Source organism: Lotus japonicus, chromosome 1 (genome assembly GCF_012489685.1).
Source record: "Lotus japonicus ecotype B-129 chromosome 1, LjGifu_v1.2".
Taxonomy (NCBI): Eukaryota; Viridiplantae; Streptophyta; class Magnoliopsida; order Fabales; family Fabaceae; genus Lotus; species Lotus japonicus.
Window position 1 is genome coordinate 26,553,597 of NC_080041.1, and position 135,619 is coordinate 26,689,215.

At 36.0% G+C, this 135,619-nt stretch overlaps 11 protein-coding genes, 2 long non-coding RNA genes and 1 pseudogene across 31 annotated transcripts; 8 read left to right on the forward strand and 6 right to left on the reverse strand.

Annotated features, from left to right (window-relative positions):
- Nucleotides 1-6,118: 6,118 nt before the first annotated feature.
- LOC130734295 (putative F-box protein At4g21240) lies at nucleotides 6,119-7,592 on the reverse strand. The gene has a single exon (XM_057586644.1). The coding sequence runs from the start codon at nucleotides 7,546-7,548 to the stop codon at nucleotides 6,310-6,312; it is 1,239 nt and encodes a 412-aa protein (XP_057442627.1). The 5' UTR covers nucleotides 7,549-7,592; the 3' UTR covers nucleotides 6,119-6,309.
- A 2,280-nt stretch (nucleotides 7,593-9,872) lies between these two features.
- Nucleotides 9,873-10,482, forward strand: LOC130731262 (uncharacterized). Its single transcript, XM_057583494.1, has 2 exons — nucleotides 9,873-10,112; nucleotides 10,168-10,482. The coding sequence occupies exons 1-2, from the start codon at nucleotides 9,873-9,875 to the stop codon at nucleotides 10,480-10,482; spliced, it is 555 nt and encodes a 184-aa protein (XP_057439477.1).
- A 66-nt stretch (nucleotides 10,483-10,548) lies between these two features.
- Nucleotides 10,549-10,830, forward strand: LOC130731268 (uncharacterized mitochondrial protein AtMg00310-like). The gene has a single exon (XM_057583503.1). The coding sequence runs from the start codon at nucleotides 10,549-10,551 to the stop codon at nucleotides 10,828-10,830; it is 282 nt and encodes a 93-aa protein (XP_057439486.1).
- An 11,304-nt stretch (nucleotides 10,831-22,134) lies between these two features.
- Nucleotides 22,135-31,632, reverse strand: LOC130731277 (amino acid transporter AVT1I-like; annotated as a pseudogene).
- A 133-nt stretch (nucleotides 31,633-31,765) lies between these two features.
- On the reverse strand, nucleotides 31,766-33,088 carry LOC130731282 (uclacyanin 1-like). Its single transcript, XM_057583518.1, has 2 exons — nucleotides 32,902-33,088; nucleotides 31,766-32,124 (listed from the first exon to the last, which is right to left on the reverse strand). Exons 1-2 carry the CDS (start codon nucleotides 33,086-33,088, stop codon nucleotides 31,766-31,768), a joined length of 546 nt encoding a protein of 181 aa, XP_057439501.1.
- Nucleotides 33,089-37,000: 3,912 nt separating this feature from the next.
- LOC130731289 (F-box/kelch-repeat protein At1g24800-like) lies at nucleotides 37,001-38,187 on the forward strand. Its single transcript, XM_057583529.1, has 2 exons — nucleotides 37,001-37,312; nucleotides 37,369-38,187. The coding sequence occupies exons 1-2, from the start codon at nucleotides 37,001-37,003 to the stop codon at nucleotides 37,948-37,950; spliced, it is 894 nt and encodes a 297-aa protein (XP_057439512.1). The 3' UTR covers nucleotides 37,951-38,187.
- Nucleotides 38,188-45,758: 7,571 nt separating this feature from the next.
- On the forward strand, nucleotides 45,759-46,940 carry LOC130731297 (F-box/kelch-repeat protein At3g23880-like). The gene has a single exon (XM_057583542.1). The coding sequence runs from the start codon at nucleotides 45,759-45,761 to the stop codon at nucleotides 46,938-46,940; it is 1,182 nt and encodes a 393-aa protein (XP_057439525.1).
- An 11,749-nt stretch (nucleotides 46,941-58,689) lies between these two features.
- Nucleotides 58,690-66,067, forward strand: LOC130734297 (F-box/kelch-repeat protein At3g23880-like). 11 transcript variants are annotated; one of them, XR_009017882.1, is made up of 5 exons: nucleotides 58,690-60,033; nucleotides 61,913-61,969; nucleotides 63,823-65,097; nucleotides 65,184-65,216; nucleotides 65,592-66,067. XR_009017882.1 is itself a non-coding variant. In XM_057586645.1 (3 exons), exons 1-2 carry the CDS (start codon nucleotides 58,827-58,829, stop codon nucleotides 61,963-61,965), a joined length of 1,260 nt encoding a protein of 419 aa, XP_057442628.1. In that variant the 5' UTR covers nucleotides 58,690-58,826; the 3' UTR covers nucleotides 61,966-61,969; nucleotides 63,823-66,067. The 11 variants fall into 11 exon arrangements, 2 of the variants coding, with proteins under 2 accessions (XP_057442628.1, XP_057442629.1); XR_009017886.1 differs by having other exon boundaries at nucleotides 63,823-65,036; nucleotides 65,163-65,216; XR_009017887.1 differs by having other exon boundaries at nucleotides 63,823-63,945; nucleotides 65,002-65,097; nucleotides 65,184-66,066.
- Nucleotides 66,068-90,934: 24,867 nt separating this feature from the next.
- Nucleotides 90,935-92,747, reverse strand: LOC130731747 (uncharacterized). Its single transcript, XR_009016805.1, has 5 exons — nucleotides 92,604-92,747; nucleotides 92,197-92,507; nucleotides 92,020-92,108; nucleotides 91,809-91,918; nucleotides 90,935-91,648 (listed from the first exon to the last, which is right to left on the reverse strand). It is a non-coding gene; the product is annotated as an uncharacterized LOC130731747 (long non-coding RNA).
- Nucleotides 92,748-94,459: 1,712 nt separating this feature from the next.
- LOC130731748 (uncharacterized) lies at nucleotides 94,460-95,436 on the reverse strand. Its single transcript, XR_009016806.1, has 3 exons — nucleotides 95,309-95,436; nucleotides 95,065-95,146; nucleotides 94,460-94,790 (listed from the first exon to the last, which is right to left on the reverse strand). It is a non-coding gene; the product is annotated as an uncharacterized LOC130731748 (long non-coding RNA).
- Nucleotides 95,437-101,661: 6,225 nt separating this feature from the next.
- On the forward strand, nucleotides 101,662-105,703 carry LOC130734298 (uncharacterized). Its single transcript, XM_057586647.1, has 4 exons — nucleotides 101,662-103,004; nucleotides 103,084-103,506; nucleotides 103,599-104,276; nucleotides 104,354-105,703. Exons 1-4 carry the CDS (start codon nucleotides 102,281-102,283, stop codon nucleotides 105,136-105,138), a joined length of 2,610 nt encoding a protein of 869 aa, XP_057442630.1. The 5' UTR covers nucleotides 101,662-102,280; the 3' UTR covers nucleotides 105,139-105,703.
- Nucleotides 105,704-108,106: 2,403 nt separating this feature from the next.
- Nucleotides 108,107-113,647, reverse strand: LOC130734299 (O-fucosyltransferase 10-like). Its single transcript, XM_057586648.1, is given in 11 exon segments — nucleotides 108,107-108,600; nucleotides 108,603-108,787; nucleotides 108,971-109,161; nucleotides 110,070-110,237; nucleotides 110,567-110,734; nucleotides 110,870-111,074; nucleotides 111,337-111,534; nucleotides 111,750-111,838; nucleotides 111,946-112,013; nucleotides 112,548-112,632; nucleotides 112,950-113,647. Coding segments are annotated over 11 exon segments (2,181 nt in total). The 5' UTR covers nucleotides 113,376-113,647; the 3' UTR covers nucleotides 108,107-108,202.
- A 2,992-nt stretch (nucleotides 113,648-116,639) lies between these two features.
- On the forward strand, nucleotides 116,640-118,454 carry LOC130731323 (uncharacterized). The gene is made up of 5 exons (XM_057583588.1): nucleotides 116,640-116,939; nucleotides 117,022-117,245; nucleotides 117,371-117,691; nucleotides 117,786-118,074; nucleotides 118,197-118,454. Exons 1-5 carry the CDS (start codon nucleotides 116,640-116,642, stop codon nucleotides 118,452-118,454), a joined length of 1,392 nt encoding a protein of 463 aa, XP_057439571.1.
- A 5,719-nt stretch (nucleotides 118,455-124,173) lies between these two features.
- Nucleotides 124,174-129,231, forward strand: LOC130734300 (uncharacterized). 9 transcript variants are annotated; one of them, XM_057586649.1, is made up of 6 exons: nucleotides 124,176-124,515; nucleotides 124,650-124,753; nucleotides 125,055-125,282; nucleotides 125,417-125,447; nucleotides 126,321-126,349; nucleotides 128,825-129,231. In XM_057586649.1, exons 2-6 carry the CDS (start codon nucleotides 124,704-124,706, stop codon nucleotides 128,952-128,954), a joined length of 468 nt encoding a protein of 155 aa, XP_057442632.1. In that variant the 5' UTR covers nucleotides 124,176-124,515; nucleotides 124,650-124,703; the 3' UTR covers nucleotides 128,955-129,231. The 9 variants fall into 9 exon arrangements, 3 of the variants coding, with proteins under 3 accessions (XP_057442633.1, XP_057442632.1, XP_057442634.1); XR_009017894.1 differs by having other exon boundaries at nucleotides 124,182-124,515; nucleotides 125,417-125,853; XR_009017892.1 differs by having other exon boundaries at nucleotides 124,184-124,515; nucleotides 125,417-126,185.
- The last annotated feature ends 6,388 nt before the right edge of the window (nucleotides 129,232-135,619 follow it).

Below are 135,619 nucleotides of genomic sequence, written 5' to 3' on the forward strand. Positions count from 1 at the left end.
TATTCCAATCCATGGCATCAGGTGCTTATAAACATTTAGAAATCAAATGTAAGAGTTAAAGATTTGAAATTAGGGTCACATCTCAAGTACATTGAAGGACGGAGGACAACAACACAGTAAAAAAAAGATGAGTCATAGCAAAAATTTCTCTTCCGTTTGCTACTTGCTGGTCGATGCATAGCCCAAGCAGTCTCGGAGGTGAGGGTGGGGGTTGCATACCTTCCACACGGGTATGTTGGGATGCCATTGTTGTAAATGTTTTTCCTGTCGCTGAGTTCAAAGCATATGAGTATAACTCAGTGTCAGTAGTAAAAACATTTACAACAATGACATCTCATAATATCCTTGTGAAAGGTATGAAAGTTCTCCAACAGTCACATACAACAAACTAAAACCAAGAAATGCTAAGCTTATTATGTAGCTAAATGAAGATATCTACAATCATTATACCACAAACTAAGGAAATCCAAACAGAATATAATACACATCAGCTTGTATTTCTCTATTTTACTATTTTAATTAACATTACAGAACAAAAGGTATTATAACCTCAAATCATGCCATATATTTTGAAACAACAGTGTACTTTATACAATTTTTTTTTCTCTTGAGCAACAATGCACCATATGCAATTTTTGTTCGATACAACAAGGTACTTAATGCAATTTTAGCATCCCTTGAACCTAAATGACATAATTGTGATTCAACAACCTTATTCAATTTCCTTTATCATTGATCTAGGCCTCTCCTTGCTTGCACAATCCTCTTTACCCTATAAATATTGGGATCACGCCTTTACTACTTCTGTCTATCTTATGAATAGACTCTCCTCTACATCCATTGAGTCTAAGATTCCTTACACTGTTCTTTTTCACAAAATACCAGATTTCAAGTTCTTAAAGGTGTTTGACCTTTCTTGCTTTCGTTATCTAAGACCTTATAACAAACACAAGCTGTCTTTTAGAACTCAGGAGTGCTTATTTTTAGGTGACTCACCTGCTCATAAAGGCTACAAGTGACTTACACCTCAAAGAAAGTTAATACTACTTAATAGTGTCAACTGTCAAAGGATGTTGTTTTTAACGAGTCCTCCTTCCCTTATCCTACTTTTTTTTTCTTCACCTCTTCCTCCTCACCTCTCATACCCATCCCTGCCCATATTCCTTTAATAACTCCTTCTGAAGTTGGATCACCACAGGTCACTAATTCACATAGCTCTTTTCATTCTCCTTCTGCTACTGTTTCTGCAGGATATTTCCCTTCTGTTGCTGAACCCTCATTTGCTCCTTTTGTTACACATTCTGTTTCTGTTCCACCTCCTACTTCTTCATCCCTACCTACTTATGTCCACCCCATGGCTACAAGGTCTAAGGCAGGCATAGTCAAGCCTAGGGTTCAACCCACTCTTCTTCTTGCTTATGTGGAACCATCTAGTGTTAAACAGACCCTTTCTTCTGCTGAATGGAAGCAGCCTATGACTGAAGAGTATGAGGCTCTACTAAGAAACCAGACCTGGAGTTTAGTCCTATTCCCCCCTAATAGGAAAGTGGGTATTTTGGGTCAAAGAAAATGCAGATGGTAGCATTAATAAGCTGAAAGCCAGGCTGGTTGCTAAGGGCTTACATTAACAGCCTGATTTTAACTATACAGAAACATTTTCACCTGTTATCAAGCCTGTCACTATTCGTATTATTCTTGCCCTAGCTTTGACTTTTGGAAGGCCTTTGCAGCAGATTGATGTCAACAATGCCTTCTTCAATGTCTTGTTGGAAGAGGAGGTGTATATGGTGCAACCTCCGGGGTTTGAGCACCATGATAAATCATTGGTTTGCAGGCTTAACAAAGCCTTGTATGGTTTAAAACAGGCCCTAAGGCCCTGGTTTGATAGACTGAAAACTGTGTTACTGCAGAATTGTTTTGTTGGGAGTAAATGTGATACCTCTCTTTTTATCTACTCTCATTCCTCAGTCATTTTATATCTTCTTGTTTATGTTGACGAAAGTATCATCGCAAGGAACTCTCACCCACTCATATACAACTGTTTATGATTCAGTTGAATGATGCCTTTTCCTTGAACAACTTGGTCAGCTTGATTAGTTTCTTGGTATTTATGTCAAGCATCTTTCTAATGGTTCTCTAATGCCTTCTTCAGAGCAAGTATATCCGAGATTTGTTGCACATGGCAAATATGGTTGACTGCAAGCCTATTTCCTCTCCTATTGTGACATTAGCAAGGCTTACCAAGACTGCTGGGTCTCCTTTTTTCTGATCCATCTCTATACAGATCCATTGTTGGTGCTCTCCAGTACCTTACCATTACCAGACCTCAACATAGTTTTTCAGTTAATAAGGTCTGCCAGTTTATGAGTGCTCCTCTCGACATCTGGGCTGCTGTAAAACGAATCTTGAGATATCTCAAGGGTACTCTTCTACATGGGCTTCTTCTACAGCCTGCAACAACTCCTTCTATCTCTGTTAGAGGCCTCTGTGATTCTGATTGGGCCACAGACCCTGATGACAGAAGATCAGCTGGTGGAGCTTGTGTCTATTTTGGGCCCAATATCATCACCTGGTGGTCCAAAAAGTAGATTGTAGTAGCTCGCAGCAGCGCAGAAGCAGAATATATAGAAGCTTAGTAAAAGTTACAGCTGATCTCTTGTGGATTCAATCCTTACTTCAAGAATTACATGTTTCATTTTCAACCCCAGTTTTGTATTGTGATAATCATGGGGCAGTTTTGCTTGCACATAATCCAGTGCTCCATTCAAGAACAAAACACGAGGAAATTGACCTATTGTTTGTCAGAAAAAAAAGTACTGGCCAAACAGCTTGCTGTGCAGCATATTCCAGCAGAGTTCCAGATTGCAGATGCTTTAACAAAGCCTTTGAGTCCCTTCAGATTTCAGGAACTATGAAACAAGCTCACTGTGTGTCCTTAGTAAGGCTGAGCAAGGACTCCTTATACACCCGGATGAGCTTGAGGGGGGAATATAGGAATATATGGAGTGAGCAGGAGTATGGTGTATCATACAACCTGCTACACTAGATAGTATCCCTCTGTACAGCTGTTATTCAGTTCTTAACAGCTGTCAGACCTAGTTAGAATCTGTTACAGTTGTTATAGTTAGTTCAGGGAACAGTAAGCATTAAGCTTTCTATATGAAGTTCACCTGTTCTCAGTTTTAATACCCAGAAATGATTACACAATAGTACAATACAGTTGAATATTTTCTGGTTCTCTCTCTCTCTCTCTCTCTCTCTCTCTCTCTCTCTCTCTCTCTCTCTCTCTCTCTATCATGGTTTTCTACACTTTCTAACCAAAAATGAAAAATAAGATGGTGTAATTCACAAAAAGATAAAAGATCATTTTTACAATTGACAACTGACATAGAAAACAGTACGCATATGGAAAGAGAGTAATGCATCAAAATAAAATTGATAAATCAAAGAATCATATTACCAAATGATTTCTTTCTCAATATTTGATGGTATATAAGATATGGGCAATTGAATCGCTAACTTGTATACAAATGACTTCTTAACATTCAATATGGTAATAAATCTTAATAACCATCATCACAAGTCTAATGAAAATATGGATATCCCATATTTTGTACCGCATATATTACCATCAAAATACAACAGCCAGCAATTGCACTCAAAATTTTACATTGGGATAAGAAAGCTTGTTTTCTATAAGTTTCTCAAATGGGCAGCCCAACCGACAAAGAACAAATCAACTCATGCCCAATTAATCATGTGCACTAGGCTTACTGTTTATGAGGTAGAATTAGTTATATATATGATACCAGGGAATATCAGAAAAATTGTCAAGGCTCACAGTGAGAGATTTATATATGCTTCAGGGTTGTCAATAGCGGGATATAGCAGCGCTATAGCGGCGGAGCGTGGCGGATCAGGGGTTGGCCGCGACGCTGGAGGCTGTCGCGGAGCGAAAACCGCGTAGCGGCGGTAGCGGCCGCGATCGCGGCCAAAATCGCGTCTTGAACGGCGCAACAGCGGCCCGAGGAAGAAAGAGGGACAAAAACCCTAATGTTCAGGCTTGAAAACCCTAAAATACCCTCACATTTAAACATTAGGTTAAACATTTTAAGGGCATTTTGGGGTTTTCCGTTCTTTTAATGAAACGCAGCGTTTCATGTGTAGATAAGAACCCTACTGTTCAATGCGAAAACCCCAAAATGCCCCCCGATTTAAACATTATTTCTTACTTTTAAAGGGTATTATGGGACTTTCACATTTTTAATTGGAACGCTGCGTTTTGAACCTTCTTCAACCTCTGCCTCTGCGTTCTCCTCTGTTTTCATCTCTGTTTTTCACGATGAAAACTGAGATCTGCTCCTCCATTCTTCCTCCTTCCTCCTCCTCCTTCTTCCTCCTCCTCCTTCAGCGTAGCGGCCATAGCGCTACATGCTATAGCGCTATTGCGGATTTTGGCACCATCTTCTATACTAACAAACTAATCTTTCAACCCCCCCCCCCCTCCACATCAGCACCCAATTACAATTTTCCGCACACACACCTTCTGATTCTCACTCAAAGAAGCACTCCATTTGCTGATTAGATTAATCCTAAAAAGACCAGCCCTTGACACTTCATGACACATATCCTAGTAAATTCACACCACCATGTAGCTAGGAGAAACACACTTTGTCTTTCCTTCTCCCTAGTGACATTCCTCTCAGATACATCACCTGATTGCCATCAAGTGCTAAGTCATTGCACATTTTATAACGAAAAAACCCAGTCATAATATTTCAATCAGCAAATCTTATTCCACTCCCTTATGACTGAATTGCTCCATACCCTATTAAACTAATCGTAGCTGGTACCGATATATGACAGCACCTCATCTCCTCAGCTGCCATCTCATGCTATCAGCAAGTTTTTCTTTATTCTTTAAATGGCAGGATTGGCACCTTTTCTACTTGCTTTCTCTTTATGTATTTGTATGAGTCTATCAGATATTGATAGATTGATAAAGGTTATTTTAACATCTTGAAGAGAGACCAATTCAATCAGCTCCTTAGTTAAATTTTCAAAATCCAAACTTAGCTTCAAATTTTAAGTCACATGAGTAACATGACAACAAGCATTAAATTTTCAATTTTATTGAATTATACAGTATCTAATTATCTATTAAGAGAAGACATGTTAATCAATACTTTGCAGCATGCCATGTGACTCCAGCTTTGGACTAGCTAATATAGCCGAATAACTCCTGATGACAGGGACACCACACTACCTCATACAAAAATTACACCTGTGTATACAGAACCTTAATTCGAGGACATGCATCAAACGTAACCATAAATCGTTGACACATAAAACAAAGAAACTCTATTTTGTAAATTGAAGAATAAGAATGAAAACCACATGGAGAATGCAAAAGCTTAGTTCAGCATGGTAATTGCGGCAATTAACAACATAGAAAACAGATAACTTGCCTTTCAAGTATTGTAAGATTTTACAGATTTGGTTCACAATCTATCAAGAAAAGCTCCTTATAATGGAAGTTAAAATGCAACAGTTATTACTTATTAGTAGTGTCCTTCCAACATGAATTGGAATATAATAGTATGCCAGTATACTATAATTTCATATCCAGTGAGGAAGGCAAGAAAAAGTAAAACATTGGGGGCATATCAAGAACAGAGGGTCTAAGATATGGGTTAACGGAAATTTACCACCAAAATAAAAAACTATATATACTTTTCAAGAACATAACATAGAACGTGTAGCTCATGTACTTTTCAAAAATTGGGAACAAGATGTTAGCATGTAAGAAACTAGATACTATACACATTATCCACAATATATACTGCAAAAGGAGAATGAATCATCTGCTAAGGCAAATACGAAAGTAGTAGAAAAAGAGAGATTTTATAACCTTCACTAATCGCCCAATCTTTGCACAGCGACTGCATCACCATTCAACAAATGCTCTATCGTCGCCTTCAGCTTCTTAAATTACAAAACAAAAGGCCAAAAAATTGAACTCCACCTACCTAACTATATGTAAGAGATGCAAAGTGAAGGAGATTATGCATTTTTACAATTGACAACTGAAATAGAAAACAGTATGCAACAAATGGTAAGAGAGTAATGCATCAAAATAAAATTGATACATCAAGAATCATATGACGAAATGGCTTCTTTCTCATATATTTGATATATATGGGCAATTGAAGAGCCAATTTGTACACAAATGACTTCTTAACATTCAATGTGGTAATAAATCTTAATAGCCATCATCATAAATCTAATGAGTAAAGCTTTAAGCTTATACTAATAACCTGTTCTCCCAATGGGAAGAATGCTTTCCTTATAAATTACCATCTGATCATAATCTAACAGCCCTGTAGCAGCAATCTCCTTCTTGAGCATCTGGGTACTTAAATCAAACAAGGCTAGTTCACCCTTTTCTCTTCTGGAGAATATCATTTCACCCGTCTTCCCTACTGCAATAGGAAGCCCAACGTCATGCAAGGGTCCAAGTCCAACAATGAAAAGTTTAGTCCATGATTCCTTCACACCTTGTTCACCCAAAATGGATATGTGAAAAGTTGTTGTTTCTTCATGCATTGATATCAACGCAATGGACTCATTTAACACCGCCAAGTATGTCTGCACCCTTGTATCAGCCAGATCTAACGGTAAGGGCGTTGTGTAGAATATCTCATTGCTAAAGTTGAATGACACCAAATGTGTATCAAAACCATAGTCATATATCCGACCGTAACTCAACCAATTACACACTCCATTCATGTAAGTGTCACCACCCTTGTCGGGACCGCCTCCAGTAATAGGCATATCAGCATCAAGTTTCCTCCAAGAGTTGCTTCTTAGGCTATATATCTCCCAGAAGGGTTGTGGTATTCGACTTGGTAAGTGGTCTGAGATCATTGGCTCATCTTGCAGATCATCATCTTCATCATCGTCATCATCATTATCATCTTCAACTCCCGAATGATATTCATCTTGCCCATAATCATAATCTGGATAAAAAGTTATATGCCGAAGGACCTTAAAGTCATCAGTAATAGGATCATAACCAAATCCATGAGGTTTAATATAAGCCTCCCAATAAGGTAGAGACTCTCTAGGGCTGGGAGGAGTAACTCTGAATTCTTCAGTAGCTGGGTTCCACAATACATACTTATAATCTGGTGCTTCATGGAGACAAAGAATGCCATGAATACCCGAACCCAAAACACTAAGGAATCTGCCATGTTCTTGATATGGAAGCCAATCTGATTTGACTGTTTTCTCAAAATTGTCACCAGAAAGCAAAAACAATGAACCGTGACAATGGGTGCCATCTGATGGCTGCTGCTGTAAGACAAGGAGAGATGTATCATCGTAATAAGATTGATGTTTGGATAAGAAATTGCTGCGAAACATGCTCATGAAATAAGGGATTTCATGTAAATCAACCCATGATTTGTGAACCAGTGTGAATCGCTTGAGAGATTTCAGAGGCAGTTTCGACAGAATCGTGAAGGCGACATCATCAGGAATCGCCATTGTTGAAGGGGCCAGAGCTTTAACTTCTCTCGATTGAGCGGAAGCAGGGGAAACCCTCACCTTTTAAACCCTTTTTCTTTTCAATTTCTAAACTTTTTATATTTCAATTAATTAAAACTCTTTTTTATCGTCAAAATTAAAATTAATTAAAACTCTTTTAAATTTCTTATCTTTTCCGATGTACCAAAAATTGCTGATTGGCTTGCTAAACAAGGAGCTTTGTCGCATTCGCCGGGGATGAAGCTTCCAAGTCATCACAAACATCATTATTTTCATTCAACATTTTCACCATTGAGTTCTGATTTTAGGATTTGGGGGTTAAGGATTTTTTGTTTTAGGTTTATTTAGATTGGGAATCACTGAGTCAGCAAAAAAAGAATCACGTGACACTCACATGATCTGCCAAGTAGGATTAAAATGTTAGGATTTTAATGGAGGGATCAATATTGCTAACGGAGATAATAGTTTGGGACTCCATCTGCTATTTTCATTCGTTTAGGACTAAAAATGCACATTTTCAATTCATGTAGGACCAAATGTGCAATTAAGCCTTTTTTTACAAAAAATGGTAGAATGAAGAGAAATCACCTCTAAACTACCGGGCATGGCGCCAATGACATATTTGGGAGGTCAGCAGAGGCTCATTCCTAGAGAAAGCCCGGGAGTGAGATTTTACTAATCCCAGGGGGAGTCAAGCCCTCGACCTTTGGGGATCAGAGAGCTAAACCCGAACCTGAAACCAGCCAAAATAATTTCAACCTAAAGGAAATGAAGGAATAATATGTTAACTTATAAGATTTCTCAAAATAAAATTTCACCTCATTTTTATCCAAAATTAACACTACACCTCAAGGATTAAAATGTTAGGATTTTAACGGAGGGATCAATATTGCTAACGGAGATAATAGTTTGGGACTTCATCTGCTATTTTCATTCGTTTAGGACCAAAAATGCACATTTTCAATTCATGTAGGACCAAATGTGCAATTAAGCCTTTTTTTACAAAAAATGGTAGAATGAAGAGAAACCACCTCTAAACTACCGGGCATGGCGCCAATGACATATTTGGGAGGTCAGTAGAGGCTTATTCCTAGAGAAAGCCCGGGAGTGAGATTTTACTAATCCCAGGGGGAGTCAAGCCCTCGACCTTTGGGGATCAGAGAGCTAAACCCGAACCTGAAACCAGCCAAAATAATTTCAACCTAAAGGAAATGAAGGAATAATATGTTAACTTATAAGATTTCTCAAAATAAAATTTCACCTCATTTTTATCCAAAATTAACACTACACCTCAAGGATTAAAATGTTAGGATTTTAACGGAGGGATCAATATTGCTAACGGAGATAATAGTTTGGGACTTCATCTGCTATTTTCATTCGTTTAGGACCAAAAATGCACATTTTCAATTCATGTAGGACCAAATGTGCAATTAAGCCTTTTTTTACAAAAAATGGTAGAATGAAGAGAAACCACCTCTAAACTACCGGGCATGGCGCCAATGACATATTTGGGAGGTCAGCAGAGGCTTATTCCTAGAGAAAGCCCGGGAGTGAGATTTTACTAATCCCAGGGGGAGTCAAACCCTCGACCTTTGGGGATCGGAGAGCTAAACCCGAACCTGAAACCAGCCAAAATAATTTCAACCTAAAGGAAATGAAGGAATAATATGTTAACTTATAAGATTTCTCAAAATAAAATTTCACCTCATTTTTATCCAAAATTAACACTACACCTCACTTCATCTGACAAGTTAATCTCATTTAAAAATATGCAAGCAGGTAATTTTCTTCAACTAAAATGATTTAATTTATATATCTAACAGTACTAAACCAAAATATTGCTTGTAAATTACAGTATCAAACTTAGTCAATTTACATATTTATTTTATGTTTTCAAAAACAAATTTGACTTATATGATACAAGAACAGTTAAATGATTCTTTCACACTATTGCATCATATATATTTTTTGAAAGTAAGATAGATGTGAAGTTAATAGAACAGAACGAGACAAAACAGAGTGGAACGAGACAGAATAGAGTGGACTAAGATAATAATGTTCTGTGTGTTGTATTTAATAATTTTAAGTCATTATAATAGAACTATAACTTTAATTACATATATAACTCTTATAGGCTAATTAAGACTGTGCTTTTGTGCCAGGGAGGTTGATAACATATAATGCTTTGATAGCTTTTAATTATTTCCATTCTATGAGGAAGCAGATGTCTGGTAAATTAAGTTAGGTATGTTGGGTTGAAATTGGATATGGCAAAGGCGTATAATAGGATTGAATGGGGTTTCTTGCGAACGATGCTTACGTCCATGGGATTCCCTCAAAGGATGACTGATTTGATATTGAGTTGTGTTTCTACAGCAACATTTTATGTTCTCCTGAATGGGAGACCAAGGCATCCTTTTTCATCCTCTAGAGGCTTACATCAAGGTGATCCATTATCGCCATATCTGTTTATTCTTTGGGCAGAGGTCTTTTCTGGTCTTCATTTGAAGGCACAGGAAGATCATATTCTTCATGGGGTTCGGTTGGCGGTTCAGGCACCGGAGGTGAGTCATCTTTTCTTTGTTGATGATAGTATTCTTTTTTTTCCGGGCAACTAAGGAGGAGGTGGATGTTGTGAATCATGTGTTGACAGTGTACCAACAAGCTTCAGGGCAACTTGTGAATTTGGATAAGTCTGAAATCTCTTATAGCCGAAATGTTTCAGAAGATAGAAAACATGTCATTCAGGATAGATTGCAGGTTAAGGTAGTGGAGATTCAATCCAAATGTCTTGGCTTACCTACTTATGTTGGTAGATCAAAGACACAAGTATTCAACTTTGTCCAGGAAAGAGTTTGGAAGAAACTCAAAGGGTGGAAGGAGAAATCACTCTCCATGGAGGGACGTGAGGTCTTAATTAAATCAGTTGCCTAATCTATTCCCACCTATATTATGAGTTGCTTTTCACTGCCGGTAGGATTGTGCCATCATATAGAGAGAATGATTAGCCGGTTCTGGTGGGGTAGCAAGCAAGGGGAGAGGAAGATTCTCTGGATAAATTGGAATGCTCTTTGTCAACCTAAGTATGATGGGGGTATGGGGTTTAGAGGCTTCAAAGCTTGGAGACTTTCTACTTGTACAGATTCACTGGTATACAAGTGCCTCAAGGCACGTTATTTTCCAAGGACTGATTTCATGGATGCTTTTGTTGGTGGCTTGTCAAGTTATACATGGCGCAGTATTCAACAGTCAGCATGGATACTTAAGAAAGGAACTTATTAGAGAGTAGGGAATCGCATATCAATCCGAATCTGGGAGGAAAATTGGCTTCCCAATCAACAAGGACACAAGATCTGGTCTCCAAAGCCAAGCAATTCTGATTATTCTCTTGTTTTTTATCTAATTGACATGACTGAAGGGGCATGGCGGATTGATCTTGTGAACCAGATTTTCCTCCCCTTTGAAGTGTCACAGATTGCTCTTATTCCCCTTGATTCCTTACAGAAGGATGATTCATTGTTTTGGTCCGCAAATGCTAATGGTTTTTTCACAGTACCATCGGCGTATCACTGTATTCGCACATGGGAATGACAAGGCCTGAAATCGACATCAGAAGAGCGAAGGGATCTGGTTTGGAAGAGGCTTTGGGGATTGCAGATTGTTCCTCGCTATGCGCATTTCCTTTGGAAAGTTTTGCAGGGTATTGTTCCAGTGAGACAAAGATTGTGGAATAAAGGTGTATCTTGCCCTGTTTTCTGTCCTAGGTGTGACAATGTGGCAGAATCTACTGAGCATGCTATTTGTGACTGCCTATGGGTTAGGAGGGTATGATTTGTCTTCCCCTCTTGGGTTTTCTTGGTCAGGTCCTGTGGAACAAAGTTTAAGTGATTGGTGCTCTTCATTGATCATGTTGAAGGTGTGAAAAACGACTATAAGGGGGGGGGGGGGTTGAATAGAGTTTTGAATATAAAAACTTTCCCCTTAAGATTTAAAGTAAATCTTTTCGGTTTATCTCAGATAGATGGTGCTGCGGATAAAGATTGAGAGAAGAGAGAAGTACACAAGTATTTTATCCCGGTTCACTTGATAAATCCCTCAAGCTAATCCAGTCCACCCGTTAAGGCGATTTCTTCCTTCTTAGAATGAAGGCAATCCACTATTCAGAGTTTGTTACAACTGCACTAGCAACCTGCTCAGTGACTAACAATACAATGAGCTAGTAAACACTAAGATTCACTCTCTTAGTCTTCTCAAGGATACTGACCTAACTGGTCCCTTAAGGAATCACTACTAAGATACACAGATCCAAGTCTTCTTAAGGATACTGACCTACCCGGTCCCTTAAGGAAAAACATACAACTGTTTGAGGTTGGTGTTTACAAAGGTTTGCTTCTGAATAAGCTAAGTGTAAAATAAATAAGAACAGATGAAGAAAGTGGAGGCTTGAATCTTTTCTTGTATTGCAGCTCTTGGTTTCTCTCCTCAGTCTTTCTTCTCTTCTTCAGCCTTAAATAGTCCAAGGTGCAAAGGATATTTTCGCTGAGAAAATATGACAGTTGGAGGGTATTTCTGGAACTTCCAGGACCTGCTGTGGCTGAACCTTGGTAGGTAGGCTTGTCAGAATAGTACACTGCTCTTGTACTTCTTGAAAGTGACATTTGCCTTTAACCATTGACTTCTGATCTGACGACGCTTCATGTTGGAACTTGTGAAGCTTGGTGATCAGAGTCAGAGGGAAGCTTGGATCCTCTGACCTTCGTAACTTCTGCTTCTGGACCTCAGAGTAGAAAGTACTTGGTCTTCAGAGCCAGCTTACTCTTGGACTTCAGAGTCTTCACTTCTCAGCTTCTGGACCTTCAGAGCTTCTGGACCTTCAGAGCCTCTGGTCCTTCAGAGCTTCTGTACCTTCAGAGCTTCTGGACCTTCAGAGCCTCTGGACCTTCAGAGCCTTTGGTCCTTCAGAGCTTCTGATCCTTAGATCTTCTAATCTTCAGATCTTCTGATCCTCAGAACTTCTGATCCTCAGATCTTCTGATCTTCTGATCCTCAGATCTTTTGATGAATATATTTTCTGGTATCATAATCAGAACCTGTTTGTCAAAGCACTCAAGACAAACGTTAGAGTACCATAATTGTTCATCCACAAATAAATACTTGTTATCATCAAAACATAGAGTTGTACCACATGACCAAATCTTGATCTTACAATCTCCCCCTTTTTGATGATGACAAAACCATGTATTTTGATGAACAACTCTTAACAAATAAACTGAATACACTCAGAGTATAAGGTATCAGAGTTAAAGCTTATCCTGATGTGTATAGTTTATCTAGATCCTTCTAAATCCAAGACTCGAGCTTGATTCTGAGCTAAGCTCCCCCTGAATCTAATACTTAATATCAGCCACGTTAGAAGTATCTAGATTTTGAGCTATATTGAAGTATGTGATCAGAGTTAATTGAGTCATAAGATGTATCATAGCATTGAAAGAGATGACATCAATCAGAATGTATCGTCAGAGCATGGAAATTGATCACATAAGGGAGTTGTCAAGATACTATTAGTTCTCCCCCTTTTTGTCATAAGCAAAAAGAATGAAGGTGGAAAAAAAATTAGTAAGAGCATAAGACGAAATACTCCCCCTCAGAAGGAATACCAAAGGATACTTGGCTTCTGATTAGTATATCTTCTTATGAGAGCAGAAGTGTCAAAATCCAGAGGTTCTGGTGACATCTCCATTCTGGACAAAATTCCATCTTCAGATACTTCAGAATGAGAAGCTATGAACCTACTCTTCTTCTGATGACGTAAGTCAGAAGTTGTAGTAGCATCTTCTGATGTTGTTGCTTCTGATTTGCCAAGTTTTGAGTCTTTGTTTCTTTCTGAAACGGTCATGCTCATGCAAGCTTTTTCTGCTAGCTTTGACTTGTCAGAGTCAAGCTTATCATTAATTCTAACATGAATAGCATTCATAATATCAACAGAGGGGTTCTTATCAAAAACCAATGATTCCTTGACCAAATCTTACTCTATTGATGCCTCCAAGATCAACTTCACCTTCAGGTTCAAGTTTTAGATCTTGGGACATATGTCTTTCTCCTGTCATGTGTTGCCTGCATCCACTGTCCAGGTTCCATGGTTGGAGTTTCGATGGACCTATTGAAGATATCTGCAACATATATAATCTTATCCCTAGGTACCCACTTTCTGGGTCCTTTCTTGTTAGTTAGCCCAGAAGTTCTGACAACTTTGGGTCTTTCAGCAGAATAATATAAAGGAATTTGAGCATGATATTTTGACATAGAGAAAGTTCATTTCTTAAGAGATGATGGAGCAACTTCAGAAGGTTTAGAATAGCCAATGTCATACATTTCATTTCTGCTTACGTCATAGATCATTGAAGCCATTAAGCTTCTATCTACGCTCTTAGCTAGGAATCTTTGAAAAGACTTTTCATATTTAGATTCATTCTTAATATCAGAGGCATCACAAGCAACAACTTCTTCTAATTTAGCAATTTGATTTTTGAGCACAGAGTTAGAGTTAACTAAAGCATGATTACTCACATTTAATTCAGAAATCTTTTTCTCATGTTCAACAGAAGTTTCAGAGGCAGCAGATAAATTCTTTTTCAACCTTTTATGCTTAGTCAAGAGAGAGTTATATTTATCCATAATATCAGACAAGGCAGCTTTAAGTTCAGAAGTTGAGAAAGAAGCAAATACCTCATTTTCATCGTCAGAGTCTGGATCTTCCTCTGATGCAGGTTCAGAGTTAGTTGCATCTTTTGACTCTGCTTCCTTGTCCTTGACAATAGCCATGAGTCCTTCAACAACTTCTCCATCAGAGTCAACATCCTCTGACTCTGATTCATCAAAAGACACCATGAGACCTTTCTTAGCTTTGAAATGCTTCTTTAGCTTCTTGTCCTTTTTCAGCTTTGGACAATCACTCTTGTAGTGCCCTGGTTCTTTGCATTCAAAACATGTGACTTCCTTTGATGAAGACTTCTTCTGACCAGATGAGGATTCATGCTTTCCTTTAGCCTTTCCAGAGCCTCTGTACTTGCTCTGCCTGTGCTTCCAGATGCGGTTGAGCTTTCTGGAGATCAATGTTAGCTCATCTTCATCAGAATCTTCAGAGATTTCTTCAGATTCTTCTGCTTCAGCTTGGAGAGCTTTTGCCTTTTCAGATTTGGATTTCAAGGCTATAGACTTCTTCTTCTAATCCTGATGTTCAGCACGCTTCAGTTCATGACACTTCAGTATGCTTATGAGTTCTTCCAAACTCATCTGCTCAACATCTCTTGTGAGCTCCAAGGAAGTTATCAAAGACATCCAGCTTTCAGAAAGACCTCTAAGGATCCTCATGACATGATCCGCAGTGGTGTAGCTTTTGTTGAGGGGTCTTATTCCAGCAATGAGCAACTGAAATCTGGAAAACATATCCTCAATGGACTCATTGGGTTCCATTTGGAAGGATTCATACTTCCTGATCAAAGACAACGCCTTTGATTCTTTCACCTTCTTGTTTCCTTCATAGGTCATCTTCAAGGAGTCAAGGATACACTTAGCAGAATCACGATCAGTAATTTTCTCATATTCTTCATATGAAATGGCACTTTGCAAAATAGCTCTTGATCTGTGATGATCTCTGAACTCCTTCCTTTGATCTTCACTCATCTTCTCCCTTGGGATCTTTACACCATGTTCATCATTAGGAGGGGTGTAGCCATCAACAACAAAATCCCAGAGATCAGGATCAAAGCCAAGAAAGAAGCTTTCGATTATGTCTATCCAGTAATCAAATCTCTAACCATCAAAGATGGGTGGTCTTGCACTGTATTGATATTTGCTTGTAGTAGTGGTGGAATCCATGAGTTTTTCACACTAGCCCGGATCTACTGAACACTGTTAAGTGTGGTAATCAGAACTTGCGCTCTGATACCAATTGATGGTGTGAAAAACGACTAGAAGGGGGGGTTGAATAGAGTTTTGAATATAAAAACTTTCCCCTTAAGATTTAAAGTAAATCTTTTCGGTTTATCTGAGATAGATGGTTGATAAGTGCCAATTTTACCTAGTTTTGATGAGCAATTTAGACACTTCTCTTTGAAAATTCATGAGAAATCTTGATCAAATCCTACTTTTTTTATTAGAACTTATTGATAGGTAAACATTAGGCTAAAATGTGCTTAAGTTTGTTTTAGTCTCAACTTGTATTGTAGGATTGAAGATTCAAGGAAGAGGGCATGTTTTGGCAAGAAAAATGGACTTTGAAGATGTACAAGGCGCCCAGCGGGTTGCAGAGGCCGCCCAGCGCCCATGGCGGTTCCAGAAACCTTCCTTTTAAGTAAAGGGCCGCTCCGCGGCCAAAAAGGGGTGCTCAGCGCTCTGGCACTTGACAGCACATTATAAAAAGGTCATTTTCAGATTTTGACGGATATATCTTGATCAGAACTTCGACCCAACTCAAAAAAACATTAGATAAACAAAGGGGAAGGCTTAGGAGGCTAGAGAAGAAGCTCCGGAGGTCGGATTCGGCGGCGAGACATCGCGACGGTTTCGTTTATTCTCATTCTTCTTCTCTATTTGTAAAGCTATCCATGAAAATGGATAGCTAATCTCTCTTTTGTTGGGATTTGATGTAGTTGTATGATACTTATGCTCTCTATGTGATTCTCCTCATCTCAATATAAAGCATGTTTCTAGTTGTTGATTTAGTGGCTTTCTCTTGATCTTCATGCTTTATCTTAGATTGATCACCTATGGTATTTTGTTTGATTCGAGTTGTGAGCGGAAGCTACAACGTTTGAGTCCGAACTAGAGTCAATCACCTAATAATCCTAATTGCTAGACATAGAGTTAGGTTTGTTAGTCACAAAACACCCAAACTTCATGATAACTTTCTTTCTTAATCATGTGAGACATCTATGTTTAGGATTAGAGAGTTATTGATATCCACTCATGCGAGACATCGATGACGTAGGTTTGAATTGGTGCAGATGAATCATATGCTTGAACATGTTATGTATTTGAATCACTAGAATGTAAAAAGGTCAAACAATGAAGTCTAATCCCAACAATTCCTCATAACTGTTGTTTCTCCGTTAGTTTATTTGCTTTTCATTTAGTTTCATGTATAACCAATCAATCTCTTATGAACCCATCATTTAAGTTTGTCAACTATTGAACGACATAGTGTTACACCTCTCTGTGCATACGACAAAACCCTTTACTATACTACAATTGAGTCTTGAGAGATTCAAAGGTAGAATGGTAATAAATCTTTCATCAATGGTGCTGCGGATAAAGATTGAGAGAAGAGAGATGCACACAAGTATTTTATCCTGGTTCACTTGATAAATCTCTCAAGCTAATCCAGTCCACCCGTTAAGGTGATTTCTTCCTTCTTAGAATGAAGGCAATCCACTATTCAGAGTTTGTTACAGCTGCACTAGCAACCTGCTCAGTGACTGACAATACAATGAACTAGTAAACACTAAGATTCACTCTCATAGTCTTCTCAAGGATACTGACCTAACTGGTCCCTTAAGGAATCACCACTAAGATACACAGATCCAAGTCTTCTTAAGAATACTGACCTACCCGGTCCCTTAAGGAAAAACAAACAACTGTTTGAGGTTGGTGTTTACAAAGGTTTGCTTCTGAATAAGCTAAGTGTAAACTAAATAAGAACAGATGAAGAAAGTGGAGGCTTAAATCTTTTCTTGTATTGCAGCTCTTGGTTTCTCTCCTCAGTCATTCTTCTCTTCTTCAGCCTTAAATAGTCCAAGGTGCAAAGGATATTTCCGTTGAGAAAATATGACCGTTGGAGGGCATTTCTGGAACTTCCAGAACCTGTTGTGACTGAACCTTGGTAGGTAGGCTTGTTAGAATAGCACATTGCTCTTGTACTTCTCGAAAGTGACATTTGCCTTTAACCATTGACTTCTGATCTAACGACGCTTCATGTTGGAACTTGTGAAGCTTGGTGATCAGAGTCAGAGGGAAGCTTGGATCCTCTGACCTTCGTAACTTCTGCTTCTGGACCTCAGAGTAGAAAGTACTTGGTCTTCCGAGCCAGCTTACTCTTGGACTTCAGAGTCTTCACTTCTCAGCTTTTGGACCTTCAGAGCTTCTGGACCTTCAGAGCCTCTGGACCTTCAGAGCCGCTGAGCCTTCAGAGCTTCTGATCCTCAGATCTTCAGATCTTTTGATCCTCCGAACTTCTGATCCTCAGATCTTCTGATCTTCAGAACTTCTGATCCTCAGATCTTCTGATGAATATATCTTCTGGTATCAGAATCAGAACCTATTTGTCAAAGCACTCAAGAAAAACGTTAGAGTACCATAATTGTTCATCCACAAATAAATACTTGTTTTCATCAAAACATAGAGTTGTACCACACATGTCTGCGCCTTCGGAGGTAACACGGCTTTTTGCTACAATTTGCTACCATGTATGGAAGGCAAGGAACACTCTATACTTTGAAGGAAGGGAGAGCTTAGTGTTTATAGTAGTCAATCAAACTGTAGGCACTTTGCAATCATATCAGGAATTCCGGGTTCAATAGGGTCAAGGAGTGCAGGTCAATGCAACAAGCTCTAGGCAGCGTTGGCGTGTACCAGAAGTTGGGAGCTTGAAGATTAATGTTGATGCCTCTCGGTCAGGTACGCTTTGGGGATTGGGTATTGTTGTAAGGAATCATTTTAGGAATGTTTTGGTTGCTGCTTCAAAGGTGTTGCACGCTGGTTATGGTCCAGAATATGCAGAAGCGTGTGCAATTAAATGGGGAATGCAGTTTGCTTTGGATCGAGGCTTCTCGGATGTGTGTGTTGAATCTGATTACAAGGGTGTTGTAGATGCAGTGGTACAGCGAAGGCCTCATGGATCCTATCTTTCTGCAAGATATTGCTGCATTCCAATGTCAATTTGCCCAAGTTTCCTTAGTTCATGTAGGTAGAGATGCTAATTGTGTTGCACATGAGTTATCTCATTTTGCTCTTGGGCATGCAGATAAGATTTGGGTTAGGATTACCCCACCTTGTATTTAACAAAATGTACTTTTGGACATTATGTCCCTTCCTAATTAATATAATGATTTGTTTACTATAAAAAAAAAGTTGATTTATGTATGACTATACAGCCTATACTAAAATAAAGTTTTTTTTTTACAATATTGAGTTTTTGAAAATCTGAAACAAACATAAAAAATATTATTAATTGAAGAAAGTGATTTTTTGAAAAATAAGTTGAAAAGAAATGCACTCTACAGTAGTTTTTCAAATAATATGCTTTCAACTTTTTATAAAATAATGATTTATTGAAAAACTGAAAAAAAAACACAAAAATAAATATAAAAGTAATTTTTCTAAAAAATGTTTTAACAAACGCACTCTAAAGTAGCTTTTCCAAATAATATGCTTTCAACTTTTTTTAAATTTTTTGAAAAAGTTAAACAAACATAAAACTGACTTTTAAATGAAAAAGTGATTTTTCTAAAAATAAGGTAAAACAAACGCACTCAAATTGGCTATTTTGTCATTGCTTAAAAAAGTAACTTTACTTTTGAACAAATAATTGATTTTAAAGTTATTTTTTTGAAAAGCATAAATTTATTTAAGTTTGTCAATAAATAAGTGATTTTCACTTTAAGAAGTGATTTTATATTGTATGGATATAAAAGATTTCAAATATAAGTTAGGAGTATTTTGGACTATGTAAATTTTTTAAGAAGGTGTTCTGTTCCGTTCCATCTTTTTTCCACGGAACCAAAGGGTCCCGATTCAAGAGCTTTTTCTCCTATTTTGTTCCATCCTAAAAACACAACAAACACATAACATAACTCATATGTCATGTTATGTTCCCTTCCCACCTGTCTACTAAACGCTATCTAAGAATGTTGACCAAAAAACCTATACAATTGTACATAATATTCAAATCCACTCTCAAAGAAAACTAAACCAAGCTTTCGGAGGAAGCTTGTAAAAGAAGAAGATGAAAATGTATTGAATCTTATTGAGAATGAATATTCAGATTATAGAGTGTTTATGCTTAAGCTCTATTTATAGATCGAGTAAACTCTTAACTAATAGTAATTATAACTACCCTAACAAACTTTGACAGTCGGAACAGCTGGAACTAACTAACTACTAATTATTACAAATGAGTCCTTGAACTCTTGCTTCTATTCTATACTAGCCCTTGGTCTCTAGTATTTTCACACCCTCCCACAAGCTGGAGGTCGAAAGATATCCACCATAGCAAGTTTGGCTACAAACCCTTGAAAGACCCGTGGCTGTAGTGCCTTGGTAAAAACATCTCCCACTTGTAGTGCTGTAGGTATAGGTAGTAACTTGAGAACTCCTGCTTGCCATTTCTCACGAACCACATGACAATCAATGTCTAGATGCTTTGTTCTCTCATGAAAAACAGGATTGACAGCAATATGAAGAGCACTTTGGTCATCACAAAATAGGACTGGTTTTTTAGTACAAGTGACTCTGAGATCCTGCAGAAGATATAACAACCATTGAAGCTCACAGGTAGTATAAGCTAGTGCCATGTACTCTGCTTCACTAGAAGATCGAGATACAGTAGTTTGTTTCTTTGCTTTCCAAGAAAATAAAGACCTTCCAATGTAGAAACAGTAGCTGAGATAGACCTCCTTGTATCTGAACATCCTGCCCAATCAGCATCTGAATAGCCTTGGATGCTAATGGAAGAATTTCTAGGAAATAATAATCCCAATCCTGGTGAAGCTTTCAAATATCTAAGAACCCTCTGTGCAGCTTTGAAATGTCCGTCCATAGGATTGCTCATGGATTGACTAAGCTATTGTGTGGCATGAGAAATATCAGGCCTGGTAGTAGTGAGATACAATAGCCTTCCCACTAGTCTTCTATAAGCAGCTGGATCTTCATATGGCTTCCCTTGATCTAGAGATAATCTAATAGAAGGTTCAAGTGGAGTAGTAACTGACTTACTACCTAAATTTCCTATTTCTTGAAGTAAATCAAGACAATACTTTCTCTGACAAAGAGAAATCCCTGAAGTAGAATGGGCAACTTCAAGGCCAAGGAAATATTTCAGCACCCCTAGATCCTTGATTCCAAATGCCTGATGAAGAGAGTCCTTGACTGATTGAAATTCAGCCATGGTATTACCAAACAGAATCACATCATCCACAGATACCAGCAAGCCTGTGAAATTTGTGTCTTGGAACTTAACAAAAAGAGAATGATCTGATGCAGTTTGAGTAAAACCAAGACATTGCAGATGAGAAGACAACTTTCATACCATTTTCTGTTTGCTTGTTTAAGTCCATAAAGGGACTTTAACAATTTACAGACTTGGTTTGGTTTCTCTCAGTGAACTCCAACATGTATATTCATGTCTTTTGGTTTCTCTTTAGGGTTAGTACTCTAATTCTAAATTCAATTATTTTCCTATTTATATAATTTATAATAATATTAATTAATAAATATAAAAATATTAATTTTAGTAATATAATATTTTTTATTTATCAATTACTACTTGTTATTTTTTTTGAAAATGAAAAGTAGTATTATTATTAATGAGTCAAGCATGAGTAAAAGGTTCTCATGGCAACTACAAAGTACAAAAGACTGCACCTCCCCAAAAATTAAACAGCTCCCAAAAGACTTCCCCGCAAAAACAGCTTTAAACGTAATCTTAAGAATGAGTCTCATTAAAACCTTACTAAGAAAAACTCATTGGGAAAAAACCTAGCAAGAAAAAAGAGTATAACATCCTTAAGATAGCCAGTTTTGCATCCCTGATACAATATCACAGTCATGAGCCCAAGACAACATAAAATTCGCCCCTCAAAAAATGCAGTTGGAATAACAGCAGCAACAACAAAAGCACATCAGCAACAAAAACAACAGAAAATAACAACAACAGCAAACGGCTAAACGCAAATTCCAACCGCAGCAGCAAAACAGCAACATCAAAACGATAGCAGCAGCAAATTAATTAACAGCAGCATCAGCAAAACACAAAAACAGCAACAACAACTAACAACACACCCCAATATAACAGCTGCAGCATCAATTCCCTTCCTGCCTGCATAAAAAGAATAAACGCACACCCAAGTAGCAGCACCACCACACCCGGCACTCAAATCTGAGAATGTCCATCATAAATCCACACAGGTTCCAAAAGAAAACAACCTTCCTTTGTCAATGCATTCGCTTCCACATTCCCTTCCCTTAAGATATGTCTCACCCCACTACAAGACACTACCGGCATCAAGTAATCAATCATGTTCAGCTCATTTGTCAGCTTCCACGGTCTTGTTTTTAGACCCTTTACCCAACCAACAGCAATGAGGGAATCACTTTCTATTTCAACACTAAGCACCACAAATTGTTGACCGATTAAAAGAGCATATAAAATAGCCAACACATCTGTCTCGTCCGCGCGCTGAACCACAACCTTCCTAGAAAAATATCCCAACAACTGCACTATTTTTTTTTGAAAAATAATGGAGGCCAAAAAAATATGGAATACAAATTTAATTGTTGTGATTAAAATATAATGGGCCACTACAGTGCCTTTTACAAATGGTGGATCATTTCAAGTAGTGACGTATATGTCCCAGATATTCCCATTGCTATAGCTGCCAATATTATCACCACTATGGTGAACATCTCACACCCAAAATTTCTGTATATACCTAGAATCTTTAAGTAGCATAAGCATGGAAGCATAATAGAAGCTGTGACACTTAAAATTGCTCCAACTAGGGACATGAGGTACCCAAAGAAAGGAATTACAAGAGCAATAATGACAGTGCTGATTACTAGCATAATGCTTATTAAGATGTTGGTTACTCTATTCTTGTATTTTCTTGGAAGCAAATCCTTCAAAGCATTGGTGATTGGTGCTGTCATCAAAGTATACTTGGTTATGGGATTGACCAAGGTAGTATATATTGCTATTTTTGAGCTTATTTTATTCAGTGGCAGGTTTAATGTTACCTGTGATTCAACCTTAGAACCAAACATTAGATAGCCAATTATACCCGTAGATGCACAACCAGCTGTGGTGAACAAAAAGCATACAAGTAGAACATTAGAGAATTGGTGTTTCTTTCTCATGGAATTGTACAGGGTGGGAAAGACAGGGTGTGCACAATAGCAAAAGGAATACAAGCTAACAGCTGTAGGGATTCCATTCCAACTAACGAGAGTTCCCTTTTCATGAAAACCAACTCCTATCCATCAAATGTTGCAGTCCATTATATTGACAAGATAATGATAGCAGAAGCTAAAACTCCACTTGCAGATACATATGACATTAGACTCAAGTTATCTAACCACATTGTAGGCAAGATAACCAAAGCAGCTACCACCACAAAGAATTGCTTTCCACCAATTGCTAAACCAGCCACTTGAATCTCCATAATGGGAAATAAATTGCTCAAGTTATCCCCTTCTAAATTAAGAACCCTATTGAAACTAAGTAGAGCTCTGTGTACATGGATGTTGATACTACAAGTCTTCCTATCTTTCTAAATGCAAGCTCACCTATATCTGGATATGTTTTGATATTTGAATTCTTATCCATACATCTTTGCATCAACAACCCTGCGTAAAAGGCTACAACAGCAATAGCAAACAGAAGAGCCAAACTCAACCACCCTCCAGATGCTAGAGCATATGGAACCGACAATATCCCAAGTCCCAACACCTGATATTGCATCGAGTCCATTAAGACAGGATTCGAAGAAAGATAAAGTGTTTTTAGTTAGAGAATGAGAGGCTATAAGTTTCTCCTCATCTATGGCCTATATACCTTAACTCATGGAGCTTCCACTCAGATAGTAATGGCCCACCCAGACCCAATGATGAATTGTTCTGAATTTTTCAGATATTGGAACAAAATCTCACTCACAGTATATAGACTATAGAGGATGCTAAAACTTGATTTTTCTTAGAGAAAACAGATAGCTCGCAAAATCTCAAAGGTTGGTTTTTTGGTACTAGCTAAGGAGTAACAACTGCACTATTACTTAGTTAATATTATTTAGTTACTCATAAATTTATTTAAAAATGAACTAATTTATAAATGGTGAAAATATTGAATTTACTCATATAATTAAAATATTTAAATTATTATTATCACTTGAACTACTTAGTTAACAATATTTTTTTATTTATATTATAATAAAAATAAATAAAATTATTACTCCCTCCGTTCCTTTTTAAGTGTCACTTTAGAAGAAATTTTTTGTTCCTATTTAACTGTCGTTTTGATGTTTTAAGGTCCATTTTGTCAATTATACCCTTACTAGTAAGTAGAAATTAAATTCTCATTACATCAATTGAAAGTCTTGTCTAGTAGGTGGAAATTAAATTCTAATGAAAGTATCCAAAAGAGCTTTCAAAGTTACATAGAAAAATGTGTTAACATTAAAAATTGGAGGGAGGTTATAAATTTTTATTGCTACTAGGAGGGAATAATGATAAATAGTTTAATGATACGAGAGAGGGTGAAACAAAAAATTAATTATCCACTATTTTGGTTGAAAAACTTTATAACTTCATGAATAGGATGCGAGATGGTAGAATGGGAAAAAAGCTCCAATAACTCACTATCTTGGTTGGAAAGCTTTTTGCTAGAATGACACTTAAAGAAGAACGAAGGGAGTATTCACTAACAGTGAAACAGACTACCCTTATAAATATTGATTTATTAGTAGTAAATATAGACTAATTTTATATTATCAGTTGCTATTATTTAAAATTATTTCTCTACTTATATAATAATTTATTATTTAAATATAAAGTACTTTTGAAATAATAATAATTTTACTTTGAATTAAAATAAAATGGGCTCCTTTGAGAAAAAAAACTAAAATAAGCTAATTAATAAAAATTTGTTAAGAAACCAGTAAAAGGGGGAGAGGAGAAGAGAGGATCAAGAGAATAATAGTGCGAATCAAGAGTCAGAGAGAATACCATGAATGAGGATAGGTTGTTTGATGCAACCTCCTCTATATTTATAGCATTAGTCAATGGGCCAAGTATAGAATACATGGGCTTGGTCCAATGGTCATCCTATGCATAACACTCCCCCTGGATGATCATCTCTTAAGAATGTGTCTCGTTAAAACCTTAATAGAAAAAACTCAATGGGATTAAAATCTAGTGAAGGAAAAAGAGTACATCATTCTATAGTTCGTCTTGGTACGTTGCCTCATTAAAAACCTACTAGGAAAACCCCAAAATGAAAGAAAAAAACATGGTTAAGGAAAAAAGAGTAGAATGCATTTTAATTGAGATCTTTCAACCGACAAACTTTAATGTTTCGCACAAGCTTTTCAAATGTTGTTGTGGGAAGAGCCTTCATAAATAAGTCTGTCAAATTATCACTTGAACGAATTTATTGGATGTCTATGTCACCATTATTTTGTAGATAATGAGTGAAGAAGAGAGGAGCAAGAGAATAATAGTGTGAATCAAGAGCCAGAGAGAATATTGTGAATGTCTATAGGTTGCTTGATGCAACCTCCTCTATATTTATAGCATTAGTCAATGGGCCAAGTATAGAGGACATGGGCTTGGTCCAATGGTCATCCTATTAATAACAAAATTAATTAAATTTTAGTTCTTTTAAAACATAGGCTCATTTTTAAAAATATAAAAATAAATATAATAGAATATTCACTTTTTATAAAAAAATTAATTTAGAAAATTAATTTTCAAAAAATATTATGTATTTTTTATTGAAAGAAAAATTTGATATATTTTTGTTGTTTATTTCATATCCTGTCATTATCCTATCCACTCATGATAGAATAAAAGTCTATCGTACTCTTATCATATCCTGTCTATCCAACTCTATTCTTTCCTAACCACAAAATAGACCCTAAATGTTCACCTTACCTTAATCTTCCACAAAGTTTTTTTTTTTATCTTCCAAAAAGCGTAGCATATGGTATATACTAAATGTGTCGAAGCCAAATTGCGAGATACATTTAACTCCATTCACAATATGCCAAAATAATCCTTCTTCAATAACCCAACTTCATATTTAGCAATACTCCTCCATGTAAAACTTGGTTTAAACCAGATTCTCGAAGTGAGTTTAAAATGGCGTTGAAAATAACAAGCATTCAACACTTTAGCTAAAAGAGAATTAGCTTTAGAAAATCTGATTATAAATTTAAAGTTACTAGCTTTTTTACCCCGTGCGTTGCACGGCGAATATTGATCTCATTATTTAAGCACGATTAATGAATTATGCTTAATAGCTCTTTTGGTCCCTCACTTATCACAATTTTTCACTTTTGGTCCCTTTAGGAAAAAATTAGCAAAATTAGTCCCTCATATTTACACACTTTTGCAGTTTTCGTCTAAATAGGGATCATTTTTGCAAACAAATAAGCAATGTGGAGGACCAAAAGTGCTAATTTTTTTATTGGGGACCAAAAGTGCAAAACTGTGATAAGTGAGGGACCAAAAAAGCTATTAAGCCTTGAATTAAGATATGAAAAATTGAAAAATGAGCATTCAACCAAACAAAATCACAATGAGTATTACACAACTTGCAAAATTTGACAAAAACTTTATATACATTTAATCCTAAATATTTTTAAAATTATAAAAAATATACTTAAATTAGGTTAAAAATTGTTCCCAAGAGTTAGCAATAGTGGTAAAAGCTAGGAGCCATAAGGGAAGGATGGGAATGAAGAGTTAGCAAAAATTATTAATTTTTACATGAATTATTTCTTGTGTAGAATGTTTTTCCTCGTCGAACTTTTTTACCATGTAATCTAATCATAAGTATATAGTACTCATTTAAGAAAAATGTTTTAAAATTTGACTGAAAATTTGGCCTCAACTACTATTATTTAGTACTCATTTTAAATTTCAAACTCAAATCTCAATTTTTTTAACAATTTTTAAAAAAGGAAATTCATTAACTTAAATTGAATATTGACTCATTAATCAATGAGATCATTCTATAAATTATATTTATTTCTTAAAAAATTAAAAGAAACATAATTAATTATTATGAATGAATTTACAAATGATTTAGGGTGGAAAGAAAAGCGTATTCTGTGTCTGAGCAAAATAATTTAAAATCCGAATGAAAAATTGGATCAAATTTCTTTTATTTAGTACCCATTTTAAATTTCAAACTCAAATCGCAAAATTATTTTTTACAATTTTAAAAATAATAAATTAATTAAATAAAATTAAATATTCGCTCCTTAATATATGAGATCATTCCATTATTTACCTTTTTCCTAAAAAAGGTAAAAGAAACCCCAATAATTATTATGAAAGGAAAAATGAAAATCTACTCATTAAAACGGAACTGACTCTTTTTTTCATCATTCCACTCCGAAATTTCATTTTGCCCAATTAGAATGTTTTTTTTTATAAATTGATTATTCATTTCCTTTTTACTTAAAACCGGATTTGCCTTATTTATACTCATAACTAACTAAATCTGATTTTGCTTAAGAAAGTTGATTATGTACTGCACTCATTAAATTCAATATTTATTTTCTTTTTTCATTAAAACTAAAGGATTAAGCGTTTAAATTTTTTTTAATATCACACCATAAATTTTGACGCAAGTACTATTATTCACAACCAATTTTCAATTTCAAATTTCAAACTCAAATTTCAATATTAAATTGAATATCCACACCATAATCTATGGAATTATTCTAAATTTTATATTTATTACATAAAAAAGTTAAAGAAACTCCATTAATTATTATTAAAGGAGAAATCAAATTTATTCACTAAAACAGAATTGACATTTTTTAATTTATTTTACCTTGAAATTAAATGTATCCCAATCAAAATGATTTTTTTAAAATTGATTATTCATTTCCTTTTCATTAAATAAACGGATTTCTCTTATTTATATTGATCACAAACTAAATCTGATTTTGCATAAGAAAGTTAATGTCTACCCATTATATTTATTATTGATTTGCTTATTTTGTTAAAAAAAAGTATCAAGTGTTTTAAAATCTGACTGAAAATTAGGCTCCAATTACTATTATTTAGTACTCAATTAAAATTTCAAACTCAAACCTCAATTTTTGTTTACATTTAATAAAAAAAGAACTCCATTAACTTAAATATAATATTATGACCTAAAAAATTCTATATGACCTAAAAAATATAATATTCACACCATAATCTAAACGCAAAACAATAAATAACTCAAAGTGCACAAATAAATAAATAAATTACAACATAAAACAACAATCTTTGCTAAGTTGGAAGAAGATGCATCAGTCTTTAATCTAGAAGTAGTTGTCATGAACGGATCTGAACTATCCTGAAATAAGAGTAAAAATTGAAATTCACAATACATAACTATCTATAGTGATAGCATGTGCATATATAATAGTATTTAATTTTATTTTAACTTACATCACTTAATACTAATTAAGTAATTATGTAAGCCGCAACTGTTCAACTCTGTCATCATCAACCAAAATCTGTGAACACCAAAAGAAAAAGAGTATAACCAAATTGTAACATGCTAAACATTAAATCAAGCAGCAAGGTCAGTAGATGAAGATTCATGCCTAAAATATAAAGATGTATATGTTTCCTGAGTTATATGTTTCAATATGCTTTGCTCAAAATAAATGTGAATCAAAAAATTCATAAGGCTTACCTCTCCTTCCTCGTATCTCTTCTTTGGTTTTTAATTGTAGAACAAAACTCAACCAAGCCACTCTGGAAAAACAAACAAAAAAATTCAGCAAAATCTAACAGAAAGTAGGAAGAGGGCAAAAACCTCACTTGTTGTATTCACTCTTGAAGAATCTTTCATATAAGCTCACCATCCCCAATTCCAATTCGCAATAAAAGTCCCATGGTGATGAGGCCTATGAAATTACAGAAGGAAAAGTAAAAAAGCATCACTCCAATCAAAGTCATTTCAATAAATCACACACGTTGCAGATCATTTCATAATGTTCATAGAAATGTAACTATACCCTTATGATATGGCAAGAAACTGGTTGAATCAGAAGCAATACCTGAACTTTTTTTGCTTTTTCAACATTTGCTTCTCAATTTCCCAGTCATCACAACAATAGTTATTTCAAAGCTCTTAGATGATGGTTAAATAATGGAATGATAGAGGAGAAGAATTACATAAGAGAGTTTATATAGATGAAAACAATTAGGGTTTATGTTGTTTGCACGTGAAAAAAGGAAGGAGAATATTGTTCCAAAAAGAATATTCAAAATTTGAATTTATAGGTTGTCAAAATTTTAAAATTTGAATCTTGATTTCAAAAACGTACTTTTTGAAAGGTTAGCAAAATCAGTTTTAATCACATAAAAAAAAGCAAAATACGTATAACAAAAGTGAGAAAGTTTTTGTTTTTAAGCCTCATGTATGAATAAGAATATTAAACATCTATTAATGTGATTTTGAATGATTATTCCATAGGTAGTCAATGATGGGTGATGACTTTTGTTACAGCATTAATGGAGAGTTTAAAAAAAATTAAACAACAATTAATAGTATTTTGAATGACTATTCCATAAGTAGTTAATGATGGGTGATGACTTTTGATTCAGCATAAATGGACAGTTAAAAAAAATTAATCAACAATTAATGAGATTTTTTATGATTATTCAATAGATTGTCAATGATGGGTCACAAAACCAAAATTAAGGAGAAATTGTCTCACCATAAATTTGTCAGAATGATTTAGAGCTTGACACTTGTCAGCTAATGAAGGAGGGTGAATAAGAGTGAACCTGGGAGTGCCAACTCATCTAAGTGGGTCTCACAGAGTTCTTCTTTTCTATAGTATATAGATAACCTTCTAGCTATAAGATAGATGTTGCGTTTTTGGCTCATGTTGCTGAAGTCATCCTGCTAGATTCTCGAGCTGCTTTTTCTGCTGAGTCGGTTTCCAGTTACGTGTTTTGGTATGACTGGGTATCACATTCATTCATCATACCCGACTCTGTGCGTGCGCAACATTGTGGAGTGGAAATTATCAGTTAAGGTAGCTAACATACAGTTCTGCTTTTTGTTGTGTTTCACTAACATCCAAATTGTGGTCTTTTCGAGATGTCATGCGCTAGATGGAGGACTGACTCACAGAGGCACTGGGTGATGACGCACCTCCGGTTGGGGGTCATTGCCAGGAGAACATGCAGAAGACCTTGGACTATGTCAGGAAACGGAGCACCTCTATATTCGTGTACCGTAGGAGGCTTAGAGAAGACATATCCACTTTCACAGGACCTAGTTCATGATTGCATTTCTGCATATCTATTTTCAGTTATCGTATTTATAGGTTTATGTAGTGACTTTGTGACTTTGTGTTGATTTGCCAGACATTTGGTAACTTTGGTGACTTTGTGTTGGTTTGGTATACATATGGTTGTGTTGATGATATAGGATTTGGTTTTTAGTCTCGCATTGCATTTTTTGTGTTTTTCTTTGTTTCTGGGTCTTTTTTTTTTGAAAATTCAAATATATTAATATATATAATAATAGAGAGGTTAAGCTCGAGAATAGGACAAAGAGGAATACAAAAACAAAAGTCATCAATCATCCACAAGAATACACAATCACTTAACCATCCCTGAAAATGACAATACGTGAAACAATACGTTTTCTTTTTTGGAATTTAAATTCTCGGAAACCATATTATTAGATTTCAAGAATTATATCCACAAAATATTCCGGGATTTAAATCTTAAAAGCTTTATTGGATACTTTTCGGTTTTAAATTCTCAAAATGTTGCTCGCAATGGCTTCTGCAAATACAAATCCCAAAACTGCACTTATACTAAGGTTACTTTAGACAATTAATACTCCCTCCGTTCCTAATTATAAGACCTAATACAAAAAATTGTGCTTATTAAGAAAACATTAAATGTGTCTAATTAGTGTATTGGTTTTTTAAAAATGTATACCTTCCTCCATATTTATCCTTTGTCATTTTCTCTCACTAATTAATGGTAGGTGGTAATTAAAACTTTGGAATTGAAAACCCACAATTAATGTGAGGGGTATATATGGAAGAGTATAATACTTTTTGATCCTTTGTCATTTTGTTAAAGGTCTTATATTTAGGAACATGGAAAATTTAAAACTAGGTCTTATAATTAGGAACGGAGGGAGTACATTAAAGTGGATTGTTAAATTGGTTGGGTAGTGTGCCAAATTTAACACCCCTAAATCAATATCTGTTTTTTTTTTTTTTACGTTTCAGATCAAAAATTGTTTCTTTTACAACAATTTTTTTTGATAGTGTATAAATATTTACACAGATGATGGATTCAAATAAATTAAATAAAATAATGCTTCTAAAATATAATTGAATATTTGTGAAACATCTTTATATATTTGTGCATAGAAATCAAAATTTACCACATTAATTAAAACATAATACTACCTCCATTTCTATTGAACTGTTCAGAGGGATAAGAAATAAACATATTAAGCAGTGAATTTAAATTTGTTAATTTTCAGAAAAGTATTATTTGTTTTTCCTATTTTACCTTCTAGAATGTTTTTATCTTTTTATCTTTTTTCATTTATTGCTCCTACAAGGTACTGATAGGAAAAATATCATTTAATGGTCTCTTAAAATGCAAAGTGGACATATATATATATATATATATATATATGAACATATTTTTTTCTTCAAGTTGACAGTTAATATGGAACGAAAGTAGTACATAGGTATTTTTTTTAACCACTTATATCCTCTTTGAGATAATCATGCTCGACTCATGTTTGGTAAAAGCCAAAGATTTTCATAACAATGCGTTTTCTAAAAATTGAATTTTTAATTTTAAAGGTTCAAACAATCACTTTTAACAACTACTACTGATACTCATTGAATTGACACACAAGTATTGATCGAGCAAGAATAATTTGTTTAAAGATCACACAATTAATCAAATCATTGTAATTTGACACATAATTATTCAACAAAAATACTCTTGAATAAACTAAAGAACTAAATGCACAATTTTTTTTAATTAAAAAACTAGCAATAACTTTGATAATAAGGAATTATAATCATACATAATACTCACACTAAGTAGGTATGATATTTCTAAGAATTAAACAAGTAATTCCACAAACAAATTTAGAAAGTATATATCAGACATAATTAATAATGGACAAACTAAACACCCATAGTCATATTTAAACGAAAAATTACAAAAAGGAGAAGTAAATAGAGCTGAAAGTGAGGATGAGGGTAATCAGTGACACCCACAACCCATGGGACTTGTCACTGACACAATTTCGGAGACAACCCAATTCTTCGCCTTCCCCCGGGATAAAATCAAAAGTATCATATGGAGAATACTCATCCTTGGGGAAATCAACAAAGACAGAGAGCTTGAGGCCTTGTTGGCAATGATACGCACATATGAAGTAGCGAGCTCCTGGTCCAGTGAGGGGGATCACAGTGTCTCCATTGTTGTATACGGCTATGGCATTTGTAGTCGTACACGTGTCATACTCTTTTTGGTTTACTTCCACAACATTATGATCCACCGTATATGAGAACACTGCATGTCAGTTTTTTTTTTACAAGAGGAAAACATTGCATGTCAGTTTCATGATTTAATTTTTTTCCAAGTTTAAACTAAACTTAAAATTATTGTGCAATCAAACATGTAATTTATATGTTTCAAAAAAAAAAACATGCAATTTGTGTTGGGGACATATGGGTTGGAGATGGAAAGGTTCAGGAACAATCTATTGTGGGTGTAATTTATGTTTTTAATGTACTGAAAAACATGCCATTTGTCCCCACGAAACTTCAAAAACAGTTTTAAGTATTTTTTAATTTGTGCTGAATGTGAAAAATAAAGCTTTTTCATTTTCTTTTAACCAAGTAAAGATCAATTGAAACTGAAACTAATTATTACTCTTCTAGTTGGTTAATTTGCACATACAAGATTTAAGAGATAATTGTGCATGCTCTGTTTTGGGAAAAATTATTTTTCTACCATGGCTGGACTAAGATAAGTGATGGAGGGGAATTAATGTCACACAACCAATTATCCAAAATGTTAAGTTATTAGATAAGAGTCACATGAATAATTTTATATTAAGCGTGGGCATACGTCCACTTACCATGTGCTTAAATTTAAACTTATTTTATTAGAAAAATTAGGGGCGACAATAATCAAACTTAGACCATTTAATTAGTCATATAGAATCTAATAACATGTCAAATAATCTATTATCCCAATAGCTTAAACAATTGGGTAAAAATCACATTAGTGATTTTATATTATGATTATTTCTAACAATTAAGAGATAATGTTACAGGAAGTTACCAAGATCATCTTTCACAGTGAAGGAGGTTGTAGAAGCCACCCAATCCTGGATATTTGAACCGAGATTCCACCCAGAAGCTCCACCGACGGTGAGGTTAGCACCATAGATGCACGGAAATAGAACCGAAGTACTGTATACCATTACCATGATAGCTTTGACAGCCCACACTGGCTTCAGTCTCTCCATTTTCCTTCTAAATAAACAAATACAAAACTTTAAGCTAACCAACTAAATCTTGAAAGAACTTAAAATAGCCTCAAATAAAATGGAATGAGAAGTGAATGAAAACTATTGAAATATAAAGCTTAATCATGTTGAACAAAAAAACAAATGATCAAGAATGTAGAAAGTTAATACGTATTTTGATTTTTTCAAGAGGGTGAAAATAGGAATGTGAATTACCTGCCTATAGAGAAAAAATAGCAACCCTGCAAAACTCTAAAAGTGAATTTGGAATGCACCTCAAGAAGATGGGGGACTAGTGGCACTGCTAGTGAAGTGATTGACTAGAGACAATGAATGGTTCACACTTATATTCTTTCAGTTCTCCCAACTTTCGTGTTCTATCCATCTCACACCTTTTGTACTGAAAAGTACCATTTTAGTTAAGATTTTTTGTCTTAATTTCTTGTTTCTATTCTTTTCTAAATTTTATGTTTTACTTATTTGGATAAAATCAAATGCCATATATGTTACATTCTTTTAAGAATTTTGGGTATATATATATATATATAGGATGTATCATGTGAGAAAGGTGTTCTTATGTGAGCAGGGGCGGACCCACGTTGAGCTCAGGGGGTTCAGTTGAACCCCCTGAAAAAAAAAAATTCCTACATACCCCCCTATAGTAATTTTTTTTGAACCCCCTGAAATTAAAAAATTGCACCTAGATCCCAGCAGCCTCACTCTCTCTCACGCACTCATTCAGCCATTCTCACTCTCAGACCTCAGTCTCTCTCTACTCACGAACGATTCTTCTCCTTCTCAGCTTCTCTTGACCACCACCTCCACCGATCCAGCCGACGCACCACCTCCGGTCCTCCACCGATCCAGCCGACGCACTCACGCACCACAATCCTTCTCTCAGTTCTCTGCTCAGTGCTCACTACCTCTCTCTCTCTCACGAGTGACGAGTCACGACTGGTTCTTCTTCTTCCTCACTCAAGCACCACGCGGCCACGCCACCACAGCACCGCCGGCGGCCGGCGCACGCCACCACCCACTCTCTCTCTCTCTGTTGAAGCTTGAAGCCTTGAAGGTTGGTTGGAATTGAAAACCCCCAAATTGAAAAACCCCAAATTGAAAACCCTAACTTCTATTATTTTGATTTGCTTTCCCTTTTGCTGAGTTTGAAAGTAGTGTATGTTGTCAATTGTTGAATTTGCTGAAATCAATTTGTCAATTGTTGGCTGGAATGTTGAATTTGTCAAAAGGAGCACTACCAGTACCAGGTCCAGGAGCTTTAGGATGTTGAATGTTGAATTGTTGGCTGGGATATTGGGATGATTGTTGGCTGGAATGTTGAATTTGTTTTTTTTTTTGCAGGCTCAACAAACTTGTAGATTTTACACAAACCAAACCAAAACGTTTGTCTGTTCGTCAAGAATTGATTATTAAAACAAAGTCTGAATCTTATGTCCTCTATACAACCTTATGTAAAAACCTTCCCACTTACAGATCCTATATAACGCACTTCTATTCTTTTTGGCTTCAATAAAATCTGAGAGCAAGGCATAACAAGACATCCTAGATTTCAATCTCTTCCTCTGTGTTTGCCAACCTCTATGTTTCAGATAGATGCCAGGCAGCAATTAAGGGGTTTTCTGCTCTCTTTGAAGCTGAGCCTCTAGGCAGCAATTAAGGACTTCCAACATGGAATGTTGAATTTGTCAATTGTTGAATGTTGAATTGTTGGCTGGGATATTGGGATGATTAGATGATATATTCATAATTTGATATTGTATTTTACATACACTAGTTTGCTTAAAATGGGAGTAATTGCTTAAAATGGGAGTAATTGGTTTGAGAGTAATTGGTTTGATTTACATGAGAGTAATTGGTTTGATTTAAATGGTTTGATTTAGTAATTGGTTTGAGATTGGAATTTGAATGGAAATGTTTTCAAATTGCTCAAGTTTGTCATGAATGAATCTAATTTAAGTCTACTCTATCTTGTGAAGGTCATGTATAAATTTTTAATAAAGAGAGCAAGGTCATCAAGTGAGCAATGTGGATCAAGCTCATCACAACAACAAGTTCCTCCTATTGAAGTAAATCTAAATGAGTTGCCATCGGATCCTGAGTTGCCATCTGACCCCGGGGTCCTGGATCCGCCACTGTATGTGAGAACATGAGAATAAATCATGACCGTTAGATCTAATCATGAACGGTCCAGATTAAAACATTAAGAAAGTAACATGACTTTTTTAAGTGATCATGTGAGCATTAAATTGTTTTAATCTGGACCGTTCATGACATGATCTAACGGTCATGATTTATTCTCATTTATCATATATATATATGGCATATCAGGTGAGAGGGGTGTGTTATTGTGAGAGATGAGAACATTTAATATAAGCTTTAGATATTCATTAACAAATGTAACTTAAAAGAATCCACGTCACCCCCACTAACTTTTTTTTGGTCTTGACCAAGGTATCTCCACAGCCGATAGCCGTGAGAATAATCCCTCACCCCACGGTCAGCGCACTAAGCGGTAGGGGGAGCGGTAGGGGGCTGGCCAAGGAGTTTTTTTCTATTCGCAAGAGTTGTGATTCGAACCCCCAACCACTTGCTTAAAGGATGAAGTGTTGGACCATTACACTAACCCACTTGGTTGTCACCCCCACTAACTGATTTCATAAATAAAGAAATATGTGAATGTTTTAAAGAAATCTATTTCCTTTACTTTCCTCTTTAACAAATAATTTAATTCTCACACCCTCCCCTCTCTTTCCACGTCACCCCCACTAACTGATTTTCTTGTTTTAAAATTCATTTGAGATAAAAACCTAAGGAAGAAAAAAGAGTATTAAAAATTGGGAGACTTATACTCAACCATAAAAGCTAGCTCAAGAGTTAAGGTTTGCACTACCCTTATAAAGACTATATATGCTCTATCTCTAGCCAATGTGAGACTTCTAACACACCCCCTCACGTCCAAGACTGAGCAACCTGGAACGTGGGATCAACAACAACGGGTGCCCCAAATATGGGAGGTCTCCACAACAAACAACAAATGGATCTAGGATATGCTCTGATACCATATTAGAAATTAGAAGGACTCAAAAGTCCAAACCCTATAAATGCCCATATACAAGATGTCCAAACAAACCCCATTACACCCACAAAACAAAACTCCAACAAACCACAACATAATGTCTTAAAAAGGCCAGAATACAAGCCATTAACACAAGCAACAGAAACACAAACACCTCCCTGCAAGCCATCCTCCCAGTAACCAAAACGCATAGGCGGCATAGCCTCTATATATCCATATATCAGCAAACCCCCTCATTAAATATATAAATTAAATCATTTTAGTTGAAGAAAATTATCTGGTAGCATATTTTTAATGAGATTAACTTGTTAGGTGAACTGAGGTGTAGTGTAAATTTTGGATAAAAATGAGGTGAAAATTTATTTTGAGAAATCCTATAAGTTAACACATTATTCCTTCATTTCTTTTAGCTTGAAATTATTTTGGCCGATTTCAAGTTCGGGTTTAACTCTTAGATCCCCAAAGGTCGAGGGTTCGACTTCCCCTAAGATCGGTAAAATTTCACTCCCGGCACTCCTTCTAGGAGTGAACCTCTGCTAGCATTCCAAACATGTCATGACGCCCTACCCGGTAATCTGAAGGTGCTTTCTCATCATTCTACCGATAACAAATTTAAAAGAGTTTTAATTAATTGAAATATAAAAGTTTAGAAATTGAAAAGAAAAGGGGTTTAAAAGGTGAGGTTTTTCTTCCCCCTGCTTCCGCTACTTTTGTCTGCACCAAAATAACGAGCCCTCACCGTTGCAAACTCAATCGTTCTTCTCCCCCCGAATTCTTCTTCTCAATCGAAAGAAGTTAAAGCTCTGACCCCTTCAACAATGGCGATTCCTGATGATGTTGCCTTCACTATTCTGTCAAAACTGCCTCTGAAATCTCTCAAGCGATTCACGCTGGTTCACAAATCATGGGCTGATTTACTCGAAATCCCTTATTTCATGAGCATGTTCCGCAGCAATTTCTTATCCAAACATCAATCTTATTACGATGATACATCTCTTCTTCTCTTACAGCAGCAGCCATCTGTCACGGTTCATTGTATTTGCTTTCTGGTGACAATTTTGAGAAAACAGTCAAATCAGATTGGCTTCCATATCAAGAACATAGCAGATTCCTTAGGGTTTCGGGTTCAGGTATTCATGGCATTCTCTGTCTCCATGAAGCACCAGATTATAAGTACACATAATTATTCTTTGTCTGGGAGATATATAGCCTAAGAAGCAACTCTTGGAGGAAACTTGATCCTGATATTCTTATTACTGGAGATGGTCCCTGCTCGGGTCATGAGATTTACATGAACGGAGTGTGTCATTGGTTTGGTTATAGTCAGTCAGATAGCTGTGCTTTGGAGGATACACATTTGGTGTCATTCAACTTTAGCAATGAGATATTCTATACAACGCCCTTACCATTAGATGATAGAAGGGTGCAGAATGACTTGGCGGTGTTAAATGAGTCTATTGCGGTGATATCTAATCATGATGAAACAGCAACTTTACACATATCGATATTGGGTGAAATCGGTATGAAGGAATCATGGACTAAACTTTTCACTGTTGGACTTGGACCTTTGCATGGCTTTGAGTTTATTATTGGAGTAGGGAAGATGGGCGATATATTCTTCAGAAATGAAAATGGTGAACTAGTAGCCTTGTTTGATTTAAGTACCCAGATGCTCAAGGAGATTGCTGCTACAGAGCTGGTAACATATTTTGATCAGATGATAATCTATAAGGAAAGCATTCTTCCGATTGGAAGAGCAGGTCATTGATTGTTTTTCTAGTCTAAGCTTAAAGCTTTACTCATTAGATTAATGATGATGGATATTAAGATTTATTACCATATTTAAGGGTTAGAAGTCACTTGTGTACAAGTTGGCTCTTCAATTGCCCATATCTTATACTTTCAAATGTATGAGAAAGAAACCATTTGGTAATATGATTCTTGATTTATCAATTTTATTATGATGGATTAGTCTCTTTCCATTTGCGTACTGTTTCTATTGAGTAGAATATCCCTGTTTGAACTTCATTACATTCTGCTTGAAATATTTATGCTACTACATTTTCTCTTTATGTTCCAAATCAATTTTCTGGGAATGTCAAGCTATCTGATTGCACTTCATGAGTTTTATGATTTTGCTGCAAAATTTAGCTGCCAATATAATATGGCTAAACCAGTTGAGGCAGGGGTTTGGGAAGTGTAGACTGCTGAATAGTTAAATAGGGGAATCAGTGATGTAATTTGATTCATCCTCTTAGTTGAATAATAGAACTAAGTTTGGTTGTAAGGGGAAACCCTTGGATGAATCCCTCCCTAAATATATGTATATTATATATCAGTTTGCTTTTCTTTTTCTGCTTTCTGTATATGGGAGAAACTAAAAGAATGTTTCTGTTATTGTGTACTTGTGTTAGTAAAGCCATAGTTTGTAAGATCAAGTTTTGATCATGTAGTACAACTCTATGTTTTGATGATTACAAGTTAACGTTTTAGTATGAACAATTATGGTACTCTAACGTGTTTTCTGAGTGTGTTCATGACAGACTCTGACCTTGATATAATCTCACATAAATCAGAAGCACTTTGCTTAAAGAGTGACCCTAGCAACGCTTTCGCAATCTCTATGTTCAAACAGAACAGTAGAAAAGCTTCAGAAGATCTGAAGATAGTCAAGCTCTGATGTGGACTCAACTCACTTGAAGTTCTGAAGATCCAGACGTTCTGATAACCCAGACACTCTGAAGGTCAGAAGCTCTGATGGTTTAGAAGACTCTGAAGATCCAGAAGCTGAAAAGTGTAGTCTCTGAAGTCCAGAAGCAAACTGGCTCTGAAGACCAAGACTTCTCCTCTGAGTTCAGAATCAGAAGATACAACGGTCAGAGGATCCATGCTTCCCTCTGACTCTGATCAACAAGTTTCACAAGTTCCAACACGAAGCATTCCTCTGATGAGAAGTCAACAAGGTTAAAGGTCACGTCACTATCCAAAGTACAAAAGCAAGTGTACTATCCTGACGACCTAACCTAACATTCTCAGCCACAGTAGAAGCTGGAAATCCCAGATCTGCCCTCCAACGGTAGCATTCCCATGCAATGTTCAAACCCTAATCCTTGGAGTATATATAGAGGCTGAAGACTAAAAGATGCTGTTGAAGAAACTTATACGCGCAAGCAATATTCAAATCTTCTAAGCAATCTTTCTTCATCGGATTCATTGTGTTTACTATAAGCTTTTCAGAAGCAATCTCTTTGTAAACAATATCTTTTAAACAGTTGTTTAGTTTACCTTTAGGAGATCAAGGTTGATCGGATCCTAGAGAAGACTAAGAGAGTGAATCTTAGTGTGAGCTAAGCCAGTGTATTGTTAGTCACTTGTAGGTTTCAAGTGCAGTTGTAACAAATCTCTGATTAGTGAATTTCCTTCATTCTAGAAGGAAGAAATCACCTTCACGGGTGGACTGGACTAGCTTGAGTGATTCATCAAGTGAACCAGGATAAAATCCTTGTGTGCTTTTCTCATCTCTTATCTTATGCACTTTACTTGTGTCTCGAAAGATTTGTTAAAATCTTAAGTGGGAAGTTTTATTCTGAAAACGCTATTCAAACCCCCCCTTTCTATCGTTTTTCATACCTTCAATTGGTATCAGAGCGCAAGTTCTGATTACCACACCTAACAGTGTTCAGTGATCCGGGCCGGTGTGAAAAACAAATGGCTACCACCAGTGAAACACAAAAGGATGGTTACAATGCAAAGCCTCCTATGTTCGATGGTCAAAGGTTCGAATATTGGAAAGACAGAATAGAAAGTTTCTTTCTGGGCTTCAACGCAGATCTCTGGGATATCATTGTGGATGGCTACGAGCGTCCAGTGGATGCTGATGGCAAGAAGATCTCCAGATCAGAGATGACTGCTGAGCAAAAGAAGCTTTACTCACAACACCACAAAGCTAGAGCTATTCTTCTTAGTGCTATTTCCTATGAAGAGTACCAGAAGATTACAGATCGTGAGTTTGCTAAGGGTATCTTTGAATCCTTAAAAATGTCCCATGAAGGAAACAAGAAAGTGAAAGAATCAAAGGCGTTGTCCTTGATTAAGAAGTATGAATCCTTCATCATGGAACCTAACGAGTCCATTGAGGATATGTTTTCCAGATTTCAGTTGCTTGTAGCTGGAATAAGACCTCTCAACAAAAGCTACACTACAAAAGATCATGTCATAAGGGTTATTAGAAGTCTTCCTGAAAGCTGGATGCCTTTAGTGACTTCAATAGAGCTTACAAGAGATGTTGAGCGTATGAGTTTAGAAGAACTCATCAGCATACTGAAATGTCATGAACTGAAGCGCTCAGAAATGCAGGATCTGGGGAAGAAGTCTATAGCCTTGAAATCCAAATCTGAGAAGTCTAAATCTGAGAAGTCGAAAGCTCTCCAAGCTGAAGCAGAAGAATCTGAAGAAGCATCAGAAGATTCTGATGAAGATGAGCTGACTCTGATCTCCAAAAGGCTCAACCGCATCTGGAAGCACAAGCAGAGCAAGTACAGAGGCTCTGGAAAGGCCAAAGGAAAGTTTGAATCCTCATATGGCCAGAAGAAGTCCTCAATCAAGGAAGTCACTTGTTTTGAATGCAAAGAATCAGGGCACTACAAGAGTGATTGTCCAAAGCTGAAAAAGGACAAGAAGCCAAAGAAGCACTTCAAAACTAAGAAAAGTCCGATGGTGACTTTTGATGAATCAGAGTCAGAAGATGTTGACTCTGATGGTGAAGTTCAAGGACTCATGACTATTGTCAAAGACAAAGAAGCAGAGTCAAAAGATGCAACTAACTCTGAATCAGCATCAGAGGAAGATCCTAACTCAGATGATTAAAATGAGGTATTCGCTTCTTTCTCAACCTCTGAACTAAAACATGCTTTGTCTGATATTATGGATAAGTATAACTCTTTATTGACTAAGCATAAAAAGTTGAAAAAGGATTTCTCTGCTACTTCTCAGACTTCTGCTGAACATGAGAAAATTATTTCTGAAATGAAAAATAACAATCATGCTTTAGAAAATTCTAACTCTGTGCTTAAGAACTAGATTGCTAAGTTAGAAGAAGTGGTTGCTTGTGATGCCTCTGATAGTAATAATGAATCTAAATATGAAAAATCCTTTCAAAGATTCCTAGCCAAAAGCGTAGACAGAAGCTTGATGGCTTCAATGATCTATGGCAGAAGCAGAAATGAAATGTATGGCATTGGCTATTCTAGACCCAGTAGAAGTGAGCCTCCTATGCCTAAGGCTAAATCCTTATATGAACATTTTGTACCCTCTGGTACTATATTACCTGAACCTTTACCTGTTAAAGTTGCTGACCCCCCTCTCAAGAAGGGAACTTTCTCCATGTCTAAATATCATGCTAAAATTCCTTTACACTATCATGTTAAGAAACCCAAGGTGATCAGAACCTCTGAGGTAACTAACAAGAAAGGACACAGAAAGTGGGTACCTAAGGATAAGATTATCTATGTTGCAGATATCCTTGATCGCTCCACTGAAACACCAATCATGGTATCTGGACAGTGGATGCTCGCGTCACATGACGGGAGAAAGGCGTATGTTCCAAGAGCTAAAACTTAAGCCTGGAGGCGAAGTTGGCTTTGGTGGCAACGAGAAGGGTAAAATTGTTGGTACTGGTACTATTTGTGTTGATAATAGTCCATGCATTGATAATGTTTTATTGGTAGATGACTTAACTCACAACTTATTGTCTATAAGTCAATTAGCTGACAAGGGTTATGATGTTATTTTCAATCAAAAGTCTTGCAGGGCTGTAAGTCAGATCGATGGCTCTGTTCTGTTTAACAGCAAGAGGAAGAACAACATTTATAAGATCAGATTATCTGAGTTGGAATCTCAGAATGTGAAGTGCCTTCTTTCTGTTAATGAGGAGCAATGGGTATGGCATAGACGGTTAGGGCATGCCAGTATGAGAAAGATTTCTCAGCTGAGTAAGCTCAACCTTGTCAGGGGCTTACCCGCTCTGAAGTTCTCTTCAGATGCTCTTTGTGAAGCATGTCAGAAAGGCAAATTCACAAAAGTCCCGTTTAAGGCAAAGAATGTTGTCTCAACCTCAAGGCCGTTGGAACTTCTGCATATCGACCTGTTTGGACCAGTGAAAACTGAGTCTATAGGTGGCAAAAGATATGGGATGGTCATTGTTGATGACTATAGCCGCTGGACATGGGTAAAATTTCTATCTCGCAAGGATGAGTCTCATTCTGTGTTCTCTACCTTCATTGCCCAAGTGCAAAACGAGAAGGCTTGTAGGATTGTGCGTGTCAGAAGTGATCATGGTGGAGAGTTTGAGAATGACAAGCTTGAGAGTCTGTTTGATTCCTATGGAATTGCACATGATTTCTCTTGTCCCAGAACTCCTCAACAAAATGGGGTTGTTGAGAGGAAGAACAGAACTCTTCAGGAGATGGCTAGAACCATGCTCCAAGAAACTGGCATGGCAAAGCACTTTTGGGCAGATGCAGTAAACACAGCATGTTACATTCAGAACAGAATCTCTGTGAGACCAATTCTGAATAAGACTCCTTATGAATTGTGGAAGAATATAAAACCCAACATTTCTTATTTTCATCCTTTTGGTTGTGTTTGCTATGTTCTAAACACTAAGGATAGATTGCATAAGTTTGATGCTAAATCTTCTAAATGTCTATTACTTGGTTACTCTGATCGATCTAAAGGTTTCAGATTTTATAATACTGATGCTAAAACTATTGAAGAATCTATTCATGTTAGATTTGATGATAAGCTTGACTCTGATCAGTCAAAGCTAGTTAAAAAGTTTGCAGATTTGAGTATAAATGTTTCTGATAAAGGCAAAGCTCCAGAGGAAGCTGAGCCAGAGGAAGATGAACCAGAAGAAGCTGACCCCTCTTATTCACAACCTCAGAAGAAGAGCAGAATCACTGCGTCTCATCCTAAGGAATTGATTCTGGGTAACAAAGATGAACTAATCAGAACCAGATCAGCCTTCAGACCCTCTGAAGAGACTTTGCTCAGTCTAAAAGGATTGGTGTCCTTAATTGAACCCAAGTCAATGGATGAAGCTCTTCAAGACAAGGACTGGATTCTGGCTATGGAAGAAGAACTGAATCAATTTTCCAAGAATGGTGTTTAGAGCCTAGTGAAGAAACCTCAAAGCGTTCACGTGATTGGAACCAAATGGGTTTTCAGAAACAAGCTGAATGAGAAAGGAGATGTAGTCAGAAACCAGGCAATGCTAGTTGCTCAAGGCTACAGTGAGCAAGAAGGAATAGACTATACTGAAACGTTTGCTCCAGTAGCAAGACTGGAAGCTATCAGACTACTGATCTCATTCTCAGTGAATCACAACATTGTTCTTCATCAGATGGATGTTAAGAGTGTCTTCCTAAATGGTTACATCTCAGAGGAAGTCTATGTTCATCAACCTCCGGGTTTTGAAGATGAGAAGAACCCTGACCATGTTTTCAAATTGAAGAAATCTCTCTATGGTCTGAAGCAAGCTCCTAGAGCATGGTATGAGAGACTCAGCTCATTCCTTCTGGAAAAATAAGTTTGTAAGGGGTAAAGTAGATACAACTCTCTTTTGCAAAACTTACAAAGATGATATCTTAATTGTGCAAATTTATGTTGATGATATTATATTTGGATCTGCTAATCCATCTCTATGCAAAGAGTTTTCTGAGATGATGCAGGCTAAATTTGAAATGAGTATGATGGGAGAACTAAAGTACTTTCTGGGTATACAAGTTGATCAAACACCAGAAAGAACGTACATCCATCAGAGCAAGTACACTAAAGAACTTCTGAAAAAGTTCAACATGACTGAATCTACAATTGCTAAGACTCCAATGCATCCTACATGCATCCTGGAGAAAGAAGATGCAAGTGGTAAAGTTTGTCAGAAGCTCTATCGTGGTATGATAGGATCACTTCTATACTTAACTGCATCTAGGCCAGATATTCTGTTTAGTGTTCATCTATGCGCTCGTTTCCAATCAGATCCGAGGGAAACCCACTTAACTGCTGTTAAGAGGATCCTGAGATATCTGAAAGGTACCACTAACCTTGGCTTGATGTATAAGAAAACATCAGAGTATAAGCTTTCAGGTTACTGTGATGCTGATTATGCTGGATATAGAACTGAGAGAAAAAGCACTTCTGGAAATTGTAACAATGAAAACAACTAGAGGTAACAATGCTCAGAAAGGATTTGAAATTTCCCAGAAAAAAACTAGAAGTAACAATGCTCAGAATGTAACAATGAACACCTAGATCTGTCTCAAGCGATTTCCCCAAACTTGATAATGAACACCCACTGGCTCAAGCGATTTTCCCTGTCTCAAATCCCTTTCGATTTTTCTGGGTTGTTGTTCTATTGTTCTGGGTTCTGTTCGAATTGGGTCACTAGTGGTTCCCAGATCTGGGATCTCGAAGGAGATCGATCCCAGAGAGAAAGAGATAGATCGAATGAGAAGGAAATGAATCCCAATCAGATGGGCGTTAATCGCCCCCACCACCGTTCATAGCCCAACGTTCGTCGCGCCGTAGAAGCTCCTCTGCCGAACCAGCAAAACCGCTTTCATCTGCGAACCACACACCACCAATGAGGAAAGGAGAATGGACAGATGGAGAAGGGAGAGTGGTGATCATGTGACAGAGCATCTCAATCTGCAACAAGGAAGGAAAAGCGACCGTGGCGGCGGAGTGGAAAGGCAACGCGGCGGCGGCATCGGAGGCATGAGGGAAGACTGAAGACCTAGGCAGAGAGAATGAGAGGGTATTCTTGTATTATTCATGTATTTATTTTTTTTGATTTTTTTTAACAGGTAAACATAACCTGTTATAGCAGGTATTTTTTGGTCTTGCATGGTGCAAGACCTAGGGTGCACTTGCACCCTAACAGCCACCCAAACTACGTGACACTAAAATCCTCTCTAAGGAGAGAAACAATCTCAACAGGAAGAGAAACCAAATCTATGACAGTACATTGTAAACCAAACTCAATTCCTGCCAGTTAATCCTCTGGTTTGTTTCCTTCACATGACAAATCTTCACATGACAATTCTATGAGAGAAGAAGATGAATGTCAATCAACACACTACTGTAATGATGAAAATCGTCTTTTCCATTCCCAACAACACGAACTAAGTACAAACAATCAACCCCACAAATAACTTTGTGCCAATTCTTGCGCCAAAGAAACCTCAACCCCACCAAGGCTTGGGAATGTATATAAATAAGGAACATATTGTTTAAAAACTATGGATATCCAAATGTCTATATTTATTTATTTTATTCTCAATTAAGTTAACAAATTATTCTTTTCAAAAAAAAGTTAACAGAAAAATAAGAAATATAAAAACGTTTTAATTATTTGAGATACCAAAATTAATTGTTGAAATTAAAAAGTAGAAAGAAAAGGGTTTAAGAAGAAGCACTTGGTTACGCGCAGGTGAGGTTTTACGCTCGTTACGAACAAACTCAACTGCCAATTCTTTACCTCAATCAAGAGTCGTTAAAGCTATGCCCCCTTCAACAATGGCGATTCCTGATGATGTTGCCTTCACTATTTTGTCAAAACTGCCTCTGAAATCCCTCAAGCGATTCACACTGGTTCACAAATCATGGGCTGATTTACTTGAAATCCCTTATTTCATGACCATGTTGTGCAGCAAATTGGTATCGAAACATCAATCTTATTACGACGATACATCTCTTCTTCTCTTAAAGCAGAAATTAGATGGCACCCAATGTCACGGTACATTGTATTCACTTTCAGGTGACAAGCTTGAGAAAACACTCAAATCAGATTGGCTTCCATATCAAGAGCATGGCAGATTCCATAGTGTTTCGGGTTCCGGTATTCATGGCATTCTTTGTCTCCACGAAGCACCAGACCGTGAGTTTGTATTGTGGAACCCAGCTACTCAGGAATTCATAGCTACTCCTCCCAGCCCTCGAGAGTCTCTACCTGATCTGGAGGCTTATAGTAAAATTACTACTCATGGATTTGGTTATGATCATGTTACAGATGACTTTAAGATCGTTCGGCTTATAACTTATTATCCAGATAATGATAATGATAATGATAATGATGATGATGATGATCGCCAAGATGAGGACGGAGATGAGCCAATGATCCCAGAGCCCTTGTGGGAGATATATAGCCTAAAAAGCAACTATTGGAGGAAACTTGATGTTGATATGCCTATTATTACTGGAGACGGTGCTGGCATGGGTTGTGACATTTACATGAACGGAGTGTGTCACTGGGTGGGTTACAATCTGTCAAAGGACTATGGTTTTGATACACATTTGGTGTCATTCAACTTTAGCAAAGAGATATTCTATACAACGCCCTTACCGTTAGATGATAGAAAGGTGCAGAATTACTTGGCCGTGTTAAATGAGTCCATTGCGTTGATATCAAAACATGAAGAAACAACAACTCTAGACATATGGATTTTGGGTGAACTCCGTGTGAAAGAATCATGGACTAAGCTTTTCACTGTTGGACTTGGACCCTTGCATGGCTTTGGAGTTCCTATTGGAGTCGGGAAGACAGGCGATATATTCTTCAGAAATAAAAATGGTGAACTAGGCTTGTTTGATTTAAGGACCCAGATGCTCAAGGAGATTGCTGCTACAGAGCTGGTAGATCATGATCAGATAATATTCTATAAGGAAAGCTTTTTTCCGATTGGAAGAACAGGTTATTGATTGTTTTTCTAGTCTAAGCTTAAGGCTTTACTCATTGATGGCTATTAAGATTTATTAGCATATTGAATGGTTAGAAGTTAGAAGTCACTTGTATACAAGTTGGCTCTTCAATTGCCCACATATCTTATATACTATCAAATATATGAAAAAGAATTGAAATGAACTGATTATGATTTTCCTATATCTATCCTTGTTGGTCGCAAATTATGATTTTCCTGTTGAAAACTGATTACGGGATTGAGAAGCTGGTCTGGACATGTTCTGAACTTGAGAAATCTGGCTTTGGTATTTAGTTTTTACTTTTTTGTAATGTTTTAACATACTCTTTTTTTGTGTCATATGGTCTCTGATTCATGCTACTGGTAGTTGCAACAGTTACAGTCATGTTATATGAGTTGTTGATGTGGCTCCAACTTATGAAACTATTGTTACTCATTCAATGAACCTACCATTTTTTCCATTTGCTCTTGATTTTTCCACTGCCTTATTCCATAAGTCCTTTAATTATCAGAGTATTAATTAGATAGGAAACAGAGGTTGAGAATTTGTCAGTCCTCTCTGAAAGCATGGATCAAAAGATATTCATAAAACTTTCATGGACTCTTATCCTGTATGAGTTAGATTTTCCTGGATTTTTGTTTGTTATCACTTATCACTCAAGAGGCCTCCCATTGGTTAGAAAGATGTAAGTAAAAGTCCCTTTGTACATCAAAGATGAATACTACTTTGCATATATTGCTAATACTTAAGATTCACCAATCAAGGAATTGATATACTCGAAGAACTAGTATGTTATGTCAAATTACACTCGAAACACCATAATTCAGGTAGAGTTAATATATTCTTATGTTATTATGCTAGTAAATATATTATATGGATGATACCCATCTAATATAGTGTGGATAAAGCTGAATTTTATTTACATAGTCACATGTGCATTGATTTGTCACCAAGCCATGCGATAGTTGTATTCATTTACTTTTTTCTTTGATGGTACACTACTACATTTAAGCACTTTGCTTCATTTTCGCTTGTGACCTTCATCAATGCATAATCTCCTTATATTCGCATCTCTTACATATAGTGAGGTAGGTGGAGTTCAATTCCTTGGCCCTTTTGTTTTGTAATTTAAGAAGCTGAAGGCAAAGATAGAGCTTTTGTCGAATGGTGATGCCGTGACTGTGTAAAGATCAGGAGATTAGTGATGGACTGATGGTTATAAAATCTCTCTTACTATTACTTTCGTATTTTCCTTAGCAGATGATTCATGGACTCTCTAGAGGGTGTGGACTCTCTTGTATTATGCTATGGTTCCCATTTTGGGGATTAGGGATTTGTAAGAAATAATATCAGATTTCAGGGTGGTTCTATCACTTACATGCTAACATCTTGTTCCCAAATTTTGAAAAGTACATGAGCTACACGTTCTCAGTCTTGTTCTTGAAAAGTATATAGCTCTAGTTTTAGTTTTTTATTTTGGTGGTGAATTTCTGTTAACCCATATCTTAGACCCTCTGGCCTTGATGTGCCGCCAATGTTTTATTTTTTCTTGCCTCCCTCACTGGATATGAAATCATAGTATACTTGCATAATATTCTACACAAATCCATATAGGAAGGACACTACTAATAAGTAATAACTGTTGCATTTTAACTTCAATGCTAAGGAGCTTTTCTTGGTAGATTGTGATCCAAATCTTTATTATGTTACATTACTTGAAAGAGAAGTTATCTGTTTTCCATGTTGTTAATTGCAGCAATTACCATGCTGAACTAAGCTTTTGCATCTGTCTCCATGTGGGTACGTTTCATTCTTATTCTTAAATTTACAATATCGAGTTACTTTGTTTCATGTGTCAACGATTTTATTGTAACATTTGATGCATGTCCTCAAGTTCAGGTTCTGTATAGACAGGTGTGAATTTTTGTTAGAGGTTGTGTGGTCCCTGTCATCAGGAGGTAGTAGGCTATATTAGCTTGTCCAAAGCTTGAGTCACATGGCATGCTGCAAAGTACTTACTAATATGTCTTCTCTTAATAGATAATTAGATATTGTATAATAACATAATTCGATATGTTACCAGAGCTTTCTGATTCAAGTCTCCCTCTGGTTTACTAGTTTAGTTTAGGGTTCCAGCAGTCGTAGGCTACCCCTTATTTTTACCGGTTAGATTTCCGGAAGCAACCACCGGCCGCCACCACTGCTGCCGGCTGCTGCTACCATAGCCTGCTGCTGCCACCACCGCGATCAGCCGCCTCTGCTGCCACCGCTGACAATTTTTCTGGGTTTGCTTGTTTTTCTTCCAGGATTCCTCTTCTGTGGTTTGTTTCTGTATTTGAGGTGTCTTGTTTCTGTTTTTTGGCCTGTTTCAGTCGGTGAGCCTTTCGTTTGAAGTGTGTTTAGATTTGTTTGGTTGCGGTTGTTTTCCCTATTTCTGGTTGTTCTTTTTTTCATGGAGGATTTGTTGAAGGATAAGTCTCCCAAGGGTATTCGCTTTTTCTGGGACTCCTGTTATCACTTCTAAGAAGTTGAATGAGGCAAATTATCTAGATTGGTCCAATGCTGTTGAGATCTGGTTTTTGGGTCAAGGTTTGTCAGAGCACCTTACTAAAAAGTGTGCTGATATTGATGCTTCTGAGAAGAAGGAATGGGAGAAGGCTGATTATCAACTTGTTTCTTTATTATACCAGGCAATTGAACCTAGACTGATTGTTCACTTTCGTCCCTACAAAACATGTTATGATGTGTGGAAAAAGGCACAGGACATCTATGCTAATGATATTCAGCGGTTGTACGATTCAGTACGTAATTTGGCAAATCTCCAGATGACTGATCTTAATTTGCCGTCTTACCTGAATAAGGCACAATCTACCATTGTGGAGCTGAAGTCAATGTTGGTTAATGACGATTTGAAGAAGGTGTTGGAGAAACTTGACAATATGTTCATGGTGTTTGTTTTGCATGGTCTCCATAAGGATCTGGAATCTGTTCGAAACCAGACCCTTACTAATCTCAATATTCCTAAATCGGAGGAGCTTATTAACCATTTACTTCGTGTCCCGTCATCTGCCACTTCAGCTAGAGTTGAATCTCATACAGCCTCTGACTCCTCTGCTCTCATATCAAATTTTTTTGAGTCAGGGGGTCGAGGCCGTGGTCGTAAAGGTGGTGGACGTGGAAGAGGAGGTAGAGGAAATCTCCATTGTTCTTACTGTAAGAGGGATGGACACACACAGGATCGTTGCTACTCTATAGTTGGATTTCCAAACAAAACTGCTAATGTCGCACAGTCTATGGAGTCCAAGGTTGAATCTGATGGTGCAAAGAATCACTCATTCTCAGCCGATGAGTACAAGGAATATCTCCAGCTGAAGGGCGCTCAGCAATCATCTTCATCAGCGACTGTTGCTCAAACCGGTAATTCTACGGTTTGTTACTCTCATTCTACACCTGTTGGATCATGGGTTTTGGATTCTGGTGCCTCAGATCATCTCACGGGTAATCCTTCCTTTTTCTCTAACTTATCATCACCCAAAACTACACACCATGTTACCCTTGCAAATGGCTCGAAAGTACAAGCCACCGGTGTTGGACAGACATCACCTCTTCCTACACTACCTTTGAGTTATGTTCTATTGGTTCCCGGATGTGCTTTTAATCTTATTTCTATCAATAAATTAACCAAATCATTAGGTTGTGCCATAACTTTTACCTCTGATTCCTTCTTCATACAGGACCGGAGTACGAGACAGATGATTGGAGGAGGATCTGAATCACATGGACTCTATTATCTACAACAACCATCTCTGCAATTTGTGCAGCTGCTGTTGAGTCTCCGAGTTTACTTCACCGTCGTCTGGGACATCCGAGTTTGGACAAATTAAAGAAGATGGTGCCTTACTTGTCGCAGTTGGAGTCTTTGGAATGCGAGTCATGTCAGCTTGGGAAGCATGTTAGGTCGTCTTTTCCTAGTAGTGTCAATAAAAGGGTCATACGTCCATTTGATGTCATTCATTCTGATGTTTGGGGTCCAAGTCGTGTTTCTTCTATCTTAGGATATAGGTATTATGTCAGTTTTATTGATGATTTCTCCAGGTGTACTTGGATATTTTTAATGAAAGATAGATTTGAGTTATTTAGTATCTTTCAAAATTTTTGTCATGAAATTGAAACTCAATTTGATAAGAAAATTAGTGTTCTGCGAAGTGATAATGCTAAAGAGTATTTTTCTGATTCCTTTAACTCTTTTATGAAGTCTCATGGCATTATCCATCAGTCTAGTTGTCCACATACACCCCAACAAAATAGGGTAGCTGAGAGAAAACATAGGCATATTGTGGATACAACTCGTACTAATGCACCTTTAAAGTTTTGGGGGGAAGCTGTTTTGACTGCAGGATATTTGATAAATCGGATGTCATAATTTGTTTTGGGTAATCAGATTCCTCATTCCATGTTGTATCCTAGGGAATCTTCATTTTGTGTTTCGCCTCGTGTCTTCGGTTGTACTTGCTTTGTTCATGATCTTTCACCAGGTCGTGATAAGATGTCTGCTCGGGCTGTCAAATGTGTCTTTTTAGGTTACTCTCGTGTTCAAAAATGGTACAAGTGTTACTCTCCATCCACACATAAGTTCTACACTTCTGCAAATTTCACGTTCTTTGAAGATACGCCTTACTTTGTTACAACTGGTCAATAATCTGATCTAGATATCTTTCCTGTGGTCTTACATGTTCCTCAGGTGTCTATGTCACCATCTTCGGTCATTACTTCCCAAGTAGACACTTCCACTCCATCAGCGCCGGCTCCTGATATGTCTCGTTATCGCATTACTTATGAGCGTCGTCCACGTCGTACAGTAGAGGATGAGCCCCACGACTCAGTTTCTGCATCAGATGAGTCTTGTGATTTGGTTCCTCATCCAGCCTCCTCTCCTGCTCCGGATCCTGTTGATTTGCCCATTGCCCTCCGGAAAGGTAGTCGTTCTACTCGTAATCCTCATCCTATTTATAATTTTCTCTCATATCATCGCTTGTCCCATGCATACTACGCTTTTGTTTCTACCATATCTTCCATTACTGTACCTAAGACTATACAGGAGGCCTTATCTCACACAGGTTGGCGTCAAGCGATGATTGACGAGATGACATCTTTAGAGTCTAATAATACATGGGAGCTTGTTCCTCTTCCTGCAGGGAAATCTATTGTTGGTTGTCGTTGGGTCTTTAATGTTAAAGTAGGCCTTGATGGACATATTGATCGATTGAAGGCTCGTCTTGTTGCCAAAGGGTACACTCAGGTTTATGGCTTGGATTATAGTGATACTTTTTCACCAGTTGCAAAGATGGCGTCTGTTCGTTTATTTTTTGTCATGGCTGCTATGCGACATTGGCCCTTGTTTTAGTTAGATATTAAAAATTCCTTCTTACATGGTGATTTGGAAGAAGAGATCAATATGGAGCAACCACCAGAGTTTATTGCTCATGGGGAGTCAGGACTAGTTTGTAAATTGCAAAAGTCCCTGTATGGTCTGAAACAATCACCCCGAGCTTGGTTTGGCCGTTTCAGCAATGTTATTCAACAGTTTGGGTTAGTTCATTGTGAAGCGGATCACTCAGTCTTCTACAGGTGTTCATCCTCAAAGAGGTTCATTTATCTTGTGGTCTATGTGGATGATATTGTAATCACTGGTGATGATCAAGAGGGCATACAAGCTCTTAAGCAGCACCTGTTTCAGCATTTTCAGACTAAGGATCTTGGATCTTTGCATTACTTTCTTGGGATTGAGGTAGCTGAGTCAAAGTTTGACATTGCTATTTGTCAAAGAAAGTATGCGCTTGATATTTTGGAAGAAACAGGCGTTCTTAACTGCAAGCCTGTGGATACTCCTATGGACCCTAATGTGAAGCTTCTGCCTAACCACGGGGAGCCTTATTCTGAATCCAGGAGATATAAGAGGTTAGTAGGAAAGTTGAATTATCTCACAATGACCAGGCCTGATATATCATTCTCTGTTAGTGTTGTCAGTCAGTTTTTGAACTCTCCTTGTAAGAGTCATTGACAGGCTGTTATTCGGATACTTCAATACATAAAAGGGTCGCCTGGAAAAGGTCTGGTTTATATTCATAGAGGTCATACTAGTATTACTAGATATTCAGATGCGGATTGGGCAGGTAATGCAGGTGATAGGAGATCCACCTCTAGTTATTGTGTTTTTATTGGTGGAAATCTCATCTCTTGGAAGAGTAAGAAACAAAGTGTTGTTGCTAGATCAAGCACCGAAGTTGAGTATCGTGCTATGGCTCATACTACGTGTGAGCTCTTGTGGTTGAAGCACTTACTTCTGGAGTTGAAGTTTTGTGCGATTACTTTTATGAACTTAGTATGTGTCAATCAGTCAGCTTTATATCTTTCTTCTAATCCGGTTTTTCATGAACGAACAAAACATATAGAAGTTGATTGTCATTTTATTAGGAAGAAGATTCTTTGTGGTACTACCAAGACTTCTTCTGTTTGCTCTCAAGATCAGCTGGCTGATATTTTTACCAAGTCTTTACGGGGTCCCCGGATAAAATATATATGTGACAAGCTGGATGCATACGATTTATATGCTCCAACTTGAGGGGGAGTGTTGAGATATGTAGATAAAATAAATAGGGATAAATATATTTAGTATATTTTATCTTGGCTTAATAGCTCTTTTGGTCCCACTTATCACAATTTTGCACTTCTGGTCCCTTTAGGAAAAAATTAGCAAAATTAGTCCCTCACATTTACACACTTTTGCAGTTTTAGTCTAAATAGGGATCATTTTTGCAAACAAATAAGCAATGTGGAGGACTAAAAGACTAAAAGTGCAAAACCGTGATAAGTGAGAGTCCAAAAAAGCTATTAAGCCTTTTATCTTTTATTAGGATAGATCTTTTCCTTATTTAGCTATCCCTAAACTCTTGTATATATATATATGTACTCAGCTTCATGAAATAATCAATCAGAATATTTCATTCAAGTTGGTATCAGAGCCTATCCTAGATCTATTTGTTGTTTGTTGTGGAGACTTCCCATATTTGGGGCACCCGTTGTTGTTGTTCCCACGTTCCAGGTTGTTCAATCCTGGGCGTGAGGGTGTGTTAGAAGTCCCACATTGGCCAGAGATAGAGTATAGATAGCTTTTATAAGGGTTGTGCAAACCTTAACTCTTGAGCTAGCTTTTGTGATTGAGTATAGGTCTCCCAATTCCTAATGCAATTGAAATTTAACTAAGGAGCTGATTTGTATGGATCTCTCTTCAAGATGTTAAAATAGCCTTTATCTTTATTGGCAAAAGTCTCTTTAATAGTTTATTATACTCAGAACTCCATTCCTTCATCTCACCTTGGAGAATCAATTTATGGAAAATTATTTTTGTTTTCATACATGCAAAATGTCCTATTTATTTCTCTTTCTACTGAAGGATGCTTGAAAGTTCCATCTTAATAATTTTTTGACTCAAAGCATTGCATTCAAAACAGCACAAGGGGTGCTAACCCGAATACAATGAGAAAGAGAAAGAGAAGACTGGTAAAAAAAGGACTAGAACATGAGTGAACAATAGTTACATGAGAGAAGGAAAAATAAGAAAAATATGGGAAACCAACAAAAATGCCAAATAAATGATATTCGGTCCCTTCATGGAAGACGCAGACATAAATATATGGGCTATAAGTAGATCCCCAAAGTGAAGCACATCTCCACTGTATCCAAATAGCGTACCATCGCGTAACATAGTGAGAAAACACAACCCAGACAAGCCTTTTATGCACAGCAAAGCACCACACCCCAATTCATGAAGAAACCGCAGCATGTAATCAAATTATTATAGAATTTATGCAGCACATAGGGTTCATAGTCCACTCATATATTGAAGCATGAAAGTCTCCACTAATTACTTTTTGCCAGAGGCAAGATTTAAACTGAGCCAACTCCACCATCCTCTCAACCTCTACGCCTCCCCTTAAATACTGCATTATTCCTATAAAACCATAGAGAGTCAATAACCGCAATCCAGATCATGTAAAGAACTCTTGAGAACTCCTTCCCACCACCCAAACTATGTCCAAACTGTAAGAAATGAGCCTCAACATCATTAAGGAAGCACTTCTTTTCGACCTATGAGCAGAGCCTGAACTTATTCTCTTATTTAGGAAGTGGTCTTTATTTTTAGTAACCTTACTAACTTTCGTGAAATTGGCAATCCAAGTTAAGATTTTAAAATGGGGAAAGGTTGGCCTTTCAAAAGAACTAGCATTTCTCAAATGAAAGTCTAGGCTTTACTCTCAAGCATCAGCCTAAACATGTGTTGGGCAAAGGCAAATATGGTTTATATGTACGTTAAAGAAAGACACATTTATAAGTTTTACTCTTTCTTATTTTCCTCACAGGCTTGGCTCTGCCTCTCTTTTCTTTTCTACCATGGGAATTGTTCGTGCTCTACTCCATCTCCACCTTCTCTCGGCACTAAACACTGTCTCATCTAAATTTCTTGTTCTCCACTTCCTCACACTCAAGCTTCTCATTTTTTTTTATTTCAGTGATCAAATGCAAAATCTCTTTCTCTAGGTGTTAGATATGTTTCTCTTCTTCTCTTTTGATCAGGTAAGATTTCTGGTTCTGGGTTTGATATTCTAATTATGAATTTCTCTATTTCTCATCTCTGGAAATTAAAGTTTTCCTAAATTTTGAAATAAATTATGGACATTCTACTTGTGACATTCTAATTGTTTAAATATAATTTTAGATTAACAAATGGTTCGATGAAATGTTAGAAAGATTACTTTTGTGGTACTTTAATTATTGTGTTCTTGGTATTTTTGTTGATAGACTTTATGATTCCCATGACAATTCATAGGACTGCAATTCCTTCTTTGGCGAATGTTACATTACAGCAGTGAAATAGGTTGTGTATGGTGCAAGAGCTAGGTCTATTTAAATTAGACAATTTTTAAAATATTAATTTAAATACTTTGCTGATACATATGAATGAAGTATCTAAGAATATCAATATCTGATACAAATACATAAAGAGTAAGCTAGTAGAAGTTGTGTCAATCCAGCCAGCCACTTGGAACTGGCATGTGGTACTCCCTACTTGTGTGCCCGTAGCAATCTCACCTAAACCGCCCCCGCTCCGCTCGTATCGTATTAAAGTCCACCTTATTTAGTGTTTTTAGCACCGAGGCCACAAAAAACAGGGAGTTCTCATCTTAAAAGGTAACGTTGAGACCCGAAATCCTTAGGCATGAAGAGTGTTGGTTACCTTGGTTGTTGGAGAAATGACTTCAAGGCTCCTTATAGACATCGCCAAAGTCCTCGGAGAGCTGACACACACTTGCAAGCTTTACCTTCATTGTCCGGAAACCAAGCTTCTCCTAGAGACACACAATCAGAGCCTTCTCCCAAGGTGAACACATATCCTTGAAAATCGATGGGTTAACCAATATCTTTGGCAACATCTCTTTACCATCCTCATAATCCACCATTATTCTTCCTTGCTTAATCAACTTCTCACACTTCTTTGGAGGCGTAACTATGCCCCATCCCATCAGTTTGTCTCTAAAGGGAAGTTTCTCAGAACCGTCTAGGTCCGATGGCTCAACCGTGCCACGATGACCTCCCGAAAAATGCTCTCCACCTCCACGACTAGTAATTTTCTAGATATTTTATTTTAGCATGGTTGAGGCAAAGTGTGTATTAAGGAGCTGTTTGACTTGTATTAATATTTAAATATATATTTATGTATTTACATTGAAAATTTATTTCATATTTATGGATTCAAATCTATTGTTTTATCTGTTCAAAAAAAAAAATCTATTTTTTCATACATAACTGAATATTTGTTTTACAGCAAAAAAGCTTTATTTTGATAAAAGGTTCTTGGGAACAAACCTCTCCCAAGTGAGGAACCCAAACTGGAACTAGAAGAAACCACTCAAAACAGCAGTCTTTAACACGCCAGAAGGGAGAAAAGAAAGCTAAGCAACAAAACAGACAAGGCGGAAGGAAAAAAGGAAACAACAAAAAGCAATACACACATACAAAACACACAAAAAAAATAATCGTAGAGGTAACCAGAAACAAAGAAAACCTCAAGGCACTAAAGGGAAAAAACGAGACTAAAAAGAAGCCCCCCATCACAAGCCAGCTCTTCCTCGATCTATGTGCACCAAAGGCCCAAGGAGGACAGAAAAACCAGTACATGAAACTGGTCTAGAAACAAAAGCATCACGCAATGCACCATTCATACTACATCAAACAGCCAAAACACAGATAAATAACACAAAGGCAGCAGAGGTTTATGGCAGCAATGGCACCGGGATTCTCAGTGAAGAAAATCAGCTCCATGATTAGAGAAATGACCAGATTGGTGATGATCTATCTCGGCCAGACTTTGCCAAATAATCCGCAAGGTGATCGGATTCTCTAAAGATATGAAAAACACCTACACATTCAACTTCTTCAATGAGCATATCAATCGAGATCAAGTTGTTTACAAGCTTCCATGGTCTATGTTCTTTATTTGTAATCCACCCAACTACCATAGCGGAATCGCTCTCCACTATAATATGATGAATCTGATTTACTTGGCAAAACAATAAGGCATAGTGGACCGCTTTGACCTCTGCTTCAAAAGCCCGTAATTCACCCACTGACATAGAGAAGACGCCCCTCTGTCGTCTAGTAGAATCTCTAAGGACTCCACCTATGCAGCTCTTACTTGGGTTTCCAATTGAAGAGCCATTAACATTGAATTTTAGAATGCCCTTAGGTGGTGGGTTCTATGTCTTAGACCGAACACTCGTCCGAGTTTTGTTTACCCTCAAATCAACAAAATTGAGAGTAAATTCAGTGAGAGAATAAGGGCATTCTTTCCACCATGCCTTGACCCACCCAATATCCTTACAATATGCCAATTCCAAATTGATTCTAAGCAGAACTGACTGTTCTGGAAAATATGTCAATCTCATACATAACTGGATAAATAAATCTATGCGATGTTTTAAATCCATTTTTCTAAAATTACTAACAACATATCATATTATATACTCCACCATTTCCTAATTATAAGACCTAGTTTTACATTTTTCATTTTCTTAAATATAAGATCTTTTACAACAATCTACCAAAAAATAATATGAAATAATATATGCATTTTTTTAAAATCAATACACTAATTAGACACATTTAATGCTTCCCTAATAAACACAACTTTTTGTATTAAACTATTATAATTAGGAACGAAGAGAGTATTATACAATTGTTCATCGGTTTCAATTTAATATATAAAACAAATATGGATTAGCACAACTGGTCACATATTTCAGGTTTAATTATCACATTCTCATAATTCAAAGGGTTTGAATTTTGTTGGTTCCGTAAAATCCAAGTTAGCAACTAGCAAGCAACCTGCCTTGGGGACTCAACCATTCTACCAATTTTTTTTTTAAAAGTTAACAACCGATTAAAGGTAATAAATACTCTTGTGAATATAGAAAACTCATTGGTCAGCCCCTACCGTTTAGTGCGCTGACCGTGTGACGAGATATTAGTCTCACAGCTGTCGGTTGTGGGGATACCTTGGTCAAGACAAAAATATATATATATTTTTTTGAAACGACAAAAATATATATATATATAATTTATTTTTTTTAATTAATTGAGATATCAAAATTTAGAAACTAGAAGAGAAAAAGCGTTTAAAACTAAAGAACTTGGTGCAGGCGTAGCAACGCTCGCTGGTTACGCGCAGGTGAAGGTTTTCCGCTCATTACGACTACGATCCCTCACCGATGCAAACTCATTCATTCTTCATCTGAATCGAGAGAAGATAAAGCTCTGGCCCCTTCAACAATGGCGATTCCTGATGATGTCGCCTTCACGATTCTGTCGAAACTGCCTCTGAAATCCCTCAAGCGATTCACACTGGTTCACAAATCATGGGCTGATTTACTCGAAATCCCTCATTTCATGAGCAAATTCGTATCCAAACATCACTCTTATCACGATGATACATCTTTCCTTCTCTTACAGCAGCAGCCATCAGATTTCATCCATTATCACGGTTCATTGTATCTGCTTTCAGGTGACAAATTTGAGAAAACAGTCAAATCAGATTCGCTTCCATATCAAGAGCATCGCAGATTCCTTAGGGTTTCGGGTTCCGGTATTCATGGCATTCGTTGTCTCCATGAAGTACCAGACTATAAGTATGTATTGTGGAACCCAGCTACTAATGAATTCAGAGTTACTCCTCCCAGCCCTCGAGAGTCTGTACCTTATTATGATCCATGTATTACTACTCATGGATTTGGTTATGATCATGTTACCGATGACTTTAAGGTCATTCGCCATATAACATTTTATCCGGAATTTGAAAAAGAAGATCATAGGGAACCAGATGAGGACGAAGATGATGATTGGCAAGTTGAAGTTGAAGTTGAAAATGATCGGCAAGATGAGTCGATGATACCAGACCAGTTTCCATGTCCAACATCACAGCCCTTCTGGGAAATATATAGCCTAAGAAGCAACTCTTGGAGGAAACTGGATACTGATATGCCTATTATCGGAAGTGGTTCCGGTATGGGTTATGACATTTACACGAACGGAGTGTGTCATTGGTTGGGTTTGAATAAGTGTGGTTTAGAAATATATTTGGGGTCATTCAACTTTAGCAATGAGATATTCTACACAACGCCCTTACCGTTAGATCTGGCTGATACAAGGAAGCAGAACTACTTGGCAGTGTTAAATGAGTCCATTGCATTGATATCAATACATGAAGAAACAACAACTTTTCACATATGGATTTTGGGTGAGCTCTGTGCAAAGGAATCATGGACTAAACTTTTCACTGTTGGACTTGGACCCTTGCATGGCTTTGGGCTTCCTATTGGAGTAGGGAAGATGGGCGATATATTCTTCAGAAAAGAAAATGGTGAACTAGCCTTGTTCGATTTAAGTACTCATATGCTCAAGGAGATTGCTGCTACAGAGGTGTTAGAGTATGATCAGATAATAATCTATAAGGAAAGCATTCTTCCGATTGGAAGAACAGGTTATTGATTGTTTTTCTAGTTCAAGCTTAAAGCTTTACTCATTAGATTAATGATGATGTCTTTTAAGATTTATTGAATGTTAAGAAGTCACTTGTATACAAGCTGGCTCTTCAATTGCCCACATGTTATATGCTATCAAGTAGGCTTAATTACACTTTTGTGAATAGATAGTTTTGGTTTCCCCAGTTTCAATTGAGATTGAGCCAATTAAGCCCTTATACTTTTAAAATTAATCAAATTTAGTCCAACAGTTAGTGTGTCATCAGTTATTAATGAAATTCGCTGACATGGAGAACTCTAATCTTAGCTGTCATATATATTGCCAACATTGCCACATATGATATTTTATTTGGTTTTATGTTTTAACCAAATTAAATAAAACATTTGAGGTGCTCGTAATTCTTTTGTCTTTATGATAGTTGACAGAAATCGAAAAATTCTCACTTATTATGTTGAATATTCATGGAGCTCGTAATTCCAGTACAAGTTTGTTGTCAAGGATCTTGGTATGGCGGGGGGAAGATTCACATGGTATAGGAGGGAAGCAGGGAAAGTATAGTGGCTAAGAGGCTGGACAGGGCTGTGGCTGACCCGGAATGAAGGCTAGCTTTTCCCTGAGGCTTATGTTGAGCTGTTAACTAGAGTGCAATCTGATCATAGTCCCTTACTTTTGAAGTGTTCTCTGGAAAATAAAAATCAGGGACTAAGTCCTTTCAGATTTCTTGTTGCTTGGGCCTCTCATGAGGAGTATAAGGGGATGGGGGAGAAAGCTTGGAAAGGTACATATGGTGATGTTACTTCCAAGTTTGCTAAGGTGAAGGAGGATTCTATCCATTTCAATAATCAAACATTTGCGAAGGTGAAGGAGGATTGGATGCTTTCTTCCACCATGTCCTGTCTTGAAGCTAAGTTACAAGAGGAATATTGGGAGTTACAAGAGGAATATAGTGAGGTTCTGAGGGAGGAGGAACTTTTGTGGTCTCCAAAGTCTAGGGTGGTTTCAATCTTTCAGAAGTTCCTCCCTCTTCTTGTTAATCTCTCTCTCTCTCTCTCTCTCTCTCTCTCTCTCTATATATATATATATATATATATATATATTAGTTTGCTTCTCTCTTTCTGCTTTCTGTCTATGGGAAGTTGAGAACCTAAAACAATATTTGTGTTAGTTAAGCCATAGTTAATTATATAATAGTTAATAGGAGAGTCATTCTTTGCTTTTCAATACCTTTCTCAAGCATTCTTCTTATTCTTGCATTAATGATTAATAAAATGTGTTTAAATCCATAGAGAACACTGTCAAAGAAGGTGCAAGGAATACCTTGAGAGTAAAAAGAGAGAAAAAATAAAGTCAAAGGAGAATCGCTACCAATCTTCAATCTCAATCCCAAAATCTGAAATATTTACTATGTATGAATGCATGTATACATTTAGTGTATATGTATTAAAAAATTCCATTTCCTTTACTTTCTCTCTACCTTCCCAAATCTACATGTGAAATTTGTATAATTGTGTTGCTTTTGTTTTGAGTAATGGATGATGCAGGGTGTTATTAGAATCAATGAATTCATATATTTGAGTGATATAGTACAAAATGGCGATGATAGAGTTTCACAAGGTTCATTTACAATATTCTTCTAATTAGTAGTAGATGTGACCATAAATGCCTTTGACTCCTATAAAATTGGAGTTGTCTCAGACTAAAGCTAAATAAGTTGTTTTAGTGGCCACTTTCCGGGTTTTCTTCTATCCTCGCAAATTATGATTTTCCTTTTGGCTACTGGTTATGGGATTGAGAAGCTGGATTGTTGCACTTTTTACTATTTTGGCTATTAGAATTTGTTTTTATCCAAATGGAGTTATATTTTCTTTTGGTTGCAGTTGCTGGCGAAGGGATTGGAGAAGTCCGGGTTTCACCCGGATGCCATAGCTGATCAGGTAAGAAACTGGTTGAGGATGTCTTTATTTTTTATAATTTTTTTCTGAAATGCACTTGATGGAGGAATTTGAAATTTCTTATCGCAAAATTATTGTTTGATTTGCAATGAAGTTTGGCAGTTAATGTCAAGAAGACCAGTCACAGTATTCAATGGGGGTTTAGAATAGAGTAATATTCTATTCTACCATCTAAAGCATTCTTTTTTAACTTTGCAACTTGGAAGACTTTGGTTAGTTACTTTAAACAAATTGCTAAAAATTTACTTCATTACTCATTGAAGATTTCACACAGTTCTAGAAACATTGAAGATAGAAAAAATTATAGCCTATCATTTTAAAAGTTACTTAGGTTTACTGGTGAGCCATTTCAAGTCAGCTGTGTTCTAGTCGTGGATAATGAGATTGAAAGCGTAGTTTGGCAATGCCATATCGACATGTATTGTAATATACAAACATGATTGGAAAAAAAACAAATCAGTGATAAGTGATAACAATTTTGATACTCTGTTCACAGGTTACTGGTGTTCTACGTGCTATTACTAATTTTCATGGTGACTAGTGTTAGGAATACTGAATTACTGATTGTATAACTTTGTTATTATGCTTTCAGTTCTATTGTATTTCCTTTCAGTATTGTTAAGTCAGTTAGTGTTGTTTAGCTTGTTGTAACAAACTGTAACAAATTCAATCTGAGTTACTTATAGCTCTTGTGATTGATCATTGCAAGTTTTGTTTGTTAGCTAAACTTCTTTGCTCTCTATAAAAGAGCTATCTTTGTAATCAGAATACATTTCTCTAGACACACTCTCCCCGATTTCTTAATGTGGTATGAAGAGCTTAATCTTGATCCTTTCCATGGCTTCCACACAAAGCACTATAGAACAAAGTTCAATCTTTTGCTTCCTGTGTATGTGTTAGATTTGAAATATGTTCGTCACATGTGTTTTTCTTGGTTGATTTGTCTGGCTTTGTCATTTCCTTCTTACTTTTTTGTAATGTTTTAACATACTCTCTTTTTGTCATAGTCACTGATTCATTCTACTTTTTTTTTTATTGTTGTAATTGTCAAACTCTGTTATGTGAGTTGTTTAGGTGGCTCCAACTTATGAAATTATTGTTACTCATTCAATGAACCTACCATTTTTTCCATTTTCTCTTTGCTTTTTCTCTGCCTTATTCAGCAAGTCGTTTAACTATCAGAGTGTTAATTGGCTAGGAAATAGAGGTTGAAAATTATTCAGTCCTCTGTAAAAACATAGATCAAAAGATATTCATAAATCTTTCATGGACTCTTATCCAGTATGAATTAGATTTTCCTGGATTTCTGTTTGTTATCACTAAAGAGGCCTCCCATTGGTTAGAAAGATCAAAGATGCTAGTAAAAGTCTCTTTGTGCATCAAGGTGAATACTACTTTGTTTAGATTCCTAATACTTAAGATTCACCAATCAAGAAGTTGATATGCTCGAAGAACTAGCATGTTATGTCCAATTATGGTCAAAACACCATTGTTCAGGTAGAGTTAATACATTCTTATGTTATCATGCCTAATAACTATATTATATCATTACATGGATGATGCCCATCTAATGTGTGGAAGATGAATTTAATTTACATGGTCACATGTGCATTGATTTGTCGCCAAGCCATGCCCATCTAACGTAGTAGTTGTATAATTATGTTCATTTCCTTTTTTTCTTTCATGGTACACTACTACATTTAAGCCCTTTGCTTCATTTTTTCTTGTCACCTTTAATATCTTATTTCCATTAACTACTTTGAATTTTGATTTTAATTTAAAATTTTATTAACATAAATGCATAATCTCACTCACTTTGCATCTCTTACATATAGTTAAGTCGGTGGAGTTCAATTTTTTGGTCCTTTTGTTTTGTGATTTAAGAAGCTGAAGGCGAAGATATATCTTTTATGGAATGTCGATGCAATGGCTGTGCAAAGATTGAGCGATTAGTTAAGGTTATGAAATCTCTCTTTTACTACTACTTTCTTATTTGCCGTAGCAGATGACTCATTCACCTTTTGCAGTATATATTGTGGATAATGTGTATAGTATCAGGGTCTTACATGCTGACATCTTGTTCCCAAATTTTTGAAAATACAAGAGCTACACGTTCTCAGTCATGTTCTTTGAAAAGTATATGGCTCTAGTTTTAGTTTTTTATTTTGGTGGTAAATTTCCGCTAACCCATATCTTAGACCCTCTGGTCTTGATATGCCCCCAATGGTTTACTTTTTCTTGTCTTCCCTACTGGATATGAAATCATAGTATACTGGCATAATATTCTACATCAGTCCATGTTGGAAGGACACTACTAATAAGTAATAACTGTTGCATTTTAACTTCCATGCTAAGGAGCTTTTCTTGATATATTATTGTGAACCAAATCTTTATAATTTTTTACGATACTTGGAAGAGAAGTTATCTGGTTTCCATCTTGTTGATTGCAGGAATTACCATTCTCAACTAAACTTTTGCATCTGTTTCCATGTGGTTTTCATTCTTATTCTTCAATTTACAAAATAGAGTTACGTTTTTTCATGTGTCAATGATTTTATGGTAACATTTGATGCATGTCCTGAAATTCAGGTTCTGTATACACCACAGGTGTAATTTTTGTATGAGGTTGTGTGGTGTCCCTGTCATCAGAAGCTATTAGGCTATATTAGCTAGTCCAAAGCTGGAGTCACATGGCATGCTGCAAAGTATTGATTAACATTTAATGCTTGTTGTCATGTGACTTAAAGCTTAGTTAGTTAGTTTGGTCATTGTTGTCTTCAATTAAAAATCTTTAATTGTTTGGATATTGTTTGTCTTCAGTTGAAATTTAACTAAGGAGCTGATTTGAAATGGCGAAATGTTGCTTTTCAAAAGAACTAGCTCTTATCATATGAAAATCTAGGTTTTACAGTCAAGCATCACCCTAAAGATGTGTTGGGCAAAGGCAAATATGGTTTTTATGTAGGCTAAAGATGTGACATGTATCAGTCTCACCGTTTCTTCTTTCCTCACAGGCTCGGCTCTGCTTCTCTTTTCTGCCATAGAAATTGTTCGTCTTCTACTCCATCCTCCCTCTCCAGCTTCTCTCTGTGTGCTAAACAGTGTCTCATGTAAATTTCTAGCTCTCCACTTCCTCATACTCAAGCTTCTCATTTTTTTTTATTTCATTGATCAGATGCAAAATCTCTTTCTCTAGGTGTTAGATCTGTTTCTCTTCTCTTTTGATCAGGTAAGATTTCTTGTTCTGGGTTTCTCTATTTCTCATCTGTGGAAATAAATTTTTTTCCTTAATTTTGGAATAAATTATGAAAATTCTATTGCTGACATTCTAATTTTTTTTTATATAATTTTAGATAACAAACTGTTCGATGAAATGTTAGAACGATTGCTTTTGTGGTACTTTAATCACATTGTGTTCTGACGTAGTATTTTGCTTAATAGACTTTATGATTCACATTACTGCAATTTCTTTTTTGGTGAATGCTACCATACAATAGTGAAATAGGTTGTCTATGGTGCAAGAGCTAGGTCGATTGAAGTTTTAGAACAGATATTGTGGAAATATATTAAGTTTACATCTTTAAATCTCAATTTTGTTATGTAGGTCGGAAAATCCAGGAAGTCAAAAGGGTAAGAAATGGTGCATTATGGAGGAATTTTGCTTAGCCAAGAAATTCTAGCTAAGCAAAATTTTGGTAGCAACAAATGAGTTTTGAAAGCATCTGCTTGCTAAGCGAGTAGGGATTTTCTTCGCATGAAGTAAGATAACTATTGAGCGAGTTTTGTCTCGCTAATTAAGCAAGTTGAGTTGGCCTTGGCTTCATTTAAAAGCTGGAAAATAGAATTTTAAGCAACTTCTTGGCACTTCTACATATCTTAATAAGTGAGAAACACCAAAGAGGCTTGGAGATTGGATCTTTGGTACAAAGGAGAGCTGGAATTATCCATAAGGAATCACAGATTGTTCGGTTCTTCTTAGTTTTCTTCATCCAAGTTTGTAAAGCTTCCATGAAAATAGAAAGTTAACTTATCGCTTTTTGTTTGGATTAAATGTAAGTACTTGACTTTATGTCATTTTGATATATATATATATATATATATATATATATATATATATATATATATATATATCTTAGTTCTATGCATTGATTCAGTGGTTTGTTCTTATTTTTGTTAGATATAATCATGTAAATAGGGAAACAAGATATTCTTATTATATTTTGTATTTATTGTTCATTTATGATGCCTAATATATATAATGACCCTCGTTGTGTAGTTTAGACACACAAATTTAATCTAATTTTGCCTCTCGGTTTCTCCTATTTTTACATGGTATTAGAGTAGTATCATCCTTCGTGACCTATGTCATCACTATTCCACGGTTGAAAGCATGAAGAAAGGCAATACTAATTTGCCGTCAAACCTGATGGATCCATTATCATTCGATGCATATCTTTTCTCGGAAATCGTGTCTCCTCTCAGGTTTTTGACTTTTCCCTTTGTTGTGTTTCATTCCACTAGTTTTCCTTTCTTCCCTTTGTCGTGTTTCATTCCGACAGTTTTTTTAACCTTACTACCTGTCGTGTTTCATTCTGGCAGTGTGTCTGACTTGACTACATGTCGTGTTTCGTTCCGACGTCTTACCTGACTACATGTTGTGTTTCATTCCAACATTTTTTCCGGATTACCCCTGTTGTATTTATTTCAACGGTGTTTTTGGCTTTTATCTTTATCGTGCATCATTCCGACAGCTTTCTCAACCCACTTTTATCGCTACCTAGCCACACCGACCACCACCTTATCACCTATCCCTAGTACTTTCAGCCCCGAACGACCTTCGCACGTGCTTATATGCGCCCCCTTCTTCTCTGCGCGTGAGTTCACACACTTCCTGTATCACTAGTGTGTCGTGCCAAAGTTCTGGTTCGCTAGACTCTCTCTCGTTTCCCATTCCAAATTCACCCTTACTTCATTTTCTTCTTGATGGTGTTGCAGATCTGACTTTCAAGCCTCAGTTTTGTTGTTCTTTTGGGTGTTTCTATCTCCTCTAATGATGCTTAGTCGTATATCCAAATCTGAGTTTTTTTTTTCTGCTTGAAGTTTCTCTCTTCGGCAGCCGCTCCTCGTGTTAATTATATCTATTAAGTAGAATATTTTGTATTTATGGTTATTTGGTAATCTAATCATATAATTAGAAAAGTAATCATGTACATAGGGAAATAAGATATTCCTATGACATTTTGTATTTATTGTGCCTTTATGGTAATGACCCTCATGTAGTTTAGACACACATATTAAATCTAATATTGCCTCTCGGTTTCTTCTAATTTTGCATTCTTCATGTCATGGTTTACTTTGCGCACCTAGAACATGTTATTTAATTCGATCTTGTGTAGGGAACTTAATGTTTTTGAGTCTAAAATAGAATAAATCACCTACTTAGATTGATATCTCGGGATAAAATTAATTCAGTTAGTCGCTTAAAACATCTTTGTTGAGCATCCAAGGATTTGGTGCTTAGGAAAGAAAACTATAATTCTCCTCGCATTAAAGAATTGATGATAATGAGAGGACTAATGTTGATGAATCATAAGCATAGGCTATATATATATAGGGGCATATAAATATTGGATCATTTTAAAACTAAGAAGTTGTGTAGTGAACTCCAATTCTAACTGGTTTTGCACATTTTCTCATTGATTACATCTTGCTTTACTTTACATTACAAGTTGGCTACTAGAAACAATCAATCAATTATTTTAAAATCCATTGGTTGAATAATTTAACTGAAGAATGGCGTTGTGTTACCAATTTTTCGTGGATGCGACAAAATCCAATACTACATAACAACTGAGTATTGAGGAAATTTAAAGTAGTCTAGGTAAAAATCTCTTTCATCATTTGTACAATTTAAAAGCGCCTTAATCTAACTTGGACTTTTTTGTGTCATAACACAAAGAAGCTAAACTATAGTGAAGCATATATAGATCTATCTAACATTGTGAGCCAGATATTCCCTGGTATCACATATATAATTCATTCTACCTCACTAACAATAAGCCTAGTGCAGTTGATTGATTATGCATGACTTGATGGATTCTTTGTCTATTTGAGAATTGTTATCCACAATGTAAAAATTGAGTGCAGTACTTGACGTGGTGCACTTGCTAGCTTCTGTATTTTGATGGCAATATATGTAGTACAGAATTTGGGATATCCATTTTTTTGGGTAGACTATTGAAATTTCGGCAGTAATATCCCATATTTGCATTTTTTAGATGTTTTATGCAAGTAATTCTAGTTTTAGTTTATTTATTAATTGAAAGTCATAGCTTCCCATTTGAGATTCAATATGATGGACGTGTGTAGTTGTAGATCTACCGTTCTTTGTATTAAATTTTAAATTGGCCAAGTGAGACAGTTTGGGAATAAACTCTTTCTATGCTTTGTTAATACTTAATAGTTTCTCTTAAATTTCATGTCTCATTAATTTGATGAAATTTCGGTGCGATATGTTTCCTATTGCTCTCTAGGTTCATGCTTGATCATGGTATATATCACCATATGAACAAGTTCTTTACTTACTACTTAGAGACCAAAGGGAAATGCCACCAACATTTTGTCGAGCATGAGATAAGATTTAAAAACTAAACCATTTATTGAGTATGGGAAGAGTTTATTCTTGAATGAGATATGGCCATACCTTATGGAAAAGGAGCTATTGATTCAGTATGATAATTTCTAGTTGTAATTAAACATGTGAACATGTAGAAAAAAGGATCACATTTAGATGCATGATATGTTGTATGCACAAAGAAGATGTGTGAAAGTAGAGTTTATTGCAAGATATGGTTTTTTGTTGATAACTTTAAAAACATATATATGCTGTATTTGTTTGAGATGTATCATATGTTGTATGTACAAAGCAAATGTGTGAAAGTAGAGTTTATTGCAAGAGATGGTTTTTTTGTTGACAACTTTAAAAACATATGTTGTATTTGAGTGAGGGAGGGATTGAGAGGTTCATATGTCACGTGTCTAACGCATGAATTTGTTGATATCAGAAGATGTGAAAGATCATTTGTACAAAGTTAGATTTGAACTTGGGTATTAGGTCTGTATTTGACATGGAGAAAACCATCCACACATCTAGGTTCATGAGAATTATTCACTCATAGTTAAGACATGAGTACAAGTAAGAGGATCATTTTCAAGCAATGGATCATATGGCGTATGATGCTCTCCGACCACTTATTGATGCTAATGTGGATGATGATGAAATTGACAATGAGGAACCACCCAGCTCCGAAGTTTAGAGGTTTTATTACATGTTAGTCTATACGAACCTTCCCATCGATGAAGGGACAAGTGATTAATATCTTACTTGATACATACCATCAAGCCCAAAATTAGTTGTTTGTATTAGGGTTGGAAGTACAAATGATAGGTTGTTATGTCTCTTGGTGCATGTTACATTACATGACATTTAACAATAACTCAGTGCAAGATTTATAATGAACTGAGGTTGTAGTCTGAAAGGAGTGGGTCGGAAGATACAACACTACAAGAATTTGGAAAAATAACCTCCAAATGTAACTACTATTTTTCTTCAAGGTAATTTAGAGGTTAACAACCTTGATTTATACTTCTAAGTTTGAGATTACATTAAAATACACATAATCCAAATTAATTTTTTAAAAACAAACGCAACCCACACTCCCGACTCACTCTCATTCTCTCTCTCTCTCTCTCTCTCTCTCTCTCTCTCTCTCTCTCGCTTCACGATCTGTTCATGGAGGTTCTCCTTTCTCTCACTCGCTTCACGATCTCATTCATGGAGTCTAGCAACTTCGCGATTTGTTCATGGAGGTTTCTGAAGTCTCGCACATTCACGATCTGTTCATGGAGGTTATCATTTCTCTTTCGTTGAGGTTTTCACTTTTCGTTTTCATCTTGGTGGTAGGGTTTCGTTGCCTGCCACTCTGGATCAAGGTTCTTGCTTTTCTCTCCTTCTCTTTCTCATTCATACTCAATTAGGCTTTTCAATTTAGGATCAAAAGCATTAAGTTCATATACTTTTTCTTTTGCTTTTGGTTAATTATGTTCTCTTTTGGTTTTTCATCTCTTTTTCTTTTTCTTTTTGTACAATTATTGCAATATTCCAGTTTTATGTTATGTGATTGCATAGGTTTTCATGATAATTCCAAACTTTTGTTGCAAGAAGTAGTAGAGGCAAACTGCAAAGAGAAAGGGATATGCATAGAGGTAGAGAGAAAGAACCGAGAGATTTTGGATAATGATAGCATAGTAATTTCTTAGCCACATAATATAGAATTTGACTATGTCTGCTGTGTAACCAGCTTTTAGAAACAGGGAGTCTAAGCTAGGACTTGGGGGTTGTGTCACTGGCTTATTCGAAGCAATTGAAATTGTTTCCATTTGTTTATTTATAAGTTTGATACATATATTGCTAGTGTGGTATTTAAATTCGATGTATATTTGCTTGCTTTTCATGCCTGCTTCAATTTTTCTTCTCACAATGGTTCCCCCAATGATAACATTGATGTGTGGAAGCAAAAACTTAGCATGCTTTTAAATGACAAGAGAAAGCAAGAGGATTTGGCGCTTCATTGCTGCTAATGTGGAGCCTAGCATATCGCATGTGCAAATTCTGTTTCCAAGGGCCAATTGAAGAAATATGTGCTTTCTTAGCTCAAGTCCATTATTGAGAGAAACAAGGTTACAACAACAGCTATGAGGCATGAATTAAGAGTTATGAAGTAATTTAGTAATAAATTGAGAAATGGATCTTTCATTATACTTCATTCAATTTTATGTGATCAAGTGACAAATTATGTTACCATTAAACTTATATGCTCAATATTATATCTTTGAATGCTTCACTAACTGAGGGGATTTGAAAATATCAAAGGGGTAATTATAGGCTCGTGTCCAATTGACATGGAAAGAGACTTGGTGACTGCAACACTTAAGAAGAAGAGAAAATAAATGCTCAAGTATTATTAGGAAATTGGATGATATCCTCTTAATTTCAATATTTTAAGGTATTTACATGTATTACACTTGCTAACAAAATTGTTGACATTGTATGACTATTTAATAGTCCTATGTATCAGTTATTCTCGTTGTCAAAACTACCACCTGTATAAAGAGCAGGTATTTCTTTTCATGAGTAAGAACTTAGGTTTTGTTGTTGTATAAATGATTAGCCTCTTAACCTTTTCACTTTCCCTTCTATCTTTTTTGTTAGGAAGCAGTTTTTAGAGTTGGTGCTTCAATTCTTCATCTTGGAAATAATTAATGATTTTTTCGAAGAAAAGGAAGTTGATTCAATTTTGCTTAGATTTTGTATTAATTATATGTATTAAAATGACATCCAAAAGAATTTAGATTGTTATTATGAATCTACTTTTGCAGCTCTACACATGAGCATAATGTGTTCATACTATTTGATTGAAAATAATGTGTTTTTTTAGAAAAACAAAAATACAAGAATGATGGATGAGTATGACATTGTTGAACTAGTTCTATTGTTATAGTCATAGTTTCTTATAGGAAGAGAGCATCATATTCGACTTTTTGAGTTTAATAGAAGAAGAAAATTATGGAGTTTGTTAACCGATTCCTTCATTGGCAGCATGCTTTTTTCTGCTTGGAAGGAACCTACCCATGACTGAATATGAAATTTATTTATCTTAATTTTCAGTTGCCTTCCTTCTAGTGGTTGCCAGAGGTGATTGAAGGATATTGTGGTTACTTCAATTATGCTCTTGTTGGTGAGATTCAATATTGTTTTAAGTTGTTACTTAAGTCATTTGGATGAGAAAACTGATTGTCTAGGCTTGAGTACATTGAAAATTATATGCACTATTGACAGGGAATTTTGCTGCAAATTCAAGATGGAAGAGATAAGGATAGGTTAATCTTTTTTATCTTGTTAATCTTAAGGAACTTAACTTCAATGGAATAGATAAGGATAGGTTAATCATATTTATTGCCTTCTTATCTAGAACCAAACTATAGGATAATAAAATTAGCAATACCTAATTTTTTTGCTCTCTTCTAATTGTATGATAAATATTCTCCACTTACCATCAGTCATATTTTGTAGCTATTTACATGAATTTATCTACATAATGTTATATATAGATATGTTCTGAATAATATTTGCCTTTCCCGCCAAATTGAGTGCTCTAGAAGATATGTGCTCCAAGAGGTGGCTTTAAATAGTTATTCTATTAGGTGACTAACTGATTATCTTCTCTCTCATTCTGTTTTGCTTGCACACAAGCTGAGTCATTGATCTGGATTTCGATTTTCTTCTTCCAGGAAATAGATTTACTCATTTCGTATTATACGTGATCTCATCTCTGTAATTTAATTTTAGTTCTTATCCCTAATATCTCATCTATGAATCTCTAATTACAAGCTTTGCTTGGATTTTGTATCGATTCCAACACCCACTAATTTTTAGGTTTTTCATTTTAGCCGAAGAATCACCGATTTCCTGTTACATCTCTGTTTGTTCCAACATTTTTCTTGAATATTTCGTCGTCCATATTCACCGATTTACTTGATCTCGCATGTTTCTTCTCCGATTTGGGACTTCAATATCTTCTTCCATCTCATTACTCATTTCAGTATATTATTTTCATTTCGTGTTGATTGTTATTGATTTATCTTGTTTCAGATTCAGGTCTGAAGCTATTACTTTGCCATCATTGCTATATCTAGCTCTCTATGTAGTAAATTGTTCAAATTAGGTTTTTAAGCATATCCTGCAGTTGTGCAATCACATAGCAATTGCTAATGGTAATTTAGTAATTTTTACGGGATTAAGTAATTGTTGTTGTATTCCATTTTCTGCTATGATTATTTTGTTAGCTTAGTGTTTTCTATCTTAGATATATTGTCTTTGTGGAATTCTTATTGTTCAACACTACGCCTGACATTGTTTGAATGCATCTTTTATAGGAGAATTGTCTTTTATACATGGTGCAGGATGAAGCTGAATATGTTTGTGGAAAATATCCCCTCGACTCTTACTAATTAGATTTAAGTCCCATAAAACTCGTAAATTAAAGAAAGGTTCCCCGAACTTCTTGATAGTTACAAAACAACCATTATATTTCTTAATAATCACACAAAGATCCATACTTTTCCAAAACACTTCGAAAACTATTAATTTCATCCATGATGAAAATTCCTCAATAAATGTTATAGTTGACTTTAACCTTCGTGCAAGCTTTGCTTGCGTTTTATATCGATTCCAACTCCATAGTTGACTCTAAAAATGTAGGTCAAAGTCAACTATAACATTTATTGAGGAATTTTCATCATGGATGAAATTAATAGTTTTTGGAGTGTTTTGGAAAAGTAAGGATCTTTGTGTGTTTATTAAGAAATATAATGGTTGTTTTAGTAACTATCAACAAGTTAGGGGACCTTTCTTTAATTTAGGAGTTTTAAGGGACTTAAATCTAATTAGTAAGAGTTGAGGGGATATTTTCCACAAACATATTCAACTTCCTCCTGTACCATGTATAAAAGACAAATCTCCTATAAAAGATGCATTCTAACAATGTCAGGCGTACTGTTGAACAATAAAAATTCCACAAAGATAATATATTTAAGATAGAAAACGCTAAGCTAACAAATTAATCATAACAAAAAATGGAATAAAACAACAATTACTTATTCCCGTAAAACTCACTAAATTACCATTAGCAATTGCTATGTGATTGCACAAATGCAGGATATGCTTAAAAACCTAATTTGAAAAATTTACTACATAGAGAGCTAGATATAGCAATGATGGCAAAGTAATAGCTTCAGACTTGACCTGAATCTGAAACCAGATAAATTAATAACAATCAACACGAAATGAAAATAATATACTAAATGAGTAATGACATGGAAGAAGAGATTGAAGTGCCAAATCGGAGAAGAAACATGCGAGATCAAAGTACAAACTAAAATGAAATATGGAGTACGAAATATTCAAGAAAAATGTGGGAATAAACAGAGATTTAATAGGAAATCGGTGATTCTTCGGCTAAAATGAAAACCTAGAAATTAGTGGGAGTTGGAATCGATAGAAAACGCAAGCAAAGCTTGTAATTAGAGATTCATAGATGAGATATTAGGGATTAGAACTAAAATTAAATTACAAAAATGAGATCACATATAATACGAAATGGGTAAGTCTATTTCCTATAAGAAGAAAATCGAAATCCATATCAATGACTCAGCTTGTGTGCAAGCAAAAGAGAATATAGAGAAGATAATCAGTTAGTCACCTAATTGAATAACTATTTAAAGCCACCTCTTGGAGCACAGATCTTCTAGAGCACTCAATTTGACCAGCAAGACAAATATTATTAAGCACATATCTATAATTAACATTTTGTAGATAAAGTCCTGTAAATAGCTTCAAAATATGACTGATGGTAAGTGGAAAATATTTATCATACAATTAGAAGAGAGCAAAAAAATTAGGTATTGTTGAATTTATTATCCTATAGTTTGGTTCTTGATAAGAAGGCAAAAATATCATTTTCATAAAAGTGAACAAAATAACAAAACCGTTCTAATTTCTTGTCAATAAATAAGATTAACCTATCCTTATCGCTTCTATCTTGATTTTGCAACAAAATTCCCTGTCAATATTGCATATAACTTTCAATGTACTCAAGTCTAGACAATCTGTTTTCTCATCCAAATGTCTTAGGTAACAACTTAAAACAATATTGAATCTAACCAACAAGAGCATAATTGAAGTAACCACAATATCCTTCAATCACCTGTGGCAACCACAAGAAGGAAGGCGAATGAAAATTAAGACAAGTAAAATTTCAAATTCGGTCATGGGTAGGTTCCTTCCAAGCAGAAAAAAGCATGCTACTAATGAAGGAATCAGTTAACAAACTCCATAATTTTCTTCTTATATTAAACTCAAAAAGTCCAATATGATGCTCTCTTCCTTTAAGAAACTATGACTATAAGAATAGAACTAGTTCAGCAAAGTCATACCCATCCATCATTCTTGTATTTTTGTTTTTCTCAAAAAACACATTATTTTAAATCAAATAGTATGACCACATTATGCTCATGTGTTGAGCTGCAAAAGTAGATTTATAATAACAATCTAAATTCTTTTGGATGTCATTTTAATACATATAATCAATACAAAATCTAAGCAAAATTGAATCAACTTCCTTTCCTTCGAAAAATTTATTAATTATTTCCAAGATGAAGAATTGAAGCAACAACTCTAAAAATTGCTTCCTGACAAAAAACATAGAAGGGAAAGTGAAAGGGTTAAGGGCTAATCTTTTATACAATAACCAAACCTAAGTTCTCACTCATGAAAAGAAATACTTGCTCTTTATACATGTGGTAGTTTCGGCAACGAGATACATAGGACTATTATATAGTCATACAATGTCAAAATTTTTGTTAGCAAGTGTAATACATGTAAATACCTTAAAATATTGATATTAAGAGGATATCATCCAATTACCTCATAATACTTGAGCATGTAATTTCTCTTCTTCTTAAGTGTTACAGTCACCAAGTCTCTTTCCATGTCAATTGGACACGGGCCTATGATTACCTCTTTGATATTTTTAAAGCCCCTCAGTTAGTGAAACATTCAAAGATATAATATTGAGCATATAAGTTTAATGTTAACAGAATTTGTCACTTGATCACATAAAATTGAATGAAGTATAATGAAAGATCCATTTCTCAATTTATTACTAAATTACTTCATAACTCATCACTCATACCTCATAGCTGTTGTTGTAAACTTGTTTCTCTCAACAATGGACTTGAGCTCAGAAAGCACATATTTCTTCAATTGGTCTTTGGAAACAGAATTTGCACATGTGATATGCTAGGCTCCATATCAGCAGCAAAAGAAGCGCCAAATCCTCTTGCTTTCTCTTGTCATTTAAAAGCATCCTAAGTTTTTGCTTCCACACATCAATGTTATCATTGGGAGAACCATTGTGAGAAGAAAAAATTGAAGCATGTATGAAAAGCAAGCAAATATATATCGAACTCAAATACCACACTAGCAATATATGCATCAAACTTATAAATAAACAAATGGAAACAATTTCAATAGCTTCGAATAAGCTAGTGACACAACCCCCAAGTCCTAGCATAGACTCCATGTTTCTAAAAGCTGGTTACACAGCAGACATAGTCAAATTCTATATCATGTGGCTAAAAAATTACGATGCTATCATTATCCAAAATCTCTCGGCTCTTTCTCTCCACCTCTATGCCTATCCCTCTCTCTTTGCAGTATTCCTCTACTACTTCTTGCAATGAAGGTATGTAATTATCATGAAAACCTATGGAATCACATAACATAAAACTGGATATTGCAATAATTGTACAAAAAGAGAAAGATATGAAAAACCAAAAGAGAACATAATTAACCAAAAGCAAAGGAAAAAGTATATAAACCTAATGCTTCTGATCCTAAATTGAAAAGCCTAATTGAGTATGAAAGAGAAAGAGAACGAGAGAAAAGCAAGAACCTTGATCCAGTGTGGCAGGCAACGAAACCCTACCACCAAGATGAAAACGAGAAGTGAAAACCTTAGAGAGAGAGAAATTATAACCTCCATGAACAGATCGTGAATGTGCGAGACTTCATAAACGAGATTGTGAAGCGAGAGAGAGAGAGAGAGAAAGGAGAACCTCCATAAACAGATCGCGAAGTTGCAAGACTTCATGAATGAGATCGTGAAGCGAGTGAGAGAATGGAGCACCTCCATGAACAGATCGTGAAGCTAGTGAGATATATATATATATATATATATATATATATATATATATATAGAGAGAGAGAGAGAGAGAAGGCGAGAATGAGAGTGAGTCGGGACTCGGGAGCATGAGTTGCGTTTGTTTTTTAAAATTTAATTTGCTTTATGTGTATTTTAATGTAATCTCAAACTTAGAAGTAAAAATCAGGTTGGTTAACCTCTAATTTACCTGGAGGAAAAATAGTTGTTATATTTGGAGGTTAATTTGCCAAATTCTTGTGGTGAGCATAAATCAAATAAAATTTATTTTATCAGAAACGCTTGACGCAAAGATGGAGACAGTGAGAGAAATTTTGAATGAAACCAGCAAAAAGACTCCAACGTAACTTAAACAATATAGCAAATAAGTTGTTGCAGGAACATAAGTAATGTTATCACTTATCCTAAGTTAGCTAGAACAAAAACTGAAAGTTTTTTTTGAAACAACAAAAACTGAAAGTTGGAGTAAGAATGAATGGTTAAAGGGTATATTAGTATTTTGATAATTTTATTTGCCAGCAGTTTTCATCTTCCATCTCATTTCTTCCCAATTAGGGAATGTGGGAACAAAAGGGAGGGGATAGTGGAACATGATGATACGCATTCCATTGTTTCTTTTGGGTTTCATCCTGTTTTTAATAACAAACAATAAAATTTTGATTCCCTCTTATTCATTCCATTTCAATTTATCTTCTTCCTCTCAAACAAAGGCTAAGAAGAACTTCTTTTGTTATCAATTTAGTTAGGATGACAACCAGGATGTCATGCTTGCAACATTAAGGTTGTCCCTAGAATAAAGGTGGGACTGACTATTTAGAAGGAAAACAAGGAAGGAAAAGAAAAATACCCTCCTTGAAAAGAATGAAGAACCCATATATATATATATCCATATATATATATACATATATATATATATATATATTAAGGGTAGAAAACTCCTATGAGAGGAGAGACGCCTATACATTAACACTATGTATGGTAGGCATGAGATAGAGAAAAGAGAAAAATAAGAGATAGAGATAGAGATAGAGAAGAGATGAAGAAGCACCCATGTTTGGTTGTGCATGAGAAGAGAGAGAGATGGAGCAAACATGTGGGGCCCATCAGCTTTTAGAGGTCTCTCCATTTGGTGAAGACTGGTGTAGAAATTGAAGAGAGGAGAGTAATTTTCTTATTTATTCCCTTTTTATTTTTTTTAATAGGCAAATGTTAGTTGTTAGAAATAGTAGTAAACTAGAAATTATACCCGTGCGTTGCACGGGTTTATTTATAATATTTTAAAAATTATATATGATTATTATAGTTTTAAGAAATATATAAATATGTTTAATTATAAAATATAATATTTAAATAATAATGGAGGTGAGGCATTTCATTGAGTAGAATTAGAGTTGTCTAAATCTAAATAATTAATATTACTCAAATTTGATAATTGACCTTTTTTAAAAAAGAAACCTTATTGAAACGCAATAAAAATGAGAAAAACTTTCTCATTTATATAATTACATTGGATCACAACAAACTCATATCTGTTGTTCCCTACCACACCCTTGATTTGCCAAAAAGTTTGTCATAGTGTTTTCCTGACTCAATACATGCACCACACCAACACACTGAATTATAGACATCAGATGATCTATATGATTAAATACATGTTCCAATTTCCATGACCTCCTATCTACCATAGACGTACTCACCCAACCACTGAGGAAGAATCACTCTCAACTACCACATTTGAAAATTTAAATTGTTGGAAAAATAACAAAGCATGTAACACTGCTTGAACCTTCGTCAAAAGCCCACAACATTTCAGTTCCTTTTGCAAAGTAACCTAACAAATCTCCTCCTTGATCCCTCAAAATCCCGCCAATACCACTCACCACTGGGTTCCCTTTCAACGCCTCATCTACATTAAACTTCAAAACAGTTTCTAGTTGTGGCTCCCAAAACACTCTTTGTGGCATCTTTTGTTTTCGTGACCATTTAATACGCTCAAAGCCTCTAGCTAGCAAACTGTTCCAAATCATATGAACAATCATTCCACTTCCCCTTGACCCACCAAAACACACAAACCAAGCAATAGTCTCATATATGTTCAAGAGAAACAATATTGTTATTAAACACGCATGCATTTCTCTCTAGTAATTGATATTAAATAATTAGCACTGAAGTAGTCTTAATATTTTATTCATTTAAAAATATAGAAATCATTATGTGAATTTGAAATATATTAAATCACGTAATAAGTTTTTAATATCATAAATAAGTTATAATGACATATTTTTTTACACTTTATATCCACAATAAAGTAATTTTAACTTTTAAAATTACAATAAGAAATGATTTTATCAGTGTAAAGAATTATTTATTAAATTTAAATTTATTCAACTCTGGTTATAGTTATTTTACTCTGTTATTATTTCTCAAGTCATTTCTACTAATATATAATAAATAAAAAATTATATTTGAAGAATTTTTTCAACGAATACACACATATTATAGTTAATGGTAAATACTCATAGAGCGACTTTTTATTTAAAGACTACTTTTTCTTAATTATTTTTAATAAATATTATTTTATTATAATTAATTTTAACTCTCAGTATTTTTTGTATAAAAAATATTACTTGGTTCTATTTTAATTTTCTTCCCTTCAATTTATGATTGATAATTAATATTCTAACATTTTTTAATTAATATTGAATAAACCATTTTTTTATAAGCAACTGCAATTTATAATTAATAGTTAATACAACTAATACAAACATGAGTATCTTATTATCTAATGTATTTTATATTTTTACTATTTAATATATAATACTTTCATATATATGATTTAATGTAGTTTTTTTTTATAGTTGATGAATTATTTTCTGAAATGAAGAAATAATAAATGAGTAATGTAAAAAACAAATTCAAAATTTAGTTTATAATTTTATTATTTAGTATAGGTAGCTAAATAGTCTCTAGTTAATTTCTTTCAGTTTTCAATATTTATATTTAATGTATTTAATAAAAATATTATTACATAATTTAATCAAAGGTTACATCATATTGGCATGTGTAAAGTCAAAAATCATAAAAATTGAAATATTTCAAAAGTTACATTATATTGAAAGTTGAATAGAAATTTAATTTGTTTAACTTCATTGTTTAATGCTTTTATTACATATAGCTCAAGTGAGCTTTACATATATATATAGATTAGTCCATCCTCAGGGTTCGAATCTTGGACCTTTCACCCTTCATCTCGCCCAACTCTTATGTCTCTTAACTCTTACCACTTAAGTTAACACTCGGAGACTCTCTTTTTACCTTTTTTAACTCATGTCTCAACAATTAACAACCACGTTCAACATTTTTTACAAGAGATTAATTTCTATGCACTGACAGTGTAAATAAGTTTTACACTGTCATTCAATTACATCTCCATTTTGTTAGTTCATAATTAATTTTAAAATTAATAATATTTAAAATAAGAAATGGAATGATGTGATTTAATGACTGTGTAAAACTTTTTACACGGTCAATGCATTTAAATTAATCTCATTTTATAATGGCAGTGAATTGCCTTCTTGGAATATCTATCTAAAAATATTATTAAAAGTTATTCTGAAATAAAATATTCGTTTTTAAAATCTAAACTATCCTTTAAAAATTATTTATAAGTGAAACATGTTATAACTAAAAACGATATGATCATTGAGTTTTATAATAAATATCATAAAAGATATTCTAAACGTATTTATATATTTATACCGAATATAACTATAATAATTGAGTTTTAATATTCTTACATTTGAGTAAATATGCCATTTTTCACAAAAGTAATAATCTCTAATTTTTCTTTCTATTACTACAAATATATTTATAATAAATATCATAAAAGATATTCTAAACGGATTTATATATTTATACCAAATATAACTATAATAATTGAGTTTTAATATTCTTACATTTGAGTAAATATGCCATTTTTCACAAAAGTAATAATCTCTCATTTTTCTTTCTATTCATTTAAACGGAAGGAGAGAGATTCCACATCCCTCTTTCTCTTTTCTTATCTTTCTTTTATCCCTATCATATCAAACAACCTATAAAATCATCTCTATTTCTTACTAATTTCTCTCTTTTCGTCCTCTCTTCTCTCTTTCTCTTTTCTCTATCTCTCCACTAAGCCAAACAAATTAAAGTGTAAGGATTTGTTTGGTGGACAAGATAAGCAGACAAGATAAGATAGTGTAATCTTATCTTACTCTTGTCCGTTGTTTGTTGCGCCAGAAGGATATGATAACATAATCCTGACCTTTATCTCATCATGTCCATAATGCGTAAAAGTTATTTTGTGGGGTGAGCTACAATAGAATTATCCTGACAGAATATGATAACATTTTATTATTTTTTTTAGTACTCTAACTCTAAATTCATTTATTTCAACATTTATATTTTATATAATTTAAAATAATACCAATTAATAAATGTAAAAAAATTAATTTTAGTAATATACTAATTTTATTATTTATCAATTGCTAGTTGTTATTGGTATGTTAAAATTATTTAGTTACTCATAAATTTAATTATTAAATTAACTAAATATTAAAATAAAAATATTGAATTTACTCATGTAAAATAATTAATATCAATATCAATATCAATAAATCAATATCATCAACCAATCAATATCAATATCAATATCAATCAATCAATATCAATATCAATATTAATATATATTAGAAAAGAAGAACTTCTATAAGACTGTTTTGGTGAGGTGGCAGCTCCTGGTTCAATCTCATAAGAAAAATTCCACATGTCAATTTGTTAGATAGCGAATTCCACGTGTCAATTTGTTAGATAGTTTCTCTTTTATTGTGTTATTTTATCTTGAAACCGAATTTTAAAAGATTTACTCTAATTATCTAAGATTTACCTAGATTATTCCTTACTAAATTTATTTTCAAAACAAATCTTGAAACCGTTTTCATTATCTCTTTAAATTAGGAAAAGTCTCAAGTCTAATTTACTGCATATTTACTGGAATCCTCTGATTTCTCCTTTTATTCTTTCTCATAACAATATAAAAGTAAAATATGTAGTGCTGAGATTATAATCCATTACAATTTTAAAAAAATTTCCCTAATTATCTAAGATACTACATATCTAATTTTCCCAAATTTGTGAATTGGGGGGGGAGGGTGGAAGAGAGAATGACAATTAATGGGCCAAAAGGAAAAAAAGATATAGGGAAACTGAAAATTTAAAATGTCAAATGATAGAAAAGAGAGAGGAACGAAATTGGGGGAGAAAAAGAGACAGTTAAGGAGGGACTTAATGGGGAAAGAGGAGAGTACATATTGGGAACAAATTTAAAAAAAAGATTAAAACATAGATAACTTAGAATTTAAAAAATAATAACTGAAAACGAACTCGCATAATCACGTTCATGATTAATGGATGTATCAAATACAATAGACATATTCTCCGTGCAACGCACGGGAAAAGAACACTTAGTTATAGATAATATAATTAAATTTTCCCTAATCTCCACTCTAAAATAAATTTGATATTTTTTTCCTACTAAATTTGATATATTATTTAAAGATGATGAGAATCATTCCTAATATCAATTTTTTGTTTGTTAATCATTTGTAATATTTTTTGCTACAAATCATTCGTATATATGTTAGTCAAAATTCCTAATATATATTTTTTTTAAAAAGGAAGATATATTTAACTTAAATCATAATCATAATCATAATTGACTATATTTTTTTAGTTATTATATTGATTGACTGTATTATTAACACTTTCCTAAATAATTATGTATATTTTTAACATAATTTTTTATCTATATAAGTAATGCCACACACACACACCAGTCGTATACTCAACCTGGCTAGAAAAAAATAAAAGAATTCAAGAATTGAAGGTAGCATTTTACTTGTCAAAAATAAAATGGCCGATACAACTGCCACTAAGCTTCTCGGCATGGTTTTCTTCCTTGTCCTTATTTCTCAAGGCGATGTTTTCTCCCAGTAGTTGGTTAAATTAAAGTTCACAAATTAATTTTATAAATTATTGTTTTCTCATAATTTATCCTTGAAGGAAATCAATTCCGTGTCTATTATTGATGAATAAACCTCTATTTATACAAATACAAAGTTGACTAATAATAAAGGCTAAATCCTAATTACATGCATAATTATAGAATAATAAATATAAGAATATTCTATTCTATCACACCCCCGCAGTCGAAGCGGGAGGTTCACCGACGCTGAGACTGGAACGAAAATCATCAAAGAGACCCGAGGAAGGCCCTTAGTAAAAATGTCTGCAATCTGATGACGGGAAGGGACATGAAGGACGCGAGCCTGGCCACGCGCGACCTTTTCCCGAACAAAGTGGATATCCATCTCTATATGTTTGGTACGCTGATGGTGCACTGGATTTCCAGAGAGGTAGATGGCACTAACATTGTCACAGTGGACCAATGTTGTCTGAGAAAGAGGAAAATGAAGCTCGAGAAGTAAATTGCGGATCCAACAGGACTCGGAGACAACATTAGCAACACCCCTGTATTCAGCTTCAGCACTAGAGCGAGAGAGGGTGGGTTGCCGCTTAGACGACCAAGAAATAAGATTGTCACCGAGGAAAACACAGTAGCCAGAGGTAGAGCGTCTGGTGTCAAGACATCCCCCCCAGTCAGCATCCGTATAAGAAACAAGTTGCGCAATAGGGGAGGGATACAAGTGAAGACCATAAGTCAGAGTGCCACGAACATAGCGTAAGACACGCTTGAGAGCAAGCATATGTTCGGTGTGGGGAGCATGCATGTGCAAGCACACCTGCTGAACAGCGTAGGAAATGTCAGGACGAGTGAAGGTGAGGTACTGTAAGGCACCAGCAAGACTCCGATACAAAGAGGCATCCTCACAAGGAGTCCCAGAAGAAGAACTGAGCTTCTGCTTGGTGTCAACCGGAGTAGCAGAAGGGTTGCACGACGCCATGCCGGCGCAGGCAATGATCTCACTAGCATAAGTGCTCTGACTGAGGAAAAGGCCACCGGCATGCCGAGTGACAGCGATGCCAAGGAAATAACTCAGAGGACCCAGATCCTTCATAGCAAATTCTGATGCAAGAAGTGCCATGAAAGATTTGCGGAGAGCATGAGAAGAAGCAACGAGGATGATGTCATCAACATATAGCAGAATATAGGCAATGTCCGTACCCCGCCTGAAGATAAAAAGGGAATGATCTGAACTGCTGTGTTGGAAGCCAATAGAGGAAACATAGTCAGCAAACCGCTGATACCAAGCACGAGGCGCCTGTTTCAGAGCATAAAAAGACTTGTTCAGACGACAGACATAGTCCGGGTGCTGAGAGTCGCGGAAACCCAATGGCTGATGCATGTAGACAGTCTCATGGAGATCACCATGCAGAAAGGCATTCTGGACATCCAACTGATGAATGGGCCAGGATTTGGAGAGAGCAATGCTGAGAACTGTCCGTATGATAGCCGGTTTTACCACAGGGCTGAAAGTCTCGTCACAATCCACACCTGCAATCTGAGACCTGCCATCACCTACAAGACGAGCCTTATAACGCTCAAACAAACCATTAGACTGCTTTTTATGGCGAAAAATCCACATACAGCGAATAACATTAACATCATCACAAGGACGGGGAACCAACTCCCACGTATTATTTCTAATAAGTGCATTAAATTCAGACTGCATAGCGGACTTCCAATTGGGATCGGATAAGGCTTGTTTTGGGTTACGAGGCAAGGGTGAGATGGACGGGTCATCAATAGAGACCGAAAGGCTAAGAGGCTTTTTAGGTTTGGAGATGTCGTGCATGCTACGGGTAGTCATGGTCCGTACGGGTGGTGTAGGGGGGACCGGAGGCAAAGGCAAAGGCGAGGGAGAAGCAGGAGGGGAGACGGGAGCCGGTAAGGGAGGCGAAGAGTCAGTGGAACTCGACGGCGGGACCGGAGGGTCAGGTGGTCGGGATGATACGGTTTGCCAATGGTGGATCAAATAAGGAGGGAGGTCCTCGGTGAAGCACTCATAAGAAGGGGCATGAGTCAAGGATAGGTCAGCAAAGGGAAATCGGATTTCATCAAAAATGACATGCCGCGATATTATAATTTTTCTGTGTGACAAATCATAACATTTATAACCTCTGTGATTCATCGGATACCCCAGAAAAACACACGGAGTCGATCGTGGTTGCAATTTGTTTATTGTAGCGGAAGGAAATAGAGGAAAACATAGACAACCAAAGACACGTAAGTGTGAGTAGGAAGGGTCGCGATGATACAACAGTTGAGTAGGAGAATCATTCTGAAGAGTCTTGCGTGGCAAAATGTTCAGAAGGTACGTTGCCATTTGAAGGGCATGATGCCAAAATGAAGGAGGAACTGACGAATGAGCTAGGAGGGTGCGGATCATGTTGTTAATGGTGCGAATTTTCCGTTCTGCTTTGCCGTTTTGAGAAGAAGTGTGAGGGCAAGAGAAGCGAAAAAGAAGACCATTAGCATCACAATACCGATGAAAGGATTCATTGGCATATTCACGTCCATTATCACATTGAAGACATTTAATATGTGCTGAAAATTGTGTTTTAATAAGTGTAGCAAGAGTAGTAAACATTTCATAAACCTGAGATTTCTTGCTAAGCGGAAACGTCCATAAAAAATCAGTGTGATCATCCAAAAACAAAACGTTATAACGATGACCAGCAGTACTTAAAACAGAAGACGTCCATAAATCACTATGCAAAATATCAAATGGTCTCAAAGTTATAGTTGCAGATGAACTAAAAGGCAACCGAACATGTTTGCCTAAAACACAAGAATCACAAACAGAACTAGAACGCGAAGGTTCACAAAAAATAAGTTTATTATTCCTAAGATGGTTTAAAGCTGAGGAAGCTGGATGACCAAGTCGATTGTGCCAGACACGAGAAGCAAGACCAGCAAAAGGAGAGGAACGAGTGACTGGGTAGAGGTCGCCGAGGCTATTACATCTCAGGAGAGGCATCCCCGTCTTGAAGTCAGATACCGAGAATCCAAATGGATCAAAAGAAACAGAAACATTATTGTCAGTAGTGAGTTGTCGCACAGAAATTAAGTTTTTAATAATTCGCGGAGTGTGCAGGACATGATTGAGTGCTAAAGGTTTGAGAGGGGTAGGAATAGAAGTGTGTCCCGAACCCTGAATTGGAATGCCCTGACCACTACCAACTATCAGTTTCTGATGTAAATGACTTAAATTTGAATAAGACGTGAGAGTACCTTGAGATGCCGCAGTATGGGACGAGGCGCCGGTGTCCATGTACCACGTGGTGTCTGGAGGAGTCAAGGACATGGTGTGCATGGCAGCAGCGATATCAGTGGGTGCTGGAGAAGCAGTAGCGGTGTAGGCCTGAGGACGCGGACCTAAAACTCCGGGTTGCTGCGGAGCACCCATGGGACGCGACCACTGAGATGTGGGGTAAGGACAAGGAGGCATGCCCCAAGGGGAAGGAGCCCAACCAGGGGGAGGAGCCCAACCCCAGGGATTCCAGGATGCCGGCGGTGGTGGGCGCCAGGGTGGAGGAGATGCAGCAGAGGAACCAGAGGAGCCAGATGTTAGAATATAATATAAAACCATTAAAGTGGCCCTTACCCAACAGCTTAAGCTTTTGGGATAAAGTGGTTATTTGACATGGTATCAGAGCCTCTATGGCCAAAAGGTCTAGAGTTCGATCCTTGCTCCCCTCACTTTCTAATTAAAAAAGTGGAATTTAATTAAGCACATGGTAGGTGGGCCTGTGCATTTATCCACGCTTCAAGCCCAAAGGGCTCTTGCGTGAGGGGGCATGTTAGAATATAATATAAAACCATTAAAGTGACCCTTACCCAAAAGCTTAAGCTTTTGGGATAAGTGGTTGTTTGACATGAAGGAGGCCTAACTTAACCCAAAAGCTAGCTCAAGAGTTAAGGTTTGCACAACCATATATAAGCAATTGCTTGGCCACATCTCTAGCCAATGTGGGACTCTAACACACCCCCTCACGCCCAGTGTAGAACATCTGGAGCGTGGAATGAAACGGGTGGCCCAAATATGGGAGGTCTCCACAACAAATGGATCTAGGATAGGGGCCCAGGCCCATGGTCAAACAACCATTGGCTCTGATACCATGAAGGAAATCAATTCCGTGTCTATTATTGATGAATAAACCTCTATTTATACAAATACAAAGTTGACTAATAATAAAGGCTAAATCCTAATTACATGCATAATTACAGAATAATAAATATAAGAATATTCTATTCTATCAATCCTGAAATTATGTGTTAGGCTATGGTTATTGCACCATCCACAGTCTCTCCGTAGCACAATCTCAGACAGGAGTAAGGTACAAGGAAAGCCAGAATGGGGTGTGTCTATTACCAACAATTGCCTTTGTAACCAAAGCAGTGTGTTTTTAGATTGTCGCGGTTTTCAAACCGTTGAGAAATTAAATCCATACGTCTTGTATACCAAAGACAATGCGACTGTATGTCTTGTTAAATATAGTAACCCTATAGTATACCGTGAAGTTTTCAAATTCACATATGCTTGGGATAAGGCTTTTCCATTAACTCCAGTTTCCTCAAATATTGCTTGTCCAGTAGCAAATTGATTCATTTTGGCTATGACCTCTTGTTATTGTATACAAGCCAAAATTAGGTTATTGTTGAGAATATGATTGATTCAATACAAATTCAAAGGACATTTATTTTTATTTATAATGTTAATTATCACATTTGTTCGATTTTTTCTATCCTAAATTTTTCAATTTTAATTCAGAATTATGTATCCCTGTCGTTATTAGTGTAAATAAAAATTATAAGTAAGTTTTATGGTGAAAATATTATACCAAATTTAATATTATGAGCCCAATTGTAATGAGAAACTTTTTTTTCAATCTATGAGAAACTTTTATTAAGTTATTTTTTTAGGGGAAAGCTCAAAACTTTCATTGAATAGCAACATTTGGTTTACAAAGATCATTAGACATAGAAACATCAAACCTCGGAGGGACTTCCTCTATCTAAACATTACTAAGCAGCCTATAAGCTAATTTGGACATAAAATCAACTGCTTTATTACAATGACGCTTAACATGTCTTAGAGAGCATTCACCGAAGCTAAGACACCAACACTTTGAAATCTTGAGCAATAGAACTGATGTAAGAATTTGATGGATTCATGGAGGACCACGCATGATGAACAAGAAACAAATAGTCCGTTTCAAAATCAATAATTGTGCAGAAGCATAACTCCTGACTAATGATCATTGCCCAATGCAAACTCAAAGCTTCTGCTACGTACACTTGCATCCAAACTCTCCTCATCGCACGCCACCATATACCATAGCCAGCACCCTATGTTCTTATTCCATAAATGTGACGTTGAAATTGATCTTAATCCCGCCAGCTCTTTGGAAACACCATGGAGATGATGCATGGAGCAGATGCTGGCTAAAGGCTTGATAGCACTTTTGGTCCCAACTTTTCCTATATGTGCAAATAGAGTCTCTAAATTTAAAAAAGAGCATTATGTCTCCCTCACGGTTAATACTTTCGAGTAATGATAAGAAGGATAGATAGATTTCTCATATCGCCAGATTGGTTAGCAAATTGGCCTAACTGCTCACAATTGGGTCTTAAGAGAGACATCTCCGACCACTGTCCTATATTGTTGAGAAATCAATTTCTTGATTGGGGCCCTAAACCATTTCGTGTGATGAATTGTTGGCTCAAGGACCCTAGGATAGTGGGGTTTGTGAGACAAGCGTGGGAAGAACAACAGATTAGAGGTTGGGGTGCATATGTACTCAAGGAGAAACTGAAGAATCTGAAGCTGAAGTTGAAAGGCTGGAACAAAGAAGTCTTCAGGGACCTGAGAAGTAGAAGGAACGATGTGGTACAGAAAATGAATGAACTGGACAAGAAGGAAGAGGAGGATGGGCTGTCCATGGAGGAGGTAGATGAACGGAGAACGCTACTTGGTGAATTCTGGACAGTGCTAAATCTCCATGAATCATTGTTGTACCAAAAATCACGTTCCCAATGGCTGAAGGATGGAGATCAAAATACAAAGTATTTCCACTCACTAATTAATTGGCGAAGGCGCACAAACACTATTGTGGGGTTGATGGTATGTGGGAGGAGGAGCCGGGAAAGGTGAAGATTGAAGTTAAGAGGTATTTTGAGCAGCGGTTTGCAGCAATCCAGGGGGCGGTCTTAAATCTGGATGGGGTTCCCTTCAGAGCACTTAATGATGCTGATAATGAGTTTTTGACAAGGAGGTTTGGGGATGATGAGATAAAGGAGGCAGTATGGGAGTGCGGGGGGAGATAAGAGCCCAGAACCAGATGGATTCAATTTCAAATTTATTCAGAAGTTTTGGGACCTTCTCAAAGCTGACTTTCATAAGGTGTTGGATGATTTTTGGAGAAGGGGGACATGGCCTAAGGGTAACAATGCTTCGTTTATTGCATTGATCCCAAAGGTGAGTTCACCTCTAGGCTTGAACGACTTTAGGCCAATCTCACTCATCGGATGCGTGTATAAAGTTGTAGCCAAAGTGTTGGCAATAAGAATAAAGAAGGTCCTGTCTAAGGTGATCCATGAGAACCAGTTTGCTTTCCTAGGAGGGCGCAATATGTTGGACAGCGTGGTGGTGATTAATGAGGTTATCAGTGCAGCAAAGAAGAGGAAACAATCAACTTTGATATTTAAAGTTGATTATGAGAAAGCATACGACTCAGTAAGTTGGGGGTTTCTTTCATATATGATGAGAAGACTGAATTTCAGTGAAAAGTGGGTACGGTGGATTATGAACTGTGTTCAAACCGCATCTGTTTCTGTATTAGTAAATGGGAGTCCTTGTGAGGAGTTCAGTATGGGTAGGGGGTTAAGGCAAGGCGACCCTCTTGCTCCGTTCTTGTTTTTGATCGTAGCAGAAGGATTAAATGGTTTATTTAGTAGGGCTGTAAATTCAGGCAGATTTGAAGGTTTCACTTTTGGGGAAAATCAGGAACTGGAGATATCCATGCTGCAGTTTGCCGACGATACCATTTTTGTTGGAAATGCTACAGCCCAAAATGTCCTAGCTGTGAAGTGTGTTCTGAGGATGTTTGAAATGATTTCAGGCCTCAAAGTCAACTTTCACAAGAGCAAACTTGCAGGGATAGCAGTGGAAAGAAGTGGGCTACAAAGATTTGCTTCGATATTGCATTGCAAATTGATGGATATCCCCTTCACTTATTTGGGCATTCCAGTGGGAGGGAGGCTAAATTCTTCAGCCCTATGGGAGCCGGTCATTGCAAAGTTAAGAGGAAAACTTTCGGCGTGGAAACAGAAACATATATCCTTTGGGGGTCGTATTTGCCTCATCCAAAGTGTCCTATCTGCAATACCATTATTCTACCTTTCATTCTTTAAAATACCAGCAAATGTGCTCAAAATATGTACACGCATAATGCGTAATTTCTTGTGGGGAGGTGTTGAAAATGAAAACAAAATTGCTTGGGTTAAATGGGGAGTGGTATGCAAGCCGAAGGAACATGGCGACCTAGGTATAAAGGATTGGCGCATGTTTAATATGGCTCTGCTTGGGAAGTGGAAGTGGAGGTACCTGAATGAAACGGATTGCCTCTGGAGTAAGGTGATTAAGGCTAGGTGTGCTGAGAAAGGTGGCTCTTCGTGGTGGAGGGACATTAATTCTACATGTGTCTTGGAGGGTTGGAATTGGTTTGAAGCAGGTACTCAGAAAACAGTTCTAGAAGGTAATGCTACAAAGTTTTGGGGAGAGAATTGGGTTGGGAATGGTCCATTGGAATTCAGATTCCAAAGGCTGTACAATTTATCGAATCAGAAGTCAGCTCTTGTGAAGAACATGGGCTATTGGAATAATGGTGTATGGCACTGGGAATTTAAATGGCGAAGAAAACCTGTAGGGAGGGAGGTGGGATGGGTAGAAGAATTGCTGGATGTGTTAAAAACAGTGCCGCTGGTGGAGAATATGCCTGATAAATGGGTGTGGAAGTTGGAGGGGGAGGGACATTTCTCAGTTAACTCATCTAGGGGTGAGCAACGGTCGGGTTCGGTCGGGTTCGGGTCCAATCTAACCCAACCGCCAAGAACCGAACAGCTTAAAATTTGGACCGATTTCGACTGTGGGCCAAATCGGTTTGGTCGGGTCGGTTTATAACGGTTAGGCGGTTTAGTCGGTTCGGTTTGGACGGTTTGGGCCTTAACTGGGTTGGACTTTTTTTGGCCAGTTTTTTTTTTTTGAAGGAAAAATGATATTTTTTTTTTATAAAACATGGGTCAATAATAAGCCCACCAACAATAAGCCTAACATCAATAAAACATCACAAAGCTAATTAAGACGCCAAATGGCCAATAAATCAATAATAACCTATTGATCAATTTTACCAGCCAAGTAAAACACATCACAAATTGGTTCTATTAGAACTTAAAAGCTCAATAACCATAGTCAATAATAACATTCACATAAACTTAAACTGGATTGTATCTTAACTGCCAAATTACAACTAAAACTTGAGTCTTGAATCACACTAAAAGGGTCTTCGAGTAAGCCACAAGTAGCAGAGCATTAAGGCATTAACAACATTGTGTCTACTACGAAAGTTTAGATTTTAAATCATATTACAAGACTTTAGACTTGAAATATCCATAAAGAATGAAAACTGAAAATAAAATCATGTAGGATTCCCTCTTCAGCATGTCTATGATCAGCACACACAAGAACCCAACCAAATCCTGCAAGATTGAGTAAACTAAATGGATTAAAAGATATTATAGGAGAGCAACGATAATTAAGTTCTATAATCACCATTCACCACACAAAAGAAAATTATTAATCCAAATCATGTATGCATTGCATACACTTATACTAAAAGAAAGCAATTTTTTTCATTACCCAACAAGGAATGAAGAAATGTTTTCCATGTCCTTCATAAGCTTCTTTATCATCTCATCAGCAATCAGATTCATCCTCTATCCAAGTGTCCCAACAAGTCTTTCAAAAAGCTAATAATGCAATCATAAAATATTGTAATCAGAAATAAACATAACAATTAAAAGCAAAGGAAACACACATTTAGTTATTACAAAAGGAAGAAAGTAATTACCAACATGTTGTGATTAATTTAGTGCACATCCTTAAGAGTCCTTGCTGCTGCCCCACCAAAAAAATCATGTTCAACATAGGTGATTCAACCTGGAAGTAATTGGAAAAGCATAGGTGAACGGAAAAAACTTGATAAAACAAATAATGAATTCAAAACAGTTTGACATGTGGTACAAACCTCCCAAAAAACAGGTTCATTACAACCTTCTACAATGCTTGCAAAATAACCTACATATATTATATAATATTATAGTGAGTCATTTGACCTGCAAATGACTCCAAAAAAGTCAGGCACCTGTAACAGATACATAAAATAAATAAGCACATCAGAATTGGCTAACTTGAGTACTTAAAGTAAAGATTAAAAAGTTCAAGGGAAATTGTACACTTTTAAGTTGCGCTTTCAGCCAATATTCATTGGCTGAGAGGATGTTCCAGCTGCTGAAGCTGATCCACCTGGGGTCATAGAACTTGCTGCTGCTTGTAATTCTTGGTCATATGAAAAGGAAGTGAAAGAATAGATTAAAATTTATAAAAAAAAAACAATAGTATAACACATAATAAAAGAGAACAAAACAACAATACCTGCCACAATCTCATCATTAAGCTCCCACTCCTCATCAAGGTCTTGATCTTTGAATTGGTAAAGAGAAGGCTTCAACCAGTTCTGGGCACAAATCAGACCCTCGGCAATTTTTGGGCTAAGGGAGCTTCTAAAGGGCTCCAACACCCTACCACCAGTGCTAAATGCACTCTCCGATGCCACAATTGAAACAGGGGTTGCAAGGACATCTCGCACCATGGAAGAAAGTATAGGGAACCTACTAGAATTTTGCTTCCACCATAGTAGCAAGTCAAATTTGTCATTTCCTTCAACATTAGCTTCAGTTAAGTATGTCTCAAGCTCAGTTTTTCTGTCAATTGAACTTTTCTCCTTTAAATGCTTCTTAAAAGCATCTGCCCGTTCTAAAAATGATGAACATTCAACCGGAGTAGATGATGCACCTTGTCCACTCCCCTCCAAAGGGTCATGAGATGATTGCACAGATCTGTTCCGTTCCTCATGGGCTGAAGCATACCAGTTGTACATTCTAGTAAGATCATCCTTCACACTAGTTGACATTTCATTTAGGAATGTTGGATTTTCACCATACATTTGTAGAAAAGACCATTCGACATAACTGAACTTGTATCGAGGGTCAAAAATTACACCAAAGTAAAGGAGTTTATTAATTGACTTAATATTACCCCAATACTTATCATATTTCAGCTTCATCTCCACACCCATTTTTCTCAAAGAAGAGTTTGAACTGTTACAACACTTTTTCAGCTCCATGTGGATCAAAGCCAATTGATGAAATGCAGAATGCATGCTCACATGTGTTGATGCTGAAAAGATTTTGGTAGCATCATAAAAAATCTTTAAAAATTTTACAAACACCCTTGAACTCTCCCAGTCCTCAGCAGTAGGTGGCCCAACAGTCCCAAAGTATTCGACATAACTCAACTCCTCAAATTCCATCTTCTCAAATGCTGGCTGAAACCTTTCAGCTGCATCCAACATCATATATGTCGAGTTCCATCTAGTAGGAACATCAAGACATACTAATTTCTTGGAAGTTATATTTGAAAACTCAATGCACTCTTTGAATTTGGCAAGTCTATTGGGTGAGGACCTCACAAACCTAACAGCATTGCGAATATTATTAATGGACTTATTCAAGTCCTTCAAACCATCATTGACAACAAGGTTGAGGATATGGGCACAACATCTCATGTGAAAAAACTCTCCATCTAACACCAAACCACCCATAGTCCTCACTCTCTTTATCAAATGTTCTATAGCCTTATCATTGGATGATGCATTATCAACTGTGAGAGTAAAAACATTCATCAACCCCCATTCCCTCAAAATCTCTTCCACATGTCTACCTATGGTTTCACCTTTATGGTTCGGGACAACAGAAAAACTTATAATTCTTTTTTGATACCTCCAGTCATTATCTATAAAATGTGTAGTGAGAGTTAGATAACTGAGGTTTTGGATTGATGTCCAGCAATCAGTTGTGAGTGTCACCCTATTGCAATTAGATTTAAAAAAACCTCTCAACCTCACTTTTTCATCAAGGTAGAGTTGGTAACAATCCCTAGTCACAGTAAATCTAGAAGGGACAGTCATTTGGGGCTGAATTTTGTTAATGAGTAATTTGAAACCAATACCCTCAACTACACTAAAAGGGTGTTCATCTAAGATGACAAACATGGCCACAGCTTTCCTACATGTTTCCGCATCATATCTAAGGCTTGCAGCTGTCAACTCACCAGTCATACCAGGGGTAAATGCAAGGACTGTTTGGCTAGAATCATGACTGATTGCATATGCATACTTAACACAAACTTTCAAATGAGCCCACAAGTTTGATGTACCATGAAGCTTAGAATCAGCTAAATACCTCTTACCACAATAATTACAAGCTGCAGTCGTCTCATCAACCTCAATATCAGGTACATGGGTGAAGTGATCCCATATAGAAGAAGACTTCCGAGAGCCACTAGCATTTTGTCTTCGCTTCTTTTTACTTTTAGGAGCGGGATCAGTTATCGTAGCTTCAGCAGTAGATGTTTGCTTCTGTTGAGTAGAAGGCTGATCTCCACCAGAAGCACCTCCTTCAGCTGGGGTGGCATTGGATGGCTGTGTAGCAGTTGGGGGATTGTCGGTTTCAGTTGGTAAAGGCATTGGTGCCGTCAAACACTGCCTAGATTTCTTCATTTCTATGACAAAGAAGAAATCAAAGTAAATGAATGACTTTAATATTTAATGATTGTAAAACTAGAAGCTGAAGAATAAATTACAGAATACATGACACAAAATTAGCTTTTGAACAAAATACATGCCATCAAATTAGCCATCAAATTTCACAAATTCATGGAGCACCAAAGCAAACTCACATTATCACAACCAAAACACTTATTATCACAGCCAAAATAAAACCTACAGTACAAAGAATACCCAATAAAAATATGAAATAAGGATCTTAAAAAATACCAGACAAAGTGCTCTCAGAACTCAGAAGTATGAAGTCTTCAGTCAAAAGATGATATCCTTAGCCCTTGCTTCGGTTACCCTCCTAATCACATGAACCATACAAATATTAACATATTATAGAAACAGATTTCAGTAGGAACAAGGGGACGGGTTTCAATTTCAAGCATATTTCAGTGAGAAAGAAGATGGAGAGAGGAGAATTAGAGAAGTGAGAACAATGGTGAGAGCTGAGAAGATGTCTTACCAGAGAGGAGAGTGGATGAACGATGGAGGGAGAGGGACGAAGACATGCAGCGCAGCAGCGGCGAGCTAGGGTAACGATGGAGGGAGAGTGAATTGAATTGGCTTATATTCTAGGGTTAAATTTCAGAGAGAGAGAGAGGGTAATTGAAATGTCAGATACTCAGAGTTTGAGTGGCTAGGGAGCCTCCTCACGAGATTTCAGTCTTTCAGATGGTCCTACTATACTGATAATCATATCTGCAGTGCTATGTCGGTTCGGGTCGGGTATCGACGGAATCCAAAATTCCCACCGATTCCGACCGACTATAGCCGCACGTAACCGCCAGCCAATTTCGCCTGTACCCGTGGCCCGACCCGACCGCGGACGTGATTTTTGAAACGGGTAGAGCGGGTTCGGTCGGGTTCGAAATTTCTGCTCACCCCTAAACTCATCCTACTTGTTTTTGCAGGATCAATATTTGGAGGAGCAAGATCAGGTCCTTAAACTGATATGGACTGTACCTGTGCCATCAAACGTGAGAGCCTTTGCGTGGCGTGTGATGCTGGACCGTATTCAATCAAAGGACAATCTGAGGAAGAGGCATGTGCTCAACAGTGCAGAGGAACTGGCTTGCCCATTCTGTGGCCAGGAAGATGAAACGACATCCCATATTCTGCTTTCCTGCATAATTTCTTCACAGGTCTGGTATGGAGTCTTTGCTTGGCGTGGGATATACATAGTGCCCCCTGCATCCCCGCGTGATCACCTACTGCAGTTCCCTTTATTTAGCCGAAACAAGGAGCAGAGGGTGGGGGAGTTGGCAATTTGGATGGCAACCGCTTGGTCCATATGGTTGATGCGAAATAGAGTAGTATTCAATGGCGCTGCTCTGGACGTGGAATAGGTAGTGGAATCAAGTCAGGTTAAAGCTTGGCAATGGATGAGAGCAAAAGTACAAGGCTTCTGCTATTCGTGGTTTGAATGGAAATCAAATGTTGGAGCATGTCTTGATTCCTTGTAAAGGATTTCATGAAGTAGGGGACTCTAAATTACAAGGCTGGAAGGCAGTGGGATTTGAAATCAAGGTGCTGGCAATTATACAGTGCTGGAAATGTTACTGCCATGTGGTTTGACAGGTCTCTGGCTTATAACTTGTTGCCATGTCAAAGGCTAATGGGTAATGGAGTGCTGTAATGCTGGATGCAGCTTAAGAAGGTTTACCTCTGGGAAATTTGGTGAAGTGGTGCGGGCTGAAGCATTGCAGGATAATCTTTCCCTATGCTACATGTTTCTCTTGGTGGCTATGTAACTTGACAAGTTGCTCTTTGTTTTTTTCCTGCTTTTCTTTGTAATCTTATGTTCTATTCTCTTATTGTATTAAGGGTTTGAGTACCCCTTGTACTCCCTTTTAATACAATGTTTTGGCTTATAAAAAAAAAACACACCTCATCTTTTAAACACTTTATTTTCACCTATTTTTGTTTCTACCTCTCTCCTCTTATCATCTATCACATCTAATACTTTCTCTCTCTTACTTTTTCTTTTCTTCCTATCTCTCTCCTTCTCCACCTCCTTCCACCTCAAAATGAGGTGTGAAGAAAATATTATCCTACTTTTGGTCTCTTATTTTTTTTCATCCAAAAACTAATATTTTTTTGTCTGACATGGACTTTTTTAAATCATGTGAAGTTGTGACACCCATCAGGAGAGAGAGTGGACCTTAGAACCCATATGTGAGCTGCACATCATGACTCCTACGGATCCCTTCAACACTTTTTTGTTATTTTTTAAATGAAATTAAACATGATGAATGTTCGTCTTCTTTTAAAAACAAAGAGATCCCAATGTGCGAATTGCCATCAAACCACGAAGACACAAACCATGAAGGGAGCAAAAGGAAGATACCTAAAGCAGAAGAAGTGCAACATAGAGTATTGGTGAGGCGTGAGAGAGACATGGTTCTTGATGTTGACTAAAATTTTAACCATATACTCAACAAAACACGCAACAATTCAAAAACTCCAAACCATACCCAGAAAAGAAAAGAAAAAAGATCCCACCCAGCATAACAAAGAGAAACAAAAGCAAGTGGAATAAGCTAAGACTGATTTGGTGAGGTGGTAGCTCCTGATTCAATCTCATAAGAAAAATTTCAAGTGTCAATTTGTTACATATCAAATTCAACATGTCAATTTGTTAGATAGTTTCTCTTTTGTTGAGTTATTTTATCTTTAAACCGAATTTTAAAAGATTTACTTTAATTATCTAAGATTTACCTAGATTACTCCTTACTAAATTTATTTTCAAAACAAATTTTGAAACCGTTTTCATTATCTCTTTAAATTAGAAAAAATCTCAAGTCTAATTTACTGCATATTTACAGAAATCCCCTAATTTCTCCTTTTATTCTTTCTTATAATCTACAATATAAAAATAAAATATGTAGTGCTAAGATTATAATCCATTAAAATTTTGAAAGATCTTCCCTAATTATCTAAGATTATATACTATATATCTAAGATTTTCCCAAATTTGTGAATTGAGGGGGGGAGAATGACAATTAATGGGTAAAGAGGAAAAAGATATAGCGAAACTGAATATTTTAAATGTCAGATGAGAGAAAAGAGAGAGAAACGAAATTGGGGGAGAAAAAGAGACAATTAAGGGGGAATTAATGAGGAAAGAGGAGAGCACATTCATGATTAATTGATGTATCAAATACAAAAGACATATTTTTCGTACAATGCACGAGAAAAAAACACTAGTATATTAGAAAAGAAGAACTTCTATGAGGCTCATTCAGTAACGTCACAGCACCAGATTAATTCTCATAAAAATAATTTCACGTGTCAATTTGTTAGATAGCAAATTCCACGTGTCAATTTGTTAGATAGCTTTCAATTTGTTAAATAGCTTTTGATGTTTAAATCTGAGAATTTTTTTTATAAAATTTTAAAAGATTTACCCTAATTATCTAAGATTTACCTAGATTAAATAAAAAAATAAAAAATAAATAAAAATTAATTAATAAAAACTACCAAATCACAATAAAAACTCATAAAATCCTTAATTAAATGAAAATCCGAAAGTTCAATAAAAGTACATAAAATTTAATTAATACTCTAAAAATAAATTTTTTCTTCACCTAAAATTTATTTCCAAAACAAATCTTGAAACCGATTTTTTAAAGGTAATTTTAAATTTGAGAAACATTTTCATAAAATTTTAAAATTTTAAAAGATTTACCTAGATTACTCCTCTAAAAATAAAAATTTTCTTCATCTAAAATTTAAAATTAGCTACTGATTATATTTATTATGCAGACATTAAAAATTTCTATCATATATGAAGTTGATGGAAGTTGCTTTCAGTGTCAGTATCTAAATACAGATGTTAAGGATAGGTTTGGCAAAACTTTCTATTAATAGTGTTGTCAGTTCAGAATTAGTATAAGCAAGATCTAGAAGCAATTAAAAAGCACCCAGATTCTGGAACTGATTAAACTTGGTCAAGTTAGTTAAGCATTTACTAATTCATGCGAAGGACCACCTCAATCTCTATTCTTTGATTCTTTCATTACTTTTAAGTTTTACGAGTTGCAAATAAACAAAATAAAAAAATCTGCAAAGAGTACTCTAACTTCTTTTTTTCTATCTATGGAACTCACCTTTAGAACTTCAGTAGGTGTTCTATGTTTTTCCTCATACACCAATTCTGTGAAAACGACTTCGGGTTTTTTGTTGATTAATTTCCATTTATGTACTCAATGGTCAATTCTTTTACTTACATCAACCATGTAACTATAGGATGGTCCAGCAGTTGCACACTCCTTTACTAAAACGCTCCAATTCTTTAAGTAAAACTCACAAATTTAAGCCCAACTTCATTTTCCCTTTATCTATTATTGTCAGATAAGAGTAAACATCAAAGGTCTCATATCACTTTCCCAATATAGATGTATCAAACAAAGTAGTCCAAGTATAAAATATATACAATGGACATGATCAATTGATCAAAGTAGTTCATACTACTCTTCGGTTCCTTCAATAAGCAAAATTGGTGAGCTTCCTCTTCCATTTATTTTCTTAGATTTGATGTTCTCTCTATTCAAATTTTACTTTTGGTTGATACGATTTCAAAAGAAGATACCATAACTTTTGTATTTCTCAACGTGCTTGAAGCTCGGCGATGTTGCCAGAAGTTCAGCCCCACTAATCTCGCATTTCATTCTCCATCATCTTCAAAGCTTGGTTCAAATACGTGATGCTTTTCCAGAGGCAATGAACATGCTCCAACATGAATACAAAATGACTTTGTTGATTCGAAACATAAGGTTCTTTTGCTAGAGCAGGCCTCTCATTTATGAAGATATAAGAGCATGAGCCACAATGACCTTTTAGATTTAGATTTTGGAAAAGATGGAGAGCTTCCTTTAATGACATTGAATTGTCTAAAAATGTCAAGAATGAATTCTTTAAGATTGTTTTGAGTTGAAACAAATTCTCAATTTTGAAGTGTTGGATAATTTCCTTTGTGGCTAATATTTTTTTATACATAATATGACATGATGATTTAATATGTATTAGTTGAAAGCAACAAAAAAAATATGTTTATATCTGATGGAAGAAGAAGGAAGTGGAGGAAGAGCTTTCTCAATTTTAGTCAAATGTGTCTCTTTAAACTTATTGATAATTTTAGCTCGACCAATAAACTTTTCATTTAAAATTAACACTAAAATGGTATGGTGGTGATACTGTTGATGTGTCTGATGAAGTTTGTGGGTTGTAAGGGCTATGGCCTATGGAGATATGTGGCCTGATTGAATTTGTCTGAGCATGGCCACAACAATGACCAAGTGAGTATTGATTATCATGATATTATAAAGATATCAAATTGTGTTATTATTTGATTCTGTAGGTACCCTGCAATATTGACTCAAACTTGGATGACTTGGAATAAACACAATAATGTCATACTTTATGATTTATCTTTCACAATCCTAATTTATGTTGCTATCACATTAATTTTTTTAAGATTAATATGTTGGTAGTTCCTTATATCTATGATTTGTGCTATTGTCTTCATATTCACGAAGAATGTGAAACGATTTCCTATTGATCACAATCAGGCTTAGAAGAGAAGTCTTTATGTCCACCAAACAGACCCTAAGAGTATAAATCTTCTATTAAGGCAGAGGCTTAATGCAAAAGGAAGGTACCTAAGAGCGCGTGATTTAGTTAGGGTACTCACTCTTAAAAGTGTAAATCATCTCATGTTTTTTTGAATTGAAATTTTTGTGTGTCTTTCTCTTCCTATATATTAAATATCTATATGAAGTAAAAAATAGACACAATGTTTCACTTAACTTCATCAAACCACTTGAAATGATCATAATCCCATTCCCTTATTCCCTTATGGTTGGGTGGACTACTAAATTTTTTGAAGGAGCCTGCTCCTAGATTCAATTATTTTAAGAAAGCGGGGAAAAGCTCGAAAATGCTACTCATAATACCCAAAGTAAAACTCCCAAACCTTGCTGGCTTTCAGAGTTGTAAGAAAAAGTTTTGATACATCGACATTTCATTTTCATAAATGATTAAGAGTACGAAACGAAACTGAAACTGAAACGAAGAGTATCTAAATTTTCTTTACTTAACAACACTCCCTTTGAATAGTTAATATATTCCTAATTTAAAATCATTCGAACATTTCGTTTCAACACATGTAGCAAGGCTCTTTCATTTTTCTTCCTATAGTTTTGATACATTTGACATTTCATTTTTCTTCATATCTCTTTGCATTTATCCTCTTCTCATATTTAATCAAGTAGAAAGTGTCATCATAATTTTTTCCTAAAAGACAACTGGGAAGAATTTTATTGGGGATTTCTTCTGACTTCTCCATATTTTTCACCTGCACCACCCAATTTGATATCAGAAATCAATTCCCATAAATGATTGCATTCGGAAATATATTTTCCAAATGATTGAAGACTTGAAGTGATGTGAGTACAAAGCAAGTGCGGCCAAAAGAAGAGCCCCAATTATAAAAACACTGGAAAAGTCTGTTGCTTTCTATTCTATTCTGGACTTTCTCAATGACCTGTTTTTTACATTCCTATCATATTTTTCTTTTTGCACTTCATTACGAGCAAAGATGTTCAGGGATTGTTCAGGCATTCCAAAACTCATTTTAGATCTTCTTCACGGTCTGTTTTTCCAAGGATTATTAAGTTCCAAGGTATTAATTGTAGAATAGAAACGAGAATTCAAAAAACATGAAATTACATTTTAAAGCTGTGGAAAGGAATAAAAAAACAAAGCCATTCGTAAACAGGACCAAAACGAGTTTCTCCCACAGAAACTAGAATTTTTTTTCTAAATAATGCAAAAAAGTTTTTTAATTAGCAAAAAGGGGCACGAAAAAATTTATTTAGCAAGATGGGGTACTTTTAGTGGGATTCGCGAGTTTTGTTGCGTTTCCATCTATTATTCTGAAAAAGGTCTGACTGCGTTGGGAGGTGCAGGGTGATTGGGGAAATCATTGCTTTATGATGGTGGGATTCGCAAGTTTTCTTGCGTTTTCCATGTCAGGGTGGCAGGTTGCACGTTATTGGATTCGCAAGTTTTCTTGCGTTTTCCATGTAGTTGGAATGATGGTCAATGATGGTGGCAGGGTGGCAGGGTGGCAGGTTGCACGTTATTGGTGTCGCGACTTTACCTGCGAATTCAAGTGCTTTTCAGGTGGCAGTACTGACATGGAGGGAAAGGAATGGCTAAGATTGAATGCTCAATTTTTTTTGCGAATCCAGGATATACAAAATGACAAAATAAGCGAGATTGACTGGATTCTCAATTATTTTTGCGAATTCAAAACACTATAAGTTAACTCCTGAGCCTCATAACTTTCTTCTACGAAAAATACACTTCAATATTTTCAAAACTTCAATCTCCTGCATTTCAGAACGTTTCTGTAACGAAAAAAACCTTTGCAATGGATCAAGTTATTACTTTTGTGTATTACGATGGCAGGGTTGTCCATGGCGACCAAGGTGCCATATTCGAAGGTCGGAGAAGGTCCATGCATCTGAAGCGAAACATTACCTTCGACCGTTTGAAGAAGAAAATCCACGAAAGGTTGAAGCTGCAAAGGAACCAGATGATTTCTAGAGTCAGCTCTAGATTTATGACGACACCGAATCCCATTTTTTTTACGCATTTTGAGATAGTTGATAATGTTGATGTTCAAGTCATGATGGATGCATTTAGTCAGCAGTCATATATGGTTCAGCTGGAGCTGTATGTTGAAGTTACTGAAGCTGGAAGTTCATCAATGTCAGTGCCGACGTATCTGTCGTCTACTCAACCGAGACCCACTGAAGACGGTGGTAGACATGTTGTTGATGAGGAGCTTCTTGCAGAACCATATACTGTGCCTTTTAGCGTTATGAGTATTGAAGAGACCAATATCGTCGTTCCTTCGGATGTCGCAGTTAATTTGGGCGATGATTATGACTACCGCCTTGACAATGATAATGTGGACGGTGAAGTCATTCCTTCAGACGATGACCACAATGAAGATGAAAGAATGCAAGAAGGAGGTGACGAGTCTGACACAGACGATGAGGGAGACCGACACGCTAATCCTCAGCCTCGGATGGCACCTCATCCTGCTGATCAACCTGCGGCACCAGTGAATGTCAATGTTGAAACTCAAGGTATGTACAATCAACATATCTCATCAAGCGTTGTTTTTTATAAATATATGGTACTTGATATATTTCTATAATTTTATAGGCCACCCAAACACGGCCCCATTCTGGAGTGCTTCTTCGCATTATACATATATTAACTGGGATCACCCAGATGAAGAAACTGATTTTTATTCTGAAACGGATGTGAATGGATCATGGAAGCTAGGTGATGACTTATGTAAAGGGTTGATTTTTGAAAACAAGCGTGCTGTACAGGATGCCTTGTTACACTATTGTTTTAGACTAAATCAAACTTATAAGATGAGTGAATCCAAGCCAGAGTACTTTACTGCAAAGTGTCAGAAATCCGTAGATGGCTGCCCGTGGAGGATAAGGGCACATCTATCCAAGAAAATTGGTAAATGGATCATATCCAAATGGGGGGGTTCGCATACGTGCTTAAATGCGATGACTTCTCAAGACCACAAGAAGATGACGTCCACCTTCATGTCCAACTACATTCTTGGTATATATTGCTTACATATGATTATTATTTCGCTACACATTTACAAATATGAAATTGCTATTAACATACATTATTTTTCTTTTATGTCTTAGGCATGGTAAGTGCCCAACCAACTATCCCTATTTCCCTCATACAAGAGAGGATAAGTGGTCAACTCAATTATATGGTGTCATACTTTAAAGCTTGGAAGGCGAAGCAAAAAGCACTTGCTCGCGTGTTCGGTGATTGGGAGGAGTCTTACGACCTGCTCCCTAGGTGGTTGGAATATATGCTGAGGTTTTCCCCTGTATCCCATTACGAGTTTGTCACAACTGACTATAAGGACCAGTATGGCAATGTTGTTCCTGATTTCAAGAAATTTGGTCGAGTGTTTTGGACGTACAAACAATGTTGTGACGCATTCAACTATTGCAAGCCAATGATACAAATTGATGGCACATTCCTCTACGGAAAGTATAGTGGAACTTTGCTTATTGCCACGACACAGGACGGGAACAGTAATGTGTTGCCTTTAGCTTTTGCAATTGTGGAGGGAGAAACACTCGGTGCTTGGACGTGGTTTCTTCGTCTGATGCGTGTGCATGTCACCAAGAAACAAGGGATATGTCTAATATCAGACAGACACGCTAGCATTCTCTCAGCAGTGGGGAATCCGTCTAACGGGTGGCAGCCACCAAACGCTTATCATGTGTATTGCATTCGCCACGTTGCCAGTAATTTCAACAACAGGTTTCACAACACAGAGCAAAAAAATGAACTGATAAATATGGGTAAGTTTGCGTCTGTTCATTAGTTCAATGCGATGTTTTTTTAATATGGAATATTGAAATTTGTTTGAAATGTGCAGCTTACGAGCCTTGCCCATATCTTTTCGAGCAACGCTTAGCGGCGTTTCGAGGGCACAACACAGCTGTCCGGCAATGGATAAATGACATCAGTAATGAGAAATGGAGCCGAGCGTGTGATGTGGAAGGTCGTAGGTATGGCCACATGACCACGAACTTATCTGAGGCTGTGAACAAAGTGTTTAGGGGTGCTAGAAACTTGCCTATCACTGCACTTGTTAAATGCACATATGGCAGGCTTGTGGAATATTTTGTGCAGCGAGGTTCTGCAGCAGCAGCACAACAAAGAGCCGGCGACATATATTGTAACAAGGTCATGGAGGCCATGACAAAGAATGCGACGATTGCCCAGTCTCACATTGTGCGGACGTATAGCATAGATAGGTCCAGGTTCGAAGTAGAGGAGGGATTCAACCAGCAGAACCATCGCAGTGGTTATACGTGGCGACTGAACTTAGATGAAAGAACTTGCGAATGTGGGCGCTTCCAGACGTTCAAATATCCTTGTTCACATGTGATCGCCGCGTGCGCCAACCAGAGTTTAGACTATCTTCAATATGTGGACCCTGTTTATACGATTCAGAACATTGTGGATGCGTATTCAGGGCAGTGGTACCCCATTGGGAATGATCTGAACATGCCGCCCAGAGCTGGGCCTATAATTGCTCCAGATCCTGCCAAAATACGGAAGAAGGGTCGTCCAAGGTCTACCCGTATAAGAAATGAGATGGACTTAAGGGAGAATCAATCTCAGCCGAGTCGGAGATCAGTGTCACTACAAAGATAATTATGTTGCTTTAATTGTGCAAGCTCTTAAATTAATCACTGTGTGTAAGCTTGAAGTGTAGTCCAAAGTGTAAGGCGGTATGTCATTTGTGGTTGCGTGTGTAAACTCCATAGGAAAGCTAGGAACCGATGCAGCGGGATGAGATATCCTGTCACTTGCATGGCAAAGTGTAAGGCAACGAGCAGCTTGGTTCTGAAGGTCATGATCCGTGTATAGTGGGCGACCTTCAGGTGTCAGTCCATACCATACATGCTGAACGCGCATAGCCTACATTATTAATAACAGAGTGAGGATGTTACGCACATATATGAATACAGAAGTAAAAATAACACAACAATTTAAAAATAATAACCATTTGCCCCCTTGTTGCAGCCGCACGCGTCAACCAACGAACGGAATACTTGTCGTACCAAATCATGTACTCATCATTTGGCCCAACAAGAGTATTAGTCTCGGGTTGGTTAGCCAACCTCTGGTGCCTCTCCGACCACAGCTGTATAAAACCACGCATGTTATGTACCCAATCCTGCTTTTCCTTCCCTTTTAGAGAAATATCATGCATTTCATTAAGTTGAGACGGTGCATCCGGTACAGGTTGAAACATCCCGAATTGTTGCATAACTCGATCCGGTTGATGCCACTCTGAAATGTGATAGAGTACCATTGGCACCACAGTTCTCCATAAATGCATGTTTTCTCGACAACGTTCCGGAAGCCCATTGAGAACACGATCAGAGTACGGCTTCCACACAAACTACATACACAAGAAGGATAAGAATTTAAATGAAAATAAAGATAAGCAAAGTCCGACAAGCTACTCACGTCATTAGAACTCAAATCGTCTAGTTTGGTGCGCCACCACTCGATTTGCTTCTTTGCCCACTTTATTGGTTTTTCCGGATCCGGGTCCCTCCATCTGTTTAATATATAAAAAATGAATGAACCGTAATGTTTGAATTTAAGGACATGAAATTAACAACGAAATTTATTATTTAAATTATGTGCATACCTTGCCGCGAGTGGGAGGCCACGGTGCAACCTCGGTGGATCCGGGCCGATTCCTGGAATCCTTAGCCATGCCCACACTTGTATCAAATAAGCACAGCCGCCAATCTCTGTACGTGAAGCACCAGTTGCATAACACAACTCATGATAGAGAAGTGCTAGTACGGCTGAACCCCAACTATACTTTGCGGTCTCCTCAAAGTCTCGTAAGAGAATGAGATATCTAAGAGGGACATGTGAACCGGTGTGGTCACAAAGTAAGAAAGTACCAATTAGTCGCAAGATGAATGCTCTTGCAGCATACATAAGTTGTATCGGGTCGGCACCGGCTAGATTATGAAAATTAAATTGCTCAGCCAGCCAAACCAACTTCAAGCCACCTCCTTTGATAGCACTGGCGGGTGGCACCACTCCGAGCAAGTCCTCTACAAGCTCAGACCAATCACACCAAGTAACTCCGGTGACAGGATTCCCATCAATGGGTAAGCCAAGATGAACAGCAACATCTTGCAGAGTGATAGTACACTCTCCGAACGGCATATGAAACGTGTGTGTCTCAGGCCTCCATCGCTCCACCATAGCTGATATTAAAACTTTGTCAAGTTTCAGAGACCCAGCTAAGGCAGCTTCGTAAAATCCGGCTTGACGAAGGTGGCCTACAATTTCAGCGGGAATAAAATCTCGAAAATCCCGATATTTTCTCACTTTCAGAATTCTATTTATTTGGTTCCACGCACCAACAGACACGTGTTTGCCATCTTTTTGCAAATACAACACACTATCATTCCTCGGACCCAATTTGACCACTTCTTGGTCGGCCATTTACAATACCTATTGAACATAATGAATAAAAGATGATAGTTAATAAAATTTAATGATAATAATTCTAAAATAATTTAATAAAACTTAATGATAATAATTCTAAAATAATTTAAGTAACAAAACTTAATGATAATAATTCTAAAATAATTTAAGTAACAAAACTTAATGCTAATAATTAATAAAAGTTATACAATATAGTTAGTAATAATAATCAAGTCACATATGAAAACTAGTCATTTACTTATATCATTATTAACAAAACCATTAAAAAAATATTTCAAAGTAAAGGTTGAAAGAGTAGAGAAAATACCTTTATTTTGAGGGGGGAGAGTTCAAAGAAATTAACACTTTGAGAGTTGAGAGAAAATTGGTCGAGAGTTGGGAGAAAGTTGTGAGAGTTAAGAGATTTGGGAGTTGGAGTTGAGGGAGTTGGGAGAGTGGCGGTCTATTTGTAGGGGTTGGAGACCGCCACAAAACACTACAATTCGCAACATTTATTGCGGTTCCATGGTCAAATCAGAGCTGCCACGTTCCTTCCCCATGCAGCCAGACTCACGGGTCCTGTCTTGTTCCCCTGCCACCCTGCCACCCTGCCCCATATCACCTGAATCATTGTGCCATCATTCACCCTGAAAAGTTGGTCTCGCAATAAAACATGCGGCTCCCACTCCCCATCAATGTGTCCTCCTCGAGTCAATCAGTCAGCACGTGGCCCTTCCTCCTCGAGTCAGTCAGCACGTGGCCCTTCCCCATGCATCTCAAGTTGGACTCGCAAGAAAACATGCGGCTCCCACACACGGCCAAAATCATAAGGCAATTATTTTCCAATCACCCTGCAACCCATCATTCACCCATCATTTCCCAATCAGCTTTTACTTTTTCAGACTTGCAATTCGCAACATTAATTGCGGAACCCAACAAAGTACCCCATCTTGCTAAATATTGTTTTTAGTACCCCTTTTTGCTAATTAAAAATATTTTTTGCATTATTTAGAAAAAAAATTCCAGAAACTATGTAAAAAAAGAAAAGAAAAAAAAACTCACCTACTTGATATATTAGTCTTATTTCTACGCTCTACGAATTTTACACAAGAATTGAAAAATGTAGAAAGAGGAATATTAGTTCAAAAAGCATTGATCAGAAAAGGAAAATAAAAATACAACTCTATAATTGACTCTTTTTAAGTTCTACTATGTACTTGTTTGGAACCATATCAGGAAGGACGTAGACGTGGATTCAGTTGAAGCTTGAAGTTATAGCTTCTATCCAAACATGCATTAGAGATGGTGACAACTCATTTGCAAGCATCCTCAATCCTTTCCTTGAAACCATGTTCCAACTCCAACTTTTACATAGGACGCTAGAAAACTGTCCCGCTGAGTGAAATAAGTATGTGCACACAAAATCTTCAAGCAGTCGCAGCAGCCAATCACAAGGTGAAATCTCTTGTATTATCAGAACTGAAATGCTCCCATCTTGACAAAATGAGAAAAACAACTTCAAAAAGCTGTAGAACTGGAAGTTGATTGCACCCCCGAAACCATGGAATTGGAAATAATATAAATCTGATGGCTGTGGCAGAAATTTTGGAACAAATGAAGCAAGTCGTCCATTTAAGCTTTTGTTCTGCTGTGATTCTCAGGAATGTCTAGGTTTAGGTCAATTTGATGGGAATGAGACTGCTGTAGGCACCTACATTCTGGTAGAGGGTAAGTGTAGACAGAAGTTTTTCTGTTGATTTTTCTAACTCTAGGGACCATGATTCCTTTGCGGTCACTTTCTGTGAGCATGTTTTCCATCTGATCCTTGAAAGCTTTCCAACTGAAAAATCAATGCACAAATATTGCCTATCATCTAGTGTTTTCCAAAGATTGCATAGCCTATGTCCCCAAACTTAATCTAGATAAAAATTATACTTAATAAAACATGCAGACAAGGTTGGACAACAACTCCAGTAACAAACCTATTAGCAGTCTGATTCAAGCCAAACATAAGAGAGCATACCTGATACTCATGTCCTCGAAAAGAACAACAAGCTTCCGTTTATCCGGAATAATGGTCTTGGCATGTCCATCATAGAGGAATCTTCTATGACCCATCAGAAAATGAGGGAAGTTACCACCCTGAGTGGTAACAAAAACCTCACTAAACAAGGATGCAGTATAGTCCAGTGCTGCCAATTGGGAGGAATAGCCCTAGATAAGGATGAAAACTAAGCGTCAGAGCATATTGGAAAGTCCCAACAAATATTACACAGTATACGCTCTATGATGATAGAGAATATTAGTATTTTTAGCACCTCAGAAAAAATTGTAGTAAATATGCACTTGCAACCAGCCATCAAGACACAAACTATGAGACTGCGGGGTGAAGAGAGAACCACACTATAAAGCCAAATAGATCTTTTTCATTTTGGAATTGAAAGCCGATCCCTTCCTTGATCATTATTAAACATAATGTTCCGGCCTCCTATCCAGTAATGCATTCTTGGTGTTGGTGTATAAATAACATAAACCCAAAATAATGTAGCAATTGAAGTTCAAAACTGCTGATCATCTTTTCAGATGGATGAGCTATAGTTTCCAGGTCCAACCCATATAAATGAACATAAAAATTTAAGAATTTATAGTCCCACTAAGGTTCTGACCCTTCCCTAGACCCTGCCATGGCACTAGCTTTCTAGTACACTGTTTTTTTCAAACACTTAAAAAATTTAATGAAGGTTTGTAAGTTCCAACTCAGTACCACTGAGCCCAATTAAGTTGCTACCAAACTTTCTTACTTCAAGGTCATATAGATGATAAGTTTGTATATCAAATGCCAACCGTAGTTTTGACTGACTTCATACATATGTTTTAATCAACATGAGCATAAAACTATCTGCATGCTGCAGAATAAAATGAGAACGAAATGAGGCTGCAGCTGAACAAATAAAGCATGTCTACTAGAAAATCTAGATAACATGATTCAGTATAAGGGCTGCTATGACAAGAAAATTAAAATAAAACTGAAGCTGAAAACTTTTTAGCCATCCAGATTCATAAAATGAAGCATGAAATTTGTTATTGCTCTATTTTCTTTTTCAGCTAGCAAGGATCTTTACCATAAAAGGAGCAAGCTCATCTGATGTTGCAAGAGACTCCTTTGTATACAGATTGGGAAACATCTTTAACAAAGGAGCTAAATATCTCTCTGCATGATATATTTTCCCAGAAGCTAAATATATTGAAGTATTATTGTCGAACCCCAGGCCACGTAGCATCATACCAACCTACATAGTTAAGGAACACAACATGCAATAAACATAAGTCTCTTCCATCCATGCAATATCAGTTTCAACAACAATTTCAATTTGCATGAATTAATTTGATTTTCATCTCATCATGGGGCTCTTCCATCAAAATCCATTACAAATAATAAACGTGTACAAATGGCAACGCTTAGATTTTGAGTAATCACAAATAGGTACTACTAAGAAAAATAGTGACAGTGTCTCATTAAGAAGTCAATAGCTTACGGTCATGAAACTGACAAGATTCAAAATAAAATAAAATAAAAAAACATTTGACACCTGAGAAGCATTAACAAGCAAATAAATACCTCCAGAGGGGTTAATGGGCATTTTCCATTGACTCGATTGAGGTCAGGAACAATAATACGATCTTTTCTTTTAAATTTTCCCCTCCACCCCTTTTCCCGAGCCGAATCCATTTCTGACTTCTCTGCCTTTCCTCCATCATATACACAACAGGAGAATGCTATCATGTCCTGCATGTTGAGAAGAATAGGTCAAAGATTACTCAAAGCTGATTCAGTCCAATAAATTATTGAGTTTTGACACATAGAGAAACACATATTAACACCAACTACTAGATCTGAAAATGATAGAATAAGCATCAGTACCTCCTCAAAGCGAAGATGCACAGCAATATATTTTCCATCTGTCCTTGAGCTCTTCTCAGTCATTCGGTAAACCAGTTTCTCAGCTAATGAGGATATTGAAGGAGAAAACCTCAATGCTCTATAATTAGTAAGACATCTTAGAAATTGAATATGTGGAGGGACACTCATGGCCAAACGGTTGGCAAATGGAGCTATTCGAATAACCCTGCACAAGTTAAGCACGCCAAAGATAAAATTCCTTGTTTCAATCACTGTTTGTTTAAAATCAAATTGTTTTAGCTGATCAGTTTGAATTAAGTTCAGTTTCACCCATAAACCAAAAAAAATATTTTATATATATGTGTGTATATATATATATATATATATATATATATACACACATGACTTTTTGAAATTCAACATTGTTCAGTTCACAAACTAGAAAAGATTATGAATAACAAATGAGATTAAAGTGGCCCAATACCTACCCTTCCTTTTGCAAGATAGGATAAACAACTCCCAGGTAATAACTGACAGGAGCCCAAGCTTGAACTTTGATGTTAGTTATATTACTCATATTGTAATTATGCCTCTCCATTAGTGCCTCAGGCAGTTCTTTTACCACCTTCACATAACCATCAAGTGTGGATATAAAATGATCCTCATCATATATATCCCCGAATTCACTGTATGAGAAGTAACATCATTTTAAATAGATAGTAGTAATTGTAGAAAAAAAAATCAGCAATAAAAGAAGTCAAGGATACACCATAATGTTCGCTACATCCTCACGTGCCGAACAAGGAATACTTTAATTCCATTACCTCTAGTTGCTTAAGTATGATTGTTTAAGACTTACATTTTAAGGTTCAAAGCTAAAGATAACAAGTAAATGGGTCACCTTGGGTCTTTCCACACACTGTGGAATTCAAAGTGAGGTATAACCAGTATTGCGTTCAGGAGTCCAGCAACAGCCACAGCATTGCAAATCTACAGGAGAACAATTTAAGATGCACAATGGTGAAAAACAGTTCATCTCTTCAACAAAAAAACAAAACTGCTGAAAGTCATAGAAAGGGAAGATTTTGCGATAATACCGCGGAGCGTTGCTGGTTAAGACCACCATTGGCCTCCACAATTAAAAAACCATTCAGGCCAGGGGAAACTGAAATTAAGAGAATCACATAAACATCCCACTCATGCATAGTTCAGTTGAATTTTATGCCAAAGTACACATTAGAAGCAATAGAAAGACCCAGATTGGATAAAGCCCAGTTTACTTTTATGTCAAATTTCACATTAGAAGCAATAGAAAGATCAAGTTTGAATAAAGTTCAGTTTACTTTTATTCCAAGTCTCACATTAGCAGCAATACAAAGACCCAATTTGGATATACTTTTTAAAATGAACTTAAAGGAAAAGAAAAGTTGAAATGGATATTGATCTTTTATCTACTAGCTTCCTGCACAAGTTGAAATCAACTTGTCAACTTTTTTTAAAAAGCTTTTCATCTAATTTCTCCATAACCACTTGCTTATTATGTAAGCTTTTTCTTAAGTCAGGAACCAAAAACTTATTTCTATTCCCATAAACAGAAAGAAGCTAATTTAATCAGGTCCAACATCCACCTAGATAGATATGTATAAAAAAAGCAATTGTTGAGACAAAAAAATAGCTTATAGTTTTTCCATTCGCATACCGATATGTTCATGATACAATGCAGTCAAATTCGGACATGGCTTCTGCTCTCTCAACTTCCTCTTGTACTTCCACACAGAAGATAACTGCATAAACAACACACACAAAATTAAATTAAATTAAATAAATCACCACTCTTCATGGAAGAAAATGATTTCATTACGTTACACATAAAAAACTAGTCAATAATCAACATAACAACAAAACAAAACAAAGCAAAACAACAAAAATTCAAGTAGCACCAAAAACAAACACAAAATTCTTCAATAAATAGAAAAAAAAGCTCGATTCGTTTTTTTGCGACGAGAATTCATCTCCAAAATCATTCAATTCACAACTTTACCTTTCAAGTTCATGTATACACACATTGCTTACTGTGCATTACACTCGTTCGATCACTCACCTGAATGGCAGAGGAATTATCAGACTCAATATCATGCCAGAGCTTGTGGAAAACCTCATGGCTGCGGTAACGGGAACCAGGAAGAGGCGCGTGAGAGAACAACGGGAAGGGGAAGGGGCCGACGCACATGAGGAGACCGAAGATGTACACTACCGGAAGCAGGAAGAAGTACCTGAGGCTCCGCCGCGCCATGATCCCGGCGGCAAGCCGCCGCGTCTCCGCCAAGTCCTTCACCGGCCGCATTCTCCTCCTGCATTGCGTCGTCTTCCGCCGCGGCGACGGCGGCGGACTCGGCGAGCTCCCGCTGCTGCTCCCGCCGCCGCATCTTCCGGCGCAAGTCTCGCTGGCGTAACCGTTTCCGTTATGGACGTGTGCCGCCTTTGATTTCATAGAGAAACTCCTCTGTGTTTCCAGTGACGGAGTCATAGAGAGAGAGAGAGAGAGTGAGATTTATAAGTAAAACTGAAAAGAGTGAATGGTTTTTTTTTTTTTGTTAGCTTGAAAATGATGGGTTAGTGTGAGAATTGCGAGGGTTTTGTTTGTGAGTAGTGAGGCTTATTGGCTCCTTTGGAATGAGATCTTTCTTGTCCAGTTTGGCAGTGCAGAGAGGAATTGAAGGTTGAAAGAGATGGGAGAGAGAGAAAAGTGGTGAGTTGCTTTTGGCTTCTCTTTGAGGAAGAAGGGTAAAGTGTGTGATGACAGAAGATAATTAACGGCACTAATAATGTGCTGCTCAAACTTTAAAAAAAAAATTAATATACACCGCCGACAGCAATGATTAATTCTTCCTCGTAAATGTTCGCATTAAGTGGCTAGTCGCAATATAGGCTCTGTGCACCATTTTTATGTGCGACGACCGAACGTCTGCTCTCATGTTTAAGTAACGAAGTGAGCTAACGGTTAGGTCACGCCATATTTGTGGTTGTGAGGTGTTTATTAGGATATTTTCTAATGTTGCTGCTGCCCAGAGTGAGTTTCATTGACTCTGTTGAGAAAGAGTATCTAATGATGATCTATATTTAGGAAACATAAAAATTGCCCTGCGATTAGTATTAGAGAATAGTAATGGACTTAACTTGCGGACACAGGGACACTCATGTGCCAATTACTTCACGGTACATTTATGCTCTAGTTCTGACACATTAAAACGTGGGAGTTGCGATAAATGAAAATGTCCAACTTCATTTTTTATGGCAAGGTATCAAGCTTACTCAATGAATAATTTAAGAAGAGTAACCGTTAATTTTTGTCCGGCTCCTCTAAACAGTTCACTCAGTTTATACTTTATAGGGCCACTGAGTTTATAGGGTAAAACAATTCATCACATTGATTGAATTATTTTTATTCATTTTTTAAATTAGAAATTACTATCTATACTTAATTCCTCTTTACATCCCTCATGTTTCACGATTGTGCAATTTTGGTCCCCTTACTTTAAAACGAGCAATTTTAATCCCCAACGTTTGTGCCGTGAGCAATTTTGGTCCAACCGTTAATTTTTTAACGGCAGAGTCTGACCTGGCTTTCATTAATTGAGCTGGCACTCTTATTGTATTTCCAAGTCATTCTTTTTTCCCAACCCTTAGATCAGTTTGCTTTGGATTAGATCAGATAACAAGGAATAAAAATCAAAATCCCTAAATTCCCAACCCTAATACTGTGTTCGCTTGGATTGTGCGATATCAATCTGTCATCATCTCGCTTGGATTTTGCGATTGCAATCCCTCATCATCTCGTTGTTCCACTGCTGCAATCTGTTAGTCACCTTCGAGATTCTCCATGGCTGGACGGGGAAGAACGCGTGGAGGGCGAGGATCGAATGGAGGCACGAATCCGAATCAAGACAAGGGAAAAGGAGTCATGGTCCTAGAACAACGCACATGTGAGGAGATGACCTCCGACCCTACCTTCGAGTGGAGTGAGGATAAACTTCCTGAGAACATGCACTTTAGGTACCTTTTCCCTTCCCACTTGTGCTTATTTTCATATTTAGTATTGCATGATTTTGTCTGGTTGCACTTTTTTAATTCCTGGGAACATGCACTTTTGACTGGTTGCATTTTTTTAATTCCAACTTGTGGAATTGTAGGCCCACTATTGTTGGACACATGACAGTTCATATTTGGCATGGAGGTTGTTTTGTTAGTGAACCTAGTTTGGAATATGTGAAGGGTGCATGTGAAACAATAGAAAGGTGGGATGTTGATGAGATAAATTCGATAGAGTTGGGTAAACTGGTAAAACACCTTGGATATGCATCATTTACTGTGTGGTACAGACACCCTGCTTTTGGGCTTTTAAATGGACGTAGACCTTTCAATGAAGATGCACATGTCTTAAATTTCTTGAATGATGTGAAGGGTCATGCTGTAGTTGAATTCTATGTTGAACATTTCATAGACAATGAGGTTGTGAAGGATTCTGCTGGGGATCAAGTGGTTCCAATTGAAATTAATGGTGACAATACTGTGACTGAGGGACCTGGGCATGTTTCTGAGGTAGTTGGTGCATTAAATGAGACTGTTGTTGAGGTTATAAATGCTAGTGAGGTTGAAAGAGAGAGTGTGGTTGCTGAAAGGGAGTCTAGGGTTGTGATTGAGGTAGTAAATGTTATTGAAAGCGAGTCTGTAGTTGGTGAGGTTGTTGTTGAGGTGATAAATTCTTCTGAAGTTGAGCAAGAAGCTGTGGTTGCTGAGGTAGAAAAGGAGAGTGTGGTTAGTGGGGTTGAGAGACAAAATCTGGTTGTTGGGGTTGAGGGGGAGAGTGTGGTTTCTGGGGTTGAGGGGCAAAGTGAGGTTGTTGGGGTTGGTGGTGATGGGTACTCTGATGAAGATAGCCTAGATGAAGATTATGTGCTTGAGTTAGAGGAAGACAGTGGTAGTGATGTCAGCTTAGATGACCCTGACTATAGTGAAAGGTGGGATTGGACCAATATTTTACCAGATTATATTGTCCATGGAGAGCCTGTAATACATGCTAATGGATATGAAGAACGAGATGACAATGATGAAGTGGTAGGTCAAGGTGTTGTTGCTTCTAAGAATTCAACTCCAACTTCATTTGATGATTTTGTAGATGAAGATGGAAGTTCTGAAGACTTAGACACTCCTCCACCTAGTGATTCAGATGATGAAGTGGAAAAAAGGAAGTTTCCTAAGTTTAAATTGGGTGAAGAAGATGCAGAAGTGAAGTTTGAGCTAGGTCAGATTTTCTGCACTAAGCAACTGTTTAAGACAGCAGTCAAAGAATATGCTTTGTAGAATAAGAAGAGTGTTACAGTGAAGAAGGATGACAAGAAGAGGGTGGTGGTGAAGTGCCTAACAGGATGCCCATTTTACATTAGGGCTTCTAAATATGAGGAGCATTCTTATTTCCAAATTGTCAGCTTCAAAGGTGATCATACATGCCACAGAACTTCCAAGAACAGACAAGCAAAGACAAGCATTCTAGCAAGGAAATTTGTGTCCACTTTAAGACATACCCCTAGTATGAAAGTTGGTGCTTTGGTGGAGGAAGCCAGACTCAGGTGGGGTGTTGGTTGGTCTGACTAGATTTCAGGCTTATAGAGCTAAGGTAAAGGCACTAGAAATTATTGAAGGTGCTGTATGTGAGCAGTACCATAATTTGAGGAGTTATGCAGAAGAGTTACTGAGAAGCAATCCTAATAGCACTGTGAAAATCAAAAGCACAATGGGGGAAGATGGTCCAATGTTTGAGCGGATGTATGTTTGTTTTGCAGCATGCAAAACGACATTTGTCAACACATGTAGACCTTTAATAGGTCTAGATGGTTGTTTCCTTAAAGGAGTCTATGGTGGGCAACTCTTAACTGCAGTTGGGAAGGATGGGAATAATCAAATGCTTCCTATAGCATTTGCTATTGTTGAGGCAGAAACCAAGGATTCTTGGGCTTGGTTTGTGGATCTGTTATTGCAAGACTTAAATCGCATTGAGAGGAAGCCATGGAGCTTCATCTCGGATCAGCAAAAGGTATATTTCTGTTCTTTTGCGTTTGTGTACTTTATGTATATTGATTTGTTGCTAACATTATTATGTGTATGTGGAATTGTAGGGCTTGGTCCCAACATTGCAGATGCTGGATCGAAATGTGGATCACCGGTTGTGTGTGAAACACTTGTACGGTAACTGGAGGAAGAAGTATCCAGGTGAAGAGTTTAAAGGTGCTCTATGGGCTGCTGCAAGGGCATGCACAATCCCAGAGTTTGATAGAGCTATGGCCAGATTGAAGAGAATGAATGAAGAGGCTTGGAAGGACATGAGTGAGATACCAGCAAAGTAGTGGAGTAGGGCAGCATACAGCACATTTCCACGTTGTGACCTTCAAGTAAATAATATGTGCGAGGCGTTCAATCGGGCGATTTTGGAATATAGAGACAAGCCAATTATCTCTTTGGTTGAAGGCCTGAAGTTTTACATCACCAACAGGATAGTGAAGCAAAGGGATCTCATGTAAGGTATAATGGATATCTCTGTCCTATGATACAACAAAAATTAGAGGTTTCAAAGAAAGAGTCAGATGGCTGGACACCTATCTTCCATGGAGATGGTCAACGTGGTCTATTTGAAGTCTCTAAAGGGTATGACAAGTATTCTGTTAATTTGGAAACCAAATCATGTGGCTGTAGAAGATGGAACTTATCTGGCATTCCCTGCTGCCATGCAATTGCATGCATTTGGCATAACAATGACATTCCTGAAGAGTATTGTCATCCTTGGTACAGGTAATGTGTTTCATAAAACCATTTTGTGATTATTTATTTCTAGTTTGAGTTTTTAGTTCTAACATAATGTCATTTTGTGAATCTTTATTTGTAGGAGATCAACATTTCTCAGAACTTATGACTACATAATTTTACCATCAAATGGACCTAAGCTGTGGCCAGTTAGTAACTATCCACCACTCAACCCACCCTACATGAGGAGAGCAGTTGGGAGACCAAAAAAGGCAAGGAGAAAGGCAAACGATGAACCCAGAAATCCACACAAGCTAAAAAGACAACAAACCACAATTAAGTGTCGTAGGTGTGGAGAATGGGACCACAATAAGAGGACATGTATTGGGAAAACAGCTGCTGATAGGGTGATACCAAAAGGAGGAAACAAGGTAATGAATGTCAGTTGTGTTTAATTGTAGTTGTATTTTAACTTGTGCAATAGTTGATCTGAACTCAGTGTTCTCAAACCTTGTACAATCAGCAAAATACAAAGGTACTCCAACCTGAATAGAGAGCTAGTGGCAGTGGCCGTGTCCAAGCTCAGACAACCACCGCAACTGCTCAACCTGGACAGGGAGCTAGTGGTCGTGTCCAAGCTCAGACAACAACCACAAGTGCTCAACCTAGACAGGGAGCTACTGGCAGTGGCAGTAACAGGGGAAGAGGCAGGGGAAGAGGGAGGGGAAGAGGCAGGGCCAGTGGACAAAGGCAGCAAACAGATCCACATGCCCAGTCAACACAAGCCTCCCAAGGTGCACTTTCAGATTAGTTTTTATGTCACTTTTGACCATTACTGTATGTCCAATAACTTGGGGTAGTAGTATCTGAAGTTGTGGTGGGTTGTCAAGCATGGCTTGATGATTCTGTCAAGAAACTCATGATTTATAAAGCAGTCACTACTAGATGCTAAAAAGAGAATGCATAAGCATTATCACAAATTCAAAGACAATATTTATTCAGTCATGCCAAATTCAATAGCCCAATTCAATCATTCAAAAGAGACTTCAGCCAAAAGATCATCTTCATTTTGCATTCAAAAGAGGATTCTAACAAAGTTACACAAACATTTTTTTAGATAAGCCAAAATATATAAGGCTATATATAATAAGGAAGTACTAGGTGTACTTCAAAACCTCATATGTACAAGAAAAAGAGAAAAAAAATTACAAGAGAAACATGACAGCAAAAACAGTAAGAAACCCAACTATTTGTGCAGCCCAAATAGAACAACACTAAAACGTGGCAGTAGCAGGGCACTTCAAAAACAGGCTAGAAACAAGAGAGAGGCCACCACAATGAAGTGCCAAATTATCAACTTGAAGTGGCATAGATGCTGAACCACAAAACCTCGCTGCCAGTGCAAAAAACTCAGTGCAGAAAACAGTAAACCAATGCAGAATTCAGCAGTAGAACAATGAGACCAGTGCAGAGAAATAAACCAGTGCATAAATCATTAGTAGAGCAGTGGATACATTAGGAACATAATTCGACTCCAGCCCCATTAAAATACACAGGCCTTCGAAATGAGGAGAAGACAGCAGCCTGAAACAACTCTGATTTTTCAATTTCCAGACAAGGGACATCCAATGCAGCATAGAAGCTCAATCAAGGAGGTAATCAGAGGTAATCCAAACAACTCGGATTTGAAATCCAATCACACAGCCGTAGAACCTTCTTCCTGGATTTTCCTTCGACCACGGCGTAATCAAGGGTGATTGAACAGCACAACCGCAAATAAACAGGTCCATCACACATGGAGGTCGATGGCGAAATGGAGCTTTCGGGTGCCATGGGAACAACCTTCATTTCTTTCTTTCCCACTTCAATTGCTTCCACTTTGTTCCTCTGCAGTATTCCTTCGATTGCAATTTTAGGGTTCAATTAGCAGATGAATTTATCCCCAATTCAGTTTCACTTTGCTTCCTCACGTGACTTGCACATGCTTCTTAAGTGGTATTTAGTTTTTCTGAAAAAAAAAATAATGAGTTGGAAATAATTAACAATGCCAGCTCAATTAATAAAAGCCATGTCAGCCTCTGCCGTTAGAAAATTAACGGATAGACCAAAATTGCTCACGGCACAAACGTTGGGGATTAAAATTGCTCGTTTTAAAGTAAGGGGACCAAAATTGCACAATCGTGAAACATGAGGGATGTAAAGAGGAATTAAGCCAATCATAAAAGCCCACATACTTTTATATTAAATACATTAAAAAATATATAATTTAATAAAGAGTAAAATACACTTACCCCCCTCAAGGTTTGCTAGAAAAACACTCCACCTCATTCTTATTCAAAATATACACTCCACCCCACTCATTTTATAAGTTAACCTCATTCAAAAAGATGCTAACGGAATATTCCATTCAAATCAAAATTATTTAATGTAAACTTATTTTTCCTTTTTTTTCTGGTTATTTTTTTTTTCAGAAAAAAACGTCACTTTCTAATATTTGACCAAACAAATATTCTCAATGCTTACATACTGTTGGAGCTGGTATATAAAGTAACCATTTTATAAAATAATTCAAGAATAAATATGTATGAAATAGTTTTAAATTAAAACTTATGGTAAAAGTACGTTAAACTTCCACTCCATAAAAGAATATAAAGTTATATTATTATTTTAATTAATTATTTAATTTGGATAATATGATCGCGTTGGTTATAACATGTTAAATGTTAAAGTATATATTACTTTTAGTAATTGAAAATGAGGGATGTTATTGATATATGATAAGAGAATTTTATTAAATAATATCCATACATTACTCAATGAATTCATAAGCAACATTTTTTTATAAATCTAGGAAAAAGAAATTTAATTAGTATTTATTTGGTGAAATTTTAATTAGTATGAAATTAATTTCGAAATATTTTTATATAATTCACTATTTATAAAAATCCTTTATAAACTGGGTATTACTAGTAATTGTGATGTTATATTATTTTTTGTTGAAACTAACGTTTTTTTTTTAAATGGAACTGACGTTAAACGATTTTTATTTGAAAGTGAGGTTTTTTTTTGAAAAAAATAAAATAAAAAATAACCAGAAAAAAAAAGAAATGGAAAAATAAGTTTACATTAAATAATTTTGATTTGAATGGAATATTCCATTAGCATCTTTTGGATGGAGTTAACATGATAAAATGAGTGGGGTGGAGTGTATATTTTGAATAAGAATGGGGTGGAGTGTTTTTCTAGCAAACCTTGAGGGGGTAAGTGTATTTTACTCTTTAATAAATTAAAAACTGAAAAAATTTGTATTATAAAAAACTATTCAACTACTTATATTAAATAACAACATTCATAGACTTAAAATTGACTTGAGCTTTGAATTTAACAAATTTAAAAAATCAAAATTAAAAACAAAATAATATTTATTAATAATTAATTTAGATAAAATACTTTTAAAATAAAAAAATTTCTATATATATATATATATATATATGTAAAGCACACTTGTGCTTTTTACATGCAATAAATGCATTAAATCATAAAAGCTCACATAATTTTATATTAAATACATTAAAAAATATATAATTTAATAAATTAAAAACTGAAAAAATTTGTATTATAAAAAACTATTCAACTACTTATATTAAATAACAACATTCATACACTTAAAATTGACTTGAGCTTTGCATTTAACAAATTTAAAAAATCAAAATTAAAAACAAAATAATATTTATTAATAATTAATTTAGATAAAATACTTTTAAAATAAAAAAATTTTCTATATATATATATATCTATATACATATGTAAAGCAGACTTGAAAAAATAACATTAAACACATAAAAAATAGTAAATTTATTTTAAATTAAAAACATTAAATAAAAAAAATTGAAAACTAAAATAAAAACTACATCAACTTTATTATTCATTATATTAATTATTAATTGTTAAAATTTTCAATTTTTCATATTTAAAAGTAAATATTAAAATTTAAAACTTTTGAATTTCTCTTATTTAAAATGAAATATTTAAATTATTTAAATTTTAATTATTCATTACAACTTGAGGTGAATTTTTAAAAAATAATCTATATATATATGTAAAGCACACTTGAGTTTTTGCATTAAATACATAAGCAAAACTCAAGTGTGTATTAAAAGCAACCAAAAAAATACAAAACTTTGTAATAAATATATTAAACAATAATAAAACTAAAATTAAAATAATATATATTGTGAAAAACTATTCAACTACTACCATTAAATAAAAACATTCATAAACTTAAAATTTCCTTGAATTTTGTATTTTACAAATATTAAAAATTAAATTAAATAAGAAAATAATATTTATTAGCAAATAATTTACATAAAATAATTTTAAAATTCAAAAAATTCTATCTATATATATATGTAAAGGAGACTTGAGTTTTTTCCATTAAATACATCAAACAATTCCTACCTCTACATTAAAATACATTAAAAATAAAGAATTTCATTTGCAATAAATATATTAAATAATAAAATTAAAACTGAAAAAATTGTAATGTCAACAACTATTCAACTACCAACATTAAATAATATATTTATAAAGTTATTTATCTTCATTTTTATAATTATTTATATATTAATTATAAAATTTCCTATATATTTAAGTAAAAGCTAAATATAATATGATAAAAAATTTAAACATATGTAGTTAAAATATTAATTATTGACCTCAACTTGAGAAAAAAATTAAATTTATATAAAATAAATATATGAAATATCAGAAATAGTCAATGATTAAATACTCTTCGTACATATATACTTATAATTTTTTTTAATAGTTACATGTGTTGTTTAATATAGATTATTATAATGTTGTTTTGTGTTATTTTATAAAATAATTTTACAAACATAAAAAATTAATATATTATAATTATTTAAGTCTTTTAGAATATCTTTTTATATACATTAAAAAGTGTATAGAGTATACACAAGATGATATTTAGAATAAAATTTTATTAAACAATATTTTTATATGGAAACATTATTTATAATTAAAATTAAATAATTTTATTAATAAAAAATTACTAGCAAATAGTTTTAAAATTAAAAAATGCCGCAATAATTTATAAAAATATTTTTAAAATTAACATTACTAAGTATGACGTGGATGTCAAAAAAGTATGACGTGTGTGTATTTTTTTCAGAAATTTATTCAATTAAAAATTTTAATCTATTATATATTAGTAAAAAAGATCAACTTAAAGAAGTATAACAGAGAAAAATAATTAAGGATAAAATTAAAAATTAATTATTTTACTAAATAATATTTTAAAATATTAAAATTATAATTTATTGTAATTATTAAAGTTAAATTTAATTAATTGTTGATAAAAAGTATAAGAAAATGTTGATATAATTTATTTGGTGAGATTAAAACTTATTAATTGAAAATATTTGAAATGCACTTTATAATTTATTTTATTTTTAAATTTTTAAAATTATAATAATGTTAATTATTAAATTTGAATAGTATTAATTGTTTAAAGAAAACTCTAATACTCATAATGAAATGTTTTAACACAATTATTTTTATTTTATTATAATTTATAAGTAAAAATGTTTATTTTTTTTAAACTATAATAAATTTTATATTATGTTGATAAAATTGTAAAAACACCCGTGCAACGCACGGGTTTTATATCTAGTAATAATTGAAATTGACTACCTTACATTAATGACAATAATAGATTGTTAATAATAATTTGTTTATATTCTTTACATTATTGTGAATAAAAATTATAAATCTTATTAGTTATTAATCATAAGTTGAGAAATTTTAAAAAAATAAAAAATAAAACTTATTACTATTTATTACTTATAAAAAAATATTTATTAATAATTAATATCGAAAAAATAGTTGAAAATTAAAAAAAATGTCTCTATAAGATATTATTATTACTATATCGAATGTGTATATTATTTGAAAAAAAAATTAATATGATTTTTGATCTATTATATAGAAGTAAAAATAACTTGAGGAAGCATAATAAAGAAAAATATTTATAACAAAAGTTGAATAAATTTAAATTTACTAAATAATATTTTACGATACTAAAATTATAACTTATTATAATTTTTAAGTTAAAATTATTTCAAGTTCAAAAAAAAGTTAAAATTATTTTATTGTGGATAAAAATTATAAAAAAAATATATTTTATTATAACCACTACAAAAAAACTTGTTTTTAGTGGCACTAAATTTGTGGCATTTACCAAAAAGTGCCACAAACAAATTTTATTCTGGCATTTAAGTAGAATGCCAGTAATTTAAAAACACATATCTAGCTAATTGGCAGCCATTTGGCAGCAATTTTCTGAAGTGGCACTTAACTTAAATGCCACTAGTTTAAAAATTCATTCCTAGCTAATTAGCAGCTATTTGGTAGCAATTTTCCGAAGTGGCATTTCACTTAAATGCCACAAATAACTCTTTTCAATTTTAATATATTATTTCTTTTTTGTTAACTTTAACTCACACAGTTTCAGATTTTTAAACGAAAAAGGAAAAACAAAAACTTGTTTCTTTCACTCTCGCTCACGCGATTCACACCGTTTCTCCCAAACTGTTTCTTCTGATCCACGAACGCTCGCGGAAGCTTTGTGTCGCAACGCAACAGCCATCGTCGTCCTCGCCAATCGTTCGTCAAGCTCGAGCATTGTGAAGCAACCTTCGCCGCCGTCGAGCGACCACCGCTCCATCTCCATCGTAGCCACACACCACACCTCGCCGGATCTGTTCTGCCACTCGTTGGATTTGCTCCCTTTGATCGCAATTCTAGATCCATTTTCTACCAATTGAACACATAGGTTAAACCTTGTGAAGCAGGTATTCTTCTGATTCAATCTTTCTTGCATTTGATCACTGATTCTCAATTCATTGCATCGAACATAGCACTATCGCCATCTTATGATTTTGAAGAAACAAAACTCTAAGCGGTTGAATCTTTTTCTATTCTTCAGAAATTTGGGTTGAAAGCAATTTCAATTCTCTGTTTTCGTGTTGTTAATTTGGAAATGGTTGACTTAGGGTTTCAATTCCAGCTCAAATATATTATCTATCTGAGGTACAGTTCTATCAATTCACTCTTTCTTTCTCAAATAGATTCTCCATTTGTTCTGTTCCTGATTTGCATTGTATAACTCCTTAACTAAAATTTGATGAAATATTGTATTGTCAAATCTAGATTTAGTTTGCTGTAAAGAATTGATTTATGAACTAGTGGATGATATGATCTGGTGTGAATATGAGTTCATATGAGCAAGGTTTCCAAATTATTTTCCATGGGTAACTTTTTTGTTAAGGCTTATCTTCTTCGCTTTGATGATCAACTATGGCTTCTGGTGGCATGGAATTTGAATCTGAAGTTGTCTGCAACCGAATCACAAGGAAGTTGTCGCACACTCAGAGTGTGCTCCATCTCCGCTCGTAAACGTCGCGTTCGTCACCGGGCGTTGGAAGATCCATACGGAAAAAGTTCCAAATCATCATCATCAACGCCAAGAGTTGGATCGCCGGGAGAAAGTTTGGCCTGTGGCATCTCAACGACTGCGGCAAATCATCTTCATCGACATTCTAGTTCTTCCACTTGTGAGGTCAGTTCCAATGAATTCCTTTGATTATTCATTTGGTTGTTGTGCTCATTTTTCCTTGTACATAGAAATCAGAACTATTCTCAATTGTTTGACTTTCATCTTTATTGCAACCATTCAAATGGTAAATGGTGCAGGTTCAAAGGTTTTGGTCAAGCAACCAAGAAGGTAAGCCACGATTAATATACTATATAGTGTTTTGAATGTTGTCATTAAGTAAATATTCCATAGATGCAGCTTTTTTAATTTGTTCCCATAGACATACTGTGTTTTGAGATACCTTATGCAAGTTCTAGTTTCAATTGGCACTACTAAATACTAATCATTGCAATATGTTGTTTCCATCTATCTTTTGCTTCTCCATTGTTAGATTTGTTTTAATTTGATGCTACATAGTTTGATTTATAATGATTTCTCTTCCTATCTAGTAGAAGGAAAAGAAACTGTTTAGTGGTTTCAGATGAAATCTAGATAAAAAGAAGTCCAGGATTAGGTCATGAATTATCTTATTCGAATTCAATAATGGCAATAGTTGAAAACAAAGAGTTATCTGCTCATCAGCAAAGCCTCTGATGTAAGCTTTTCTGCTCTCTCATCTCATTTAATTGTCACTTGCTTGTGTTGTCATTCCAATTATATGTGATTTTAATGACAGTAGATTTGATTTAGAAATGATTCTTATTGAACTTTATTCACTATCATGTTGTTTACTTGTTATGTTCCAAGTAAGAAGCTTCATTAGTGCTAACTCTCTCTTCCCATTGGCCCCAAACAAACCATATTACTTCCAATGAGATATTCTCACTGATGCATTCTTTGGAAGGCCTAAAACATCACGGTCCTGCTGAAGCAGTATGGCTAACTAAAAGATCTTTCTTATGACATTCTTTTTCTATTTATTCAACGGTTAGTCAGCAATAGACATATCAACATAACTCCCTCCATGTCTGGACTGTTTATATATTTGATAAAAGAAAGTAGGAGAACTCAACCCATAATGCTAATGTCTAACACATAACTTCCTCTGTGTTTATGATGCAGGAGCCTGTTGCAAAGAACCTGCTTCTGAGGTATTAAAAGTTCTGAATTTTTTTATAGCAGAGGAATGTTGGACTTCTTTATCTTAATGATGATTAAATAATAATAAGTTTTTATGTTCTATGCAAATCCTTCCAATACCAATTTTGACAAAGTACTTGCTAGGAAAGACATATAGTGAGCAAAGCTGATGAGAATCCTTTTTTGCTTTCAATGCTATTTTTCATTTCTTAGGTATTGATATAGTTAGTTTTTTTGTTTATAAGAATAATTCTTTGAAGAGAGATTATTGAAGGGAACATTGTAGTTGTTTGTGTTCTACTATGCTTTTGAGGCTATGTAGTTTCAAGCAAAAAAATTCATGTGGCAATTTTAACAGATACTAGATTATAGCAATCTTTTATGTGTTTAGTTTTGTTGACTCTGGTTTAAATTTGACTTAATCTATCCATTGTGTCTATGAGATTGCATGGGAACTGTTGCTGGTCTAATTCTATCCATGATTTGTGCTAGAAAAAAATGTGTATGGATAATCAATTATTGAAAATTCAACATTTATTAATATTCATTTTATTTGTAATTTCAATACTGAGTGTGAGGACTGAGGAGTAACACCTAATTTGGATTTTGTGTATATATATTGTGGCATTCAAAAGATGCCAATAAAATTTTAGTCTAATACCACCGTTGATGAATTTTGTGGCATTTAAAAGGTGCCAGTAATTGCAGTGTGCAACAAAACCGGCATTTAAGAAAAAAATGCCACAAACCAAGTTGTGGCACCTGTAATAGAGGCACTTAAGGTAAATGCCAATAATAACACTTGTGACATTTATTAAATGCCACAATTTAACAATATCAATGCCACTAAAAATTACTTTTTTTGTAGTGAACTTACATTAAAACTTTAGGCTTAATTGCACTTTTGTTCCTCCAACTTTAGCATTCCTGCGAAAATCGTCCCCAAACTTTTACACCCGGTTGCAAAATTGGTTTTCCGTCCAATTCCATCCAATATTTAACGAATTCTGGGATAAAAATAAAAAAAATAAGAAAATAAAACAAAAACCTAAAAATTGATGAATGTTCATCTTCTTCAAACATCTTCATCACCATCTTCAACATAAAGCTGAAAAAATTCCAGAAAAAAAAAAATCAATCTCCTCAAACCTAGTCACCATCAAACACCTTACATAAAAAAGCAAATCCTTTCCATTCTCCTTTCACTCAAAGAAATCAGAGTACATTTTTAGGATTTGAGGTCAGATATGTGGGAATCTAGATCCAGCACCACCACCACCACCTTCTTCTTCGAAACAACTTCCTTCTTTCGCTAGAGTCATTTGCCACCACTTCCTCCTCTTCTTCAAAATCTAGATCTGGCAGTATCACCACCAAACCGCGCCGCCACCATCACCTCTGGGTTCGAAGCGCCTCCTTTACGTGGATCTCCAATCCACGAAGCGCCGCGCCATCACCACCTCTGTTGAAGCTCTTCAGTCACCGACCACCGCCGTCGCGTATCTACTCCTATGCCTTCTTCATCTCTACTCCAAACCACAAAAGCATGCAAAGAAAGAGAGTAGGATCGAGGGAGGAAGAGAGATGGAGATGGAGGATTCAAAGAGGAGCGGCGGTGGTGCTTCGGTGACGACAAGGAGCGGCGGGGTGGTCTATGGAAGATTCAGATTTGGGTTCAATGGAGGTGGGTCAAAATTCCAGGTCAAAACCCCACCTCCTCTTCTTTGGTGCATGTCAAAACCCCACCTCTTAACAATATTTTTGAATTTTTGAATTTGGGTGAGGGAAAAGGAGTATTGGTTTTATTTCTGAAAATTTTTGTGGTTGAATTTAATATGGGTTTGTTGTTGGGAAGATTGTGAATTTGAGTTTGAGTTTTTGAATTTCTGGGTTTTTAATATGAAGATGATGAATGTTTCAGATACTAAATTTTTTAATTAATTTTTTGAGGAACATTCCGTTAAATATTGGATGGAATTGGACGGAAAACCAATTTTGCAACCGGGTGTAAACGTTAGGGACGTTTTTTGCTAATTTTAAAGTTTGGGGATAATTTTTGCAAGAAGGCCAAAGTTGGGGGACCAAAAGTGCAATTAAGCCAAAACCTTATTACTTGAAAAATAGAATAACATATGGGGACAATAATTGAGTATCAATGTTTACAACCGGATATATGATAAATCAGCACCTCTGCAGTTGAAACCACAATAATAAACCTAAAAACAGAGAACCCAAATCAATAAAATATATTACAACCAGTTTTTAAAATTAATTTAATACTAATACAAAAAAAATTTAATTACACTGTAATAATTTTTATACTATATTAAAAAAATAGTGTAAATAAACCTCGTGCAACGCACGGGTATTATTTCTAGTTAATGGTATAATGATTTACTAATTTTAGAGGAGGCAAAAACAATTTTTTTCAAATAATTGTTCTTACTTCATTTTGGAATTTGATTGTCTAAACCTCTTTGTTTCAGGTGGTGGTGCAGGGTTAGAATGACTCATCTGATACAAGGGAGCTGCGCTGACACGACAGAGGTTGTAACCGCAAAAGACATTTTTACGTTCGAGTCAATGAGAGAACAAAGTGAGAATCTTGTAGTCTAAAAAAGTTGTAAGTTTGCATAATGAGTAATAATGCATACATGAATAAATGACCACACATGATGTACTTCATGGTTCTTTTTCTAAGTCTTTAGGAAGCTCTGTAGAAGGTCATCCGAGATCCTTGTTTCCCCTAGACAGCCTTGCATAAGTGTTACTAAATGAGTCATAGTCATGCCGCTCAGCCTCATCTAGGACGACATGTTTGTTAGCTAAGTCATCTCGGATGTCTCTATCTCAAAAAAGTCAGATGTTGGGAGAAACTGTCACCGTACCCCAAACAGGTTAATGAAAAAAAATTCAAATACATTTCATTCAATTAATTTCATTATTTTATCACAACATAGTTAATTGAATTTAAGTTAAGAAAACAAAAATAAAGATTGTGAAACATATTTAGATGTTTGTTCAAAAAACTTATTTACACGGTTAATAATGATGTAAATTTATTTACGGTTAATAATGATGTAAATTTATGTAATTTTATTTTTCATTAATTGTATCTATCCTTATTTTTCTAAACCTTGCTATAAATATAGTTGTCCGAAAATTTCACAAAAAACATTATAATGATTTAGAGTTATTCATGTTTCATTGTCATAACTTTTTTTAAACGAAGGACAAACTTGCTGTTGAAGAAATAACACTATTGATAAACAAGGTAGCAGTATTCGTTGCCTAAAAATTGTGCGACGGCAGAACTGCTCCAGTAAGTAAGGGATAAAAGTATCTAATTACTTTTCTGTTGATCTCCATTTAGGATGGATTAGAACTAGAATGGAAAGGGTAATTGTCTTTTGTCTTCATTGAAACACTATTTAATTCATATTTAACATTTTCTGTGGTTGAAAACATGCATGTTATGTCTCTAACGGTATGGAACCATAAGGGAAGCGTACAACGTTATAAGAGTCCAAATCCGAATATTGACAAGTTTTTGTTGCTGTAATCCTGCAAAATCAGCCAGAGGCACAGGCCATAGATCAGATCACCAAACAAACTTTTAACTATATATGAGGTTCCTTAGATTAGTTTGGCTTATTCATATGAGTAAACCTTATTCTTATTAATAACTATAAAAAACTTGTTCTGCTTTACTAATGTTATTTGTAAGCATATGTGTTCGGGTAATGAAATACCAAATTTGAGTATAGGATATGAATAAGGTGGTATGACTGTTTCATTAGACTGCTATTGTGTAGAAGCATTTTATTCTTTTTGTATTTGACAACTGATTGTCGTAGGTGGGTATCTACAAGGCACTCTGACGTTCAAGTCAGCAAGACTAAAAGAGAAATAAAGATTAGGGCAAAGCATATAGTGTGTACTTGAGGAGTGTATATCCTTAACATGTATATATACGTAGGGTTGTAACAAATTGGGAAGAAACAAGTGTGGATATGATATTGTTATATAACAAATATCATCTCGTAAAAGTATATATATATGACCTTAATTATGAATTCTCATTCTCATGAGCATAGCCATTTTATTTGGTAACATTTTCTCTACATTTCGAGTATCTAAGGCATTACAATATACTTATGTCAAGATCCAAGACAGTCTTTAGTCCGAAGCAACGAGATGTTTAGTCTGCCTCCATTGGTATACTCGTGATCTGAGATGAGTTTAAAAGCTCTTAAGACATATGCCCGAGATGATTACAACCAATTCAGTCTTTTCATAGGCTCCAACCTCATATATTGACTTGTTGTCTGAGGTACTTTGGAATGCGAAGAGGTGTGTCTTGTCACATTTTGACCGTTAATGAGAGAAGGCGTTTGTGCTTAGCATTTTGACTGATGAGGAGTTCTTTGGCAAAACATCCTAAAGGTGGCACAATGATGATTCGCAAGGTACGAAAGATTGCATTTTCCCTTTCTTGGGAGGTGAATAGTTTCCTTTCAGCGATTGAGCGTTATTTTTCTTTTCCTTGCTCTTACCATATTTGTTTTGTGTTCTACTTTTGATGTCGTCATCTTACCAACCCAGGACGTATTTAGCAATTTCTCCTCCAAGATCTATCCCTCTATGATCATGGTAAGCCCTTCAACCTTCATGCTATTTCCCTATGTTTGCATATTTGGGCATAGCGAAAGTTAAAAACTTAGCTTGTAGAATTTCCTTGTAGGCTAATCCATTGTTGGTCCAAAGGCTGACAATGGACGTTGATAGTCAATCCGCAAGCGAATTGTAATATAAATATATTGAATCACAGAGATAGCTGTTTATCAAATTGTTCAAGGAATTTAGTGTTCACAATTGTAAAAAGAAAAAACAATATAAGGTTGAAGTTTTGTTGTGTGTAAAAACACTTGTAATCAAAAGTTAGAATTGTAATTCAAAGAGAGAAGTATCCTGGGAAAAGTTCCACTTAGTCCAATTATGTTTCTCACAGCCAAGTTATTATATGAATTTTAGAACCTCTTTCCATGATGCTATAGCCTCTACCTTTACTTGTTATACCTTATTTCATTCAATCTCATTTGCCAAATCTAATGACTTAGTACTTAGTAAATTTAATTGAAGAACGAAGTTTATAAGTTCAAGCCAACACAATAAGTTCCTACCCTTATACCTAAGTGATAACAAACAAACCAATCTAATCCTAGGTTCCTTAATCCTTACCAACTACAGTTGTGCAAGAAGAAAGCAAAACACTTGTATGCGCACTCAAGAGAATATTGAATTAGGGAAAGGATACATGGAAAGGAAACTCAATTCATATAAGAAACTCAGAAGTTCAAAACATAATCAAAGCTAGGGTTCATATCACCCAAAGTAAAAAGGTAAACTAGCCAAGCACGGCTAGGGAAATAATGCAAGATTAAAAGAACAAAAACTTGAAACAAAAGTGCCAAGAAGCCTCTCACAAGCTCCAAGAACCTAAACTTCTAAGTTTTGTTCACAAAAGTACAAGATTCCTAAAAGAAATGACAAAATCTCTATTTATAGATTTTTCAGCGACCATCCACGCATGTGCGTGGCCTCTGCGTGGGCAAAACGTAAAACTGCAGCCATCAGGTCATGCTGCCCCGCATGTGCATGGCCTAGTGACGCACATGCGTGGCCTTCAGCTTTTTTTCTTTCCTTCATACAGTGCTGCCACACATGTGTGTGGCAATACATTGCGCACATGCATGACTCATCTGATTCTTCTCCTATCATCATGGCTTTTTACTTGGCCTTCAACCATCATCATTAGCCATCAAAATCATATCCAACCTTGAAAGAATATCAAGAACCCATCAAAACAACAATGTAACTCATGGAAACATCTCATTAATCACAATGATTCTGCAACACTTCATTCAATGCGGCAAATAAAACCCTAAAAGACCATCAACATCCATAATCTCATAAGATTCCAGCTCAAACCTGACCATAGGAATTAATCTCTAAGTAAACTAATAAAAAGATCATATAAGTAAACTAAAAACACCTAAACTAATGCAGATGAAAATATGCAGTAAAAAATGGCTCAACTTGACTCAAAACTCAATATAGGACTCAAAAAGTAAAAGAAAAAGACGAAAAGGACTCGACAAACATAGAATAAACCTCGGGTTGCCAGACGTCTCCTTTCCTATTGTCTGCTTGGATATTTTGAGACATTCTGGGTCTCAGACATCATTGTGAAGAGCGTCTGGCAAAGGTGTCTCTTTTGATGTTTAGGGCATTTTTTGGACCTTGAGAGTTGCTTTCTAAATTGGTGTAGAGGTTCCCTTGTTGTTAACAATGATTTGTGATTCCTTCGCTCTCATTCAACTCTAGCTTTTTTATGGGTTCTAAGCGTTCTTCTGCGTCGTCTCCAAAGATTTCATGTACGGTACAAAACCCTTTTACATGTTGCTAACCTGCTTCGAGTTGGATTAAGCCAAAAGTTCTGTTAATCAGCCACGATTTCATGGGGAAATATGTTGCGCCCCTGAGGGAGTACATCAGGCTGATGAAGAAGGTTGGGGGGAGAACGAGTTTAACATTGAAGTTCCATGACCGGAAGATCGCATGTGAGGTTTGTGTTCGAAATTGGGCCATTTCTACATGTTCACCATTCTTGATGTTTGTATCCCCTTTACCAGCTTTGAGTTGGATGTGTTGAAGAACTTAAGAGAGGCCCCATCCCAATTGCATTTGAACGGTTTGGCATCCATGAGGGCCTTGACCTTAGTCAAGCTCTTGGGTTCGTCCCTTACAAATTATTCATCCACCTCTTTGGCGTGTTCAATTGTAAGCATACTTTTAAAGGTTGTTAACCCTTCGAGAGACCACTCGAGTGGCAAAGTCTTTATTCCCTACATCGACTCGTACGAGCAGAAAGGGAAATCTTGCAAGAGCTAATTATTTTAAGTCAATGACTGCTAAGTGTTCTACTCCGTTCTGCGAAGACCCGAAGAATAAAGAGACCCTTGTTCTAATCTTTTGGGATAACACCCACTATGGTAGATGAGTTGAAAGCATACAACGTTAATTCTAAAACCTCATCCAGAGTGTTTAAAAGCATCCAATTATCATAAGCTTAATCCAGTTTTTGGTCCCCAACCTTTGTCATAAATATAGCTTTAGTCCCTCGCCGGAGTAAAGGTGGGGATTGATCCCCAATTTTTGGCAAAATGATTGGTTTTGGTCCTTCCGGCCGATTGGGTCAATGCCGGAGCTCCGCCAACTGATGTGGCCCTTGCCACGTCAATTAATGAGCCTCGCTGGATTTTCTTTTTCATTTTCATTTAAAAAAATTAAAACATTAATTTTTTTAAATATAAATATTTTACTAATACATTTTTTAAATTGATTTAGAAATTAGGTCAACATAAAAAAGAAAAGCAATTGTTTTTCTATGCAGAAGGTTGATTCAATAATAATTGTGTTGCTTCAGCACACTGAAGAAGTTGGATGCAAATTACAGCAGTTGGACTACACTGAATAAATCTAACCACGTGAAGATTTTCCAATACAACAACAAAATGATTTACCAATACGCACTTGGCCTCAAAGTTAATGAACCAAACCTGAATACCCATGATTTTAAAAAAAATGAAAATGAAAAAGAATCCCAGAAACTGCTACGATTATGCAAATTGATGAAGACCCAAATAATGAAACTCAAAAAAGATGAGAACTTTAGAAGGAAGGAAGAAGAAGAGACAGTGATGTGCGTAGATGTAAGCATGTCTCCAAGAGTAAATGTGATCAAATTCCACAAGACCAGTAGCAACAGCCACTGATTCTTCCTCAAAATCGCAACTTTTAACAACCCATTCCCACAAATCCAACCTTTTATTCACTATCAAAAGACCATGGCTATGGCATCCTCAAAGCCCCAACCCAGATCCAATCGAAACCCCATCCCTAAAGCCCCAACCCAGATCTGGACACTACGGTGGCTGGCCTCCATGAAGATGATGGTGGCGGCGCGATTTCAGAGCACAAACGTGGCGGTGGTGCGCGTTTGACAAACCCTCACCGCACCAAGCCACCACGACCTTCATCTCTCCTTCGATCAAAGCTTGCATCACCAAGCCACCATATCGAAGGTTCGAAGATCAGCTTCTTGATCTGCCACAGAGGGTGGAGATGAGGAGTGGGGGGTTGGGGTTTTGGTTGCAGGTGAGGGGTTGGGGTGGAGTTGCGGTTTGGGGGTGGGGGTGAAGGTTGAGTTTCAGTTGCAGATGAAGAATGATCTGAGAATGATCTGGGGTGGGGCTTCTTGATCTGAGAAATGTTGAAGATGAAGATAAAATTGGGTTTCTGTTTAAGATTTTTTATTTTTTTCAATTTTATTTTTTTTAAATTCATTAGGTTTTTTTTAAAATGAAAAAGAAAAAAAAAAGCCATCTGGACCTCACTAATTGACGTGGCAAGGGCCACATCAGCTGCCGGAGCTCCGGCGTTGACCCAATCGGCCGGAAGGACCAAAACCAATGATTTTGCAAAAAACTGGGGACCAATCCTCACCTTTACTCCGACGAGGGACTAAAGCCATATTTATGACAAAGGTTGGGGACCAAAAACTGGATTAAGCCTTTTTTAACATAACTTCAATTTAAAATGGTTGGCTTTTTAAAAAAAACAAGAAGTGGCTAAAATTCATTGTGCGCACCAATGTTAATTACTAGTATTAGTAATCATGAGTTGATTTCTCAAGGATTTGGATTCAACTCAATGTTAGTAATATATGAATCCATGTTTCCCCCGTTTAAGAAATATTTCCATACATTACAAACTTTGACCCTTTTGGCTCTCTGAAAATATCATTGATAGTTGATACTTTAATTTGATTCAGGAGGTAGGAGGAAAAAGCTAAATAACCGAGAATTCAATGCTAATATGATTGGGTACTGGAGTAGCTTGTGGGGGGTAGGTCTAACCTCATCTCCTATCCATTATTGGAACTTAGATGCATAAACTAAAGATAGATTGTTGAGGGGGGACAAGGTATGTAAATGTTATGGGACCAATGCAGAAAGAAGCACAGCAGCTAATTTATTACACCAAGCGCTATGAACCATTTCTGTTGGAAATAGACACTATTATGTGTGTTGTCTTCACTCTACCCTTCTAACCTCATGACGGGACTGTGTCCGTCAAATATTTTAGCAATTTCTTACTATCTAAAAGTTAGCACAAATAAAATCTTAAATATATTGAGATAGTTTGTAAGGACATAT

Coding starts and splice junctions, on each gene's coding strand:
- LOC130731289 (XM_057583529.1), top strand. CDS start 37,001: ATGGCGATTCCTGATGATGTTGCCTTCACTATTCTGTCAAAACTGCCT. Junction 37,313..37,368: donor CCTTAGGGTTTCGGGTTCAG/GTATTCATGGCA, acceptor TACACATAATTA/TTCTTTGTCTGGGAGATATA.
- LOC130731282 (XM_057583518.1), bottom strand. CDS start 33,088: ATGGAGAGACTGAAGCCAGTGTGGGCTGTCAAAGCTATCATGGTAATG. Junction 32,125..32,901: donor CACTGTGAAAGATGATCTTG/GTAACTTCCTGT, acceptor ACTGACATGCAG/TGTTCTCATATACGGTGGAT.
- LOC130731323 (XM_057583588.1), top strand. CDS start 116,640: ATGGGGGAAGATGGTCCAATGTTTGAGCGGATGTATGTTTGTTTTGCA. Junction 117,692..117,785: donor TATTGTCATCCTTGGTACAG/GTAATGTGTTTC, acceptor CTTTATTTGTAG/GAGATCAACATTTCTCAGAA. Junction 118,075..118,196: donor TACCAAAAGGAGGAAACAAG/GTAATGAATGTC, acceptor CAACCTGAATAG/AGAGCTAGTGGCAGTGGCCG.
- LOC130734297 (XM_057586645.1), top strand. CDS start 58,827: ATGGCGATTCCTGATGATGTCGCCTTCACGATTCTGTCGAAACTGCCT. Junction 60,034..61,912: donor TCTTCCGATTGGAAGAACAG/GTTATTGATTGT, acceptor TTTTGGTTGCAG/TTGCTGGCGAAGGGATTGGA.
- LOC130731297 (XM_057583542.1), top strand. CDS start 45,759: ATGGCGATTCCTGATGATGTTGCCTTCACTATTTTGTCAAAACTGCCT.
- LOC130734298 (XM_057586647.1), top strand. CDS start 102,281: ATGGATCAAGTTATTACTTTTGTGTATTACGATGGCAGGGTTGTCCAT. Junction 103,005..103,083: donor TGTCAATGTTGAAACTCAAG/GTATGTACAATC, acceptor ATAATTTTATAG/GCCACCCAAACACGGCCCCA. Junction 103,507..103,598: donor CATGTCCAACTACATTCTTG/GTATATATTGCT, acceptor TTTATGTCTTAG/GCATGGTAAGTGCCCAACCA.
- LOC130734295 (XM_057586644.1), bottom strand. CDS start 7,548: ATGGCGATTCCTGATGATGTCGCCTTCACGATTCTGTCGAAACTGCCT.
- LOC130731262 (XM_057583494.1), top strand. CDS start 9,873: ATGGGATTCCCTCAAAGGATGACTGATTTGATATTGAGTTGTGTTTCT. Junction 10,113..10,167: donor TGGCGGTTCAGGCACCGGAG/GTGAGTCATCTT, acceptor CGGGCAACTAAG/GAGGAGGTGGATGTTGTGAA.
- LOC130731268 (XM_057583503.1), top strand. CDS start 10,549: ATGATTAGCCGGTTCTGGTGGGGTAGCAAGCAAGGGGAGAGGAAGATT.
- LOC130734300 (XM_057586650.1), top strand. CDS start 124,704: ATGGTTGACTTAGGGTTTCAATTCCAGCTCAAATATATTATCTATCTG. Junction 125,283..125,416: donor CTAGTTCTTCCACTTGTGAG/GTCAGTTCCAAT, acceptor TAAATGGTGCAG/GTTCAAAGGTTTTGGTCAAG. Junction 126,350..128,824: donor GCAAAGAACCTGCTTCTGAG/GTATTAAAAGTT, acceptor TCTTTGTTTCAG/GTGGTGGTGCAGGGTTAGAA.